Source organism: Rosa rugosa, chromosome 6 (genome assembly GCF_958449725.1).
Source record: "Rosa rugosa chromosome 6, drRosRugo1.1, whole genome shotgun sequence".
Taxonomy (NCBI): domain Eukaryota; kingdom Viridiplantae; phylum Streptophyta; class Magnoliopsida; order Rosales; family Rosaceae; genus Rosa; species Rosa rugosa.
Window position 1 is genome coordinate 8,076,033 of NC_084825.1, and position 143,436 is coordinate 8,219,468.

General features: G+C 41.8%; 9 protein-coding genes, 2 long non-coding RNA genes and 1 pseudogene across 23 annotated transcripts; 4 read left to right on the forward strand and 8 right to left on the reverse strand.

Annotated features, from left to right (window-relative positions):
- Positions 1-20,670: 20,670 nt before the first annotated feature.
- LOC133716156 (uncharacterized) lies at positions 20,671-30,631 on the reverse strand. Its single transcript, XM_062142884.1, is given in 10 exon segments — positions 20,671-21,252; positions 21,255-21,662; positions 22,281-22,299; positions 22,478-22,550; positions 27,111-27,207; positions 27,209-27,229; positions 27,231-27,443; positions 27,800-27,880; positions 27,882-27,921; positions 30,069-30,631. Coding segments are annotated over 10 exon segments (1,566 nt in total). The 5' UTR covers positions 30,185-30,631; the 3' UTR covers positions 20,671-20,754.
- A 239-nt stretch (positions 30,632-30,870) lies between these two features.
- On the reverse strand, positions 30,871-31,434 carry LOC133716157 (uncharacterized). The gene has a single exon (XM_062142885.1). The coding sequence runs from the start codon at positions 31,432-31,434 to the stop codon at positions 30,871-30,873; it is 564 nt and encodes a 187-aa protein (XP_061998869.1).
- A 1,048-nt stretch (positions 31,435-32,482) lies between these two features.
- On the forward strand, positions 32,483-36,988 carry LOC133713680 (uncharacterized). Of its 13 annotated transcripts, none has more exons than XR_009848190.1 (12): positions 32,510-32,816; positions 33,026-33,157; positions 33,326-33,445; positions 33,568-33,702; positions 34,195-34,299; positions 34,376-34,456; positions 34,572-34,704; positions 34,827-34,877; positions 35,723-35,815; positions 36,003-36,187; positions 36,272-36,573; positions 36,805-36,988. XR_009848190.1 is itself a non-coding variant. In XM_062139718.1 (11 exons), the coding sequence occupies exons 6-11, from the start codon at positions 34,693-34,695 to the stop codon at positions 36,809-36,811; spliced, it is 384 nt and encodes a 127-aa protein (XP_061995702.1). In that variant the 5' UTR covers positions 32,499-32,816; positions 33,026-33,157; positions 33,326-33,445; positions 33,568-33,706; positions 34,195-34,456; positions 34,572-34,692; the 3' UTR covers positions 36,812-36,988. The 13 variants fall into 13 exon arrangements, 8 of the variants coding, with proteins under 8 accessions (XP_061995700.1, XP_061995698.1, XP_061995699.1 ...); XR_009848189.1 differs by having other exon boundaries at positions 32,511-32,816; positions 33,568-33,706; positions 34,195-34,456; positions 36,272-36,325; positions 36,456-36,573; XR_009848188.1 differs by having other exon boundaries at positions 32,514-32,816; positions 33,568-33,706.
- Positions 36,989-40,116: 3,128 nt separating this feature from the next.
- Positions 40,117-42,664, forward strand: LOC133716158 (zinc finger BED domain-containing protein RICESLEEPER 2-like). Its single transcript, XM_062142886.1, has 3 exons — positions 40,117-40,348; positions 40,448-42,503; positions 42,622-42,664. Exons 1-3 carry the CDS (start codon positions 40,117-40,119, stop codon positions 42,662-42,664), a joined length of 2,331 nt encoding a protein of 776 aa, XP_061998870.1.
- A 1,690-nt stretch (positions 42,665-44,354) lies between these two features.
- Positions 44,355-45,610, forward strand: LOC133716159 (RNA polymerase II C-terminal domain phosphatase-like 4; annotated as a pseudogene).
- A 17,427-nt stretch (positions 45,611-63,037) lies between these two features.
- LOC133716160 (uncharacterized) lies at positions 63,038-66,005 on the reverse strand. The gene is made up of 4 exons (XM_062142887.1): positions 64,791-66,005; positions 64,419-64,734; positions 64,059-64,298; positions 63,038-63,861 (listed from the first exon to the last, which is right to left on the reverse strand). The coding sequence occupies exons 1-4, from the start codon at positions 66,003-66,005 to the stop codon at positions 63,038-63,040; spliced, it is 2,595 nt and encodes an 864-aa protein (XP_061998871.1).
- Positions 66,006-67,006: 1,001 nt separating this feature from the next.
- On the reverse strand, positions 67,007-67,709 carry LOC133717450 (MLP-like protein 34). The gene is made up of 2 exons (XM_062144165.1): positions 67,434-67,709; positions 67,007-67,350 (listed from the first exon to the last, which is right to left on the reverse strand). Exons 1-2 carry the CDS (start codon positions 67,618-67,620, stop codon positions 67,079-67,081), a joined length of 459 nt encoding a protein of 152 aa, XP_062000149.1. The 5' UTR covers positions 67,621-67,709; the 3' UTR covers positions 67,007-67,078.
- A 7,654-nt stretch (positions 67,710-75,363) lies between these two features.
- On the forward strand, positions 75,364-76,265 carry LOC133715787 (MLP-like protein 31). Its single transcript, XM_062142432.1, has 2 exons — positions 75,364-75,680; positions 75,781-76,265. The coding sequence occupies exons 1-2, from the start codon at positions 75,491-75,493 to the stop codon at positions 76,044-76,046; spliced, it is 456 nt and encodes a 151-aa protein (XP_061998416.1). The 5' UTR covers positions 75,364-75,490; the 3' UTR covers positions 76,047-76,265.
- A 968-nt stretch (positions 76,266-77,233) lies between these two features.
- LOC133713706 (uncharacterized) lies at positions 77,234-80,117 on the reverse strand. Its single transcript, XR_009848207.1, has 6 exons — positions 80,064-80,117; positions 79,888-79,968; positions 78,886-78,918; positions 78,440-78,616; positions 77,754-77,817; positions 77,234-77,564 (listed from the first exon to the last, which is right to left on the reverse strand). It is a non-coding gene; the product is annotated as an uncharacterized LOC133713706 (long non-coding RNA).
- Positions 80,118-83,427: 3,310 nt separating this feature from the next.
- Positions 83,428-83,946, reverse strand: LOC133715314 (uncharacterized). Its single transcript, XR_009849034.1, has 3 exons — positions 83,863-83,946; positions 83,646-83,735; positions 83,428-83,566 (listed from the first exon to the last, which is right to left on the reverse strand). It is a non-coding gene; the product is annotated as an uncharacterized LOC133715314 (long non-coding RNA).
- Positions 83,947-84,048: 102 nt separating this feature from the next.
- Positions 84,049-87,642, reverse strand: LOC133718630 (protein FAR1-RELATED SEQUENCE 5-like). The gene is made up of 2 exons (XM_062145503.1): positions 86,817-87,642; positions 84,049-86,404 (listed from the first exon to the last, which is right to left on the reverse strand). The coding sequence occupies exons 1-2, from the start codon at positions 86,907-86,909 to the stop codon at positions 85,448-85,450; spliced, it is 1,050 nt and encodes a 349-aa protein (XP_062001487.1). The 5' UTR covers positions 86,910-87,642; the 3' UTR covers positions 84,049-85,447.
- Positions 87,643-103,280: 15,638 nt separating this feature from the next.
- LOC133716161 (uncharacterized) lies at positions 103,281-125,602 on the reverse strand. The gene is made up of 4 exons (XM_062142888.1): positions 125,504-125,602; positions 125,337-125,423; positions 124,907-125,261; positions 103,281-103,423 (listed from the first exon to the last, which is right to left on the reverse strand). Exons 2-4 carry the CDS (start codon positions 125,343-125,345, stop codon positions 103,281-103,283), a joined length of 507 nt encoding a protein of 168 aa, XP_061998872.1. The 5' UTR covers positions 125,346-125,423; positions 125,504-125,602.
- Between the last annotated feature and the right edge of the window lie 17,834 nt (positions 125,603-143,436).

Consider the following 143,436-nt stretch of genomic DNA (forward strand, 5'->3'; position numbering starts at 1 on the left):
TTCAAGCGCTGCATGAGGAAACATCCCAGACTGTCCACTTTGGATCTCTGCCGCCAATAAGGTTAGTATCATCTTCTAGAAACTTCCAACCATGCAGCCCAAGAGTGCACAGTGGTTCAGAAGCTCCTTCTCCAAGGGACTCAAACTTATTCAAAAAGTTGAAAGCCGCGAGGGAAGAAGGGCGGGCGGATAAGCGGCAAGGGGTTTTAACCAGACCTTACATGCCGCCGGTGTCGACGTCCTCCATCAAAGAAGGGAGATGGTATACACAAAAGAAGGGCAAGGCGGTGGAGATGAGCTCTTCAAGGAAGAGAAAACTCCAGCGGAGGTTTGGAGAAGTAAACCGAACCTTGGAAGCGCTAGATCAAGGACTGATCAAACCATCGCAATTACTGAAATCTCCAGAAGAGTATTAGAGACAATTGGAGGCACTGGCCTCCAAGAGATTCGTTTCCTGGCGAGTTCAGAAACAGCAGCCCAAAGTATCGCGCAAAGAGCGAAAGCCACGTGCCCCCAAGAGCAGCGTTCAGGAGAAGTCCCTAGTTCCCTCGAGGCGAGAACCGCCGCCAGCTCGTAAAGTCAATGTTTGGAGGAGAATATCTCGCGAAGGAAGAAATAGCGAGCCTTAAATCTTTGACAGGCTGGGGGGCAAAGACAATCGGTCCGCGACTGTGCAGTGGAGGCCTAAGAAAGTTCAAAGCATAGTGGTTGCGAAATCCGAAGAGGCTTCATCAGTGAAGCAGGGGCCACCGAAGAGGGAATATCCCTTCGCAGCAGATCAGCAAGAGCAGGCCATGATCCAAGAAGGATCGCTGGCCGCTGGAGGAGTCGTAGACAGTTTCTTCGCATAAAACATGGGGGGAAATTCTAGTGTTCCTACACTCGTGAAGCCCATTCATGAAGGCCTGTTTTTGAGGCCCATAATCGTTTCTTCGCTACGCCTAGCAACACTAGGGGGACAACACTACACTATACTAAGCCGAGTCAACGGCTCCAGAAATTTTTTTAGCTTTGTCTCTTCTCTCGCAGAGAAAAACACCTTCGCGGGAAAATAGGGTCGAGGTGTGGATTTTCTCAAAACCTTCGCCACGAGACTCTTTTTGACGCAGAGCATATTTTAAAGTTCATATTATTTTCAAAGCTCCTGAATATACAACTATGGGGGCCTATATTTGGGGCCTTGCGAGACATAATTATTGGCTCCTCACGGATATTTGAATATCAGGATAAGAAAATATTATTGTATTCATAAAGTGGCTTTGCGGCTAAAAGCAGTACATTCATTACAAAGCCAAAAGTGGCTAAAATACAAAACAAGAATCTTCGGATATCTTCTGAATCTTTCTTCAAATGGAAGCAGTTGAGGAACCAAACATCGGTTTGAGCCACGCCATTATCCCAAGGAGGGGCAGACTTCAGGGAAGGAAAAAGAAGAGGAACGGAACCCCCGCACCCCCTTCAAATGAAGCGGCAAAGGAATCCAACGTCGGGTTGAGCCACGCCATTATCCATGAGAAGGGGAGACTCCAGTGAAAGAAAATGGAGCCTCCAAGCCCCCTAAATTGGAAGTAGCTATGGAATCCAACGTCGAGTTGAGCCGCGCCATTATCTCCGAGAGGGGCAGAGAGTGAAGGAACCGAATATCGGCTTGAGTCTCTGCACCCCCTTTAGCCTTGGTAACCACCATTAGTTGGACGTGAAGTATGGGAACAACCATTCTGTAGCTTGAACCCATTCCTTCAAAGAGTCCATCCCTTCTCTTCCCTCCAAGATTCTGTCAAGAAGAGAGAGGGGGAGAAGGAGGTGAGAACCAAAACCCCTTCCATCTGGAGGGCACAACACGGGCCGGGTCCAAAAGGAAGGAAACAGAGGAGGAAAGACGAACCACAAAGTGGCCTTCCTCCCTTTGCCAGTTTCGCTCCGCGTGTGGGATTCTAACAAAGATGATCTCTCATGACCGGAGATCCCACACTTGGAGCCCCCTCGCGTTTCTAAACCAATCTGAAGCCTGGCATTTTCCATCCAGACTTCCAGAAGGCCGAAACAAGGGGTTGCCTGAGATTACGCCATAAGGCCTAACCCAGGCTTGAGATTATGCCATAAAGCCTAAAATTTAGAGGCTAAGGGCCATTTCCTGAGGGGAAGATTTGTGAAGAAGGAGAAAGAGAAGCAAAGATTGAAAGGCCATTGTTGAGGATCTGAAACTCTGAGGAAGGTTTTTGGCGTGAACGTTCCCATCCCCAGAATGCACCTATTTATAGGAACAGGGCATGCAAATCTCCACCCTTGGATGGACAGTCGAAGAGTCAAACTAAGTGTCAGTAAATCTCGGAGGCGAACTCACCCTTGCAAATCTCCACCCTTGATTAAATTGCCCTAAATCTCGGAAAAGAAGGGATTATTGGCGCGTGGGGGAACCGAACGGTTTTCGAGGAGGTAACTGCTACATTTTCAATATTATCTTCTTACGGTGTAGTTTTCAACAGTTAGTTAATGCGAATATAAGAATCATTAAGAAGATAAAACCAAGAGTTTTGAGTTGGGGCCAGCAAGTAGATCCAAAAGATAAATATTAGTTAAGAAATAAAGATGCCGTCGGTACTACAAGAAGAATATATATATATATATATATATATATATATATATATATATATATATATATATATATATATATATACGGAGGCGTTCCAAAGAGGACGTCCGCACTTTCGCTAAAGTGCGGACGGCGCTGCTGCTGCTCTGCTCGGGGCGCGACGGAGCGGCGGGGATTGTCGGAAGGACGCCAGGGGTCGGCCGGAGTCGTCTGGAGTCGGTGGAGTCGCCGGCGACGTCGTTGGAGGGCTGCCCAGAAAACCTGCAGTTGCAGGTCGGGTTACTGCCCAAAACCTGCAACCCCGACCTCCTCCGACCTCGAATGCTGCCCAGAACAGTCCGAGATGCCTCCGGCCTCCCTCCTGCAAGTCGCGCGCCGCCGCCGCCGCCTGGAACGCTTCCGCTGCGTCGCCGTCCGCACTTTAGCGAAGTGCGGACGTCCGCTTCAGAACGGGTCTATATATATATATATATATATATATATATATATATATATATATATATATATATATATATATAGTACTACAATTGGGCCTAAGGAAATCACTACTATAAGTCATAAGAGGCCTAAAGTGGCCGGCCCGCAAAATCAAGCTTCACACAAAGCACCTCAACCTAGAGGCCTGCAGCAAGGGCTCCGTTTTCAATCAACAAGGCTCGTTCTTCAGCTTGGGCCAAGCGGCGAGTCAATTCTTCTGAGGCAACCAAGGGAGCGTCCAGTTGGGCTTCCTCCGCGCTGAGCTCGTTGTTCACATGGGCCAAACGAGCTTGGAGATGTCAGATCTGGGCTTCTAAGTCTAACTTCTGGAGCCTTATCTCCCCCATGCGAGTGGCCCGATCATTCAAGGTGCCGCGAAGAGTCTCCATCTGACTAGCGAGGTTATTACGTACCACGCGGGCCGCAGGAGCTCGAGCCTCCACGGCAGATTGGCGAGCGCGGGCCACGTCAAGGTCTTTCAACAGCTTCTCTATAGTGTTGAGATGAGTTGGATTGACCGCATGCTCTCGACGAAGGAACACAATGGCTTCCTAGATCCTGGGGAGTTCTTCAGGCCCTAGCCGCCGCTGTCCCAAAAGGTTTCGAAGCTCTGTCCTCGCTAGTTCAACGACTGTAGGAGGAGTTTCCTCAAGGATTCGAGCTAGCTTTTCAAGCCTAGTGGAAGGAGGAAGCGGAGGATTCACAGCACGATCATAAGTCACCAATGCTAGAGGGTCGATTGGTTCCTCAATTCTTTCATCTTCAGCATAATTTTCCTCAACGACCCCCTGAGCTTGGTCCGACATCTCAGCCGCGAGAGACTCTGGAAATTCAATGCGAGGTTTATCAGTAGAGTGTTGGAGATGAGTAGCTCCGAGAGCAGAACCTTCGGCCTCAACGCTTGCCTCGTCTATTTTCGAAATCAAGAGACCACCACCGCTCGCCTCATCCCTCAAACCTGGGATATACGTCCTGCCGGCCAGAGCTTCGGTATCAAGGACCACCTCCTCGGTACAAACAGAATCCTGGTCAGGTTCATAAATGTCAGAGAGCGGGTTTGGATCTAAAGGGAAATGGAAAGCATTGGCCAACAGTGGCTTACCTCTCGAACTTTCGGGTCGATATATGGTACGTGATCATCAAGAGGAAGAGGCCCCGCTTCATTCACCTCTTGGACCTCTAGTGCCACGGGAATCTCTGTCGTCATTAGTTCCTCATAAGCGGCAGAAGCCTTAGAGTGGCTTTCCACGCTTTCATGCTCCGGGGAGTCGTCATCGGAGATCGTTATTAGAATGGTAGGACCTTACAGATGCTCTGTAGAGGTGGGAGAGGGAAGAGGCGCCACGGGGCTAGTTGATGCTTGAACTAACGAGAGAGTTGGCTCTTCTGCAGCGGCTGAGGATCCAGCCTCGATCAAGCGAGAGGGATCAGTGGTCCTCTGACGGACCTGTCAAAAGAAACATAGTAAAGATCATGCCCAGATTCTAAAATTTAAATAGGATAAGACGGGGCCGGAGTTTACCAATCGCATTCCCAGAGGTTCGTCATCTTCAAAACTCTCTTCGACGAATTGAGCTCGATCGCGTTTGCAAGCGAAGACAGCAGTGGCCTGTACGAGAAAAGAATCACAACTCAAAAAGGAGGGAAGCACCAAATATACAAGTTTGGGATCGTTCTTAACCAAATTACCTCAGCGGGATCTTCATCATGAGAAGACTCTCCCTCAGGAGTCTCTTCTGCTATTGCCTTTTGTTTCCCGGCCTGAACAGAGGTTGTCCTGCTCCGAGTAGTTTGCTGCAAAACACACTCAGGAATAAGAGCGGGAAAATCAAGACAAGGAAAAGGAATGGTGAAGCAAGACAAAAACTTACTGTTGCCCCAGGCCCGTGGATTTGTATCCCTGGACGCGATGAGCGAGAAGAGAGAATAGGTCGTGGGGGTTGTGCTGCAGGGTTGGAGAAGCGCTCAAGAATCTCGCGGTCCTCCGGACTAGGACTAGTCATGCCACGAAACATCAGGGCGAAGAGTTCGTCATATGGCAGGTCCCAACTGTTCACGGACACTTCTTTCCACCAATCAACATAATCATCGTCGACATCGTTGAGGGGGTATAGTGCTCTTACCGTAGGGGGAATCACTATCAAAGTAAACTGACTCTGAAAGGGGGCAGACCCAAGCTGGGCTAATCTCCGCCAAGAGGTGTAGTAATTGGCAGAATCAACTAGAGGCCAGGGTACCAACTAGGCGAGCAAAGTGGTTAGGGGCATAGAGCTCATAGCTTACGCGGTCGGTGGCAAGACGAATATCCAAGCAGGAGATGGCGCGACGAAAGGCCAGGAGGGCTCTTTCGCTATGATCCCATCCACTGGGCAGAAAGCCATCATCAAGGGGAGGAGGGAATCGCCTAGAAAGGACTATTTTTGGGTCCGGCATCTCTTCTAGCAAGTACAAGTAAATAAAACACTCGGAGTAGGGTGGAGCTCGATACCTTACGTTGTGGCAAAGCCAGTTCCCCAAAAGGGAATCAACTGGAGGTTCCTTTGGAATATCACCGCGACGGAAGCGAGGGAAATAAATTTGCAGCCAAAAGGGAAGGATCCAGAAAGGGCCACTAATGTCGGTATTGAAGGGGCGCATTACGGCTTTATAAAGGGAGCGATATAACGCACCCAATACAGGTTGCCCAAGGCCAACGCAAATACCATTGTAGAAAGCAGTGGCCAGAGAATTCCTGGGCCCAGTAGGTTTGTTGGAAGAAGTGCAAAAGATAAATTTGCAAAGCCAGAATTCCAGGAATGCGATACCTCCTGTGTGGTCATGCTGGGTGCAGTAATAGTCGCGCCAGAATGGGTAGGATTTGCTGCGATGCCCCCGACCAGCCATATCCATTTTCAAAGGAAATTGAATACCATCAAACTGACCATGCACATAGGGGTCAAAGTTAATGGGCAACCCCGTGATGGTAAGAACATCCAGCAGAGTTATGCTCATCTGCCCAAACCAAAAATCGAATGTATTGCTGGAGGTGTTCCAGAAGCAAAGAGCGACGGCTAGCGGTGCAGGGCTGGTATTATGGGGAAGACAGAAGCATAGATCGATGGTTTGGGTGATACCCACTGCATCCCATCGGGCCAAATCTCTCGCTCGGACCTCCTGATACCAAACATTTTCCTCGGGAGCGATGGTAGGCCAGAAGCCCACTTGCCTCCTTGGTCCCCAACTGCTAAAATCACCGGGCACCTGCCGAAGAGCCGCTATGGGACGGCGGATGGGAAGCCCATAATAGGCGATAACATCATCTGGCAAACGATCGCGAGGTGTGGGGCCCAGGCTCGCTTGATTATCACCTCCACCAAAGCCCATCAGTCGACTTCTCTCCTCTCCGGTCTGACTTCTGCATCGAACACCCATGTCAATCCACCAGGTGAATGCGGCTTTCTCAGTGATTTCATCTGCCTGATCGATAATGAATGGTTTCTTGGGTGCCATTTCTGGGTTTCTTCGGAAATGGAAGATGAAGTTTGGAGGAAAGAGAGAACTTGAAACAGTTTTCTTCTGGTTTTCTAAGGAAAAGCAAGATAGAAGAAAAGCCTCCAAGAGAATCTGGCCAAGAGAGATGCGGTCTTGCTACTGGACGCTACCACGGTCATGAAAGTGATCAAAAATATGCTCAAAATGGTCAACTCAATTATCATGCATGTGGCTTTCATGGCTATGGACGTTGTCATGCATATCATCAATTAAGCCATGGCCAACTTAATTATCAATTAAGTTGTGGCCTTGGAAAGCCAATCTATGGCTTTATTGGTCAATTCAACTTCAAATTCTTCACCAATGTTTCGGGGCCATGCGGTGGCTTTGATATATGTGATTTCAGTCAAGTAATTTCTGTCAAGCCAATACAAGTGGCTTTGGAGCAACGACATTATAAGAGTAGTGCTGATTCAAGACCTCTTCAGTCAAGACGAAGACCTTTGATTTCGAGGTCTGGGGGGCAATGTTTGAACCCAAAAATGAGCATTTTGGCCTGACAAGGCGTGTCTTGGAGAAATTGAGCCAATGTCAGTGGCTCAAGCTATATATTGTCGACAAGTTCGAAATATATTAATTAGAGGCTAAATAAAGCCTACCTGTAGAATTATGGAAGATTATGCAAGCTGCAAGAAAAGGCACGCCCATGCGAATATTCATACTCCATTCAATTAAGGAATATGGCATGCACGTGGGGAAGCATTCAACTACATTTATGATGGCCAATAGGGAAAACCTATCATGATTCCATTAGTGTTTAAGTGTTTAAACCACCATGATTTCATTAATGTTTAAGTGTTTAAACCACCATGATTCCATTAGTGCTTAAGTGTTTAAACCACCATGATTCTATTAGTGCTTACCCCATCATGATTTGTTTAAGGCCAATCACTATGGCTTGGTAGCCTATATAGAGAGGCTACGACAAGTAACACGACACACAATTCATCAACTAATATCTACGACTACTCAAGTCTCTCCGGAGAACCCCTCTCTTTCTCTTACCGGTGATCATACTCCAGTCCCAGAATCCTTAGGAGCCGACTGTTAGTGCCACCAAACCCTCTGCCAATGTGCTTCGGTCCTAGTCTCCTCGGGAGCCGACTGTAGTACCGCGACCACAACGGTTACTGAACCAGCCAAGCAAGGGTAACGCCCTCGCAAACCAGCCAAGCTAAAGTCACGCTTTAGCAAGTTCTCCCCACTTCCCAGTGATTTTCGCTCTGCTCGATCTACGACGTCGAGTATCGATTGTGCGATTTCGAAGAAGCTTAGCAAAAGTCCTCACCACGAGGCACAAAGAATCCCGCGACGAGGGTGGTGCTCTCCTCGTTCACAATCGCTGAAAAGAAGTCAGGTCAAGGGATACCCTCGACGACCGCACCTGAACGGTGCAGACACGCCCACGCAAGAAAAGAGACTGTTGACCAGCTCAAGAAAAAACTGGAGCCAAACAACCATGATAACCCAATCATTTGAAATCTCAACACCAAAACCAAAACCATAGTAATCCCTGCATATAGTTTAGTTCAGGAGATTACAATAAAATCAAACAAAGGAAATCATAGTAATCCCTGCATATAGCTTAGTTCAGGAGATTACATTAAAATCAACAAATGAAATGAAAAGGAAAATCATTGAAATCCCTGCATATAGTTTGGTTCAGGAGATTACATTAAAATCAACAAACAAAATAAAAAAGGAAAATAAATAAGGAGATCAAACAACTCACGCTAAACCAAGAAATCACCTTTTAACTCAAGTGAAAACTCCCACAATTTAGTAAGAACCCAAGTCCCTCATGGACAATAAAAGAAAGAAACCATTTGAATCTCTCTTTTAAAAACATGTATTCATGAGTCCTAGGTAACCACGTGTTACCCCCCATGACATACAATGGCGGACATACTAGAGCTCTAACTGATCGTAACCACTCACCCGGCCAAATGCGTGGTTCCCGATATATTTGCCTCAGTCACCACTGTGACACCAGATCCGTAGATCCGAAAACATGTAAAGAGTCCCACATGACTCAAAATGTTACCACAAAACTCAAATACTCTTCCAATACAATAAAATCAACAATTACATGATATATTGTATTCCCGCAAAGAGTAAATGCTCACAACAGTAATCCGAACAAATTCACAATTTATTACACATAACACAATGCCACGCCATCAAGGTATATATTTCATGTAAATATATATATATACACACACGTAGTTATCCACACAGGAATGCCACTAATACCAACTATAGTCCACAATCACAAAACTCGAGAAAAATCATTTTTATACTTAAAATCTTATTTTACTTACCTATGAACCGTAGTCGATCAGGTTTATATAATTTGAAAAAAAAATCTTTATTTCCAGAAAATAGTTTCACAATTTAGCGATTAAACCGAACAATCAAGTAACTCTGTTCATAAATGAACCACCTGAGATTTACTCACTTCTAAATTCAGTTGTGTCTTCTCTAACAGTCAAGGTCACACAATCACAAAACGTTCGCCCAATACAATTCCATCAAGCACCTAATCAGATACGGTCTCAACTTAGCACAAAATCACAAAAACACAATTATACGACAATCCAACGGTCAGATCCTCACGGATCGCTTCTGGATCAGTTTCTCAAAATTATATACGATTCAATGGTCAAATCCTTATCTAAGACCCAAAGTCTCCGGAACACTTCTATGATCAATACTACAAAACTACAAGTCGATTGGACGGCCTGATCCTCACGGATAGATAACCGAGACGATTGAAACAGTAAAAATCCTAACATAATCACACAATCTGTATATCAAAATATTCGTACCGATGAGTAGATTGTATATAGAATCAGAAACTGCCCCGGACATTACTGAGCCGCCGCCAAGCGCCACCACAGAAGGTGGCAGCGCCGCCGCAAACCTCCGAATGGAGTGGCATGACCTATGCCAAAATCTTCCTCTCAACATGTACAACAATTTTCACAACTAGCACAAAGTCTAAATCAAAGCGAAATGGCCAGAAAATACCTCAACAGAAAGTAGATCGGTGTTTTGCTCAATTTTCTGATTTGCTTCATTTCTCCTTCCACGCTTCAATTTTGTTCAAGTCACTTGGAGAGCATGATCACCATCTTTAGAGGGTTGCAAAAGGACTCGTGCCGAAGCTTGGGGTGGCCGGACAGTGAAGAAATCAGTGTTGACCGAAAACTGAGCTTCGATCGGACCTTGCTTGCTCCACCGCGTACACGTCGAGATAGGCTGCAAAGCCACCACAAAACGGTGGAGGAGGAAGAGGCGAAGCGATTGCAAGTGGTGGCGCGTCCAATGGTGAAAATAGCGATTTCTGGTCAGGGAGAGAGAGAGAGGGGCGGGTTTCCAAATTTGGAAATCTGTCCTTTTTGGCAAATTTCAGAAAATTTTGTCTTTTATACAAAAAATAGAAACTTTTTCTGAAAGTCATAACTTCTTCATACGAACTCCGATTTTCGTGTTCCGCATATGCACGAACTCGTATCGATGCGTTCTACGATTTTTGTGAAGGAATTTTTTACAGAATCCTAACGTATAAAAAGTCAACCCTTGAATCGAAGCATTCCGAGCGAAGATTGTCCGAAATAATTTCTAATTCTCAATTAATCATAAGAACAAGGCATCGAAACCATAATTTGTACCAACTTGGAACATTCATTAATTTCACGCACTGTGTACGAAATTAATACGAAAATCCAGGTCATTACACAGCAGTACTGTATTAGTCGGGCCTTTTTCTTGATTTATCCAATGACTAAAATATTGAATATCGAGGAAATATCGATGGTCGGGAAAATGGAAATTTTGACGGAAATATCGAGGATATATCGATATTGGTAAATGATTGAGAAAAATCAAATGTGAAGAAAAAACATGGAAATTTTAAATGAAACTTGGAGATGTTTGTTTTATCAATTATCTACTATATTTCATTATATAGTTATACTAATTTAAAGTGAAAAAGTAAATGCTAAATTGCTGACAATTCTTTAAACAAAAAGGTGCAACAAGCCAACAAATGAGTAAACTTGGCTCAATTTATAAGAGTAATTTTTGAAAGGCGTTGGTAAATAAAAATGTAGATAAAAAATAATAGTTGTAAGTTAGTTTGTTAGGTTCGTAGATAACAAATATATATTACAATGTTGCAAACATGTACCAAATGCAAGCATAGCAGAGTTCGTTGAGTCACTCAAGTGTATTGAGCCCACCAAGGTTCGAACTCTGATGACTACAATTTGGCTTTTTAAACGGAATTATAGTCCAATTAAAAGTCATTCACGTGTGACGTGGCAGGTCAACAGGTTAGAATTGGAGTCTTAATACAGAAGTTTCTGGAAGACTTGCCAAATATCTGTCGAAAATCACTTGGTATGTTGAGGAAATTTTGGCACCCCAAAAAAACAAAATTAATTTCGATTTTTTAGTCCTTGGATTTATCATATTTGCACATTTAATTTGTTGCAGACTTTGATGGTGACATGATTGGTGATGAGCCATGTCGAATGAGCGGTTTCCATATCATCGTAATTTGTTGCAGCAATAGCCACGAAGCCGCCGTTCTATTCTGTGGTGGCTGAGACCTTTCCTTTCATTTGTGAAAATGATTTACTTATTGAGACTTAAAAACAAAAGGATGAGAATGTGAACGAAAAGTGAACCTTACAAGTAATTTCTTAAAATGGCAAAAAACAAAAAATAATCCATTTGTGAAAGGGCTACCCATATTTTATATAAACGCCATTTTACTAAAGAATTCTTTATTTCATTTTTCATTTTATTAGTATTTAAAAAAAAATAAAATAAAAAAAGGTTTTTGTCTATTTAACCCATTTCTATAGATTTTTTTCCCACTTACCCCATTAAGTTTTTTTAATTCCCCTTACCCAAAACACTTTGAGGAAGTCTTTCCTAATACCCCATAAAGTTTTTTTTTTTTTTTTTTTAATACCATTTCACCCTCACCCATGTGTTAGTTAGAGGGAGAGAGAGAGAAACCATAGAGGACTTCGCCGGAGCCCCGTCACCGGTCAACTTTCGATGGATTTCGGTCACCGGTCGCCGCATTCCCGTCACCGGCCGTCGCCCACCGGACTTTTCTGAAAACCTCACCGGAAGTTCCCAAAGAGGTCGTCAGAGATTTCATAGGTCGCCGGAAAGGTTTATTGCCCCCAATAGACGTCTATTGCCTCCCAATAGAGGGCCAATAAACCTCTATTGCCCCCCAATAGACGTCTATTGCCCCCCAATAGAACTTTCGGTCGTCGGAATGGGAACTAATCTTCCTAAAATTAGACAAATAAAACTTTGATTAAGGAAAAAAATGAAGAGATTATATCAATTTAAAAACGTCTGTTGCCTTCCAATAGACGTCTATTACCCCTAATAGACATTTGAAACTTTTTGTTTTTCCTTTCCTTTTGCCCCATTTGGGCACCCAGAAATTGATCTGGGCACCCACGTCAATAGCCAGTGCTTCGAAGCTTGCCTACCAGGTCCGATTTCGAAGGGATGTTGAAGGCGATGGTACTCTCTGACCTCTGATTGGGTCTCCCTCAATCCTCCTCGTGCTTCTCTTCTCTGCTCCTAAACCCTTGCTTTGGAGCTTATTGGCCTTCTGTTTACAACGCCTTTGACCAAATTGGCGACGGGATCTCCAATTGGGCACCCAGAAATTGATCTGGGCACCCACGTCAATAGACGGTGCTTCGGAGCTCGCCTACTAGGTCCGATTTCGAAGGGATGTTGAAGGCGGTGGTACTCTCTGACCTCTGATTGGGTCTCCCTCAATCCTTGCCTCACGCTTCTCTTCTCTGCTCCTAAACCCTTGCTTTGGAGCTTATTGGCCTTCTGTTTACAACGCCTTTGACCAAATCGGTGACGGGATCTCCGATTGGCCTTCTGCTTCACCACGACGGGATCGACCTGGTCCCAATTGGTCGATCGACACCAAAGCGAGGCTGAATTGCGACAAAGATAGCACCATTCCTCTAGTCTCCGAGTTGTTGCATCGTTGCCGGAGCTAGAGGAGAGAAGGAGACGGCCTGGGTCGAGCGTGGTAGCCGGAGGGGAGAGAGAGGGCTGGGTCGAGCGCCGGAGCCGGAGGAGAGAGAGAGGGCTGGGTCGATCGCCGGAGTCGAAGGAGAGAGAGAGAGCCGGAGGTCAGTTGGGAGAGAGAGGCGTAGCTGTAATTCATTAATTGTGTTAAGGTTAAAATAGTCATTTGCTGTTAAATTGTGTAGGTGGGAAGAAAAAACTGTTGCTGGGGTAAGTGGGACAATTTTTGCTTATTTTGGTGCTTTGGGTCAAGGACCCAAAAAAAAACGTACGCAAACAATCTTTACGCGTGCTCTATAGGTGAACGCCACTGAAATTGTGCTTGCATGAAAGATGTATCCAATGACTGAAGATGATCATCCAAAAGGTCATGCTACGGAAATTTGGAATAAGATACCAAGTTCATTTGCAAAAATTTCTGAAGAACTTGGATTGATATTATATATGAGACATAATGCTATATAGTTTGAGGAGGCTCAGTCTATATGCCGGCTAAAGCAAAACTACTAGTTACATATCCCAACCTTGAAGGGATCCTGCCTCGCAATGAAAATGATTTCTGATTGTGAGAATTCAAATCTGTAAAGGGAAATTTGCTCCGACGTGTGCTGTCAGTCTAAGGCCTCGTTTGGTTCACGGAATGTAAAGCTTGGGAAGGAAAAGTTTATATTTTTTGGTGTTTGGCATGCCCAAGGAAATGAACAACTTTCTTGCATGAAGGGAAAATAAGGGAGAAAGTGAATCCTCCCACACTCCCCAGTATTCATTTTTCCTTATACTTTCCCAACATTAATTGCATATTAATTGCTAGTCTATAAATTATTTTAAAGGTTACTATTACCAATTGTATCCAAGAAACTTTTGAATCTTTGAATTATTTATGTTTTGATAATAAGGATATTATTGGAAAATTGATGTTACTTACTTTCCTACTCATACACAAACCAAACATTAGAAAGGAAAGTAAAATACATTTTCTGATTACTTTCCCGGCGTTTCCAAACATTGGTAGGGAAACTAGTAGGAAATTTACTTTCCCATGCTCATGGAAAAGACCAAGGAATCAATTTCCTTTCCACGAACCAAACGAGGCCTAAGGGGTTCAATCCTCGTGTCCTCAGTAACTGTTCCATTAATATGGAGTAATGCTAAGTGAACCACCTTTTGGGGAACCACCTAGAGCCCACCTTAGGTGGCAACTTATGTGTATCCACATCATTAAAGCATAATTTCTGATTTTTATATTTCTATGTTTTCTTAATTACAAAAATTCCTTTTTTTTTCTTTTTTTCTTTTTTACTTTCTTGATTTTGTCTAAACCCTATTTTTTTTTCTTTGTGATATTATCTGGGCAACGTCTTCTCTATCAGACGTTGTTTTCTTTTCTCCTCCTCTCACCCCTCCTCAACCCTCTCACCTCTTCTTCAATTGATCAACGCCTTCTCAATTTGATCTCGGTTTCCTCACAAGTATCGTTAACAAACCCTCTGCCTAAACGTGGTTAGTTCTTTTTTTTTGTTTTTTCTTCCTGAGTCTGAAACACGAATAGCATAGCTTGTTCAAAATTAGGGTTTAGGGGGAAGTGGATTTGAATTAGGATTTGATCAACACATTTTCAGTCTGATTTTAGTTTCCTCACAAGCATTGTTAATAGAGCCTTTGCCCATTCTAATCATGTTTCATACTCAGGAAAAAAAAAAGAACTAACCACGTTTAGGCAGAGCGTTTGTTGACGATACTTGCGAGGAAACCGAGATCAAATTGAGAAGGCGTTGATCAATTGAATAAGAGGTGAGAGGGTTGAGGAGGGGTGAGAGGAGGAGAAAAGAAAACATCGTCTGATAGAGAAGACGTTTGCCCAGATAATATCACAAAGAAAAAAAAAGGTTTAAGAGATAAAATCAAGAAAGTAAAAAAGAAAAAAAAAAGAAAAAAAGGAATTTTTGTAATTAAGAAAACATAGAAATATAAAAATCAGAAATTATGCTTTAATGATATGGATACGCCAAGCTGCCACCTAAAGTGGGCTCTAGGTGGTTTCCCAAAAAGTGGTTCACCTAGCATTCACCACAGGGACAAACAATGGCGGTTCACCACACAGCAATTCTTATCATGGATTTATCTTTCAATAACGCGTCGACTATTGCTGAAGTTACCAAAGTCCCTGTCCTTATCCCTATCATTATTAAATCTTTCACGCTGCTGCTTTCCATGCCAAATCCTTCCCCTCTTAAAATCGTGTTTATCAAAGCCACGGTTACTCATTCTGTGCCCATCAAAGTTGTTTTCCCGAAATCCTCTGTTATTACCACGAGTTACTTGTTTAGATCTATCAAAATCGTCACCATGCCAAAAGAGTTTCTCTTACCACCATTTCCAAATCTTTCTCTTTTAGGCCCCTTAAAATTCTGCCTATCAACACCTCTGTTACTCATTCTCTGCCCATCAAAATCAAGTCAAATAAGACGAGATATAGAGAATGAATTTTCTGATATATGATTCATCTCACAGTGGAGGTATATAAAGAAGATTACAGGAATACAACAGGTAAGTACTAACTACGAAATAATTACAATATATTCTATTCCTAACGTTAAGCCACGACTCACGCTAACACTCCCCCTCAAGTTGGCGCATACACATCAACCATGCCCAACTTGCTTAGTGAGTCATAGAACGCCTTCCTGGAAACTCCTTTGGTAAGTACATCTGCAAGTTGCTCTTCAGTCGGAACAAAAGGAAAGCTAATAATTTTGGCATCTAACTTCTCCTTTATAAAGTGACGATCAACCTCCACATGCTTAGTACGATCATGTTGTACTGGATTCTGTGATATGTCAATGGCTGCCTTGTTGTCACAATACAACTGCATAGTACTTTTGAGTTTGAAACCCAGATCACGTAACAGATTTCTCAGCCATAGCAATTCACACACTCCGTGAGCCATACCTCTATACTCAGCCTCAGCACTAGAACGTGCCACAACTTTCTGTTTCTTACTCTTCCATGTAACCAAATTACCTCCCACAAAGGTAAAGTAACCAGATGTCGACCTCCTGTTTGTAATATTTCCAGCCCAATCTGCATCTGTGAAGCCACAAACCTCAAGAATATTGTTGTGTTTAGAAAACAGTACTCCCCTTCCTGGAGCTGACTTTAAGTATTTCAAAATCCGCATAACAGCATCCATGTGACTCTCACTCGGATTATGCATGAACTGACTCACCACACTTACTGCATATGCAATATCTGGTCTAGTATGAGCTAAATAAATCAAGCGCCCAACTAACCTCTGATAGCGAGCTCGATCAGTAGGTACCTGATCTGGATACTCAGCCAAACAATGGTTCTGCTCAATAGGAGTATCAACCGGTCTGCAATCCAACAAACCTGTTTCTGTCAACAAGTCAAGAATGTACTTCCTCTGGCACAGATAGATTCCTTCTCTCCCCCTGGCTACCTCAATCCCTAAGAAGTACTTAAGTTCACCCAAGTCCTTCATCTCAAACTCAGAGGCTAGCTGTCTCTGTAGTCTATCCATCTCAACAGTATCATTGCCAGTAATTACCATATCATCCACATAAATAATTAGAGCTGTTATCTTCCCTTGTTGATGCTTAAGGAACAAGGTATGGTCTGAGTTGCTCTGTCTGTAACCAACCTTCCGCATGAATTGTGAAAATCTTCCAAACCAAGCACGAGGTGACTGTTTGAGACCATACAGAGATTTTCTCAATCTGCAGACAAAATCACCAGGAGAAGCAACTACATACCCAGGTGGAAGGCTCATGTACACTTCCTCGGCTAACTCTCCATGAAGAAATGCATTTTTGACATCAAACTGTCGGAGTGGCCAGTTTAAACTAGCAGCAAATGAGAGCAGAACCCGAATAGTGTTCATTTTGGCAACAGGGGCAAATGTTTCATCATAGTCTATACCATACGTCTGAGTAAACCCCTTTGCTACAAGGCGTGCTTTGTACCGATTCACTGATCCATCTGCATTATGCTTCACGGTAAACACCCAACGACAACCTACAGCCTTCTTGCCTTGTGGTGGAGGCACAAGTTGCCAAGTATTGTTCTTCTGCAACGCCTCCATCTCTTCCTCCATTGCCTTCCTCCACTTTGGATCCCCCAACGCATCCTGCACTTTGTTAGGTACTGACACAGCAGATATTTGATTCACAAATGATTCATATGACTTAGACAACCTCCTGGTGGACATATAATTGGCTACTGGGTATTTTGATTTGGCAGTAAGACTAGGTTCATATCTTTTGGCTGATTGACCCCGAGTTGTCCTATTTGGTAACATATATTGCTCAACATTAGACTCACTACTACTAGTACTAGTGGGTGGACATACCTCAAATGAGTGATCTTCAGTACCAGGAAGCTGTGGGTCAGGGGTAGAAGCGATGGTAGGAGGGGCAGTTGCGTCTTCAACTTCAGTTTCAGCCATAGAAACTGGTGCGTGGATGTTTGGAGCTACTGCTTCAAGAGGTGGCGAGCTGATGGTCTCATCTGGATCCGTCAAAATACCTCCTGCCTGTGTGACTTCTTCTTCTCCTCCTTCTGATTCCTCCCCCTCTCCATGATACAGTTCTTCAAAATATGAATTCTCCCCCTGAAGAGCTGTATCTGAAGAGGAGAAATAACTCATGTCCTCAAAGAAGGTAACATCCATAGTGACATAGTACTTCCTGGTAGGTGGATGATAGCACTTGTACCCCTTCTGATACCCTCCGTAGCCAACAAACACACACTTAAGTGCCCGGGCATCCAACTTAGACCTCTGGTTTTTAGGGACATGGACAAAGGCAACACAACCAAAGACACGAGCTGGAAGATTATGAAATGAAGGTAAGGAGACATGAGATGCAAGAACCTCAAATGGAATTTTTCCCTAAAGGACGCTAGATGGAAGACGATTGATAAGATGGGAGGAAGCATGTATAGCATCGTCCCAAAGATACTTAGGCATAGGAGCACTAAAGAGAAGGGCACGAGCCATATCAAGTAAATGACGGTTTTTCCTTTCAGACACTCCATTTTGTTCTGGTGTTTGTGGACATATAGTTTGGTGAACAATCCCATGGGTTGTAAAAAACTCTTGGAAAACATGATTAACATATTCCCCCCCCCCCCATTGTCAGAACGAAGGACTTTAATGGTGCTATGGTATTGTGTTTGAACGAGAGTACGAAAAGTTTGAAAAGCTGGAAAGACTTCATCTTTGGTTTTTAGAAGAGCAACCCATGACAATCTCGTACAATCATCAATAAACAACACAAAGTATCTCATACCCGACACATTGGGTTCTCTAGATGGCCCCCAAACATCAGAATGAATCAACTCAAAAGGAGCAACACTTTTATTAGAAATACTAGGAGAATAAGTAGCACGATGACTCTTGGCCAAAACACATGTTTCAAAATGTAAAATAGACTCATCCACACCAATAAGCAAAGTAGGCATGGTTTTTCTCATAAGACTAAAAGAGGGATGCCCTAAACGGCGATGCCACAACCAAATTTCACTTAGCTTATCAGAACTCGAAGTCAAAACGGTGCGGGACTGTGCTCCTGGTTTCTCTCCTGCGTATGTCTGATCCAGATGGAACAACCTGCCCCTCAGATACCCCCGACCGATTATCTCCCTGGTGAGAAGATCCTGAAAAATCGCATACATAGGATAAAAGGTTACAAAGCATTTAGACTCAGTATTCAACTGGGGAACAGATATCAAATGGTGAGACAAGTCAGGCACATATAACACATTATGAAGTTCTAAGGTGGGAGTAATACAAACTGACCCTGACCCTAACACAGGAAAGGCCTCACCATTGGCATTGGTGACATAGGACACTGGTGGGGAAGATAATTCAGTAAAATATGATTTGTCATAAGTCATATGATCGGAGGCACCAGAATCAATAATCCATGTATCAGAACCAACAAAGTTAGAAACCTTTAAAGCCATACCAATTTTACCTCGACCAGCTATAGAGGCTGTAGGAGTAACTCCACCTGCTGTATGATGATCTTGGTCAGCCACTCCATAGAAATCCGGTTCTTGGACCAATTGAACAGCAGCTGCTTTCGCCTTAGGACGATAACCTTGCTTTTTAGGTTTAAGGTGTGGGTTCAACTTCCAACAAGTCTCCCGAACATGCCCAAGGTCGTTGCAATAAGAATATTGAGGACGAGGGCGGTTGGTGAAGCCTTGTGGAGAACCTTGCTGATGAAGTGGGGCTGAACTCTACTGCTGAAGGAAAGGTGCCGGTGACTTGGCCTGAATGGCTAGGCTAGATACTTCAACCTGTGCATGTTTGATACTCTCCTGTTGAGACTCATCCTTGCGGATGTATGTAAAAGTTGTGTTCAAATTAGGAAGGTCTGTCATTCTGAGCAATTCTCCCTTGGCACTGCTATGCTTCTCATCAAGCCCTCTCAGAAATACATGAACCCTTTCTAGCTCCTTCTCCTTCTGGTACCACACAAGATCTTCCTGATTCTTGATCTTGCAAGGACGCTTCTGATCAATTTCAGCCCATACATTCTTCAGCTTGGTGAAATACACAGCTACTGGTTGCCCATTCTGTTGCATACTAGCAGCTTTACACATCAATTCATGAACCTGTATAAAATCAGACTCGTTGGTATACAAATCCCCCAATGTCTTCCATATCGCCTCAGCAGTTTCACATCCCTCCACCATCTGTAGCACATCATCAGTCATGTTTCGAAATAAAATTGACATTACAAACCCATCATCATCTTCCCACTTAGCATAGGCCTCCACATCATCTTCATTAGGAGCCTTGATTGTTCCAGTCACATGCCCCATTTTATGTATTCCACGGAGAGAAACTGACATAATCTTTTTCCATGTTCGGAAATTGGTACCAGTGAGTTTGGGACCCCCGAAAGAACCACCTTCTGAGCTCTTGACAGAGACCTCAACCTTCTGGACCTCATTGGCCTTAGAACTTTGACTGTCATCACCACCCATTGCAATAGTACAATAGCAAAAAACACACAAATCCCAAAGTATGCAGCGGAAATAAGAAGAACAGCAGGCTCCAAAAATAATAACAGTTTTTTTTTTTTTTTTTGGGAACCTGTTGGAGTTGACCGAGTTGAGTTGACCGGGTTGAGTTGACCGAGTTGAGTTGACTGGGTTGAGTTGAGGCAAGTTAACCGAGTTGAGGTCTGGTCGAGCTGTGGGAGGCCACGAAGTGCAGAATCTGGTCGATCTTTGGAGAGCGATGAGGAGCGATGGCGGCCTGGGATCGACGACGAGAAGCGACGGCGGCCTGGGATAGACGACGAGGACCGACGGCGGTCTGGGCAGAGCCGCGAAGGGCTGCGAACTGAAGAACGTGATCGACGACGAGGAGCGACGCCGGTCTGAGATCAACAACGAGGAGCGACGTCGGTCTGGGCAGGACAGCAAAGTGACGCAGACGGCGGCGACACCGAGAATCGATCGATGCACGATCTGGTGTGATATGAGCGGGTCTCGGAGCACGGTCGGGCACTGCAGCTGGCTGGACAGGCTGATCTTTAGCGCTGGAGGAAGACGAAGGCAGTCTGGGGAGACGAGGCCGGTCTGAACGACGTCCAAGAAGAAGATGCACTGATCGTTCTTGGACGGACGGTGATGCTAGGAAGATAACGACAGAATCCCAATACCGCCGTTAAGAGATTCAATAACCCTAACAATGGGGTTTTTGAATTAATTCCTCAAATTAAAGAATTAGAAAATAAGAGGCAAAGTCCTCTCGGATCTTTGCTCTGATACCAAGTCAAATAAGACGAGATATAGAGAATGAATTTTCTGATATATGATTCATCTCACAGTGGAGGTATATAAAGAAGATTACAGGAATACAACAGGTAAGTACTAACTACGAAATAATTACAATATATTCTATTCCTAACGTTAAGCCACGACTCACGCTAACAAATCATTCCCTCGAAATCCTCTGTTATCACGAGACCCTCAGGTTGGTCTATCAAAGTCATCATCGCTGAAAGAGTTCTTCCTGCCACTCTTCATTCCACTGGATTTAAATTGTGCACCTTTGAAACTATTTGGTTTGAACCAGACACAGAATCATCATCACTATCAAAATTTATTCTCCTCTGAAAGTCTTTTCTCCCAGAATCCAATTTGTTCAGTTTACCTTGTCTGGATGTAATATTTTTATCTAGATCATCATCCATATCAGAGTAGAGCCCAGCTTCATTATCAGATACAAAGCTTACTCTCTTTGATGGACCAGTTGAGTCTCTAGCCCTACCTCTTGATCTAGAATCAGCAACATGACATGATCTCCGGTTGGGAAGAACTGAAATGTCTTCGTCAGAATTTATATCAATTTCATCATCATCTGAGACAGATAATGCTGCCCGTCGATGCATAGACTTAGATGGCTTATTGTAAGATGGAGAGTTCGTTTTGCGAGCATGCAGATTATTGTCTGGACCTTCACTGTTTTCTGATTCAGATCCCTCCAATTCAGAAAAATCAATTGAAAAGTGTTCTGTGCTGAATCTTTAGTACGAGTGTCCAACTCGTAATTGTCAATATCATCATCTTCATCATCAAAATCATCAAACCCTCTGCTTGGCTTAATAATGTCAGCATCAGAATAGTCTTCATCGTCAACCCTTGACGCTCTCCTATTTTTACTGAAATTGTATTCAGGACGTCGAAAATTTTCCCCTTGAGCCTGGCTGTCAAGAGACCGTTCACTCATTACTGGATCTTCATATTCAAAAGCAGCAACATCCGACTCATTGTCATCAAAATAAAAATTCTAGGCATTAGAGGCCTCGGGTCGAATCGCAGTCTTGTCCATCCTAGTCCTAGGGCCACGTTGTTTTTCTTGCATGTTGTTCTCAATATATTCGTCAGGTGGGCGCTTGCAATCACAATGAAAACATGCCATATTTCTCCTTGTTGAATATATATATAAGATTTTGATTTGCTTCTACTTTGTATTTGAACAAAATATAATCGAAACCACAACTTGTTGATTTGATTAATTTGCAGTAGCAAATGAAGCATGAACAGATCAACTTAACCCAGCAAACTTGTGTACTTGAGTTTTTGAACTTGTTCACTCTTTTACATCAACCATCTCTTCCCTTATATAGGGTACAAGATTAACCTATAAAATATCTAGAATAAAAGCATATTAAACTAGATTAAAAGTACTTTAGATACAATATATCTAGCTTAATTTGAGTGGAGCAAACAGTAATGCAAGTTGCTGTAAAATATATTTCACCGCAGCTAAGACTTTCACCGCAGCATGTTTCGCGACAGCGAACAGACTCAACCTTCGCGAATAGACTTAGTTATTCAGCGAACTATTATTCGCGAACACTATTTCTCAGCGAACTCGCTTCTTACTATTCCCCGCAGTGAACGCACTTTTAGCGAACATTCGCGACGAACTTACTTCGCGAACTTTTCTCCGTGGTGACCTCATCTCGTGAACGCACTCATCTCGCGAACGTACTTTAGCGAACATTCGCGGATGGAGCAGGAAATCATTAATTCTATCACTCCTGTAATTTATAAAGTTGCACCTGCAATATAACGGAAATACATAAGCAAAAGCATGCATCTTGTCAACCAAAATGAGCTAAAGTAAATATGTGAATATGTGTTTCTAAAGGGCACATATAAAAGATCATGGGAGAGGCCAAGAGCCAACATATGCGAGGTTTGTAGAGGATGTTATCCCGAGGACTAGTTTTATATTACTTTAAAGCCATTAAGTGCACTCCAACAATTCTGCTAAACCAATAGAAGAAGTAAAAATGCCCAATTAAATTCCCTGATGAACATAATATCAAATAACAAGCATTACTACTGTAATTATAGGACAACATCACAATTTAAAATAACATCCCACCGCTGGTACTATGAACTTAGTGAAGGCATGAAAACTACAACTATTCATCATCTATTCTTGTCTCTCACAGAAAATGAACCAAGCCCAAGAGGGAGAAAATGTAAAGTTTCATCTATGCTTTCCAAAACTTTCCAAAAAATGAGCTCATTAAATTCATCTATGCTTTTTATTAACACAGAAAACTTAATGGTATCAATAAGTTATGCCACTAAAACCAAAACATAACTATTTCTGAAATAAAAGGGTGAAAATTGTGGTGGAGCATTTCCTGAAACCATTGAACATGTCCTGTTTACCTACGATTGGGCTCGTCGAGCTTGGTTTGCTCATCCTTTGGGCTATTAGGTTTCTTGTGCTATGATAACTGTACATACTAGAGAATACTCCACTAGGTTTGGCTCTATCAACTGGGGCCAGAAGGGATACCCAGGTACCATGCCATGGGCCGGGTTCACAACCCACCATGACGGGGCCCATGGGGGATGTCACCCCGGACACCCGAGGCCCGGGACCTGGCCAGCACAGCCATCTAATTACACGACAGAATGCTGATATAACTATAGAGGGACAACCTGCGTCCCACATCGAGAGGATGGGGAACTCCTTCCCCAAGCTTGAGTATAAAAGGATCAGCACAACAACCTTTTGAGGGTAATAACTCCTTATCCACTATTTATGTGATTCATTAATATATTAGTATCTTACTCAAGCATCGGAGAGGCATAAACCGTCTGGTACGGTTTATCCCTCTAACGCTGTGTTCTTGATACATGATTTAGGAGTTGGATCGGTACCCCAGGTGGTATAGCATTCTGAGTGAGGTACCCGGGGAAAGCCACTAGAAACAATAACTACCGTGGACAGCTGGTTATTGTCTCTAATTAATCAGAAAGCTTCCTTTGCCTCAAACTTCCATTTTGTTGGGAGGTGGTTGAAGGTTTTTCCCCATCTGCATGTTTTCTGAGGAGTAGATTCTTGAGAGCAGGTTTGTCCCCTTGTTCCTACTACAAAAAATCATCAGTTTGGTTAGGTTTGAAGAAGTTATGGCCTTCTATTGTTTCTAATGCTCGGTGGCTAATTGGCGATGGTGAGAAGGTGTCTTTTTGGAAAGATAATTGGTTGGGTGTTCCTTTATGTGCAATGTATAATGTGGACCCAGAGCTCATGAAGTTTCTCAATGATCAAGTAAGTAAGTTTATTGTTGATAATGAATGGGTGTTGCCTCCTATATTCTCTTCTTTTTTCAAGGAGGCTTCTGCACTGATTCTAGACACTGCTATACCTTTGGATGCTCAGCTGGATACAGCAGTTTGGTCTGGCAGTTCATCTGGAAAGTTAACTGCTAAAGCGGCTTATAAATATTTGTCTCCTCCTGGAGCGATTGTTGATTGGGGAAAACTAATTTGGCATAAATCAATTCAGCCAAGGAAGAGTCTAGTTGCATGGCAAGTTTTTAATGGAAGGGCCAAGACTGATAATTATCTGCAAAAAATTGGTGTGCATCTTTGCTCGCAATGCTCCTTTTGCATGGTACACAACGAAACCCTTGTTCATTTATTTTTGGATTGTGCTGTTATGAAAGAGGTTTGGGCTCGGCTCTTCTCCCTTTTTCGGCTCCAACCTTGGCAAGAACCAAATATAAGCTTTTTGTTTTCTACTGAGTTGCTTAAGCGGCTTTCCCCTGCATCAAAGCTGTTGTGGAGGATGGCTGTGTGCAGCCTTCTCTGGTTCACATGGACTGAACGTAATAGAATCAGAAACAATGGCTGCTGTAAGATTAATTTGGGGCGCTTTACACAGTGTTTCATCCTAGTTCTGAAGGAAGCTGCTCAGCTAGTCTTTAAACCTTATTCCAATTCTACTTCTGCTCTTCCAATCTTTCTATTGCTGGAATTATCACCGCTGCGGTGCAGTGCACAGTCTTTCAAGCCTGCGACTTGGATGGCTCCTCCTGCATCTTGGTTGAAAGTGAACACAGATAGGTCCTTTAGAGATGTTACAAGCGCTGGATATGGTGGTATTTTTAGGGATGCAGATGGTAATTTTGTGGGGGCTTTTTCAGCCAGAGTTGACGTCCCTAGTTCCATGGATGCTGAGGTACTTGCTGTTATTGAGGTCATTCAGGTGGCTTGGGTTCGGCGTTGGACTCATATATGGCTTGAGACGGACTCAATGCTTGTGTTACATTATTTTCGAAACCCAGGTCTTATTCCTTGGCATAATTGTTTGTTTCAAGCTCGTCAACTTACTTTTCATGTCTCACATATATATCGAGAAGGCAATAGTGTTGCAGATAAGCTAGCAAATTATGGAGCTTTGAATGCGGGATCTGTCTGGTGGGCTTCCCTTCCTTCGTTCATCAGTACTCAATTCAGTCATGATTTTAATTCACGTACTAGTTATCTATTCCTTTAGAGTTGTTTCTTTTTGTTTAAGCAATGGTGTAGCAGATTGTCTTGTGCACTTTGCTCGTTCTTTGTCTTCTGTTCATTGTATTGGTTCTTATGTTGCTCGGGGTTCAGGTTTTATGTCCCCCCCGATGCAAAGTTTTATTTTAATAAATGGAACCGGGCGTGGGGCTGAGCCTCCCAGCTTGGAAAGGAACAGAGTATAAAAAAAAATAAAAAAAATAAAAAAATAAAAAAATAAAAACTTCCATTTTGTTTCAACTCACATCTCCTTCTTACTCTGGAATTTATGGAAACAACGTTGTCACTGTGTGTTCGACCATGTCAATCCGGATTCAATTTCTGTGTCTAAGAAGGCTTCTCAATTGGCAAATGAATTTCTCTCCACCAAAAGTTCATCTATCCCAGGTCGTCTTCATCCAACTGGTCACTTGGTCTCTACAACCTGGACCTGCCCTCCTTCTAGTTCTTTTAAGATTAATACTGATGCTACTTGGAATTCTCAATCTCTAAAATGTGGCTTTGCCGCTTTACTTCGAGATTCAACAGGTTTATTACGAGGTGGACAATATTCTGATGGTAAAGCCACTTCTGCTGAAGCTGCAGAAGCTCAGGCCATTCTTCTTGGTCTTCTTTTGGCAAAATTACATGCACTTGACTCTATCTCTATGGAAGCTGATTGCCTTTGTCTCATTTCAGCTTTGAAATCTCCTAAAGGAGGGGTGTCTTGGTCTGCATCTTCTTGGTTTCGTCAGATCAAACATTTTGCGTCTTCTTTTTCTTCTATTAACTGGTTTTGGACCAGTAGGGAAGCTAACATGGCCGCTGATTATGTTGCTCATCTTGCTTCAAGGCTGGAGTGCCCTGTGAATTGGATTCAAAACCCACCTCCAACCCTCTATCACATCCTCCAATCTGATGTAGTTTCTGCCCCCCCCCCCCCCCTCTTGAGAGTCTGTTCCTTGGGGTTTCAATTTTGTTTTTTCTTTTGTTTTGTTTCTTTGTGTGTTTGTAATGTTACTTTCTTTGCCAAAAACAAAAAGACTACAATCAATAAATCGTTTCTATTTGACACTTAAATCTAAGTTGTACATACTTATAACGATGCTTTAATGCATCATCAGTAGAATAATTTAAATTTCACCTAGCAGCTAGGAAAGGAACACATAAAACTTAAATGCATCATCAAGTACATTATCAAACACGGTACTAACACTACTAGGGGTCATCATGGGCCGGGCTAGGGCCGGCCCTACCCTAAATTTTAGGGCTTAGGGTCGGGTCGGGTCGGGCCTAGTCAAAGTCAACAAAATTTAGGGCCAGGTAGGGTTGGGCCGGGGCTTAAATATGCTAACCCTTACCCGCCCGAAAAACCCGATTTGCTAGGGCCGGGTAGGGCCGGCCTTCAGAATATGGCCAAATAGGGCCGAAAAGGGCCTTATTTTGTATAACCCAAAAAAAATACATTTTTTTTCCTCAAAATGTGGCTCAATGATTACATAGATAATACAAGACTCATTGTTTTTTGTTGATCATATTTAATACACACACACACACACACATATATATATATATATATAGAAATTAACTTATAACATTTATTAATTTAGTTAAGGTGGTTATATTCAATTAACTATCTCTCTAAATCTATCAATATTAATTGTTGTGTAACAAGGAAAATAATAGTTAAAAAAAACAAAGCCTATGTAATAGAAAATAATATATAAATTTTAGGGTAGGGCTTTTAGGGCCGGGTCGGGCTTGGCCCTTACGGGCTCAATTGGGCCGGGTCGTAGGGTAGGGCCGGGCTTCATTTGCATGACCCATAATGGCAGACACCAAAAATATGATAGTGGGTACTTGGGTCTTTGTCACGCCAGCAAAGGAAACGATTGTTGATAATGGTGGCTGGACCGTGGCTATTGGTGTTATACACCAATGATTGGTACCCATTGACCCAATAGACACTATTAGTGATGGTGTCTAAAGGGCAAATTTGTGTATAATGATAGACAACAAAGAAATTGGCCATGAACCGAAAGATGAAAATGAAAGAAAATTAGAAGAAGCATACTTAGAGCATAGCCAGTCCCCTTTTTTCGTTTTCTTGGAGGGGGAGGAGGTTGCTTCACTTTTGGGGGTGGCTTTTTGATCACCGGAGGAGATAGACTAGCTAGGATCTATTGGAACTGAAACTCAGCTTGACAACCTGATGAAGCAACTTACGGACTACATTTTTAATGGATTTTTGTTTCAGAAGTGACTTGTTTTGTACTGATCCATTTATAGGATCAAAGCCATAAGTCAATAAAACACGCATTATATCAATGGTCCGCGCCTCATCCTCTTTGTTAGTAATCAGATATGCTCTTTCACAGGAATTCCTTAAACTGCAGGAACTTCAAACCTGGCATAAAAAGAACACCTATTACTTGAAATGCTAAGTTAAGCAACCATATGACAGTAAGCCAGTAAATATGGGGAAAAGAAATTAGACATTGAGCATTAACCCTTTTTTTTTTTTTTTTTTTTTCCAGATACATGCACTTGAGGGCTTGACTAAATAGTGATGAATAGGAAGAGAAATGCCAAATCATGTAAAGGCTGACGAACTCTAAACATGCAGATTCCAGATTTTACACCAATGAGCGGTTAGCAAATGGGCGAAATGCAAAGCAGCAAGGAATAAGATGTTGGGTTTTACTCGTTATATGTAATCTATATGAGTAAGCCATACCAGGAATTAGTCTAAGTAGCACTCACATCTCCTTCATCAAGGTGGGTGTGCTCCCTTAACAGCTTTGAAGAGAAAACCACCTTCTTGTCCGTACTCGGGCATCCATAACAAACCCACCAAAATTTGAATATCCTGTCTCGACAAGGACCTTTTTTTTTTTTTTTTTGAGAATAAAGCAGAACTATATTCACATGAGATACGATTACAAGATATAAGTACGGGAGAGTCAAAATGACAATCCACATCCTAAAATGAAAGTCAGGAAACAAAAGCGCGATCACTACTAATTAGTTGCGCTGCCTGTAACTTTCACGAAAGTACATACTTATAACTAGAAAATGGAAGAAGTGAAAAAAGGTCTGCACTTCTCCTCAACCTAAACTAAAGGTGGCCTCGTTAAAACCTTGTTCGTATAAAACCCAATGGGAAAAATTCTGAACCGAGGAAAGAGTACCACCTATTATAACATTTGGGACCTAAACCAACTCAGCAACAAGCCAACAAACATGATTAAAGGGTGAGGTAAACTACGATAGGCCCATTAATTTCTTCTGTCAAACCCAAATTTAAAGTGCTGGATAGCTGTCCTGTGTCAACTGGTTGTAGCCAATAGCAGTTCCTACTCCCGCAAAACAGGGTGGTTTCTTCTTGTGAGTAACCGCCTCAAAACTTCCTGCAACCGTTCGAACCTCCCGCCGGCGAAACTAGACCGCCACTAGTAGCGAAACACGAAGTTGATAGACGGCTGGTTATCTTGGATCATGAAATTCTTCTATGTTTATGTGTTCATCTCTGTCAACCATGATGAATAGAGTAGAGCAATATGGAACTCAATCGAGTAACTGGACAATATGGAACAACACACTGTTCAGAAACTGAACACTATCTCCCAGTGGGAGAGAACAATAACCATTTGAACGGGGTTGAACCCCATCCAAACGAAAATCCCCTGCAAAAACCCGGCATGAGAGATCACAACTAATCAAAATGCAATGATATTTGAAAGTAAGATAGGAAAATAGCAAAGTTGTGAAGTAGTAAATCTCATTCAAAGACGTCGTCGGAGATTGTCATGATACTCCTCAGAGGTTGTTGCCTACCACACATTGAACAAATTACTTGGATTGGTTTAAATTAGAAGAACAAAGAAGTATTATCTTCAAAAATAACTTCTTGGGTTAATTACAGTTTACCCTCTTGAGGTTTGGGGGTGTCATCATTTCAATCAGCCGTGTCCAATTTCTCCTATTCCGTCCAAATTGGACGTTAAGTCTGACCCTTGAGGGCTAAAATAGTCATTTCAACATAAATAAAAAATAAAAAAATAAATTTTTTTTTTCTGTTTTTTAGTCATTCCAAAAATGATTTTACACAGATATTTCTTCACTTTATTGGGGATATATAGATATTTATTTACAGATAAAGTGTAAAATTATTTTTTACAAATATTTCTTCACTTTATTGGGGATATATCCTAAAATTCTTCACTTTATCGGAGATATATTACAAATATCGTAGACCAGCGAGCGGCTTTCAACCACCTAGAATATTTTTTTTGTTTTTATAAACCTATTATAACTTGTGGTGTATAGGTTGAAGACCAAAAAAAAAAAAAATACTCTTTAAAAAAAAAACGAAGAAACAGAAAAAAAAAAAAAAAAATTTTAATGTTGAAATGACCATTTTAGCCCTCAAGGGTCAAACTTAATGTCCAATTTGGACGGAATAGGAGAAATTGGACACGGCTGATTGAAATTGGAAAATTTAGAGGGTAAAAAGTCAAAATTAAAAGTAGAGGGGGTGAAATGATGACACCCCCAAACCTCAGGGTAGTAAACTGTAATTAACCCTAACTTCTTTTATGCCTGAAATTTTTCAGCCATTGATATAATTTTAAACCGTTAAAAAACTTGAAATATGACATGCTTTGTCTCGACAAGGACCTGAAATTAATTATACAACTCAGAACATACCAACTATACTAACATTAAACACAACCAATGCGGAAATCAACAAAAGCATACTGATGTAATCCTTTGAAGTTAATAAAATTCTACATTTAATCAAAAAAAAAAAAAAAAAACACAACCAATGCTACACAGCACAAGCATTTGCAATACCTACTTCAACAACAAATTATAAAACTACAAAACTCATTCATTAGATCAATGTAAAATGAACAGACTTACATTTTCTAACTACATATATTTCGGATCTACATTGATACTTCAGTAATCTAATGCAAGCTAAAACATTCATATTCCACAAGATGACACAGTAAACATTTCTACAAACCTGAAAATATCAAACCGGTCCTTCCCGAAATTTAGACGAGCAGTATGGACAGCCTTGAAATCCCTGAAATCCAAACCCTGGGAATCATCATGTATTTCAGAGGCATCAAAGCCCATTTCCTGGACCATTCTGTCCTCGTCCTTCCTCCACCTCAACCTCCTTCTTCACCGCCGCCGGGGGCTTCTCCTCTCAGAGTCCGACTGTAACTCCCAATGCCAATCGTGTGGAGTCGCACGTGCGTCTTCATTTTTGTCTGAAAACCGCAAAAAAGTTTCAGTTTTCGGAGAAAATCAAACCAGGCATGAATGATTCTTCTTTCCCAGATTTCTAGTAGTGGCTTCGATGCCTTAATTAGCTTATTCCCAGATTTCTCTCTCTCTCTCGGGGAAGAAAACAGAAGCATGAACAGTTGTGAAACACCCACATGGGGAATAGGATCTAGCCTTAATTTTACACCAAACTCTCCGATGCCTGTCATCTTCTTTGAATTTGTTGCGAGCATATTCTTTGATTTTACTGGATTATGAATTCATTGTTCAAAATAATGTACACCAAAGTATGAGTAATCCTTCCAAATGTATTTTCCTTGTTCGATAAATCGCTCTAGTTCGTAATTCAATTATAGAGGAGAAGACTGCCAAAATGGATGCCTTGTTTATGAGCACAATTCTTGGCTACGCCAGGCGTGTATGTATATGTGTGTGTATTTTTTTTTTTTTTTTTTTTTTTTGGAGAAACTGGAATTCATTGAAAAATGATCAAAGATTACATGAGGACGGAACAGCCATCCTTAATTCTAAAACTAGGCCCTTATATCAGCCTGGTTACATTCCAGCAGCCATAATGGCAACTGATCAGACCAAGTACAAGTGTTACGCTGCCTAATAGCATAAATTGCAAGTTCATGGGTAACTCTATTACATTCCATTGGGATATAGCCACAAAAGATTGTACTAAAACGCCGCATCAGTAGTTTGATCACTTCCACCAGGTGCCCGTCAATTGCAAGGTTCTCCTCATCTGTTTGAATTGCTTGTATTATTGCTTGAGCATCCGATTCAAGTTCCAAAGCACTATACCCTTGCTCCAACGCCAATTGTAACCCACATGAGATTGCCAAAATCTCTACATGTCTAGGAGTAGTGACACCAAAGAGAGGAATGGTTCTTGCCACCGCGATTTGCCCTCTGTTGTTTCTAATAACAACCCCGGCACCACCCACTCTGTTATTGGGTACAAATGCACCATCAGTATTCACCTTAACAAAGCCTTGTGAAGGAGGTTTCCAGCGTTTTTGTTTCTCTTTTGCTCCCCTACCTTTGGATATCATCACTGCTCTATACTCATCAAGACTACTCTTTGCCATTTTGTACGAATAGAGCGCATCAAATCTTTATTCTCAAAGACCCATTTATTTCTATCATGCCAAATTCTCCACATAATAAAAGCAAACAGATCAAGCTATCCTCTTGTACAAGTACCCAGCTGGCATGGTCAAAGAATTCCATGACAGAATTTTCCTTCCAAGTAGAAATTATACTACTGAAAGGAGATAAAGCCCACATCATTTTTGCATGCTTACAATTAAAGAGAGCATGAATACTTGTCTCACCTTGGCATCCACCATAATGTGACGTCTATTTAGGTTAGCTTTGCATGGGAGAATATCCTTCATAGCCCGCCACTTGAAAATTTTAACTCTCTCTGGAACCTTTAGTTTCCACAGCTTTTGCCACATCTTTTCCATCACCTTCATATCAGATCCTTGGCCAACTGTTTCCTCTCTCAACTCCAGATCTATAGCCAAATTATAGCCACTAGAAACTGTGTACTCCCCCTTTGCTGTGAAATGCCATATCCACCTATCCAATTGTTGCCTTCCCGGAAGTGGAATGGAAAGAATTGCCTCCGCATCCCCGGACAAAAAGTGTGCTCGGATAAAGGCTTCATTCCATCCTCCTGCCCCCGACATCAAAAAGCTTACCGGAGTATCCAATGCCACACTTGCCGGAGTGTACGGTTTGAAATTTACGGGTCTCGGTATCCTACTATATATCCCCGTAGTTTCTCCATTTCCAATCCGCCGACGGATACCCCTCCATAATAATTCTCTACCCCACATAAGTGACCTCCATGTGTAAGAAGTATCCCTGCCTTTGTTCGCTATCTGTTGAAGTACGGAAATATTTTGCTTTCATCACTCTGGACACCAAGCTTCGTCCATCATGGTCGACCAATCTCCATACTTGTTTAGCTAGTAAGGCTTGGTTAAACAAACTAATGTTTCTAAGTCCCAAACCTCCCTTCTTCTTCGGGGCACAAACTGATTTCCAGTTCAACCAATGCAATCCCCTTGAACTTTTCGATCCACTCCACCAGAAATTGCTCATTAAAGAATCCATCTCTTGACAAAGTGTCACAGGAACTTTAAATACACTCATTGTATATGAGGGAATAGCTTGTGCCACAGATTTTAGTAGAACCAATTTTCCTGCCTTAGACATCAAATTTTCTTTCCACCCTCACTACTACACTCATTGCCTTTAAGGACAGCCGACACATTTTCATTGAGGTGTCGTAATACCCTTACGAGGACGACCTTAAAAAAAACCGGGAGCTGGCCCGCATTTTTTTCTGTCAAAAATTGAACTTTCTCTTGCTGCATCTGTACCTCGTCAAATGAACCGAACCAAATTAGAGCTCAGATTCTTTAGCTCTGGGTAAATCAAATTCACTCACCGCGGATGGGTAATTCTCTTTCCTTGTCGATCTTTCTATCGCTTTTTGTTCTGGGCAGATCTGTATGCTTTCGGTTCTGGGTAACAGTTGTTGGCACTGGTTCATATTTCTTCCTTGGCTTCCTTTCACTAGTATTTTGAATTAATGAAGTTTACCGCTGCCTCTACATCCTTTTACTAAATCTGTTTTCTAATTGGGTGGGCACTGGGTTGAGCCAGATTTAGGGATTATCTTGTCGAACCCGATTCAACGGACGAGCTGGTGTCGGCCTCGTCCAAGCAAAGCACTTGATCGAAGCAGCAATATCACCATATTCCCCTCCACCTCCGTCGCTCAATCTGATGAATATGGTATGCTACATCTCCTGACCTTGAGAAGCTTCAATTTGGGGTATAATTGGTACATTGTTTAACACAGGTCGTATTGAGGAAGCAGATGAGGTTCGTAAGTATTAAGGGACATTAGAAATACTCATATTAGTGTTTCATTGTTTAATTGTTGTTTCATTTCATGGTAAGATTGCAGGTTCTCAAAATATGGGGGGAGAGGTGGTAAAGATTGACATTCAAGATTGTGGTTTCATATCATAGTTCCTTTGATGGGTGGCAAAAGCAATAGGATCTCTACACTGTCCAAAGGTGCTATCTTGTTGTTTTGTGCATTTGAGAATTACCCAAGTTGAGCTAGCTGTGTTTGTTTGTGGTATTGTGAGTGTAATTGAAGCACTTAGTGTTTGCTCTTACTGTGTTGGCATTAACAGTGTTGTTGAACAATCTCTGGGGAAATTTGTTGATGAGAATAAAGCCTAGATGTTGAAGACAAAGGATTACCTTTGGAAAGGGCTGCTACTGTACGGATAAAGGAGTGACAACCCTTAATCAAGTTTGTTCTTTCTGTAGGTTAGAATATCATGCAAATGTTTCTCTTTATTATTATAATTATTTTTTTTGCTTGTTCAGAGTAAAGTTTGACTATTTCAATTTGAAATAGAATTAGTCAATAGCTACCTTGTTGTCATATGGAGCTGGTACATTCTTAATATTGACATAGTCTGGTGTATCCCAGAATACTAAACTGTATTTTCACTTTTTCCTGATACAGGAGAATCTTGTCCTAGGGTCAGTATATTTTGCCACTGAATGCATTTCAGAGTTTGGAGTTCTTTAATTTACTGTTGCTCTTTTTAGCTTATAAACTCTCTTCTCATTTTGTACCTATGATATATGATTTGCTTTTTTAAGGTTGGGTGATAATTTTTACAGGCCTTTGTTAAGTGACTAAAGAGAACACAATCTTCAATTCCATTCACAAAAGTTCAAATTTTATTTAATTGATGATATTTGAGAGAAGAAAAGTCTTTGAGATGTTACTGGTTTTATTCATGCAGTTTCAGACCTTACAAGCTAAGGGCTGTTGATGCGCTTCGTCAGGCACTTAACTTATACCAGGAGCTTCTTCCTCCCAAGCACGATGATTATCATATGATGCTGAGGTCTATTCCTCTTCTTTTTCCCCAAGTAGTTTGTTTATTATCGGAGTGGATTGGATTTTATGTTGTGGTGGTGCAGGAACAAAGTGGATGTTAGAGAACTTGCAATTCAATTTGGGTGTGTTCAGATCATTCTCTTTGTTCCAAAGGGTTTATTCCTGTAAGGTTTAATTTCCTTTCTGCAATGCAATTTTCACGTTGACTGAAGTTTTAAATCTTCGGTTTGCAATTTGAATTCACACCTTTCTGCTGTGTTTTAATTTTTCGGGTGCCAGATTCGACCATTTTTTAGTGGCACTTAAGGGTTGGTGTAAATGTTGATTCACACCTTCAGACATTTCCTCCATCTAAGGACTGAGGCACAAGGGAAGATCTCTAGTGGTGCTCACCCTCCTCATGAAGCAGATGGTACACACAATACTTATTTCTTCAGTTGTGTTTTTGTTAATATGCAGATGGTACACACAATACTTATTCCTTACTTTAGCAAGTTTAGTGGATATCTATGAGACATATGATCTGTTGTGCAGGTAGCTGATCAGTTCTATGACATTCTACATAAGCACTGCAGAAAAGTAGAAGTACGCTTTTGGAAACCTACTTTATTTATCTTCTCAATACTTATTTCTTCAGTTGTGTTTTTGTTAATATGCATGTTGTTGAATTTAGGCAGTGACCTATTTCACAACACTTGCAAGCATTCTTAATACTTGCAACTGTTGTGCTTGTCATCATGAATATATCACTAAATAACTCATATCTCATACTTTTTTTTTTCTTCAGTTGAAATCTGAAAATATTTTTCAATTCCATGTACGATTAGTGTTGGAGTCTTGCATGTAGGTATAACTCATGTAGATCTTTTGCAGTCTTGCATGTAGGTATATAATTCATGTCTCGTATTCTCCCTTTTCTGATTTATTGTTTCTTAAAATACTTCAGCTTCTCTTCTTGTCACAATGTCTATCAGGGAAAATAGAATTATATTTTTCACTCTGATCAATTTTATGAGATTTCCTTTTATGTATTCGGTAATGAAAAATAAGATAGATATGAGTAAGTCAGTCCACAAATGAAGCTTTGCTAGATGTTTTCAGTCTTTCTTAAATCTGATACTTTCAACATAGTCTTGAATTGGGACATTGGGTTATATTGGTTCATTGAATCTCATTATTCTCTTCTAAAATTCAAAGTATATTTCTCCTGTAGTATTTACGCTTATTTATATACTATTTGAAAACCATTGTTTCTATTTTCTTCAGATTTTAGTTGTTAACTAGTTTTTTTTTTTTTTTCCGTCGTGTTTCATATCAATGTTTCATGTTGATTGATATTGCTTCTAAGTCGATTTGTTAGTTATACATATTTTCTTTTAAATTCTATCTGTGTGCTTATATTGTTTAAAGTTTGGGGGTTTTGGTTGCAGGTTAAACTTGTAAAATGCATTGTTCAAAGTATGATTGTAGATATATCCTTCAATCAGTTAGGAGGACTTTGTACACTACGCTTTCTTGAACAGGTATGAGCTATTCAATTCGTGATCCATAGCTATGGCTGGTCTTGTTATGTTGCATAGAAATGAATAGGGTGATTCCGGTCCAGTCTTGTTACAATAATTTTTTGTCTTCTCATACTGGTATGAAAAGTTCAGTGATGTTCAGTTGCTATATATTTGGATTACATTTTTCATTTTGCTTGGTATGCAGGTTGATCACTATATTGGCAAAGATCATATTTTCAAACGCAGCATTATTCTGATAAAAGTGTTGTGCTACTATGAGAGTCGTATTCTTGGTGCTCATCATGGTTTATTTTCAACATATGTGCTTTGGAAACATTAGTCCTATATATATTCCATCTTTTTCATTCTTCTCTAGATGGGCCTTTAACGGTGAGTACTTGTAGAATCAATTTTGAGTTTTACATTTCAAATCATACAGAAGCTCAAGCACTTGATTGTGTTTCCGTTTTGTAGGTCCTCTACAGATTTTTGGATTACTTCAGCAAATTTGATTGGGAGAAATATTCTGTAAGTTTAAATGGACCAGTTTGCAAATCTTCCCTACCTGATATTGTGGTTAAGAGATATCTCTTGTGCCTGTAATGTTGGATGGCTGTTTTGTATTGTCCTGGTCTCTGAGTTTCTTCTCTCTCTGAAGCTGAAGTACCAGATAATGGAGGGGATGATGTACTGCGAAGTGAAGAGTTTATTAGAAACTGTGTAGACATGTTCTCTACTCCAACAATTAATGATATTGATGAATCTGATGATGAAAGGTTTGAATCTCTTTATTTTTCCTTTTACTGCAAGTTCTATACCTATAGGCTTTGTGTAATATGCTTCCTTGAACCAGCTCTACATGTTTCCAAGTTTGCTGTATGTTGCAGCTAGATCTAGTTTCTTGAATTTTTATTTATTTGAACCTTCCATGCTCTCTGAATGATATTGCAGCTGTTTTAGGTAGTATTCACTGATAATATAAGATGTTCTTTCTTCTTCCTCTTCAGGTTGTGATTGAAGATTTTGGGAATCAGATTAAGCAACTATAAACCTACAAGCTGCAGTAGATTGAATTACTTGACTAGAATTGTTGAATTGTAATTTGTTACACTTTAGAATTTTTTTTTGTAGATGTATGGATATGATATTCTGGTTAAGTTAATAATGCATTTGGTGGTGTATTTTGAGCTGTGTATAATTGGAGGAAGATTTCTTTTATTAATTTTTTTTTTGGATTCTTTACAAGTTTTAAGGACACTTTTTTAACGTCCTCTATTACCTTTATTAAGTGTCCTGTTTTAGTTTTAAGGACACATATGAGTATTTTTTTTGTGTCCTCTCAAGGATTTAAGGACACCATTTCTAGAGCTTTTAGGACACAGTTTGTGTCCTAGACTCCTAGTATAGAAAAGAGGACACAGTTTCTAGAGCTTTTAGGACACAGTTTAGGTGTCCTCTTATGGATTTAAGGACACCATGTCCAGGGCTATTAGGACACATAAATTGTGTCCTCGTATAGATAAGAGGACACATTTTCAGTGTCCTTGTTTGAGACTTACGATGACACCCGGATAGAGGACTATTTTTTAAAGAGTCCTTGTATGTATTTAAGGACACGGTTTCAGTGTCCTTAAATCATGTTATTGTAGTAGTGCCTGTAAGGCTGTAACTCTCTTACGCAACCTGTCCTTGACTTTCTCGAAAGCAGACTTCTTGTTCCTCCCAACGATTGTTTGTGTGTGTGTGTCTATATATATATATATATATATATATATATATATATATATATATATATATATATATATATATATACAGTTCGGCTACACTAAGGACGTCCTTACCTAGCCTTAGGTATGGATTCCGGTTTTCACCCACTTTCCGATCACATTTTCACATCTTAACCGTTCAGGTTTTAGGTCCTAATGTATAGATCACCTCTGCAAAATTTCAGCCAATTTGGTGATCGTTAAGGCATCAAAAACTGAAATTTACCATTATAAATACGAACGGTTCCGGTTCGACAGATTCGGTCCGTTCGTGTAAATTGCAGTTTTGGACGCCTTAACGATCACCAATTTTGCTGAAATTTTGCAGAGGTGATCTATACATTAGGACCTAAAAACTGAACGGTTAAGATGTGAAAATGTGATCGGAAAGTGGGTGAAAACACCAAATCCGTACCTAAACCTTAGGTAAGGACATCCTTACCTGAGAAAAATCCTATATATATATATATATTAAACTCTTAAAGCTAGTGAGGATGTTTTTATTTTTAGGGTGTTTTAATAATCACAACCACTCATTTTATAGTTACCTACACACATAAGAATCCTACAAAAAATTTGCCAAATCAGAAAACATTTAACCATTTGATGAGCACAATGTTCGTTTTAATTTTATCTAATGGATTACATTTGTTTACACTTTGAATGTCCAAATGATTATGGATTTGGTTGATTTTTTGTAGGCACACTTTTTGCATAGGAATCTAAAGGATCAACGGTTAGAATCATTGAATTAGGCCATATATTAGTGTAAAATAGTAAAATTCCAAAAATTCCTCAAATTCTTAAAGTAAGGACGTCCTATATATATATATATATATATATATATATATATATATTTTTTTTTTGGGGGAATAAATATCATAGATATATTCATGACTTCACTGAGTCACTATCAGGATATTACATACACCAGAGCCAAAAAATCTGCTTTTGCCTATTCAGTCTAATTGGGAAACAAATCTCTAGCAAATAATATTCATTCTAGAACTGTCATGCACACTTAACCAGGGACTGGTACATCCGCCTATGACACAATTGGTGTACATCAATACTAGTCATCGAAAGATCACCTGCTCTCTTTTCTTTAATCGTTTTCAGTTTGTTTTCTGGCCTAGTTAATTTGCTTTTATTTCCTTTCCAGCTAGCTTGTTGTTTCTTTTAGTTTCTTTGTACTCTGTTTTCTAGCCTCTTTGGCTTTAATGAATTCCCCTTCATTGACCAAAAAAAAAAATACTAGTCATCGAATTGAGCCTACCACACATGTATCCACAAAGAGACCAAGATATGACCGGCCGAAGCCCTCTACACCCACCAAAATGGTGAAGCCTTATTTGACAAAACCTAACTAAAACATCTAATAAACAAAGCCCAGTCCAACTAATCCTGGCCCAAAGAAGGCCCAACACCAGAGCGCAGCCACAGCTCTATGACAGAGCCTCTCCACCGCAAAACCAGCCACCAGGGAGAAGAAACAACCTGCCGCCGCTGCTGACAAATGCACCAAAGCCCGTGAAAGCTTCGAAGTCTCCTTTGAACAAAAAGTCCCCAACTTATACATGTTGGTTCATTTGAAAGTGGAGAAATAACCAATATTTTGAGCCCTCCTTTCAATCTCCAAATTCACTTCATGACTCTAGCTTATTCTGAACTATGCTTGGGAATGGAACAAGGCCAATCAATATGCTACTATATATTAAACCTTCAAGACGGGTTGAATTGTGTGCAGTAAATATGAAATGGGATCTACGGTATAAGTTAAATGTAGATGCATCTACATTTAACTTATACCGTAAGATTGGCTATGGCACCAGATATATATGGCCATACAGGTAAGATTGGCTATGGTGGGATGATTAGGTGTAGCGATAGAGATTGTGTGCGTGGTTTTGCAACCATCATAGGAAAAGGCCAAGTTCTTGAATGTTAGGATCCCCGGCTCCAAACAACCATATTTATAGAGAGAAAAATGTTAGTAGATTGTCCTTCCTAAATTCAGAGATTAGTTGGAGCTTAAATATTAAATTTTGATGAAGTTTCACATATAACTTTCCTGACCAGACTTGATGAGCACTTCTCACTAGGCCTGGGCACAAATGATCGAAAACCCGAAAAACAGGACCGACCCGGCCGGTTCGGTCCGGGCTTTTCTCATTATATCACTGATTTCGGGCCGGTTCGGTCCTAGGATGTATATCTATCGGGCCGGTCCCGGTTCATGAATTGCGAAGACTTCTTGGACCGGAAAGACCGAGCAATACACGTGTTTCCCCATTATTGGTAAGTTTTCAAAGTCTATACTCTTACTATAGGCATGACCACAACTAACCTAAGACAATCCGAAATCAGATTTTAGGGTAAGAGCATCCCAAATTCCCAATTCCCAATTGCAGATTTGCAGGCTTGCAGCCTCTCAAGTCTCGACCCCGACTGTACCTCTCTTCATCTCCGACCAAAAATCAACCTCCAACCCCGAGTCCACCTCTCTTCATCTCCGAGACTCCAACTCTACCTCTCTACCTCTCTTCCTCTTCGATGACAACATCATCGAATTCGAGCCACTCGGCTCCATCATCACCTCATTCACCTGTAAGTTCTGAAGCTCCATCGAATTCTCAATGTCCGGTCAATCCAGAAGCTGAAGTTGAGAAAGGAAATGGGAACGAGATTGTTGCTGTCTCCCAACAAGGTGAGAATAAGGAACCAAGTGAACCAACTCCGGCTCATGCAGCAGCAGGTGATGCAACACCAACTCAATCATCTCGGGGTTAGCCGAAAAAGAGAAAAAGAGAGAGGCAAACGAAGAAGGTCCAGAGATCGTGGGTGTGGGAGCATTACGATAAGTATGACAGTCCACTCTTCAAAGATGTTGATGGGAAGAAAGAGCAAGTAGGATTTGAGAAACGGGCAAAGTGCAGGTATTGTGGTACTGACCTTGCTGCTGATTCTTCTTTTAATGGTACCAGTACTTTGCGTAGACATGTAGAAAAAGTGTGTAAGAAGTATCCTGGTAGGGAAAATTTAGAAGAAACTCAACAGGTGTTGATTAGTGATGGACAAACTGAACCTACCTTAAATGTTAGCAAAGGCTGGTCACAAGAAGCTTGTGTCCAAGCTGCTTGTGAAATGATAGTTATAGATGAACTACCATTTAGCCATATTGAGAATGAGGGGTTTAGGTGGTTCTGCAAGGTAGCTATTCCTCGATTTGAGGTGCCTTCTAGGAGAAAAATAGTAAGATGCTTCTTGGAGATGTATGAGAGGAAGAAAGAGGAGCTTAGGATGCATTTAAGTGGCCACAGAGTGTGTTTAACTACAGATACTTGGACATCTGTGCAGAACATCAACTACATGGTGTTAACAGCACACTTCATAGATCATGGTTGGAAATTGCACAAGAGAATCCTAAATTTTTGTGTGATTCCCAGTCACAAAGGCACAGCAATAGGAAAGCTGTTAGAAACTTGTTTGGTGCAGTGGAAGATAGATAAGGTTTTGACTGTGTCTATTGATAATGCTAGTGCAAATAAGGTTGCAATTGATTATTTGAGAAGGAAAATGGCAGGATGGAAGAACCCCCCAATTTTTGGTGGCAAGTTCATGCATGTGAGGTGTTTGGCTCACATCTTGAACATTATAGTGAGGGTTGGACTGCATATAATGGATAGAAGCTGTGCAGCAATTAGAAATGCTGTGAAATATATTAGAAGCAGTTCAAGCAGATTGAACTGCTTTAAGCTATGCGTTGAAAAGGAGACGCCTGAATGTCAAAGAATTCCTGTGTTGGATGTTCCAACAAGATGTAATTCCACATTTCTCATGCTTGACACGGCTTTAGAGGTGCGGCCAGCTTTTGATAGGCTGGCTGAGGAGGAGGACCAGAAGTACTCGGGCTACTTAGATGAAGATGAGGAGCTTGAGGAGGAAGAAGACATTGAAAGTTCAGTTCAGAAAAAATCAAAAACTGCAAGAAAAAGAGTAGGGCCACCTGTTGATGCAGATTGGGATAAAGCTGAAATTTTTGTCAAGTTCTTGAGGGTTTTTTATGATGTCACAATGAGAATTAGTGCAACCAAAAACCCCACTGCTCATAAGGCTTTTCACGACATTGTGGCGATACAAGCTGAGATTGATACCCTTTTTGTGGAGCTTGAGATGAGTGATGGAAGTGAAACTGAAAAAATAATGGTTGACATGGCAGTGAAGATGAGAAGCAAATTCATAAAGTATTTTGGAAGCATCGATGATATGAATAAGCTGTTATTAGTGGCCCTAGTCTTGGATCCCAGGTTCAAGTTGAAGAATATAAGTCATATTTGTACTGAAATGCTAAGTTACGATGTCGAAACAGTGAAAGCAAAGTACAATGAAGTGAAAGAGTTGTTGCTGTCCTTGACTGATCTGTATGCAAACTCAAGCAATGCCTCTTCAAAGAGTAAAAGCAGCACTGCAACAAGTTGTGTGGTTTCCACTAGTACACAAGCAACAGCCACATCTTCCAAGTCCAAGGACAAGAAAAAAATTAGTGGGAAAATGGCTGACATGTTAGAAGGGTGGCAGCGAGCCCTAGCAGAATCTGAAGAAGTTGTGGTGGAGAGTGAAGTGGATAGGTACCTCCTTGATCCAATGGAGAAGCCCAAAGAAGATGAAGATTGGCAGCTGCTTACATGGTGGAAGATGAATGGCTGCAAATATCCAAACCTCGCAGCCGTTGCAAGGGGTGTACTTGGAATCCAAGTCAGCACAGTCGCATCTGAGTCTTGCTTCAGTACAGGTGGCAGAGTGATTAGGAGTTCTTTAACTCCTGAAAGTGTGGAAGCATTAATTTGTTTGCAAAATTGGATAAGGAAAAAAGATCAATCTGACATTGAATATTATCCAAGCATAGAAGAGCTTGAATTCTATGAAAAAAATGGAAAGAGGTACTTTTATTAGTTTATATTTGTTTCAATGTTTCACAGGTTCAAACTTTCACTTGTTTCTAACTTTGTTTGATGACTGAGGTTGTAATTATAATTTGAACATTATTGTTTTCTGTAGATGTAATAGCAGACAAGGGAAAACAAGTGGCAGAACAAATTGAAGCTGTTCCAACAAGTGAAGCTGGAACCTGAAAGTCTGCAAAAGCAAAAGCTTCCAAGACAAGCACTAGTGCAGCTCCTTCAAAGTCTAGAGCTGGTAAACTGACTCCATCAAAGAAATCTAAAGGTACAAAATATATAGATTGGAGATTGTGTGAATGTTTGAATTTGTAAAATGTGTTAGTGTGTAATACAGATTTATCATTTATGTTTGTGTTGTGTAGGGAAAAAATGAACTGCAAATTTGTAAATTGGAATATGTTTGAGTTAGCAAGCTAGTCAGAAAGCCAACCAGCAGGCAGCAGCAAGACTTTGACAGTTTCACACTTTCACAGTGCAATCTTTATATGCAGTCGATCACTTGATTTTCATCATTTCAATTTTCTACTTTTGCTGATTTTAAAATGCATAAAGAATTGCAGACAGTTCACAGTTGTAATTCTGCAGATTTAGACTAAATTATTGTTTCTGATTTTGCGTAATGCTTTGGTCATTTGGATGAGTTTTAGAGTTTATGCTTTGGTTCACAGTTGCAGATTTATGTTGGAATGTTGGATGAGTTTATGCTTAATGCTTTGGTTCACAGTTTCATGTTCATGTTCATTTGGTCATTTGCAGATTCAGTTCACCGTTGTAAACTTGTAATTGCTGTTAAATATTTGTATCCATGTTCATTTGGTCATTTGGATGAGTTTATTACTGATTTACTTGGTTGGACAATTTACTTTGAATCTTGGATAGTTGGATCACTTGGATGATCAGTTGGACAGTTTGGTTGACTTGGTTATGTACTTATGTTGATTGTTGGATCATTGGATGAGTTGGTTGCAATGAATTTGTGATGTTATAGACTTATAGAAGTATAGAACCATAGAAGAGTAAACTGCAGAAGTTGGTTTTTCAGTTTGTGGTATTGTGGTAGCTCTCAGTTTCCAGAATTCCAGCAATTTCAGTTTTCAAATTTGCAGGTTCAGTTGACATATTCAGGACCGAAAGCCCGCTTGGACCGGCCTGTTCATTGGCGGTCTGGGCTCAGTCCGGTCCCTACTCTCTAAAAGTAAAGGCCCGACCCGAGGTAAGTGATGTCGGTCCCGGGAAAAATGGTGCCGGTCTGGGACTGTGCCCAGGCCTACTTCTCACCTACATGTAATTTGCATCAATTTTGTGGACATTATGCCTCACTTACACACACAAAAAAAAAATGCCCTTCGTGTTCAAAGAAAGAAAGTTAAAAAAAAAAAAAAAGACATTTTCTTAAAAAAGAAAAAAAGAAAATAAAAGCAAAAAGAAAGCTAAACGGTTTCCTAATACCATTATGATAAGGATTTAGAAGCCTTGCCTATATAAACTCGACTAGCTCTTTCCTTTTCATTTCACCCTGCTCTGCATTCTAATTTCTCTTTGACCAGAAACAAACTAGAAAAACCCCAAATTTCTTGGTTGGATCTGCTCTCATCATCGGAATACAATTGACGACGATCTCAAGCTGCGCAGAACCGAACGAAGAAGATCAGGGACGACGATGGCACAAGGCTAAACAAACAAGGGATTTTCTTCCTTGTTTTCATTCACATTCACTGTGTATAATAGTGAAACCCTAATTTCCATTTATCACTTCTCTTCGATCTTTCATTGGTCTTGGTTAAAGTCTTGAAAGTTTCCATAAATAAATTCAATTTCTTGATCATCATGATGAGTGTGGCTACTGTCTCTCCGATTTTCCATAATATCGATAACCTTGTTGGGTATCTCAAGAGGGGAAGAGGGTTAGATTGTGATTACAGTGACTTGGGATTCATAGATGAGAGGACAAAGAAGCCTAAGATAGAAGCTAATCTGGGATTTTCAGAAGAGGCAAGATTTGCTTGTGATGAAATTTCCAGGTCTTGTGGTGTGAGACTTGGGTACATACCCAAGGGATTGGGTATAATGATGATGTAATCGATCGATTATGCAACGAAAACACTAAAAACTTATTGTTAAACCATAAGAAACTTCATTTGGTTCTTGATCTAGACCACACCCTGCTGAATACCACTTTCCTTGATAATATGTCACCAGACGAAGAATATTTGAAGACCCAAACCCAATTTGATCATTCTCTACAACACGTTCACATTGTGGACACTCCCACTATGCAATTGATGACCAAGTTGAGGCCTTATATTAGGACATTTTTAGTGCAAGCCAGTCAAATGTTTGAGCTGTCCATATACACAATGGGTAATCGAGCCTATGCACTCGAAATGGCTAAGCTGCTTGACCCTGGAAATCAAATCTTTGGTGGTAGAGTCATATCGCGTAGTGATAGCACAGAAACAGATCGAAAGGGTTTAGATATCCTGCTTGCCCGAGATTCTGCTGTTGTGATCCTTGATGATACGAAAGATGTATGGACTACTGACAACCAGGAAAATGTAATAGTAATACCAAGATACCATTTCTTTAGGTCTAGTTGTCAAAAGTTTGGCCTCAGTAATGGTAAGCCTTATTCTGAGTTGAAGACCGATGAATGTGATCGGTTTGGAGGAGCTTACCTTGCAAATGTACTCCAACTTCTTAAGCATATTCACACCATATTCTTTAATGAAGTTGAGTTACAGGGGTGGCATCTTATCGATAGAGATGTGAGGCTTGTGTTGAAAATCCTAAAGAAGGAAGTCTTGAAGGGCTGTAAAATTGTTTTCAGCCATGTCTTCCCCTCAAATGTCCAGGCTGATACTCATCCTTTGTGGAAGATGGCGGAGCAGTTAGGCGCTACTTGTTCAACACAAGTCGATCCATCAGTCACACATGTGGTTGCAGCCAATGTCCGAACACAGAAAACATGTTGGGCAGTCAAAGAAGGAAAGTTTCTGGTGAATCCCCAGTGGATTCATACTGCAAACTTTATGTGGCAAAAACAACCTGAAGATAATTTCCTGTCATTAGTTCATTACCAACATTGAACTACTCTTAACTTGATTGTTCACCCCTCAACTTGCCTGTATCATAATAGTTGCCTTACCAGACCCTACAAGTAAAACCCAGTTCCCACAAATGGACACAAAAAGATATATGAATTGCAAGATCAAAAACGTTTGCATGTCTGAGAGGATTTTTGAATGTATAAAGTGTTTGAGCCCAAAAGTAATTTTGGCAAGATCCTTTAGTGGATTTAGCACAGCGGGCCGATACCTGCGGCCAAAAAATAAGCCTACTCGGGTTTGGGTTACAGCTTCACCCATTCCGTGATCCATAAGGAAAACGAAACCTTATTGGAGTCGGGTAGCGGGGATTGAATAGGAAACTTCAATCAATATTCCTTCTATGACAAGGAGCAGTCGAAACTCTAGGTATATATACCAGGTTTCAAGGACGAATAAAGGACCTCTCTCAAATCAATCAATCCTAGCGATTACAAAGCCTCCCCGGAGCAAGCCTTCAACCTCGTTGAAACCCGGTGACCGCGCGCCAGTCCTAGTCTCTCCAAGAGCCGACTGTCAGCATCACCAGATCAACCCGGCGACCGTACTTTCAGTCCTAGTCTCCCCAGGAGCCGACTGCTAGCGCAACTGCCACCGTTACTACCAGCGAAGCAAGGGTAACGCCCTCGCAACCCAGCGAAGCTAAAGTCACGCTTTAGCACAACCCGTGCTTTCTCCAAACTTCCCAGTGATTGCTCTGCTTAGTCTACAATACTAAGTATCGATTCGGTGACGCGAAGAGATCACACCCAAAGTCCTTATCCGTAAGGCAAGAAGTCCTTTCTCGGAAGGCATAGAAAAGAACCTTGTGGCGAGGTTGGTGCTCTCCTCGTCCACAACGCTTGAAGAAGAAGTCAGGTCAAGGGACTCCCCCGACGACTACACCCCACGGTGCTGGCACGCCCGCGCAATCACAGCAGCAAAAGAGACAGTTTGCAGGCCAACTGGTTTCCGCGTCAAACAGAAAGTTGTAAAAGTAGTTATGTTTTCAATCTTATATAAAACATTCTCTGCTTATAAATTTTATCGGCTTTGCTCTTGTCTCGCGTTTATATCCCCCCTAAGAAACTTGGTGCACCTATTTCTTTCCAATTTATAAGATCATATATAAGAACCATGGTTAAGAAAATTGACGTGATATAAATGATCAAACAGAACAGAGATTTTTATTTACTAGCTATCTTAAGCAAAATAGAAATTCAATGAATCCTAAAAAAAAAAAAAAAAAAATTCAATGAAAGGAAATATATGGAAGAAAAAAATGGGGCCATGACCTATCAGAACAAAAATTCGTCGGGACAAGTGCATGCTCCACTCATTTTTTTTTCTTTTTTGAAATTTTTGTTAAATTTATCAAACGAAATCCATTTCCTTTACAAATCAATTTACTTGAAGTTGAAAATTGAGTTCGAGTAGGTTATTGACATGGGTTGTCTGATGTGAATAAGATTCTTTCGGTGCATCTAGCATTTCTCAAAAGTGAAAATACAGAATTATCGAGAATTTGAAAAACCACATCGATTTTCTTGAGTGGAAGCATTTTTAATTACTTACAAAAGAGATATTAAATGGGAAAAAAAAATGGGGAATGACCTGTCGCAACAATCCTTCATTTTCTTGTTAAATATATCAAAATGAATTTCATTTCAGTATATTGGTAAATTTGGATCCTCAATGAGTTGTAGGTAGTAGGTACCAACATACAACGGCATCACCAACATAAAACACCATGGCATCTATTTTAGCAAAGCATAAAACCAAAACCTTGACTGCCATCTGAAAGGTGACCTCAGATGCCTATGTCATTGGCCATGACTTCAAAATGTGACTTAATCAAACCAAAACCAACTACAAATTTACATGTTATATGAGAAAATAACATGCACCATCGACACAGAAAAGCCACAAATATTCAACAAGTCAAAATGAAACTGATGGATTCCATTTCAGAATCGCACAATTCCATGTCAAACATAGCATAATTTCAGGTCAAACAAACGGAAACGTAATCTTACGTAGATAACAAAAGAGGCAAAACGACGAAGAAAACCAAACCCTTTTCAGTGTATCAGAATCAATCGAAGAAGACTATAAAAGGAGCAAAAGGTTACCTGGAGTCAAATTTAATTCTAAGAACCATAGATATAGCCAGTTCGAGTAGCTGGATGACGGTCACTAGAGTCGCCACTGCACGGTGGAGGAGAAGTAGTAGTCGGCGAAAGCTTTTGCACTGGAGTTGGTGTTTGAGGCAAAGAGGATTTGGAAACTGAGGCGGAGAGAATATGAAAAACTAATGCGGAGAGTTTTTGTGTTTTTATTTAAATGGGGAAATGATAGCGACAACAGTTTTGTTATATTGAAAACTGTCAAAGTGGCCGTTTTTGTAATTTTTGTTATTTTTAGTGTTAGGTTGCTAAGTGGTGGATTAATTTAACATGAGTCATTTTGTCTTACCTAAACTATCATAAGACACATCCAAGTAACATTTTTATCATTTTCGCATTTCACTCCCCGTAGAAGAATTTAAAATTAAGTAAAAAAATTTGCTAGAATATGCACTATGCAGCAGTGATGGGTCATTGTCTTTCATTAGACTATTCCTATTGATGTATCGTTAAGTCCTATTTATGTATCATTAAGCCTCATGCTCGTGCTCTTTCTTTTTTTTTGGGCCTCTTTACTTATTTTTCCTTTTTTTGCCTGGCCTGTTTTTTTTTTTTTTTTCCTTTTCTTTTCTAGCCTTGTTCTTGTAATTGGGCCGTCGAGCGAAACGGGCTTAACTTCAACTTGGGTCGCGAAGGCTAAAGCAAGACGATGACACCATCGCAGCAGTGAATATTCGGCCCAAGTGGGTTGGGCAAAAGTTTAAGTTGTGTATTCTTATATAACAATGTTCTAAAAAGCGGTCTGGGCGACCGCCTAGGCGCTAAGCGCAGGCTGACCGCCCCGATTTCGGGCTGGGCGACAAGGGAGATCGGTTTGGGATTCGGTGGGCGTCTAGGCGGGCTAGAGGGCGCCTAGGCGGTCTGAGCGTTGCGCAGGGCGGTCTGGGCTACCTGTTTAGTTCTCAAAACTGAAAACCCAGATGCATCTGTTCTCTTTTTTCTCACCGTCTCTCTCGACGCTTGACGCCTCAACTCTCTTTCTTATCTCTCCTTTTGAGTCCTCTCTCTCCTCGAGTCTCTTTCTCTCTCCATGCTGCTAAATCTGAAACTTCATTTTCTTCAAAGACGAAAACCGATAATCATACAAATATACACTATCATACTTTCTGATGTTTCTGAGTTTTCGCCGTTGTTCTTGTTTCAGAGTTCTACAGCCACTCATCTTCCTATAATCCTATTCAATTAAATAATTATTTTTGTTGGTCCTATCCTATTAACAATCAATTAAGTAGCTACCAGCAATCCTTATCAATTAAGGAGATTTATAATTATATGTTGATTATTTTAATTTTTTGTTGATTTGATGACTCACATCTGTCATAGATTAATGATAATTTAATTATTTTATTTATACAATTATACACTATATGACTATAACGTAAAAATAAATTTAAAATAGAAAAAACAAAAACTAGCGTCCTCGGCCACCGCCCGACTAGCGCCGAGGGATTTTTAGAACCTATATAAACACTACTTTCCAAATCCCTATTTCGATGTGGGAAAGTCTCACGTCATACTTTGAAATTTACCCAGATTGCGACAGCTCATCTCTTCTCTCAGAATCCGACTGTAACTCCCAATGCCCTTCGTATGGAGTCGCACGTGCGTCTTTATCTTCGTCTTCCTCTGAAAACCGCAGAGAAGTTTCAGTTCGGAGAAAATCAAACCAGGCAGGAATGATTCTTCTTTCTGCGAACCAACGGGGAGGAGATATTCCCAGATTTCTAGTAGTGGCTTCGATCCCTTAGCTTATTCCCAGATTTCTCTCTCTCTCTCTCTCTCTCTCTCTCTGTACCTTGAGGAAGAACAGAGAAGCATGAACAGTTGTGAAACACCCACATGGGGAATAGGATCTACCCTTAATTTAACACTAACTCTCCGATGAGGTAAGGATTTTATCCGTACCTGTCATCTTCTTTGAATTGTTGTTTGATTTCATTGGATTATGAATTCATTGTTCCAATGAATGTGCACCAAAGTATGAGTGATCCTTCAAAAATTGTTTTCGTTGTTTGATATATCGCTCGAGTCCGTAATTCAATTAATTGACTGGGATACAACTTATAGACGAGAAGACTGCCAAAATGGATGCCTTGTTAATTTATGATGTGTTACCACATTAATTTTTCCCAAAATATTTTGGCCAGAACAAAAGTTCAATATTTTGTTCATAATCGATGAATTCATATAGCTTCGATTTTATCTTTATTTACTCTTTTCCACTCATACTGTAAGATATATTTATTAGTAATCTGGGAGATGTATATGAATACTTGTAATTACTGTTCCCACCTCTTCTTTTTTTTGCTGCATCAAGTGCAAATGTCTCCTTGTCTGATTTCTATTAAATAAACTACTTAATTCATTTCTATATAATTTCTTCAAAGCATCAATTCAGCTTGGTGAGCAGCTTAAGTTTCTTCCTACTCAAATGAAAGGTAAAGCATTTGTCCATACAATTACACCCATGTGATAATACTCTAGCTTTTGGCTGTGATCATTATAATGAGCATTACAAAAATCATTCAACATTGTCTATTTCGCTGGCAAGTTGAGATGTTTGATAGGTACGTCCTTTTTTTTTTTTGGTCACTGTTATTGATTGCTCTCTATTATGGCTGAATTTTGCTTTCATTCTAATGCAAGGTCCTTTATAATGGCACTGTTAGATTATATGTATTTACTTATATACATCTGCATTTGACACTTAAAAAGGCAAGCTCAAATGCTCAATAGGATTCATTTTGCCATGAACTGCTAAATAGGATAAACTCGGCTTCTCCTTTAGCATATGAAGCTTGAATTTGAGGTATGACTAATTTTTCTATTTTTTGTCATCAGCAGATGTATATTTTAATCATAATTTTGTCATGCTTAAAGTAACCAAAAAATATTATCTAGTATAGAGTTTCTCCTTTTCTAGTATTACTAGGGAGATTAGTAACATGTAATATGCTTATCTTCTGAACATGTATTAAGACTTCTCAGATGAACGGAGGTTAGATGATGCAAAACAAATAGCTTTTGCATTTACAATTCATATATATATATATATATATATATATATATATATATATATATATATATATATATATATATATAGAAAGCCGTTCGAGAGCGGACGTCCGCAACCCAGAAAAAGTGCGGACGTCGCTCCACCGGCCTCAATCGAGCGGCGACGGCGCGGCGCGGCTTGCCGGAGGGACACTGGGGGTCGTGCGGAGGGGTCTGCGGTTCGGTGGAGTCGCCGGCGATGGTTATGCGGTGCTGCACAGAACCTGCAACTGCAGGTGAGGTGGCTGCCCAGAAACCGGCAAGCCCGACCTCCTCCGACCTCGAACGCCGCCCAGAAGAGGTCTGGGACGCCTCCTGCCTCCCTCCGGCCAGCCCCGCGCCGCCGCTGCCGCTTGGAAGCCGCTGCTGCATCGACGTTCGCACTTTAGCGAAAGTGCGGACGTCCGCTCCTGATCGGGCCTCTATATATATATATATAGACACACACACACACACACACACACACACACACACATACAGGGCCTTTCTAGTGAGGGATCCATTTTTTTGGTATTTTCTAGGGATAGGGCATTAGACCAACTTTTCGATCATATTTTCACATCTCAACCGTTCAGTTTTTAGGTCCTAATGTATAGATCACTTCTGCAAATTCTCAGCCAATTTTATGATCGTTAAGGCATCCAAAACTGCAATTTACCATTATAAATACGAACGGTTCCTGTTCGACAGATTCGGTCCGTTCGTGTAAATTGCAGTTTTGGATGCCTTAACGATCACCGATTTGGCTGAAAATTTGCAGAAGTGATCTACATATTAGGACCTAAAAAATGAACGGTTGAGATGCCGAAATATATATATAGGGCCCTTCCACTAAAGATCTCTTTTTTTTTGTTTTTCTAGGGATAGGCATTAGACCAACTTTTCGATCACATTTCGGCATCTCAACCGTTCATTTTTTAGGTCCTAATATGTAGATCATTTCTGCAAATTTTCAGCCAAATCGGTGATCATTAAGGTATCAAACTAGATTAAATCAACGGACGAACCAAATCTGTCAAACTTGAACTGTTCATACTTATAATCTTAAATCTCCATTTTGAATGCCTTAACGATAATCAATTTGATTGAAAATTTGCAGAAGTGATCTACACATTAGGACCTAAAAACTGAACGGTTGAGATACAAAAATATGATTGAAAAGTTGGTCTAATGCTTTATCCCTAGAAAAGACAAAAAAAAAAGGATCCCTTACCAAAAAAAGGGATCCCTGTACATCAGATCCTATCCAGAGCGAGGCCTCGCTTTGAAATTTCAGAGTGAGGTTAGGGTTTAGAGTCACTTTTCGGTCGCATATCCACATCTCAACCGTTCATTTTTTAGGTACTAATGTATAGATCATCTCTGTAAAATTTCAGCCAAATTGATGGTCATTAAGGCATTGATAACTGTCTTAAAGCTAGTACGGTTCAGGTTGGACAGATTCAGTTCGTCCATTGGTTTAAGTTAGTTAGATACCTTAAAGACCATCAATTTCGTTGAAATTTTGCAGAGATGATCTATACATTAGTACCTAAAAACTGAACGGTTGAGATGTGGATATGCGACCGAAAAGTGACCCTAAACCCTAACCTCACTCTGAAATTTCAAAGCGAGGCCTCGCTTTGAAATTTCAGAGCGAGGCTATACATTAGTACCTAAAAACTGAACGGTTGAGATGTGGATATGCGACCGAAAAGTGACCCTAAACCCTAACCTCGCTCTGGATAGGATCTGTATATATATATAACTGATAATGCGTTGGACAAGGAACACAATCAGTTTTGAACGTTGCTATATTTTACCATGGTTGGATTCGGTATTTCTCGCACCATGTTTGTATTGGCGAATGGAAAATAATTTGTGGCATCAATCTTAAGTGTCATATCATATCACCTACACACATCATCTATTTGTCAAATCATGCTATGTAATTCTTGAGAATATCATCTTATCCTTCCAAAATCTAATGACTCTAAGTTATTTTCAAAAAAAAAAAATTGATTTTTTTTTTTCATTTTTTCTTTTCGGCATTTTCCCTATGCTGATTCCGCACTTCACATGGAGGTTGAAGCGACTAGAGCAGGTATTCTTCTTGCTATCCACCAGGACTTGACTGATGTTGATTTAGAGTGTGATTGCTCTATTGCGGTTAATGCGATGCAACATGAGGTGGATGATAGGTCTGAAGTAGGGTGCATTATGGAAGATTGTAAGTCATATTTGACGTATTTTCGCTCTACTCAGATCCATCATATTTTTCGGGAAGCAAATGGTGTAGCTAATAGGCTATCTCACCTTGCTAGTGTGAATTATCTTAATGACTATTGGTTAGATGAGTCTCGTGCTATTATTCAGGATGTACTCTACAAGGATGCTTGTAATATTGCTAGAGGTCAAGGCTCTATGTCCCCCTCAATGCATATGTCTAATTTTAATATAATAAGTCAGGCGTGGGGATGAGTCTCTCAGCTTGGCTGGGTTCCAAACCCCTTCAAAAAAAAAAAAAAACAACAATTTTTTTTCTTCAATGAAGAATAGAAAAAATTTGGATTAAGTTCAGTTTAGTCTCTCAAACTTTAGGCCAAACATCAATTTGGTCCCTCATCTTTTTTTTTAATCAAACTCATCCCTGATCTCTCAAATTGCATCAATCTCGTCCAAAATTTGAATTTGGCTCGAAAGATGACGTCATGTGCTGAGTTGGAGCCGACACTGGGACCCACTTTTCAAATTTTAGAAGGACAAAATGGACATTTCTTATTTAATCTAATTTCTAATTTTTTTTTTGTCTAATTTTCTCTATTTTCTTCTCTCTCTCTCTGACTGGTGAAACACATACCAGTCAGATACACAGCCAGTAAGACTCTAAAGCGATCGATCAACAGATAAGCAACTGACGATTCACGTTTGCTTTTAATTGACAGTTCAAAATCGTTCGTGCAGACAGAAGCAATTGCGAATGATTGTGCCAAGCATTTTCTTTTGGAACAGGCATATGAGAGCAAAGGTAGATTGATTATTTTTGTTCGAAGTATGAATTAAAGGAAAATTGCACATTGATACAAATACAGCTCATCAAAGTCTTTGTGATTAGTATTTGATCAAACCCAAATTCTTGAGCCAGGGCAGCACCTCCTCTAATCCTTCCTTCAAGCTTCTAGGACTATAATCCAGCTCTTGCTTGGCCTTCTCACACGAATACGCCCATTGAGGCCTTAGAACATAAACAGTCTGCACCCAAAATGAAGCATAACCCAAATTTTGTTCACAAACAAACATTGCATCAAAAACCAAGTGGAAAAACAAAAACAAAATCACATACCGGCGGGCTGATCAGAGGAAGCTTCCCTGTAACCAGAGAGACGAGAATCGACACCCATCCATAGACCTCAATCAACCACAATGGGATGTTAAACTTAGGCCTCTGCGTATGAGTCAGTACAGCAGCTACATCAAACACATGCTTAAACGATGCGTTTTCGCCAGTAAGCGATCGGAATGGAAGCGATCGGAGGTCAGGGGTACCCCACCTGCAGGCATAACCGCTGCTGCTAGGGCTCGCTGGCCCGTCAGCCCCCAGCTCCAATTCGGTCCTCGCCCACAGAATACCACCACCTCCATCACACCCCAAACCCTCGATCGATTCCTTCACTTTGCAATCTGGTTGGGCTTCGGGTCGAAGTTTTCGTCGCCGGAGCTCGACTCGGAGGTCATGGAGAAACCAACCGGGGTTAGAGAAAAAAAATTAGAAATTAGATTAAATATGAAATGTCCATTTTGCCCTTCTAAAATCTGAAAAGTGGGTCCCAGTGTTGGCTCCAACTCAGCACATGACGTCATCTTTCGAGCCAAATTCAAATTTTGGACGAGATTGATACAATTTGAGAGATCAGGGATGAGTTTGATTAAAAAAAAAGATGAGGGACCAAACTGATGTTTGGCCTAAAGTTTGAGGGACTAAACTGAATTTAATCCTATCCAAAAAATTTCATGTAATTCAGTCAATAGATTTGCACATACATTCGATCAATAGATTTGCATAACACATGTATATGAATTCAACCTTTGTTTGAGTTCCAGTAAATTTTGAAAATATAATATGAAAAATACATATTCATATGATTATATATATTCTTTGTTCTTTTTTTTTCTCTCTTTTTTTTTTGAAAGGTTTTTTCTCTCTTTATGTAGCAAGGGTTTAAACGTTATATTTGAGTTTATTAATTTAATTTATTTTTCTTTAAATTTAGATTGTAGATGATAATTAATGGCTGCTACTAATATTAAATTTTTTTCTTACCTCTTAATTTAGACACTGTTAAAGTAAAATGACAATTGGAATTTGTCTACTCATTTCATTTCATAGCCCCTTTATATAGGGAGAGAATTACAACGGAAATATCAATTACAATGATGACATTAACTACTGATTGGTCTTTGATCCATGCTGATTGATGGTGATTGCTAATTACTTGATTCTCTCTCCGTCAATCACTTTGACGAAGGCACATAATGTGTTTTTCCTTTAACACTCCCCCTTGTGCCAAGTCAAAGATGAAATGGTGCATGAGTTGTTGCCTCACTAAAAACCTTGCCAAGTAACAATAAAAACCCTGTGGGACAAAAAATACACCTTGGTCGAAGGAAAAGAGCACAACGCATCTTTTACATTTGAGGATGACATGTGTGTGTTAGACTCCCCCTAACGTCTACACCTCCCCCTGATCCTTACATTAATCAAGGGAGCTTGGAAAGTCTTCACATTCCTATGATTTTCACATGTTTCTCAAATATGGCCTCAGGCAATGATTTGGTGAACAAATCTGCCATATTCTCCTCAGACCTTACTTGATTCACTTGAATCTTGAGGAAGGCCTGTTGTTGCTGATGGTAGAAAACTTTAGTGATATGTGTTTTGTATTATCACCCTTGATATGCCCTAGCTTCATCTGTTCGATGCAAGCTGCATTATCTTTATTAATGCAAGTAGGCCCTTCAGTGGTAGAACTCAAACCACTAGTCCCTCGAATATGTGTGATGATAGCTCTTAACCATACACACTCACGAACCGTCTCATGTAGAGTAATGATCTCTGAGTGGTTCGAGGAGGTAGCCACAAGGGTTTTCTTGGTTGATCTCCAAGATATCGTCGTGTTCCCACTGGTAAATACATATCCAGTTTGGGAACGACATTTATGTGGGTCAGAGAGATACTCAGTATCAGCAAAACCAACCAAAACGTCATTTGACGTTTCGGTGTAGGGAGTGGCGCTTTCGCCATCAACATTTCCTTTAGGGATTGCAGTTCCATCTGTGGTCTCTCTTGTCTCTCTGTAGGAAAAGAACAGTCCCAAGTCAATGGTTCCTTTTAGGTATCGAAAATGTTCTTGATACCATTCCAGTGACGCTGCGTTGGCGCTGAGCTAAATCTAGCTAACAAGTTCACTGAGAATGCAATGTCTGGTCGAGTACATTAGGCTAGGTACAATAATGCGCCTATTGCACTTAGATAGGGAATTTCAACTCCCACCACCTCTTCGTCATCTTCTTTTGGACAAAATGGATCTTTCCTTGCATCCAAGCTTCGACCGATCATGGGAGTGCTAGCAGGATGCGCTTTGTCCATGTTATATCGCCTGACTTTTGGACATACGCAGACTGGTGGATTAGTATTCCACAAACTCGGTGTTCTAGTTCAAGGCCTAGATAGAATCGAGTTTTCCCAAGATCCTTCATCTCAAATTCGGATTTCAAGTAGCTCGCAGTTTCTCTTATTTCATCAAGAGTACCTATTATGTTCATATCATCGACATATACAGCTACAATTGCAAATCCGGAACTTGTTTTCTTTATGAATACGCAGGGGTATACTTCATCGTTCTTATATCCCTTCCCAATCAAGTAGTCACTTAGACGGGTATACCACATCCGCCCGGATTGTTTCAATCCGTAAAGTGAGCGTTTCAACTTAATTGCAAACGCACTCCGTGGTTTAGAGTCACTTGACTTGGGTAATGTAAGGCCATCAGGCACTTTTCATAGATATCTCTGAATCTAGATCCCCATAGAGATATGCAGTAACCACATCCATGAGCTACATTTCCAGTCCTTTGGAAATTACTAAGCTAACTAAGTAGCGGAACGTTATAACGTCCATTACGGGAGAGTATGTCTCCTCGTAGTCAATTTCAGGGCATTGTGAGAAACCTTGCGCCACAAGGTGAGCCTTGTACCTCAGGACTTCATTCTTCTCATTACGCTTTCTGAAAAAGACCCATTTATGTCCTACAGGCTTTACACTTGGTGGGGTTAGCACTACCAGACCAAATACCTATCTCTTTGTCAGAGAATCTAATTCTGCCTGGATTGTTTCATTCCATTTAGGCCAATCTGCTCTTTGTTGACATTTTGCAACAGAGCGTGGTTCGATATCATCGTGCTCTATGATTCCTTGAGCAACAGTATATATCATCAATGTGTATGGAAGATCTTTCTATCAACTCATACGCACTCTCATAATCCTTTGAGATTTCTTTGTTCTCTGGAATCATTTTAAACATCGGAGCGTCCTCCAGTATTGATTCATGGACATAACTGTAATCAGAGACAATCTCATGAGAGGGATTCTATACATTGATGATTAGTTTGTGCCTTACTCGCCCTCTTCTTCCTTTGGTGAGTGTCAATTGAACCAAGTGGCCTCCCCCTCTTCCTTTAGGGAGCCACGGCCTCAACCACACCTCCACTAAGTGCGGTTGCAGTGCCTCTATCTGCGGCACCGTGCCCCTTGTTAGGGACTTCTAATCTTGCAAGCACATTTGCAGCTGGTATATGTGATCTCGTCACTTTTGCGATATCAGTAAAAGCATCAGTCATCGAATCTACTACTTTCTGAAGATCAATTATTCTTTTCACTTCACTTTCACATTGTGAAGTGCGGGGATCAAAATGAGACAGAGTGGGGACAAACCACGACAATTCCTGTCGTTCCCTTGGAAAATCCTTTTTCCTATCTCCCCCTAACGACGGGAAGACTGTCTCATCAAAGTGACAATCCGCAAATCTAGCGGTAAAGAGATCGCCTGTCAAGGGTTTCCAAATAGCGGATAATTGTTGGGGATTCGTATCCAACATAAATACTTAATCGTCTCTGAGGACTCATTTTGATGCGCTGTGGGGGCGCAATAGGCACATATACTGCGCAACCAAATATGCGTAAGTGTGAAATGTCAGGCTCATATCCAGTTACCAACTGGTACGCAGAAAATGGTTGGCTAGCTATGGGTCTGAAACGAATAAGTAAAGCGGCATGCAATATTGCATAAACCCATGCAGATATAGGTAGGTTGGTGTGCATAACCAATGCCCTAGCCACCATCTGTAGCCTTTGGATGGTGGTTTCTACGAGACCATTTTGTGTATGCACATGGGGTACAGGATGCTCTACATCGATCCCAATAGACATGCAATATTCATCAAATGCTTTTGATGTAAACTCTCTAACGTTATCAAGCCTTATAGACTTGATAGGGTGATCAGGGTGGTGAGCCCTTAAACGTATAATCTGTGCTAGGAGTTTTGCAAATGCAGCATTTCTTGTGGACAGTAAAACAACATGTGACCAGCGTGTCGAAGCATCCACCAGAACCATAAAGTACTTGAATGGTCCGCATTCTGGATGGATAGGTCCACATATATTTCCTTGTATCCTTTGTAAGAATGGAATGTTTTGTTTTGTATCTTTAGCATAGGAAGGTCTCAATCCTGTTTTTGCTAAAGAGCAGGTTTTGCAAAACGATTGATGTGCCTTTGAAATAGTCAATGAGGCATAATGGGAGGGAGGTAGTGCTTCTGGTACTTCAGAAGGCAATGACTGTATTTGAGCAGTACTAGGACCGACACCTTGCAGTGTGACGGATTTTTGTCCCATTTTATGTTTCACTCGAAAGAAGGGATGTCCATATGAGTTTTTTTAAAATGCGGATCATCATGTCACGACCGGGGTGCCCTAGGCGGTCATGCCAAAGCCTGTATGAGTCAGTGTCCCACATTTCATTATGGGTGACAATCTAGGATTCAATGATCCGAATCGTAGTGAGGTACAGTCCACTAGATTGACTCATGAGTTTCTCTAAAATGCGTTTCCTTCCACATTCATTAGATGTAATATAAAAGTATTCAGTTTCATTCTCACAGTGTGTTTTTACATGATAACCGTTGGCACGAATATCTTTGATACTTAACAAGGTTCGATTAGCTCTTGGTGCATACAGAGCGTATCTCATATTCTTTAGAGTATTTGTATTTATGTAGATTGATAATCTTTTCATCCAAATAATTTTTTCTTTTTCTAGATGTATTGCTTTACATCTTTATAGTGCAATTTCGAACCATGTAAATGTGTGTAGTAAATAAATTTGAATAAATTCAGTGCTTCATAATAAAATTCAAAATTTATTAATAAGCCAACGATAATCAAATCAAGGTCTTTGTTCATAAATCTAATTCATCAAACCATTATTGAAATAAACTTTAAGACCAAGTAATAGTCTAATTAAAAATGAGGCATTATGCCTTCACATCTATCTTTGGAAAATAAATAGATAAAGCAGGTCAGTCAAAATCTAGTGCATCCATTGACTGAGCAAGTTCCTTGTTGCCATTGAGGTCTGCAATTGTGAGGTTGACATCTAGGTCATGGCCTTCTTCTTCCATATAGTGAGTTTCTTGTTCTTTAGACTCCCTATACCTCTTGTAAGTGGCTGCAACTATGTTGCTTGCTTGGCAGTTCTGGTACCAATGCCCAATGACTCCACACCTATAGCATGGTTCATTGCCAACTCTATCATGTTTAACTGAAGGGTTCTTAGGTGCCTTTTGCATCTTTTCCACGATCCCCATGTCCATTTCCATGTGGTGCATTGTTGCCACGTGGGTAGGGATCAGCACGTCTAAACCCTTTGCATTGGAGTTCTTTCCATCTTTCATTTTTCCATAATTAGCCTCTGGAATTTTCTTTGTCCCAGTGCTCCTGTCATTGTTGTTCAAGAGAACCTCATTATGTCTCTCAGCCACTTGCAGTAGGCTGATCAGCTTATTGAAGGTTGTGATTCTTTTGTTGTCATACTCCAGCCTATACTGGTTCGCTAGTATAAGCGCTGAAGTAGGAAAGGTGGAAAGAGTCTTGTAGATCATATCATCTTCTGTGATTTCCCTTCCACAGAAATTGCGACATGCCTTTAGGCGCAACATGTCCTTGTTGAAGGCATTGACCCTTTTGTAGTCAAGCAAGTGGATTCCATTCCACTGAACGGCCAGTTCTGGGAGCAAGGTGTCATGAATGTTCCCAAAACGTTCGTTAAGGGCATCCCACAGTTCTTTGGGTGTCTTCAACTGAAGGTACTCCCAGCGTAGGCTAGGATCAATATGTCGCCTCAGAAACATTAAGGCATTTGCTTTCACCTTATTAGATAGTTCATCATCTTTGGGGTCGGTAATGGTGGCGGTGTAGTCTTTTGACACAAAGGCAGTTTCTACATTGGAAACCCAACGGTGGTACTCAAGTTCGTCTGAGTCCAAAATGTCAAATTCAGGTCGAGTTGGATCAGCCATCTACATAAAACAAGAGGGAATATATAAATTACGCAGTCATAAAGACATCCACGTGAATTATTTTCCAAACATATGAATTAGATTTCAAGACCAAGATTTGTAATGGTCACATTTTTTTCGATGCTATGTGAAAATACTTTATCACGGTAATTATGTGTTTTAATGCGCATGAATTTTCATGATCATGGCAAAACGCAATTCTTTTTGTATAGCATTCTAAATAAGTAATAATCATAGCACATAATAAAGAATAAAACATAGCATATATAAAAATAAATTACATGGCATGCTCAAATTGCACAAATATACAACAAAATATATGTTACACATAATGATAGCAATAATATATCGCGCGTAAAATAAAAATCACGAAACATGCTTAAAATTTCATAATAAAAACGTAAGCAATAAAATATAAAGCATGCTTAAACATAATTATAAATCATGCTTAAAGATAATCATATAAAACATAAATAACAAGGCATGCTTGAAATGATCAAAATTATCTAAATAAACATGCTCAATAACAAAATATAATAAAGGCATAAACAATAAGGTATAAAGCATGCTTAAAAATAGAAAACATAAATAAAATTCAAATGCTTGATTAAAATCATAAAAACAAAATAAAGAAAACATACTTGATTTCGAGAGAACAAAACGATCCTAGCGCACGCGCGTGTTGATGCAGGCGTGCGTAGCGATGTTTTTTTTTTTTTTTTCAGCAGTGGGCCAGAGTTTTTTTTCTTCCCTTCTCTTTTTCTTCTTGCTGGGCTGCGTCACCAGTGAGGCCTGCTTTTGTTTTTTTCTTTTTTTCATCTGGGCCGGGTCTGCTCATTGGGCTGGCCCCTTTACTTTGGGCCGAGTTTCTTTTTTCTTTCTGTTTTTGTTTTTTTTCTCTGGGCCTTTTGTTTTCTTTTTTTCTGGGCCGGGTCCCTTCTCTTTTTCTTTTCTTTCTTTTTTTTCTTTTTCTCGTCTTCTTCGCATCTGCTACTGGTTTGCGGATGGCTATGCGACTGTGCAGGGCAGTCGCGGGGATGCTGCGCGCAGGGGGGGGGGGCGGGGCAATGCAGGGTGAGCCGGTGCTGCGTTGGGATCTGCTGCAGGCGGGTTGCTGCAAGGTTGCTGGGATGCAGGGTGGAGGCGATTGGGCTGCAGGGTGGGCAGCAAGGGATGGGCAGCGACGCCTGAGTGAAGAAGCTGATCTGGGCGGGCTGCGTAGGCGCGGGGGCGCGACGAACAGGAACGATCGGTTCTGGCGCAGTGATAGGGTCCGACGGGTCTGGGTGACTTGCGGCCGGTTTGGCCGGTGAGGGGAACGCCGGTGAGGTGGACGGGGAAAGAACTGGGCGCTGGTGTAGGGCAGATCGAGGCTGGGCAGCAAGGGCTCCGGCGTGCAGGGCTAGGCCAAGTCAAAGGAGAAAGAATTTTTTTTTTTTTTTAGAATTGGTGGCGGCACAGAAGAAGAACAAGTTTTTTTCTAGGTTTTTTTTTTGGCTATTTGCTCTGAGCGTGTTGATAACGTGTTAAAGTAAAATGACAATTGGAATTGGTCTACTCATTTCATTCATAGCCCCTTTATATAGGGAGAGAATTACAACGGAAATATCAATTACAATGATAACATAAACTACTGATTGGTCCTTGATCCATGCTGATTGATGGTGATTGCTAATTACTTGATTCCCTCTCCGTCAATCACTTTGACGAAGACACATAATGTGTTTTTCCTTTAACAGACACACGTATTTTTCAAATTCAATTTATTAATGCTATTTTTTGGATGAAATTAATCAATATTTGGAAAGAAAAGTTAATGCCTATTACTTGACACCTAACTCAATATATTAATGCTATTTGGAAAAAAAAAATATAGGAAAGAATTTAATTAAATGAAGAAAAATATTAGTAAAAGAATTTGTAGACATATCTCTTAAATTAATACATAATTAATAGCTGATCTTTTTTTTGTCACCTAATTAAATTCATTAATGTAACTAATTCACCCTCTAACATCTAAAAGGAAATATAAAAGGGTAAAGTTAGTGTTGTAATCATATGATGTGGCAAGGTATATTATGCGAAATTGAAAATAAAATTTGTATTTACTTACATGACATGACACATAAGATTTAAGGCCACAAATATCATTGCCTGCCAATAGATATTATGGGCTGTAATCAATAATTGCCTCACCAGTACAATAATTTTTCAAACTCTTTTTCAGGGGATCGATAATGCTTTCATCTTGTAACTGAGTAGAGATGCTATAATTGGGATTTATGCCTTATCTCCAGGATCTCATGAAGATAGAGGAAAATAAGCTTAATTTACTTTGCATACTGGAACACCAGCTTTATGTATTTCAGTTTTGTGAATTTCTTGTATTTTACACTTTGGTTAAAATGTATGAGATTAGTGTTAAAAGTAATTTAACTTTTCCTTTTGTATAGCTTCCTTTGGCCATTTAAAAAAAAAAAAAATTGGCATGCATTTTCTATGCCAATTTTTTTTTTTTTGGTACAATGGGGGTCAAGACCCAAAACAAGAAAAAAAAAAAAAAAAAAAAAACTAACAGCTAAAAAGCCTCAACTGATCTGAACAGTCTAGGCCTAGCAAAGCCATCAATGTCATCAAGCATGGCTTGACAAATAAAGGAAGGAGCTGAAGAACACCTGCATAATCCAAGCTCTTGATCAGTACTTCTTTTAGCTAATCCATCAGCTACCATATTTCGCTCCCGATGAATGTGTTGTATGGAATGAAATTCAAAGGAATTGAGCATAGTTTGACAGTTGGATAATAAGGTTCCCAAAGGATGAAGATCAATATCACAATGCATCATGAGCTGCATAAGAACAGCTGAGTCAGTTTCAACTTCAATATGTGTAATACCCAACTCCCTGGCAATGGATAAACCAGTCATTAAACCCCATGCCTCAGCTTTAAGCACTTCACCATTGCCCAGATTTCTCATAAAGCCATAGGTCCAGTTTCCATCATTGTCTCTTATAACTCCTCCAGCACCAATCAACCCACTATGGGTTCTAGAACCATCAACATTCAATTTGAAATGACCAGGAGAGGGTTTCAGCCAGCTTAGCATTTCAGTTCTCATAATAGAGTTGCCTCTGGGTTTCATGTTACCATTAGCCCATTCACTAATGTAATGAATTATTACAGAAGCAGCGTTGTGAGGTTTCTGAAAATTAGTATCAAAGATGCTTTTATTGCGCCATTTCCAAATAAACCAGCAAATATAAATGAAGAGCTGAGACCATTGAAAACCAAGGAATGTGCAATTCTTCTGCAACAAATTTGCTGCAATCCAATCATCCCAGTCCAGTCTAAAGGCTCTAGCCATAGTGACAGGCATACCAATCTCATTCCATATAGTAGAAGCTTTAGGACAGATTTTAAATAAGTGAAGAAGAGTCTTAGACTCACCAGGGCAGTGAATACAACTTGGGTCATTAGTGAGAATGTGAGATGTCTATGAGCACGATGCGCATTGGTAAGCAATCTTTTCTTGGCCAGTAACCAAGCAAAAATCTTCAATTTTGGATGTATATTTAAGCTCCAGATACACTTCCATATACCATCACCAGGTTGATAATGATCACCAATGCTGCTAAAAGCACTCTTCACAGTAAATTTTCCATCAGATGTGTGCTTCCATATTATTTTATCGGGCTTACCACCAAAGTTATCAATGGGAATAGATATGATTTTAGCCGCAATTTCAGGAGGCAAGCAAGCGAAAAGCATGGTAATATCCCAATCCTTTCCCTCCCAGAAATCTTGAACAAGCAAACTAGGGTCAACCATAGAAGGATCAACTGCGAGATCAGATAAAACTCCACATTCAGACCAATGATCAGTCCAGAAATATGCAGTCCCTCCGTCCCCAATTCTCCAAGTAACCCCTTTTCATAAGAGATCAGCTCCAGAGCAAATACTGCGCCAAGTAGCAGAACAATTGGCAGGGTGTTTATAGTTATTGCTTAGCAGATCATCATGCTTTAAGTACTTAGCTTTATATATATCACACCATAATCCTTCATCCTTTTGAAGAAGTCTCCAACTAACTTTTGCTAGCAGTGCTTGGTTCATCTCAGCAGTCTTCTTAATGCCTAAGCCACCCCTAATTTTAGGCATACAAACATTATCCCAATTCACCAAGTGTACCGTCTTCCTGCCATCACAGTCACCCCAAAGAAAATCTCTGTTCAATTTATCCAAACTATCACAGGTAGAAATAGGGATTTTGGTTGTCTGCATGGTGTAAATGGGAATAGAAGCAGTCACAGAACTAATTAAAGTGAGTCTACCAGCCATGCTAAGAGTTTTGCATTTCCAACCAGCAAGCCTACTATGAACCTTGTCGACCATTTCAGAATAAGTGTGCTTCGTAACTCTAGAATGGATTTAGCAAGATTATTTCTGACATTAGGAGAAACATAAATTTTTGATTTCTCAAAATTAACCGTTTGTCCAGAGAGGCTGCAAAATAAGTCCATGCATTTCTTGAGAACTTTTGCCTGAGTAGTGAAAGCTTCTGCAAAGAGAATTATGTCATCTGCAAAGAAAAGATGGGAAACAAGAGGTCTAGATTGCGAAGATTGAATTGGCTTCCATTGTCCAACCTCAGTAGCAGAATGAATCAAATGCGATAACTTTTCCATACAGAGAACAAATATGTAAGGAGATAGAGGGTCACCTTGCCTAACTCCCCTACCAGCCGAAAATTTATCAGATAAATCACCATTGAGAATCACTTGAAAACTAGGAGAAGTGATACAATGCATTATAAGTTTAGTCAATTGATTAGGAATCTGAAGTTCATAGAGAACCTGGTTAATGAAGCTCCAATTCAACTTATCATAAGCTTTAGACAAATCAATTTTCCACACTAGAAAGCCTTTTTTCCCCTTGGCATACCTGCACTTGTGAAGAATCTCCTGCGTAACCATAACATTGTCTGAAATATGCCTACCAGGAACAAAACTCACTTGATTCGGACTTATCCACTTCTTTAGGAAAGGCCGGATTCTAGAAACAATAATCTTGGTAATGATCTTGTACACTGTACAACAAAGACTAATTGGGCTAAAGAGATGCATATGTTTAGGTCCTTGAACTTTTGGAACGAAAGTAATCAGTGTATGATTTAAACCCTCAGGAATTCTGCCCTCAATAAACGCATTAGTAACAATTTTTATAACTTCCACTTTGCAGAGCTCCCAATGATTTTGAAAGAATAAAGCGGGGAACCCATCAAACCCAGGAGCTTTCATACCACCGATTGAAAATAAAGCAGACCTTATTTCCTGATAGCAAACAGGAGCAGCTAACTCTTTGATGTTATTTAATTCCACGGTAGGGAAGAGATTAGGAATGGTAAAAAGCAGGTCTGGAACTTCTTCAACAGTAAAGAGATTTTGAAAAAAGGATTTAGCAATATTCTTCATCACTGCAGGGTTCTCACTCCAAGTACCATCTTCGGCAAAAAGACCATCCACTTTATTTCTTCTTCTTCTCACCATTGTAGTAATGTGGAAAAATTTGGTATTCCTGTCACCATGTTGAATCCAATTTTTTTAGTTATTAATAATTTACACTTTTGCGACGGCAATGATCCTGTCGCTATTGACTGGCGATGACAAAATTTCTGATCTGGTAGATTGTGCGCATGATTTTGCAACTAACGAGATGCTAATATCGCTTAATTCTCTATTTTGGAAAAGTCAGCTTACGAATTGGCTTCGTTATCCTCGGATAATTGGAAAATTCTTCATGGGCCAGTTCCACAAAGTTGATTTTGATTTCCAGAAAAGCACCAAAAAGGACTCGATCTTAAAACTTAAGTGCCATGTATCATGAATGTAAGTTCTCTTGATTACTATAATCTCGAGGAGGATTACTTGAGTACCAATGTTTTTACAGTATATTCTCTTCCATTGGTGCCTCAATGCACTGATGAGTACGTAGCAAGTAATTATCTTACACTTGTACTAAAAGTACCCAATGGATCAAACTGAAGGTACCGAATTGTGTTACACTGAGTAGAATATATGTTTCATTGATTCACAATCACAAACATGATTTAACAACCGTCTAAGTTGCCCACACGATTACACACATGATTAAATATTGCTTCACAAACCAGCTGATTGATACGATGACAGTCGCCGTATCAAATCTCTTATTTCATACACAACCGATTCAAATACTGCAGCACATGCGCATAAAGATATATATATATATATATATATACTAGCCCCTTAACATGTGCTCCGCACATGTCAATTGACTTTTATTTTTTTACTTTTTTAAATTAAAAAAGTGTTTCTCTCTTAATTTTAGGGAAGCTTCTCCTTTTTTCATGGGAGGTATTGCAAATTTTTTAAATATGATATAGTGTATTGACTATCTTATCCTCATATAGAAATAATTTATTTATTAATATTTATTATGTGAGGGCATATATGGTAGTTCAAAAATTTAACCATTCTCTAAAGAATTGGCTTAATTATATAAGATATATATATATATATATATATATATATATATATATATATATATATATATATAAGCGTTGTGCTTTGTTCATGTGTTACTATGCTTGGGCAGTAAGGTGAGCATCGATGTCGTTAGAAACCTCGACTGCAATCTGGAGCAGCGTATGCGGGTCGGTAATATCACCGTGATGCTTCTCATATTCCAGAGTCCAGTGCACGGAGCAGCCCTCGCCTTTCGGAGAGGCTTGAATGGTGAACAAGAAGCTCTTGTAATGCTCCATAAGGTCTCCCTCAATTACTCTGAAAGTCACCAAGTTTTTTTCCGCGTCTATGGCCTCAATTCTTTCCTTGGCAACTCTTGCTTTCCCATCTGCATAATCATATATATAATGAAATGGTCAAAGATTGATTCATATTTGAAGAAGCTAGCTATAAGATAGGGCAGACACTTACCATGGAAGTAATTCCAGTAGACGATAGCACCGACTGTTCCCCAGTCACCTTCATGTAAGTCAACGCCTTGAATGTGGTTGGAGCTGATATTGGAAATGTGGTGTGGTTTGTGGGTGAACATTTCGTGGAACTGTGCAGCAGAAGCCTTGATTTCTACATCCGTCTCTATCTTACCAGTCAAAGCCATTTTCACTAAAAACCCGCTTTGGAACTGAAAGAAACAATCAAATAGCAAGTTATAGGAACAAGCAAGTGCAGTAGTACTGATAATATTGTTGAAGAAAACTTCTCATTACCATACACTTATATAGAAGAGGGCATGAATTATATTAAGAATAAATCACATTATCAATAATTCTATTTTCACTGTTTTTTTCTTTGACCTCTTTTTTAATGATATAGAGCAACTCCAATAATTTCTCTATAATTTTTTTATATATAGAGAAGCAAAAATCAAAGGGTGGGTCTATTCAGACCTCCCAAGTTCCCAATTTACTATTTGGACCTCTCTTCATTTTTTTTGCCACTGAACTTCCTGATTTACCCCTATTTTTATCTATTTACACCTCTGTTATATATGCGATGTTCTAATAATAAAAGAAAAAAAAAAATTTTGCACCTCCAAACTCCAGTTAGCTTTCATGATCAACTGGGAGCACACCCAAAAAAAAAAAAAATTTCTTTTAAGATTACAATCGACTAATTTGAACTCTCAATTTCAAACCCCATTTTGTATTCTTCAAATAATTTGGCATTACTTGATGCAGTTGAGGTTGGATTTCCATTGGAGCAATTTAAAGAACCTTATAATTCTTGATTGCCCAACTAGGTTTGATGAATCTTGGTCAATCCTTTTTGGGTTGAGAGAAAAGTCAGTGAAAGTAAGTCTTGACCCTATTTTTGTTTTCTGATTTCAAAGATATATTGACATTGAAATTGCATAAATTTAAATTCAAAGATTTCAAATATCATCTAATCTATAATTTATAGAATCTAATAATAAACTTGAGATGAAACAATGAAGACGTCTCAAGCTCCTGGAGCTAGTGACAACCAATTAGGAGATGGGTACAAGAAGAGAGAGAGGGTATGAGAAGAAAGACATGAAGGACTAGTGAGGAAGAGGGAAAGGAGAATAGAGAGAGGATTACAATATATAGAGAGTTGGAGAGAAAGAGAGATGTCTACTGCTTAGATCATATGATACATTTTCTTTTTCTGTTTTCTAGTTTTGATCAAAACATGTTTCTTCCTCTTCTTAATCTTTGATTAGATGGTGATTTCAAATAAATAAGATGGAGTAGTTATTTCAAAGTTTGAATTTTAACTTTCTAAATTTTGTGGATAGGGATAGAATTGGAGAGAGAACTGCAAGATGTAAGAGGGGAGTTGCAGCTCCCACGATATAGATGCAGGTTTTTTTTATTATTTTTTTATATATATATTTTTAAAGGGGTAAAATTGGTTTTAAAATTGTGCAAAAAATGAAGGAGGTCCAAATAGCAAATTGGGAGGTCTGAATAGAATCACCCAAAATCAAAACTTTAACAATTTTTATAACAAATTTTATTCTCCAACTCCAACAGATTCCCTACTTTAAGTCTTTAAGGCAATCTCTAAAATCTCCACAATTCTTCTTTAAAATTTTAGAGATTATTGTAAATTTAGATAATTTTATTTTTTCTTTCCTCACTATCCTTAAAATAGGGATAGTTATAGGGAATTTGTTTGGAGCAAAAGAGACTCATTTTCCCTAAAATAGAGAAAAATCTAAATATATGGAAGCTATTGGAGTTGCTCTTACCTGCCCTATAGAAATGTCTCGAACCAATGAACCCTGAAACCTAGCTACTTTTTTTTCCGTCAAAAACAAACAACCAGTGTCCAAGGACTTTTGATCTGTTTACCATTATAATTAAAAAGCAAAGAGTGAATGCATCTAAATGGATGTTTATGAGCGGTATATATATACAGTTGGGACTCATTCATTACTTGTTTTTAAAGGTTTTGTTAGTTAATTATTAATTTGAATGACGAGCTGTAATTCTTTTTGTAAAATCTACTAGCTAGCTAGTCTCTTGGTTAATAGCTTAAGCTTTATCTCTTTCATGTATCTCTAAATAGTTGAAGTTCAACCAGATTGATTTTAAGAACATTTCGGGTTCTACATCCATTTTAACGTATTTGGCTACAGTTGCACTTCTTGTTCACTCCGATTAGTTCTGAGTTAAATGTCACTATAACTTGCTGGGATGATTGTATGCACATTCAATGAAATTTTTGGAAAAAACAAAATTGAATGCTGGATAATAATAATTATCAAAATGATTGGATTTGGCCGGGGAGACAGAAAATTGACAGCCAAACAACTTTGTAAATGGGTCCATCGATCCCTTAAATTAATTAAATAAGCAAAATGCAACTCACGCGGCCTCGATGGCAGCAAATCCTCTGTACCTAATTACTTATCTCCTTACCTGTTTCCTAATAAATTGTTGACACCTATCCAATCTATTTGAACCTCTCAAACACCATTTCCTCCCCGTTATAGACAAAACAAAAGCTTCATTAGTAAATAAATTTTATTTAAACTCAAATTGTTTTGTTTATTCATCTGATCATCTCTCTTCGTTCTTAGTTATCCTCAGGAAACTTCAACATTCATCAAATAAGATCCTAAGATCTAAGAGATGAGATGTGGAATCAATAGACTTGACATCAGGTTATTATTAGACTTGATTGAAGTCATAGAGTAGGCGATTGGAGTTGGTTGTTAATGGGAATTGCATATGGATACTGAGCTTGAAGGATTACCATTCAAGATGAACCTAGATTTTTTTTCTCTTGGTACAAAGATGAACTCAGATTTTCATGTAACATATTCAGCAAAATCAAATCAATCTGACCAAACCATATAAAAACATATCGACCCCAAAATGTTCCTAATCTTGTTTTCTCTAAATTAGTTTGATGAATTTGGCTTGGGGAGGAAAACATTCTGTTTCTTTTATTTATTTTTTCTTTTCACTTGGACTTTTTTAAATTTGTTTGTGTGGTTAATGGAGCTAAATGATTGTTAGATGAGCTGGACTGAAATGCACAGTTGTAAACAAATGAATGGAGGGACAGGGAAGGAGATAAGAAATTGGGGACAGAGGATTTGGTGCTGGCCTGGATCTCCTTTGCATCATGCATGACGATATTAGGTTAATAAATATTTTACCTACATATCGCCACTATAGTAATGAGATATAATGTCAGCTGAAATATATAGATTTGCAGTTCACTTGATTAAGAACTTGCTTCGAAGAAGGCATGTTTGGATATGGAGTAATATATAAGATATTTTCAGTCCAGCTGATACGATATATACCAGCTAGCTAGGCTTTGAGATGCTGAAGTCCACTATCTTGCTGCGTTTTCAATTACAACAGAATAGGAGACATTATGATAAGATCTTCTAAAAGAACTCTCCTCTTTCGTGCAAGTTTTCAAGGTGATATCTTTCAGAATTTGCTGGATAATATATATTTGAGTTCTAATTAATTTAAATGTGCCAATAATTGAGAAAATGAGTGGTTGGGGTGGGTGGGCAATTAGTCACATCTTCAACATGTACTTAAAATATAAGGAGGGATTCGAAATACTGATATGCACTTATACTAATAGAAGTGGACGGTTGAATAACATCATATACAATTTTTGGTTATTAAAAAAAATTGACTACAAATATCAAGTGCTGAGATCAGTGGTATGTCACTTTTTTGGCCCTTCCAGTCAGAGATATTTTTTATTTTTTTTAATCATTTTAAGGGGTCTCTTGTGGGACTCACTTTTCAATTATATATAATTATATCAACATCTTGACATTTCAATTTTAGGTCTTTATGAGTAGATCACTAATGCAAAAATTACAACATGATACACGAGATGATTATTATTGTCAAATAATTGATCATAGCATTATCTAGCATATAAAGAAACAACCCACCTGTTAATGGAGGTCAGACTATTTGAAAGAATAAGCTGCGTCCTAGCATATATAATATATTTAGGATAAGAAGAACTTTCCTCTTTCATGCAAGTTTTCATGGTGATGCTGATTTGCATCATAATCATATCTTTGACAATTTTCTGGACAATATATATCTGAGTTTTGATCAATCTAATTTGACCAATAATTGAGGAAATGAGTGGTTGGGGTACGTAAGTGGGAAAATGTTGCTGGGCTTTATTATATTCACGTCTGTCTCAAATGAGGACGACAATATGATCACAATGATAATGATTGATGATATCCCTTCATCTTTTCTCTTCCACTGTACATCCTTCTCTTGTATCAACCTTCTTCCTCTCTACCTTCTTCCATATTAGAATTTTTGCAATCCATGTAACAATTCTGTTTTCAATCTTATCCGCCATTCTTCGATCTTTGTTTTTCTCTTTCTCGATCTTATTCCTGTAATAAACTTACCTTCCACTTACCGTTCTCCCTTTTTTTTTCTTCATATCTTTTCAGCCCAACCCGAATCACAATCATTATCAATCCCCTCTTTAATTTACAAAAGCATAAAAACTTGTCTTGCAGTATAGATGAAAACAAAACCCGAACAAATAACCATCTATTTATCCAATATAGTTGCAGAGGAACAAACAGGGAAGAGAGGGAAGAGATGAGATTAAAGAAAAACTAAAAAGACGAGAAAGAGACACCAAAATCTGTGTTTTTTTGTTAAGCAAACGCCGTTTGCCTTAAAGTTGGCGTTATTAATTAGTGGGTTTTAATGACTTTTGCTGAGGTGTCATAACATTGGCCTTTGAATTTCGTGTTGACAGTTGTGATTGAAAGCTGACGACAACCAAGATCACTAAGTAACCAAAGAGACAATCTGGATCCTTTTCTTTTTTATGTTTTTTGGACGCGTATATATATAAATATATAATTTTTTTAATAAATTACATATAAATTATTGATAAAAGATGACTTAATAAATAAATCTTTAAAATACATCTTTTAAAGATTGAATTAAACATAACTAAATCTTACAAATAAGGACAATGTGTTCTTCATTTGCCACATATCATGAGTTAATGTACTTTTTTACTCTTAACTACTTCTTTTGACTTATAATCCCTTTATAAGAATTAAATCTTACAAATAAGGACAATCTGATCTCCACTTGCCACATGTCATGAGTTAATTTGCTTTTATATCCTTAACTACTTATTTTTTTTTTTTTTTTGAAAAGTAGGTTTATTGAAACAATTAACGAGTACACTCGTTTAGAATGGCATCACTTATATATTCGGGAGCAGTACCAAACCAAGTTTGGTCAACACTATTACAAAGAGCTTTATTGGCTAGGATATGAGCTACTTTATTGGCTTCACGGGGAGCATAAACCACCTTGAAATCAACAGAGCTATGAACATTATGTTATTTTTGACTTTTACTCTTAACTACTTATTTTGACTTTTAATCCATTTATGTTTTTTTTTTTTCTTCTGAGAATAATCCCATTATGCTACTTTTTTTCTTTAGAATAATCCTTTTATGTTACTTTTTTTTTTCTTTTCTGAATAATCCCTTTATGTTACCTTTTTTTTTTCCTTGAGAATAATCCGTTTATGTTACTTTTTTTTTTTTCTGAGAATAATCTCTTTATGTTACTTCTCAAAAGAAAATTAATAATCTTCCTTTTACACGTTGCTAAGAGAGAAAATCTCAGAGCTCTTCGTCAAACTTTTTTTCTTTTCTTTATTGCGAAATGTGTCATTGGTTCAATAACAGCTTCATTTGCAGTAGCAGGAGCAGTAACAGTAGCAATAGTAGTAGCAAGAGCAGGAGCAGTAGTAGCAGGATTCTTTTTCTTGTTTATTGTTGAAACCCCCCTCCTCCCACCTCCTCGGCTGGTTCTCCGGCCGCCACAGAACCCACCTCCAACCAACCTTCGAATTCACTATGATTCAAAGATGAAAACCTGCATTTTCGAGATCGTTTTAAATGTCGCTTCTGATTTTTCATGAAATCGAAGCAAAAACCATGAACCAGATTCAAAATCTAACCAAACTTTCCGATTGTTTTGCTGGAAATCAAGACGGAGAGTATGTTGACTTGATTTCTTGGGTTAGTTCTTCGTCGAATTTGACTTCTGCTACTGATTTGATACCATTTCGAAATTGTAGGGTTTCAGATTTGGGAACGATACTCTCTCCTACTATTTTGGGGTTTCTGATTTGATAACTGGCCCAGGTATTGGGTATTTGATTCACTCAGTGCCATGTGCGTAAATTTTTCATTAAATTGAGCATTTTAGTCATTTTGTATTAAAATTCGAAGTCAGACATGCTTTATTTAGTTTTTAGGTCTGGGCTCCTGTCCTTATTTGTATAAATCTATTTGAAGGTGAGTTTTCTGTTTTTACATCTTTGATCTGGTGCTACTGTACAATTTTCTAAAATGTTATTGGTGGGGCAAAATTAGGATAGAGAATCCCAAACAGGTAATTTCCTCCCAGAGAGAGAATGCATGCACTAATCCAAAAGAATGAATCATAATAAAATAGGCAACACCATTTACTCGCCTATTTATTTGATATCACTTTATTTACATTCCATAATCAATAGAGGGTATAACACGACTTAGAAAAGGCAAAATGAATTGTGGAAGGTCAGTGCAAATTTCGTTGCTCTAAAATGAGTACAAATATTATAATTATTAAAGACTAAACCTATAAAATAATACTAGATGTGAATTAATCACCTTATTGAATTATACTCTACACTAAAATGCAAACCCCAAATTACTGTTTATTATTATTTAATGAAGGGTGGTGCTATTCACACACCATTTTTCTCTATTCACACACCTCCGCTATTTATCTATTACTTGAAATCAATTTTTTTTACAAAATACCCTAACTACCCTCCTCTGCAATTTTTTTAATTTTTTTATTTGGCAAGTCAATTATCCCTAAATCTTAAACTCTTATTTTCCCGCAGAAACAGAGGAATTCAAAATACTTTTTCTTGAGAGGAGGAATGGCCGGGGGGGGGGGAATTCAGCAAGTTTTTTTTTTTTGAAAAGAAAGGTTTGTGTTTTGTATTGAGGATTGATTGGTTTTGATGCTTCTAGTTGCTTTTGCTTATTAGTTTTTATTTTTAAGAAGCAATGTTGTGAATTGGTAATTGGTTTTTGTTATTTTCTGTTTGGATAATTCATGCTCTAATATACACAATTGAAATATTTGTGCTGTAAACTTAACTTTGTGAGATGATTTTTCATTGTTCTGAGATTAGAATGTGGAGAGCGAAACCATATCTACTACTGAAAATTAGTGTTACTTAAAAGATCTTCGTAACATAATCATAATATTTTGGTAGCAAATTTTTTTTGATTTATTGTATAATGATGTTTAATTCATGATTGACTTGCTAAATAGAAAAAAGAAAAAGAAACATAGTTGCAAGAGAGGGTAGTTAGGATAATTTGTAAATAAAAATTGGATTAAAGTAATATAAAAATAGAGGGGGTGTGTGAATAGAGAAAATGAGTGTGTGAATAGCACCACCCTTTAATAAATAGTGATTATATGATTTTGCCCCCAAATGTTGCAAGATTTCTCTTCCCCTCGCTCTCTCTCCCCCGCAGCAAGTTTCAAATGTCCTACTCCATATCCTGTCAACTGCTCATGGACTCTATTCTTGGGATACCTATTGATTACTCCTTGTCGGTGCTCAACTGCTCATGGACTCTATTGTTGGGATATAGCTAGACTTAGCATTACTCAAATATTTATTATTTTGTACCAGTCAAATAGTTGGCCACAGAAATATAAAACTAATTTTTATAGAAACGAGATTTGTGTGTTTGAAATTTGAGGAACAAATATTAGAAAATGAACAGATCTGATTGAATTCGTCCACTGATACTACTCACCCCTCTTCTATTCTATATAAGGGTGTAACAGCCGAAGTAGTTTCCACAACATACTTGCACCACGTTTCCTCCTGTACATTCCAATTATTGTTGTGTTTTTCAGTTAATTTTGTGAAAAATGTCTTCTGATTATGGAAAGGTGGAGACCGATGTTGAACTCAAGGCCTCTGCTGCCAAGTTCCACGAGTTCTTCACCAGAAGACCACACCATCTGAGCAACATCAGCTCTGACAAAATTAAGGACTGTAATCTTCATGAAGGTGAATGGGGAACTGTGGGTTCTATCGTCCACTGGAACTATGTCCACGGTAAATATTAATGTTTAGGGTTTTATAGTTACCATGTGTGTGTGTGTGTGTCTGTTCAAATGAATTCGTCTTCTGATAATGCTCATATTGATTCCTGCAGATGGCAAAAGTAAAGTTGCCAAGGAGTTGTTTGAGTCCATAGACGACGAAAACAACTCGATCACACTGAAAGTGGTGGAAGGAGACCTTCTGGAGCATTACAAGAGCTTCAAGATCACCATTCAAGCCTCTCCAAAAGGTGAGGGCTGCACTGTGCACTGGACATTTGAATATGAGAAGGTGCACGGCGATGTGGAAGACCCTCATACATTGCTCCAGTTCGCAGTTGATCTCTCCAAAGATATTTGTTCTCACCTAAGCACCTAAGTATGGAAGACGAACTTAATTACTGCTATATATATGAGCGCGCGCTGCAGTTAATTACTACGTACTCTCCTGTGAGTACCTATAAATAAAATATCTGGAGACTGGCAAGACCAGTGCCACAGCCATGTTTGATTGTGATTCATGCTAGTACTTGGATACAATCTGTGTGAGCTTCCTGCAGCTTTCCCTTTATCAATCTACCAGCTTATTTTGCTTCAATTCTCTCATATGTACAATATATCTTTAATGTGTTATATTTTGGGGCTGGCAATAGGTGTTCATTTGTACAGGAACAATTCTTGGATCCACCCCCGGGTGAACCTGCTTGTTCACCCCTCTCCCAACCTACCAATCAGAAATAGCCACATATATTTTGAGTAAAGAAATAAAACTCTAGCTTAACTATTTATAAAAGAAATAATAAAAAATAAAAACAGAATTCCAACTCAATTAAGGAACGGACGTTAGCTAACGCCGTTCCCAAATCCATATCATGCTCTTGGCCAGGACGAAGAATAGAGGAAGTTTTGAAACCTAGCGACCAAAAGTCAATCCATACTGACTGAAGTTGCAACTATGGATACCATCTCTGACAAGGATTGAGGTAATTTTCATTTGGGGTTTCTGTTTCTTTTCTTTAGCCTTTGGATACCATCACTAGGCCAAAAAAGCTAACAGACAACGGACCAAAATCGTTGTGTGATTTGGACGATCTCCGTTGTGTATCGGAGCGTTGTGTGATGAAAAATCACATAACAGTGCTGCACCGTTGTATGACATAAAAACAGTCAACATATTTTTGTTATAAGTGTTGTGCCTTCCCTCGACAGATGCGAGGCAGAGCTGCTGCGCAGCCATGCTATGCGTGGCAAGTGCATGCTTCAGACAACAAAACTTGTTTTCAAACTGTTGTTGGTTAAGCTCGTCAGACAACATGCCTTTGAATTTTACTGTTGTGTGATTGCTCCTCCCACTTCAGTTTTTAGACTATGACTGTTGTATGATTTAATTTCACACAACTAAATTTTGGTGTGTTATAAGATGTCTGTTGTGTGAATTGTTGCTTGATTATTATGTAATAATCCGAATTTTGCATAATTAATACTCCATTGTTATCTAAATAATATTATCGATCCATATTAGAAAGAAATCTGAATGCAATTCATCAATTCAAGTACTCCAATCCATACATTAAAGCATCAAATATACCATAAACATAATATTTCTCAATCATTCATACATTAAAACACAAGAACAACATTGAGAACAATATCAATAAAGGCTGAACAGCTACTCTTCCTTGAACCTCTTCTTCACTTCATCCAAGCTTTCAATATCTCATATAAATGACTTTATCTCTCTGTTTTCAAATACCCAGCAAATCAATAATCTCAACTGCAATAGTATTCCAATCAATCTTTGGATACATTGATTCAGTTATTCATCATTTCAATTATATATAATCCAAGCAATGAAAGAAGGCATAAACATGACTGTAGCTGCTGTTCTGCTTTAAACCTGCACAAGAGAGTTCAGTCAGCCCCAGCTTTTGGTACTTTGTATGGTTACGTTCACAAACAAATCAAAAGCATTTTGTGAACTAAATGTTTCCGGGGGAGTTGACAGAGTACCAATTCAAAAAAAGAAAAAAGAAAAGAAAAGCACAACCAGTGCAAAGAAACTAAAAGAAATAAACAGGGGACTCACCCTCGATTTAAAACTCAGAACTATGGCATTTTCTGACACTGCAGCTGCTGTCCTTGTTTGGAGCCTGCAAAGCAAACAAGTTTGTCAAGATTAAATACAACTGGGTAGCAGCCAACTCCAAGATAAAGAGACGGTCTAAAAGAATGACAAGTAAATTTCTTGGGTGCAATGTGTCATGATGCAAATGAAATGCAGAACCAAAAAAGAAGTTGAAAGTCACACCATCTTGAAACTTTAATCAAGTGCATAAAGAAATTTGACACACCATTTGACAAAGGGTGTGTTGAAGTGCAGCATCATCCAAGGCATATATTGAAAAGCCAATTTAAATTTATTCCAAGAGGATGCAACAAGTTCTGAACCAATTTTGTTGCAAGAAATTTTGAAGAGTTGCCGACATAAGAAAGCAAAAGAAGTAAGATTTTGGTCCGTGGTCTTCCAAGTATGAATGTTTAATTAATCAGAGTTAATCAGCCCACAAGCTTGCAGCAACCTGGGAAGATGTCTCTAGAGTTCATTACAATCTTCGAGATATTAATCATTCATATCTAATCTACCAACTGACATGGAAATCTTCCATGATATTTCCTCAACTTAGAACACATCTGTACATATAAAATGAACACCTGTACATATAAAATATGCACATTTCTATAGAAAGGAGAAAAAGTAATTGTTCAACATACCACAAGAAATTGCTTCAGATTTCCTCCACAAGCAATAACATCCTGAATAAGCTCCAGCCCTCTATTAATTTCACCAATTGAGATGGCAACGTTGACGAATAAGTCTCAAACTGAGCATTTGGAATCACCTCCAAACGAATCCCCAAAAATTTGACCAGAGAAATTGAGCAAGCATACCTAGAACCAAAGCAAAACCCACAAGAGTCAAGAAATGATAATTCAGCCATTCAAAGAACACCCAAACAAAAGTTGCAGCAGTTAAAACACTTGCTGATATCTTTTTGTTCCTCCACAACAACACGTCAACATTTCAATATCAAAAGAGACTTTCCAAAAGAACAAAAAGTATAAAATTAGTGTCCCACACAAAGTCTCTTTTCCTTAAACAAAATGGAGCCCAAGCAACCTCCAGATTAATCACATATATATGTAGATCCAAAGCATACCTTGATTAGCTTCACTTATCTTCTCTCTTTGAGCTGCATAAAAACAAATGCATAGATCAGAGAGTAGTTTAATAGTTTATCTCCCGACGAAAAAGAATGCAGCAACAAACACACAACTTCCAGAGACTGCAACATAAAGAATTTGTCTTCATATAATATTCATCATTATAGAACCAAAATATTACAACAGCGGTGAGGTTATATTAACATATAGTGGCCACATTTAATTGTGACTCAGAATACAAGCCCTTCGATCCACTATTTAAAACAGAGAATGTGCCTAGGGACGAAACCAGGTGAAAGAAAAAAAAAAAAAAAGGTTTTTAGTACCCATGTCTCATATTTTTCAATATGGAGAATGTAAAGCCCTTAAGCTCAAATGATGATGGACGGTGCACAAAGTGGATTAGGATAATGAAGGGTTTCATCCCATCCAGTGTAACAAAAAATATACATCAGAGAAAGAAAAGGAAATTGTTTTGATAACTGGGAAAAGATAACTAGAAATTAAAAGTTAAAAACTTTGATATTGTGAATGCAGGTAATTGGTCTTCCAAAAAAAACACAAAAAACAGTCAAAAAGGACATGGAAAGGTCCCTGTTTGTTCAAGACATCAAAACTCTGACACTAACAAAATAAGAAATGATATCCATTCCTTCTGTTGCATTCTTTCTAGACTATAATGACACAACTTTTTATCCAACAAAGGTGGGTCTGAAATTGTAACCTCGGCTGATGAATGAATATAGCTAACAACTTGCACAGCCTTGTTGAAAATTCAAAATTTGAAAAAAGAAAGAAAAAAAGAACAAACAAACAAACAGAAAAAGGTGTTAATCAATGATTTAGCTAGAACTCTTCAATAGAGCCATAATTGAAATAGTGTAATAGACATGCGATGAATATGCCTCTTTCATTTCCATTTGCACTCTAGATTATAGTCTTGCAGCTATAGATAATGAATCCTGCTCCTGCTTAAGTTAGAAGTTACACAAACTCACCAGACGAGGGGGTTCTGAAAAGCTGTAACTTAAACAAGTGGCAGCCAGTTCATCTAAACTCCTTTTGATTCCAATACCACCCTGTACAAACACCATATATTTCAACACCCGAATCAAATAAAGCTACCAAGAAACCAAAAGTACAACAAATTCATCAATTAAGTATCAGTAGCTACCTGAACAGGCAATCCAGGGGGTTTATTGAAGACGACAATAGCTGGATCCTGAAATCAAAATAACATGTGTAAGCAAGATAACTAGCTTAACATCCACACAAGCGACGGATAAGGATAGTAGCTTGGATAATGAAACAAGTACAAAGAAAACCACAAAAATTGAACAATCAAAGACATTTTATGATGTCGATCTGGAAAAAGCAAAGAATAAAAAACGGATTAACTGAGATTAATCTAAGCACCATAGTTCCAACATAACCCAAATTCATGAGACCAAATTAACGAATCTAAGCACCATAGTTTCGACAGAAAACCCAAATTCATGAGACCAAACCAAGCAATCTAAGCACCATAGTTCATAGTTTCAACAGAAACCCAAATTCATGAGACCAAACCAAGCAATCTAAGCACCACAGCAATCTAAGCACCACAGTTTCAATAGAAAACCCAAGTTCGTGAGACGAAACCAAAAACTAAAATTTTCAAAAATCAAATAGAATCGACATGTACCAGCTCAAAAGATCAGAGCTTTAAGCCATTCGAAAGCAAACCCAACTCAAATACACAAGAATTAAACAAAAAAGACTGAAACTTTAGATCAAAACCAGCCACAAAATCAGCATTGGTGGGGAAGAGAAGAGAGAGAGCGAACCTACGATGGTGGCGGTCGGAGAAGTACCTCGAGCCGGCTCAGGTCGGAGAGCGACGAGCTCAGGCCGGACAATGACGAGTTCAGATCGGAGAATGAATTAGTGGTCAGGTCGAAGAAGGAAGTCGAGGCTACTTTGGGTCGGTGAAGGAGCTTGAGGCGGCTCTGGTCGTTGAAGGATCTCGAGGTCGGGTCCGAGAACGGGCTCAGGTCGTAGAACGAGGTCGGGGAGAGTGAGGTCGGGGAGAGTGAGGTCGGGCAAGATGAAAGAGCTGCGCGAAGTCAAGGTGGGAGTCGTTATAATTAGCTAGGGTTGGAGAGTTTTTTGTCTGAAAAGTACTAAGTGCTAGAGGGAACGAAAATTTGGTCCCCGCGTCTCTAAAATGTTTTAACTTGGTCCCTCCGCGTTTTTTCAAAAGTTTCGAACGAAACTTTACACATCGGCTAATTTGATAACCGATGTTTATAATGACAATAGAAATCGATTATTTGATGAACCGATGTTAGATCCTTTTTTTACATCGCGTGCAATTCCGACCGATTTAATAGTGATGATGTCTAAGGGCATTTTTCTAGTAGTGTGTATAAAGGCACCTCGCATTAATTTTTTTTATTTTTTTTTAATTACTCAGACAACATATAGAGTTATATATGTTGTATGAAGTGTAGCAAAGCTGAGGGAACAAAGATGGAAATTTCCCGCCTGTGCAATCAAAATTTCAGTTTTGGCGCTGAGATTAGACATTTCTCAATCACACAACAGAAATAATTCCTTGTGTTGTAGGAACTTGCAAGCATAACAAACCATTGAAGCCAAATTTACTCGTTTTGGGGAGAGAATGAATGCCATTTTGGAGACTTCTCCAAATTTTGCCACTCACTTGCACAACGGCACATTAAAAACCATTGTATGATAATTTGCAAGTACACTCCTACAACACAAGTAACTAAACTGTTGTACAATTTAGTGGCATCTAGGGTACAATTTGGAGCCAAATTTGAGTCCATCTAGGAGGGAAATCCGCCGCATTTTTTTTTTGATTCACACAACAGATTATTCTTGTAACCGTTGTGCAATGACCTTCTAAAAAAAAATTCAGAATTTTAACCACCTTATACAACGTAAGTTTAGTAAACATGTTGTGTGATTCACTTTCCCACATCACACAACGAATTTTTTTTTTTCGTTGTGTAAAAAGTGTTGTATATTAAGGTTATTGGCCTAGTGCATCTCTGACAAGGATGAAGAACAGATTGCGCTAATTGGACTGAGGTAATTTTTATTTGGGGTTTCTGTTTCTTTTCTTTAGCCTTTGAATTTGGTTTACGTTTTATATGTTTAATCATTTTTGATTTTTCTTGTTCTTATGTTCGGTCGATCATCTCCTTCTTCTTTTTTGTTGGTCAGTCGATTATCATATATCATATTCTATTAGCTTGATCAATTATGACTCTTCTTGTTCGAATGTTCGACAATTCCATCTCAGTTTATTATACATATAGTACATGATAGTTTACTCTAGAACCTATTAGCTTCGACAGCTGACAATTTCATCTTCTTCTTTTTTATTTTTTGGGTCAGTTGTTTGTATGATCAATTTCATCTTCTTTTTTATTTTTTTGGTCAGTTGTTTGTATGATCATATGTTCCAATGTTTAGATTACTATCTATTAGCTTGATTAGTTATGATTCTTGTGTTTCTTTTAAACGATCTTTTAATTTTGATGCTCTCTAGAGTTGGAAACTTGGAATTTAAATGCTCTCAGTAAAGAAAGAAGTTTGATCATGATTTTATTAACCATGACTGCTGGAGCAATGAGTCGCTCTGCATACACAAAACCCAAAAACTAAGCAACAATTGTTTGTTCATTAGCATATTATCAGTACTTTTAAATCGGGTTTGAAATATGGCAACTGCTGTATGCTTTGGGAAAGCTTAGAGCAGAGAAAGCTGCATGGGCATTAGCCAAAGAAACTGGGTTAAAGCTTACTAGAATCTGCCCAGGTCTCATTACTGGCCCTGAATTTCGCTCTAGAAACCCAACAGCAACAATAGCATATCTTAAAGGTAATCATTATTCTGAGCCCTTATACCGGCCATTTTTTCACTGATGGATGGTAGTAGACTACAATTTTTTCATTATTCACCAACACCCTTTTGTTTTCATAGACTTGAACCAAATTCGAATCACTTTCTTGTGAATGTATTATTATGCAGGAGCCCAAGAGATGTACCAAAGTGGCACGCTAGCAACCATAGATGTGATGAGACTGGCAGAAGCACGTGTGTGCGAATTGTCGAATAAGAAGCTTACAATTTATTAAGTTTTAAAATTTTGTTCTGGTTTAGTAAGATTGAGTTTATAAGCACACTGGAAGGTTTTGGAAGCATTATAAATAAATTTCAGTATGTCTGCTTGGATACACCATCATTTGTTCTGCAGATGCACTGATCTTTTGGTTAGCATCATCAAATGAAATTGTAAGGAAATCAACCATAGCTAAGAGTATATCTGCAAGCTAATCAGTAGTAAACAATGATGACCGATATCCTTAAGGAAGAAAATTATGGAAAAGCTGGATATCTGGAAAAGCTTCTGAACATTTAAGCCAAGATAATTCTTTGAAGCTTAAATAAGCCATCAATATTATCATTTCATATCCAATGAAAGAGTGTCATGGTCTGAAACTTCTTATCAAACTACAAAACTGTCCCAGTGTCTATGCAATATAAATGGCACTAACACAATTCAACAAATAAAAAAAGTAATTTTCTGCATATCTTCAACTTCCCAGCTGCTTTTTGCCTTCTTCATTACTTTGTGAAGAATTAGCATGATTCATTGAAATTTCCTACAAAATATAGTTCAAAATATCTAAGTGATTGAAATAGATTAAAAATAATTAATACTAACTAAATTAGGCAATTTACCTGGAGCATTTGAGTGAAAGAAAAGCCATTTTGCAAAGTTACACTTGTACCATAAATTGATACTTGGGTACCAGCGCTAAGATTGGATTCCTATGAAAAAATATATCATAAAATATTATTCCATTAGTATATCCCACTTTAACAAGATGGGAAAAAAAAATGAAATCCAAAAAGAGCGAACTGCCAATATTAGTTGTGATTAGAAATAATTTCTTACTTGAGTTGCAAAATCAAGCATTGGAACTTCATATTCATTGACTTCTTGTTGCTCGCAATTGTCACTAATAGGAATAGAATCCTGTATTATCCCAATAATAATGAGTTACAATTGATTGAATCTGAAAACTGGAAAAAAAAAAAAACAAAAGAAAAAGAAACAAATCTAGTTAATAGATAAATTTGCTTAGTTTGTTTGTCAAATTGTTAAATAAATACCTGGAAGGATAGTTGTTTCTTTGCGGCTTTACTTGCTACAGATGTTGACGATTTAAATGTGGCTTTACAATTTTTCCCTTCAAGAACACCTTTAAATCTACCATGACGACCGCGTGGTCGTCCAACAGTAGCTTTTCTTTTAACTCCACGTGCATTTGATACTTCACCTTCCAAAGCTCCAACATCTGAAGTTTGAATCACCCATGCATCTTCTTTCAAAAGTTTCTTCTTCTTTTCTTTCAAATTTTTAAGCAACTCGATGGCATATTCATCTGCATACTTTGTTAATTCCTCATGTTCTGCAGCAAAGGATGCAATCTCACAAATGGCTGTACCGCTTTCCAATCGACTGCTTGAGATTTTCATTAGTCTTTGGTCCATGATAACAAGTGATGCTTCTTGCCTTAGCTTCTTTACTCCATCGATTTAATATGCAAGTAGGAGGGATTCTTCTTACGTTCTTCCTATCCAACACTTTCATTGCATGACGGCATAAAATCCCAACAAAATTAAACTTCATGCAACTACAAGTTATTGTTTGCTCTGAAGCATCAAATTTTACCAAATGCTCTCGAGCAACACCACGATAAGATACTTTGTATTCATATTTCATCTCAGACTTGCTAACTTTATTAGCAACATAATCACCAATACTTGTGTATTGTTGCTATAAGAGTCTAAAAGCTTCTGGGGTATACACCTCCTCTGCATGTTGCAACATCTCTACGTTAGCAGATAACACAGGAGAGGTTTGCATCATCTTGAAGTCAGCAATTAATTCTTCATATCGTCGATCAGCCAAAACTCTCTCATAGTGTTCAAAGAAGCACAACAGGTCATAACTAGGCTTCAAGTATTTTTTCAAAATATTATTCATACTTTCACTACGTTGTGTACTCATCATATCTGCAGTAAAAGTATGCTGCCCATATACCAATGCCCATTTTTTTCTCAAATCAAACAAATTCTTTAACCATTTATCCTCCTTCAAATTGTGTTTCTCGAGCATATTACTCCATGCCAATAACCAATCATCTTCATCCTCATAGTCATATACACACTTTCCAAAATCATGAGCAAACTGTTCTGATCCGTGAAACACACGACTTAACCTCTTTGCTGCATTTTGGTAAATATGCCAAACACAGTCTATGATAAGTTACAGGAAATACTTTTGCTATTGCACTAGCCATTGCTGCAGATTGGTCTGTAAGTATGGTTTTTGGTTGCTTTCCAGACATCGCTCCAAGAAAAGTCTCAAAAAGCCACTTAAAGGACTCAATGGTTTCATCATATAATAAAGCTGCACCAAATACCACTGTTTGCTTATGATGATTGACCCCAACAAATGGAGCAAATGGTCTACCTTATTCAGTAGTCTGATAAGTTGTGTCAAAACAAACGACGTCCCCAAAAAGACCATAATCACTTACTGAACGCTCATCTGCCCAAAAAATATTCGTGATCATATCATCCTCATCAAGTTGCATTGAATAAAAAGAAGATGAATTATCCTCTTTCATTTTTTGGAAGTATTGCAATATAGCTCCAGCATCTCCTTTTTCCATCTTCACCCTTCGCTTTCGATGTATGTAATTCCGATAGTCCTTTTCCATAAAACCAAGATTCTCTCGTCCCCCAACTTCTCTACTCATCAATCCAACTGTTGCTTTTGCTGAAATTCCTAACATCTCAGCATCATCAGCATGTTCTTTTTGAGCTTTAGAGAAACTTCGATTAATCTTTAACATATGCTTCATAGGTGTTTTAATCAACTCATGATTGTGATTTGTCTCAAACGACACAATCTGGAATTTTCCGTTGCTTTGACGATAGCAACTCATATGGGCTTTACAACCGACCCTTGTAACTGGTAATGAATAAGATGTTTCCCTCTTTGTTCTGGTCTTTCGGTAACCTTCTTTTGAGCAACAATAAAGCAACCTTACAACCAAACCCTTGTTGTTTCTCTTCTTTCGTTGTTTTCTCACATTGAAACCAGATTTTCCTCCATATTTAGCATAAGCTTTATACGCGCTCTCATCAGAACTAAACTCCATTCCGATATATAGTTCTTCTTTCTTCTGTTTGTCTTCATTTGAACTTAAAGAAGAATCATTACATTGAAAAGTCTCCTCAGTTTGCACATCAACTTCATCCTCACTTACTAAATCATCTTCTTCCTCACCTTGCAAATCAATTCCATTCTCACCCAGCAAACTGAACTTGTCATAACCTTGCAAACCGAATTCATCCTCATCTGGAAAAGCAACTTCTCTACCACTTAACAGCTCATTATTTATACATACTATATTCTTTGTAACCTGCAATATACATATTAATACATATTAATTCTAAATTTTTATTTGTTACCTACAACTATTAACGAACTAATGAACTAAAATTTATTTGTTACCTACATATTAAACTGAACTGCTGCCTTCACTTAAATTTTGACCACGATATCAACTATTAACGAAGAAGAAAAATTGATCAAGCTATATTCCAATTGACCAGGAAAAATAAGTTACTGCAACAGAGACTTGAATTAAGTTTTTTTTTTTTTTTTTTTTTTTTTTTTTTTTTTTTTTTTTAAGAGAAGAAGGCAGCAGTTCGGGCAAGTAATAAACAAGTGTTTTTATCCCATGTATACACAGACAAAGTAGAGATATAAAACAATCCATATATGCAATATGACTTTGAGAGACAGGTATCAATTGCTTCAAAATATCTTACAGGAGAAAGAAAGAGATTCATGGTTAAGCAGCAGCGATCAGAAGAGGACGTCAGTGTAGTTGGAAAAACGCGGACGAAATACGTGTCAGTCATCGGTTGGTTTAAAGAAAATTCCAAGAAGTCAAAATTCCATCATCTTCTCTAATCCTTCACTGCCTCCCTGAGCCGGCCTCCGGTGGGCGGCGTGTTCATCATCACTGCCAAAATCCTTATCGGCACCCTTTACCTATATTCCTCATAGTAGACTATCCCATGTTTCGAAAAAGTTCTGAACTTTGAAAACAGAAACACAAAACGAAAGAACCCAGTCGTTCTTCAGAGCTATAAATTGACATCCAAAACAAAAAGAAGAAGGACAATCTAACAAAGGTAGGAGGTAATAAAAAATTCAATCTTTTCAGTGTTAATGGAGTCAAACAACGAAATCAATTAAGAACCATGTATAATTAGGAACTAACAATCATCATCCCACAGAGAAATTGTGGAAAAGTGAAAGATCGAAGAATTTGCCGAAGTTGGGTCTTTGTTGTTGTTATTTTGGGAGGACCTGGGCAACTTTGGGGGAGCAAAATAGAAATGACGGCCAGATGATCAAATTCCAATATATTTGAGAATCAAGGGAAGGTCGAGATGCTCGACGGTATTGAATCAGAACAGAGTAAGTAAAGATGATGCGTTTCATGCTTCACCTCCATATCGAAGCTCCCCTTCCCTTCAGTAGTTTCTGATTTTAGAGTAAAGCACAAAAATTTGGGGAGGTAGCGAAACACACCATTTTTGCTCTTCTTATTCCTATTTTTCTTTTCTTCTCTGTGTTTGATTTCACTGAAAGATTCGGTGGTTTCGCACAGAGCCGACGTCTAACTCCAATGAAGATAATGTGGGTGGGACCCGCATCAAAATTAGGTTGATTGGCTGGCTGACATGTGTCGGTCTGCATTTTTCTTCTTCACGGACGCCCTCTTCAGATCCTTCCTCCATGGTTAAGTCCCAATTATATATATTTAGTAAAAATCAAGTAACAGAGACCTAAGCAAAAGTGGTTCCAAATTTTCACAATAGGAATGAGATTCCAGAAATCATGATCACACTTCTTACTTTACTGAGAGCATTTAAATTCCAAGCTGTCAACTCTAGACAACATCAAAATCAAAATATTGTTTAAAAGAAACACAAGAATCATAACTGATCAATGATATAAATTACTTTACAAGTATAACCAAAGAGTTAAAGCTATAGCATTGTTCTGCCACTACGTTGTGTTCTCAAAGGTTTCAATCATATAGTTGTATATGTATAATCAATATAACCATATTCAATTGACTAATAAAAAAACAAAAAAAAGAAGAAGGAGATGACTTAATTGAAACCATGTGCTGATATAAACAAAATATGAAAGCTTAATCATGAATTCCTTGAACCGTATGACTTGATCAAAACCATATATATGCTGATATAAATATTACCTCCTGTCCAAGCGCAATCTGTTCTTCATCCTTGTCAGCAAGGTTCGAAAAATCGCTAGGCGCTAGTTGGGCGGTGGCCAGGGGACTAGCGCCCAGGCGGCTAGGCGGGTGCCTAGGCGGTTTTATATTTTTTAGTCTTTATTTTATTTTTATAACATTTAATTATATAACTAAGTATATATAAAACATATTCAAGCAGATTGCATTATTATTTTACTTCTTTATAAAACTCCATTACCCAACTTATCTAATTCTAGCTTAAACTGAGGTTATTATATATAATGGTTGATTATATATTGGATTAATTGATGACTACTGGGCTAAGTTGAATAATTAATAATGGTAGTTTCATAAAATAAACCTATTCGGTGGATAACTCTAGCTTAAGTCGTTTCCAACCACCAACCCTTTTTATTTTACTCTTTGTTAATACCAAACGTAAGCTAGCTTTCACTGCTTCTCAAAAAAGAAAAAAAAAACATTTGCTTCTCAAATGCCAGCTAGCCACTGACCACTTCGACGAAAAAGAAGAAGAAGCAAACGACTTTCCCAAGATCAAGTCTTTCAATCAAAGAACATCATTGGAAAACCCAGATCGAGTTCCAGTTATCATAGAACTTCTATGGAAAATACCCAGATCGAGTTCCAAGCCAGTTATCTTTGAACAACATTGAATTATACCCAGATCGAGTTGCCAAAATCCACTACCAGATCGGAGTCTTGATCAATTTCAGATCACAAATCCTCTCTCTCTTTCCCTTTCAATCTTACAATCGATTTAGTCTCATCGATCTCTTTTGTCAATCCATCAATCTCTATCTGATTTCTAGATCACCTCGATCTCTTCCTCCCGCTGATCTAAGAGAGGCAGAAACCCGCCTAAATAGGCCGCCCAGCGCCGAATCGCCGAACCGCCCAGCCTCTAATCGGCCGCCTAGGCCGCTTAGCCGGCCGCCCAACCCCAGCCCGCCCAACCCCGCCGATTTGGCATTACTCGAGTCGGAGAGCCGCCGCCCAGCGCCGCCTAGGCGGCCTGGGCGGCCGAGTTTTAGAACACTGCTTGTCAGAGATGGTATCCATAGTTGCAGCTTCAGTCAGTATGGATTGACTTTTGGTCGCTAGGTTTCAAAACTTCCTCTATTCTTCGTCCTGGCCAAGAACACGATATGGATTTGGGAACGGCGTTAGCTAACGTCCGTTCCTTAATTGAGTTGGAATTCTGTTTTTATTTTTTATTATTTCTTTTATAAATAGTTAAGCTAGAGTTTTATTTCTTTACTCAAAATATATGTGGCTATTTCTGATTGGTAGGTTGGGAGAGGGGTGAACAAGCAGGTTCATCCGGGGGTGGATCCAAGAATTGTTCTTTGTACAGCTATGTAATTAGCCCTCAGGATCCGTCACGTAATGTGATTGATAACATGGCAGTAATTAAGCACCATGCAAGAAAAGATTTTAATGGAATGAAGATGATTGTTCCAGTCAAAACTTTTTTTTTTTTTTTTTTGAAGGGAAAGACGACAAACTATATTAAGTGAAATTGAGAATTACATGGAGCGATGCAAAAACATCGAAAGAAAAACAATAAAGCATAACAAGATGCACAAACGCATCTATAAAGAAGGAAAATAATAAAGGATAGCAAGACGCCCAGACGCATCTAAAATTAAAGGTAACCATGTGACTTGATGTCGGACAACATCGCTGCACTGCATATGTCACGAGAGCAGTGTAAATATAGGAGTAACCGTAACCGTAACCGGTGATATGATCACCTAGGAGAGGTGATTTGCTCACTGGGAGTTCGACAGTAACCGAGGGTGTCAAAAACTCAAAAATTAGCAATCGAACTCCCAAGAACCAGAACAAATACCAGATCAATATGAGCAGCTGTCTCGGATCCAAGATCCAGAGTTGAATGCGACCCGGGTCCCAAATACTGATCCAAATCCGGCCCAAATCCAAAGTCAAATCTGACCGGTCAAACTTGACAAAGGCCCAGGCCCATCTGAAACTGATCTTGGCACCCATGCTTCAGCCCGACGTCCGGCCACCCTTCTCGATTTTCACCGTCGCCCAACTGAGCCGCACCGTTGCATCGTCGACAAGGCAAGGCCGACCCTGGAAGGAGACATCCATCGCAATCCGTTGACCCAAGTGCTCCAACCTTTTGTCTCCCAAGATCCTGATCGCAGAATCCATTGCAACCAGGACCGCCGCCGGAGATGCTGATGCAAAGTCGGATAGGAATCCTCATAAGTGAGGCGTGTGGCCAGATGCCCCCGCCACCCAACCGCACGGCCAAAATGCCAAGAAGACTTCACAGTCCCTGGATCCCAGATCCGGATCTAACCCACCAAACCCGATGTCTCAGTGAAGGGTCGCCGACCACTTGCGAGCGCATCCTTGAATCCCAGATTGTAAAGGCCCAAGAGAAGGGGAACACATCACGATCCGCCGTCGCAAGAGGAGTCGTAGAACACTCATTTGAAAAGCAAACCGGAAGAAAAGAAGAGACGATATGCACCGCACTTGAGGTATACGACAGCAAGGGATGTCCCGACATTGATCTCCATCGGAGATGGAGAAAGTTGCAGAAACGACCACCCATGAGGGCGACGTTCTCTCAAACCCCTTTAGGGTTTTCTATGTTGTCGTCTTTAGTCAAAACTTATTAATTAGATTAGCTTTTTATCAGGACAATAAAGTTTCAAATTAACAACAATCAAAGCAATAAGTTCACCAGACTCTGGAAAAAGTTCATGCTATATATGAAAAAGTTGATTATCTAAAAGTATATATATAATTGCGAGAGAATGGGGTTCAAGCAGAAAAAACTAAAAAGATATCTGGATTAATAAGGTTGATCAGGGTTCATTACTTGAGGGCACAAGAAAAATAAAAAAAGGGGCACCATCTATTATTCCCGTAAATTATTCCATTTTCTGTGGGTGCGTCTATTGCCACTCTACCATTTTCTTTGTTCACCCTACTTACTCATAACACCCTACATTTTAATTTCAATTTTTTTTTTGATCAGATAAACAACTTAAATGCTACAACTAGTCTTTCGTGAGTCGAACTCACAACCTCCCACTTACGAAGGGGAGACTATGCCACTAGACCAAATGATACTGGGCTTTAATTTCAATTATTGAATTTACTTATCAAACTTATTTCTCTTTTCTTTTAAAAAATATCCTTATATGAATATCCATTTAAAAAAGATTTTTTTTTTAACAAAAATATCTCATTTGATTTATACCAATAAAAAAAATAGAATATATTAAAGTTTCCTAATAAAATCACAATCTGATTTAGTTTCATTTTTTTTATTTTTTTATTTCAGTTTCAATGTTCGTCTATTTTAATCTATGTCAAAGTAATAGTCTTTGTATTTAATTAATTGGTTATCTATTTAGTTTTCCTTACAAATTTAGATTTTAGAAAATTAGTATATATACTTATTAGTCATTTTGCACTTGGGTAATATAGTCTTTCAATAATTCAAATGTTTGTAGGGTGAATTAAGAAAATAGTAGGGTGGCAATAGCTGTACCCTTTTCTGTTTACTAGACTAGAAATTCTAATAAGATACATGAAGAAACTTTGCAAGGTAAGTCAAGGTTTGACGGTGGCCTCGTTTCAAAATTGATGTTGCCTCTTGGTGAAGGGAATATATAATTCCATGCCAACTTAACCAGTGTCTAGTAATACATCATCATGAAACATCGAATTAAGCCAAGGCTCGTACATTACTTTGATTAGTGACAAAATGTTTGAGTACTGATCATAGATTAAATGCACATATTTCAAAAGAGGGAAACACATTTGGTTTTTGGATGTATAACTCCCACTACTATAATCTTCCCCATTGCACACCAATTTTTTCAGTAGTCTTAGTCTCAATACACACTGATAATGGTTGCTAATGGTATTAGCCACTATACAGCCACTAATGAGAGTTCAGTCCCCTCTATTACAGGTGTTTTTGGGACAATACACACCAATAATATTGCAGTGGAATAACTTCAACCAAAGCAAATTTACACCTCCAAATCAGTGCCAAGGGCCAAAGTCTATTGCCACTTTTTACTTAAATCAGTACCAATATATATTGATCCATTGATATTGGTGGCAAAAATGTTGAGCTATTTAAAAAAAAAGAAAAGTGCTATTAGCACATTTCAAATGTATTCTACAGCGTATTATACAATAAAAATTAAACTAGAAAATCAAATAAATACATCCATCGAAGAAATCAAGCATCATGTTCCTCTCCATGGATGCAAGTTGAACTTGATCAGATATCTCGTTTCTCTACATGGCTGCAGCCACGAAGTTCTATTGCTTCTAATGCTTTAAAGACTCTGCCCATGTAATGCCATATGATCTTCTAATCACTATAACTCATAAGTCACTGATGGAGTTCTTTCCACGGTGGTGACGAGCCGGCTTAAGGAACGTAGTGGCGGCGGCGGTGGCGTCTGGTTGCAGGAGGTCGGGAGAGTGATGCTTTGTTGGGCCTGGGTTGTGGGCTGGTATTTCCTCATTGTTATTTGGACCGACTGTTGGGCTGCCCAACTCCATAATAGTAATTGTTTGAACCCAAAATGAGCATTTTGGCCTGACAAGTGTGTCTTGGAGAAATTGAGTCAATGTCAGTGGCTCAAGCTATATATTGTCAACAAGATCGAAATATATTATTTAGAGGCTAAATAAAGCCTACCTGCAGAATTATGGAAGATTATGCAAGCTGCAAGAAAAGGCACGCCCATGCGAATATTCATACTCCATTCAATTAAGGAATATGGCATGCACATGGGGAAGCATGCATTCAACTACATTTCATGGTGGCCAACAGTGAATATGTCATCATGATTCCATTAGTGCTTAAGTGTTTAACTCATCATGATTCCATTAGTGCTTAAGTGCTTAACCCACCATGATTCCATTAGTGCTTAACCCACCATGATTCCATTAATGCTTAAGTGCTTAACCCATCATGATTTGTTTAAAGCCAACCACTATGGCCTGGTAGCCTATATATGGATGCTACAACGAAGTAACAAGACACACAATTCATCAATTAATCTCTATGATTATCCAAGCCTCTCCAGAGCAACCCCTCTCATTCTCTTACCGGTGACCACACTCCAGTCCCAGAATCCTCAGGAGCCGACTGTCAGCGCCACCAAACCCTCTGTCAACGTGCTTCTGTCCTAGTCTCCTCGGGAGTCGACTGTAGTACCGCGACTACAACGGTTACGGAACCAGCGAAGAAAGGGTAACGTCCTCGCATACCAGCTAAGCTAAAGTCACGCTTTAGCAAGTTCTCCCCACTTCCCAGTGATTTTCTCTCTGCTCGATCTACGACGTCCAATATCGATTGTGTGATTTTGAAGAAGCTTAGCAAAAGTCCTCACCACGAGGCACAAAGAATCCCGCGACGAGGTTGGTGCTCTCCTCGTCCACAATCGCTTGAAAGAAGTCAGGTCAAGGGACACCCCCGACGACCGCACCCGAACGGTGCTGGCACGCCCGCACAGAAAAGATACTGTTGACCAGCTGCAACAAAACTGGAGCCAAACATTTTGGCACGCCCAGTGGGACCTACTACATAGCGTTTCTTCGCGATCGCAGCCATTGGGAAGTCAAGCGCAAACCCTTATCAAAAGGTTCATGTTAACTGCCCGAAACACAAGACCTCCAGTTACATACCGCACTCGCGTGCAGACTGTCATGGTCTTTCCGAAGAACAGGTAATCCAAAGATTTTCTCCCCACCCTCCATCGACAGAGATGTCAACTGAACAAGGGGGAAGTCAACAACCCGCTACTAAAGGCGAGGCAGTTCCCATCGCCCAGCTTAATGAGGCCGGAGGAGCGTCTGATACCACTAGGGTGGTTGAAGACGAGGTGAAAGCGGACGATTTCGTGCCCATCCCTATCCCAGAAGACGCCAGCCTGGAGGTACAACTCGATATTATGCGAAAGAACAATAGGGCATTCTGGGCAAAGACGACTAAAGGGTTCGAGGAACAGCGACGGGAGTCCATCGATCTAATCATGAAAGTCAATCTTGAGATGGAACGTAATACGGAGCGAATGCAAGGGCATATAGACCGCACGTCACTACAAGCGCATGAGCAGCATGAACAGCTCGTGACCATGATAAATGCCCAAGCTGCTCAGACTAAGGTCGTTCTTACCCAGGTCGCGGCTATTCGCAATGAGGGTTCCAATACCGCGATCCAAGTTGCCATGCAAAAAGCCGAAATGGATCAGACTAAAGAGGTTCTAAATAAGACGTTGGGGGATCCCAATGCTATTCTAGGATCTCTCGGCCAGCCCACAGGGTCAGGTAAATACATACCGCCGAATGCTCGAGAAAAAGCTAGCGGCGGCAGCACGGCCACCTCCTCTCAAACTACAACTGCCGCATCAGTCAGGGGTAAGGAAATTACTCTGGCAATGGGCAGAAAGAACAACGCCACGCCGCCGATCACACAAGGAACCAGAACTTTGAAAATCAGTGAAGGGACCCTTGTTGACCATGTCCCGTTTCCCCAATACGACAGCGACAGACATGAATACGTGTACCAAGATCAGCCTCCAGTGAACCATTATGGTATCGACCAGGTTGGAAGTCCAGCAAAGGTCACTGCTGCCACAAAGGGTCAGCTAGCAGTGGGTTTTACGTCGCAGACGTCAACCCAACCCAAAATAATCCATGGAGGCGGCGTATCTTTGGTTAGCCAGGCCTCACAGGCGCCACCGCTGATACAGGCGCCACCTCTAATTTGGCCAGCTGATGACACAGTGGTTCACCCACCTCCTCCTCTTGATCTAGGATATATAAGGAGAGAGGAGGTAGAAGCAATGATTAGGGCCGCGAACCAGAGGCCTAACTTGGAGGAGGCCTATACCAGAATGATGACAGTCTGAAATGTAAGATCTTCACCACTTCTTTGTCGGGGGCTGCCTTCACCTGGTTCACTAAGTTCCAACCAAGATCAGTTGCGAGTTGGCTCGCGATGGAAAAGCTGTTCAAGGAAACTTTCGGGACTATCGAGCCTGAGGTAGATCTGGCTTCACTTACTCAGATGGCTCAGCAGCCAATTGAATCTGTTGTCACATACCTTCAGCGCTTCCAGATACAGAAAGGGAAGTTGAACGTGATTCTGCCGGAGAAAGAACTGGTGAAGTTGGCAATCAAAGGCTTAGAGCCTGGGCAATGCAAGAAGCAGCATGGAAGCATGTTTAATTCCATGGGGGAACTGATCACAGAAGTAGGAAGTTTCAAGCACTTGCTCAGGGAGATGGACGCTGTAAAAAATGCCTCGAAAGGAACATACATCCCAGGGAAACACCGAACAGTGGCTGCGCTCAGCCATCAATCAAGTTCCTATGATCCTTACTCTAGGAGCGAGGAATCCGGCCTGGCAGAGGTTGAAGAGTCCGAGGAAGACGAAGTAGCAGCACTCGAGCTCACTGGAAAGAAGGCATCAATGCTAAAGCAGCTGAAGCTGTGCAAAGAACCGGTGAAACTCAAGTCGGTGGTCTTCACCAAACCTGAATTCGCAAGTTATACCTATGATGCGAATAAAGCTCATGAGATCTTCAATGAGATGATCGCTGCGAAGATGGTGAAGACCGACTTTGGGCCATTCCCCAAACCAGATTAAGTTAGGGGAAAGAAATACTGTAAGCTCCATAATTTATGGAATCATAACACAGCTGACTGTGTCAGGTTGAAGGATCAGATCCAGATCTAGTTGAATAATGGTAGCTTACAGGTTGAAGCGCCAGCAACAGCAGCGGCGCTGGTAGATTTGGATCCCTTCCCAGACACTAGAGTCAACATGGTTGACGTGGTCTGGGATACAAAGGATTAACAGAGGCGGAGCCTAGATCGTACCAACGGGGGCTTAGAAAAGATGACGGAATAGTTCGTGAAACAGAGATCCAAGACGGCTCCACTTATTATTCTATGCTCACGGTGTAAGGAGGAATGTGATATCCAGGCGTTGCATGAAGAGGACGAACGGACTGTTCGCTTTGGCTCCTTACCGCCAATGAAGTTACTAGCACATTCTAGAAGCTTCCAGCCAGGTAGCCCAAGAACGCACGCTGGGTCAGGAACTTCTTCCCCAAAGGATTCTAACTTGTTCAAGAAGCTGAAGGTTGCGAGAGAAGGAGAAAGGGCGAACCAACGGCCTGATGTTACGACCAGACCTTATATTCCCCCCGCGCCGACGTCCTCCGTCAAAGAAGGAAGATGGTATACACAGAAAAAGGGCAAGGCGGTGGAGATGAGCTCTTCAAGGAAGAGAAAACTCCAGCGGAGGTTTGGAGAAGCAAAGCGAATCTTGGAAGCGCTGGATCAGGGGTTGATTAAACCATCGCAGTTGGTGAGATCTCCAGAAGAATACTAGAGACAGGTGGAGGGACTGACCTCCAAAAGGTTCATCACCCCGCAAGTTTTCCAGCAGCATCCTACGATGTCATAACGGGCTTCAAAAACCAGCGCTCGCTGGAAGGACAGTCAGGAGAAGTCCCTAGCTCCCGCGAGGCGAGAAACGCTGCCAGCTCGTAAAGTCAGTATTTGGCGGAGACTATCTCGCGAAGGAAGAGATAGCGAGCCTTCAATCTTTGACAGGTTGGGGGGAAAAGACAATCGATCTGCAATTGTGCAGTGGAGGCCTAAGAAGGTTCAAAGCATAGTGGTTGCGAACTCAGAAGGGGCTTCATCAGTGAAGCAGAGGCAGGACCCACCCAATGAGGAATTTACCTCCTCGACGGATAAGCAAGAGCAGGTCATGATCCAAAAAGAAGGATTGCTGGCTGCTTACGTCGCACACAAGTTCGCGGAGGAAGTGGACTTGAGCTCTCCCGCGCCAGAATCAGAAGAAGTAGACATGTTGGACATTACATGTAACATGGTGTATGTCCTATCATCAAAATATGCCTTGCTAGTGGCAGCTCAGAAATGCCAAGCAGAGGATGATAAATCATTAGACAAACGAACATTCGAGACCACCTCAGTGGCGTCATCTCTCGCGAAGAAACCCACGCCGAAGGAGGTCGAAGCAGCAGAGGCTGCAGACACCAATGTGAGAGACTAGGACATGGGTTTCAGCCAGCCAACGCCAGCAATGGCGCAACACATGAGGCCATTGTATATCACCGCCGATGTGAACGACATCAAGGTTAGCAAGATCATGGTAGACACAGGCGCTGCAGTCAACGTCTTGACCACCAGAACCATGCATCTGCTAGGGATCAAGAAAGAGAAGATCCAATCCACGTCCCTTACGCTAAAGAACTTAACGGGGACTGTGACCAAAACATTGGGTTTGATTTTCCTACAAGTCAAGGTGCGTCCAGCAGAAGGGGTTTACGCTTTCTTTGTTATATATTGCTATGCGGCATATAGTGCAATTCTGGACCGCGACCGGATCCACAGGAGTTATTGTGTCCCATCCACCCTTCATCAGGAGCTGATCATATGGGACAGAGTCGCGGACAAGGCGGTAATTGTCAAAGCAGACCCGCGACCTTTTTCGGTGTCTGCCAGCTACGTGGACGCAAGGTACTACCTAGAACCAATCTCTCCTTTAAAAGTCGTTGGTATTGATGATAAGGGTCGCCCCACAGGGGTGATGGCCTCTGAATTGGCACAATAGGGGCTCGCGGTCGCAAAAAACGACCTTGAAAGGCCTGACATGCGGTGCCATCTCCAAGTTTTAATTAATGGATCACGACCTCATGGAGGAAGAGGTAGCGGCCTTTCGTTCTTTGTATGATAGATTGTCTTCATATTTGACGAAAAAGAGGCCTATGCACAAGTAGTGACATTGGAATACATCGACGAAGAATTCTCCGATCAGGAGGAGGAAGAAGAGCCTATCCGATTGGCTCCATCAGCATTGGATGATACACCGCCAAAGGTTAGAGATCCTACAGAAAATGTAAATTTGGGCAATGACGCGAAGCCAATGGAAGTGGCAATAAGCGCAAAATTAGAGCCTGATGAAAAACAGGGGCTCATCAATTTATTGCGGGAATATAAGGATTGTTTCGCGGAGAAATATGAAGATATGCCCGGATTATCTCCTGACTTGGTCTGCCATAAACTGCCGACTATCCCATATCAAAATCTGATGAAGCAGGAGTCCAGGCGAATGAACTCAGAAACCCAGGTGCTGGTTAAGGAGGTAGTCGAGAAGATGCATAAGTCAGGAATCATCAGGGTAGCCAAGTATAATCAGTGGCTATCCAATGTTGTTCCAGTTCAAAAGAAGAATGGAAAAATGAGGGTGTGCGTCGACTACCGCAATCTCAATAAGGTCACTCCCAAAGATATTTACCCCATGCCGGTAGCGGACATGTTGGTGGACGCAGTAGCTGGTCATGAACTTCTCTCCTTTATGGACGGAACTGCCGGTTACCATCAGATTCCAGTGGCGGAAGAAGATAGACACAAAACTGCTTTTAGATGCCCAGGTTTCGCGGGAGTTTTCGAATACGTGGTCATGCCTTTTGGTTTGAAGAACGCGGGAGCCACGTACCAGCGAGCAATGAACCTAATCTTCCATGATATCTTAAGGAAGATTCTAGAGGTTTATATAGATGACATAGTCATTAAATCCAGGCAGCGGTGTAATCATATTGCGGATTTGCGAAAAGTTTTCGAACGTATGCGGCGTCACAAGCTAAAGATGAAGCCTGCGAAATGTGTGTTTGGGGTTCAAGCAGGTGATTTTTTTGGATTCATTGTACATCAGAGAGGCATTGAGGTATCATAAGATAAAGCTAAAGCAGTTATCAATGCCTCACCGCCGGGAACAAAGAAGGAGTTGCAAAGGTTGTTGGGAAAAATCAATTTCTTATGACGGTTTATTTCCAATTCCGCCGGCAAGATTCAGCCTTTTTCTGCTCTACTAAAGCTGCAAGGACATACAGAATTTGTGTTGGAAGTGAAGCATCAAGAGGCCTTTGATAGAATAAAGGCCTACCTAACCAATCCACCAGTTCTCGTTCCTCCGAAACCAACCAATCGCTCAAACTTTACATCTCAGCAGTGGAAGCTTCAATAGGCAGCCTACTGGCACAAAACGACGAAGCGGGAGTGGAGCATGCCATCTTCTACCTTAGTAGAACGTTAACAGATTGCAAAACCAGGTACACACCAATGGAAAAGCTATGTTTAACGTTATACTTCTCTGCATGTAAGCTGCGCCACTACATGTTGTCATTTACTACATGCATAATCGCTCAGACCGATCTGGTCAAATATATGTTGTCGCGACCCATTCTTAGGGGCCGAATTGGCAAATGGGTCTTGGCTCTTTCAGAATTTTCTTTACAATATGTCCCTCAAAAGGCTGTGAAGGGTCAAACCATCACGGATTTTCTAGCGCATCATCTCATGCTAGACCCTCCAGAGAGCAAGAGGTCGCGGCAAATTTATGGGGAAAGGCATGTCATATACATTGCTCCGAACCTTTCACCGATGGCCAGGCAGCGGTCATGTTAGAGCCATGGGTATTGTACTTTGATGGTTCCCGAATAGATACCATGGCCGGAGCAGGAATCGCACTAGAGAATCTGGCTGGAGATCACTTTTCGTACTCATTCTAGTTGGAGTTTCAATGTACCAACAACCAGGCTGAATATGAGGCCTTAATCATAGACCTAGAAGTACTGCTGGAAATGGGAGTCAGAGACGTACAAATACTTGCAGATTCTCTCCTGGTCATCAATCAGCTGCGTGAAAAGTTCAAATGCGTTAGTTTCGCGCTGGTCCCTTATTTAAACAAGACACTAGAACTGTTGGACCAGTTTGATGACGTGGATCTTGAGCACATTCCTCGTGAATGAAATTTCGCCGCGAAAGAGTTGGCCCAGCTGGCAACAGGGGTAACGCTGAGATGCGTGCGCGAGAGAATCTTGAAAGTAGAGCGTCAAACGCTTCCTTCTTGTATGGCGAGAAAAGATCCTCCAAACAACAAGTCAGTAGCGACTTTGGTGCCCATTGATGTGGATTGGCGCATCCCTTTGATCAATTATCTCAAACATCCTGATTAGACCGCGGATAGAAGGATTCGCTACCTTGCCCTCAACTACTTCCTCAAAAATAATGAGCTGCGTAGAAGAGGAGAAGATGGCGTAGATTTCAGGTGTGTTTATGGCAGCGAGGCGAAACAGCTCATGCGAGAAGCTCACTCTGGCATATGCGGCGCTCACCAGGCAGGTCCAAAGATGCGTTGGTTACTCAGACGACATGGATATTTTTGGCCCAGTATCTTGAAGGATTGTATCGCGTTCGCTAAAGGTTGTTTAGACTACCAAGCTCATGGGCCGGTCCAGCATGTCCCTAATATTCCAATGCAGTCCATTATAAAGCCTTGGCCCGCAAGAGGATGGTCGGTTGATTTAATTGGGATGATTCACCCACATTCATCACTTCAACACAAGTTCATCATCGTCGCAACTGATTTCTTTACAAAGTGGGTTGAAGCAGAACCTTTGAAGGAAGCATCTGGTGGCACGTTGCGACAATTCCTGTTCAGGAACATCATCTGCAGATTTGGTATCCCAGAAGTTTTTGTTTCAGACCGGGGGACAGCTTTCATGGGTGGTGAAGTTGATAAACTGGCAAGAGAATGGGGAATACAGTTCGTCCATTCCAGTCCTTATTATGTTCAGTCTAACGGTCAAGCGGAGGCCAGCAACAAGATCATCATCAATTTGCTGAAGAAAATGTTGGAAGCTAATCCACGACAGTGGCATGAGATACTTTATGAGACCCTTTGGACCTACCGCACATCTAAGCGGAATCCCACCGCGACAACACCTTATGCTTTGATGTTTGGCCATGATTCAGTCCTGCCTATGGAAGTTAACGTCCAATCATTACAAGTTCAAGAGCAACATCATCTCATTGGAGAAGACTACGTTCAGGCTATGTGGCAGGAACATGAAGACCTTAGCGAAAAGCTCTTGGAGGCTTTAGATAGTTTGGTCATGGAAAAGCAACGAATCACTCGCGCCTATGACAAGCGGATGCAGGGAAGGAGTTACAGCGAAGGAGAGTTGGTTTGGAAAGCAGTTCTCCCGCTTGGCGAAAAGTTAGATGGTCGCGGCAAATGGACTCCAAGGGAAAGCCCGTACATCATCTATAAAATCTTAGAGAAAGGAGTTTTTCATCTTAAGGACCTGGATGGAGATGTCCATCATAACCCTATCAATGGCAGATACTTGAAGAAATACTTTCCCAATGTTTGGGACTCGGAGAAGTCGTAGACGGTTTCTTCGCATAAGACATAGGGGGCAATTCTAGTGTTCCTACACTCGCGAAGCCCATTCATGAAAGCCTGTTTTTGAGGCCCATAATCAATTCTTCGCTACACCTTGCAACACTAGGGGGGCAACACTACACTATACTAAGCCGAGTCAGCGGTTCCAGAAATTTTTTTGAGCTTTGTCTCTTCTCTCGCAGAGAAAACATCTTCGCGGGAAAATAGGGTCGAGGTGTGGATTTTCTCAAAACCTTCGCTGCGAGGCTCTTTTTGACGCGGAGCATATTTTAAAGTTCATATTATTTTCGAAGCTCCTGAATATACAACTATGGGGGCCTATATTTGGGGCCTTGCGAGACACAATTATTGGCTCCTTACTGATATTTGAATATCAGGATAAGAAAATAGTATTGTATTCATAAAGTGGCTTTGAGGCCAAAAGCAGTACATATTCAACTATGGGGGCCTATATTTGGGGCCTTGCGAGACACAATTATTGGCTCCTCACGGATATTTGAATATCAGGATAAGAAAATAGTATTGTATTCATAAAGTGGCTTTGCGGCCAAAAGCAGTACATTCATTACAAAGCCAAAAGTGGCTAGAATACAAAACAAGAATCTTTGGATATCTTCTGAATCTTTCTTCAAATGGAAGCGGCAAAGGAAACCAAACATCGGTTTGAGCCACGCCATTATTTCAAGGAGGGGCAGACTTCAGGAAAGGAAAAAGAGGAGGAACAGAGCCCTCGCGGCCCCTTTACATGGAAGCGGCAGAGGAATCCAACATAGGTTTGGCCAACGCCATTATCCATGAGAAGGGGAGACTCCAATGAAAGAAAATGGAGCCTCCAAGCCCCCTCAAATGGAAGCATCTATGGAATCCAACGCGGGTTGACCCGTGCCATTATCTCGGGGAGGGGCAGAGAGTGAAGGAACCGAATATCTGCTTGAGTCTCTGCACCCCCTTTAGCCTTGGTAACCACCATTAGTTGGACGTGAAGTATGGAAACAACCATTCTGTAGCTTGAACCCATTCCTTCAAAGAGTCCATCCCTCCAAGATTCTATCAAGAAGAGAGAGGGGGAGAAGGAGCTGATAACCAAAGCCCCTTCCATCTGGAGGGCACAAGACGGGCCGGGTCCAGAAGGAAGGAAACAGAGGAGGAAAGACGAACCACAAAGTGGCCTTCCTCCCTTCCCCGTTTCGCTCCGCGTGTGGGATTCTAACAAAGATGATCTCGCATGACCGGAGATCCCACACTTGGAGTCCCCTCGTGTTTCTAAACCAATCTAAAGCCTGGCATTTTCCATCCAGACTTCTAGAATGCCGAAACAAGGGGTTGCCTGAGATTACGCCATAAGGCCTAACCCAGGCTTGAGATTACGCCATAAAGCCTAAAATTTAGAGGCTAAAGGCCATTTCATGAGGGGAAGATTTGTGAAAAAGGAGAAAGAGAAGCAAGGACTGAAAGGCCATTTCTTGAATATTTCAGAAGATTTGTTGTGAGTATTCCCTTGTTTCTTTTGAAAAGCAACAGCCTACCTCTTGGATTATAGGTTCGTTGGACGAAGCAGGGGGACCCAAAGAAACAAGGGGACCAACTTCATTTGTCGCGGGGATCTCCTCCACCACTCTATCATCAGCCGGGAGCTCAGTGGGAACGGACATGTTAAGACGCTCTGGAGAATCTTCATCGGAAACCGGTATCACCACAACGGGCACCGGTATTGCAGGGGGCGGAGGCGCCTGAATTTGCCAAGAGGCCATTTACCCTGCGGCAACCGAGGATCCAGCCTCGCTTAGGCAAGAGGGACCAGTGGTCCTCTGATGGACCTGTCAAAAGATACATAGTAAAGATCCTAAAATTTAAATAGGATAAGATGGGGCTAGAGTTTACCAATCGCATTCCCAGAGGCTCATCATCTTCAAAACTCTCTTCGACGAATTGAGCTCGGTCGCGTTTGCGAGTGTACATACATGTACATTTGCAAGCATAATTAGCTATAATGGACCACGCTCATTGTACCGCACTACCGCTAAAGGTACTAATTCCAACCAAAGGAATGACATACAGGTACACCGCCAGGCGGGCTACAACCTCAGCGTCAGATCACCCCCAGATCACCGCCAACGCGCCGCCACGCGCCGTGCCAAAATTGCATCAGTAGCTCCCAGAGCTGGGAACTGAAACACTTCAGTCCCACATCGAAAACAAAGAGAAGAACCTCCTCTTCCTTACCTATAAAAGATTCTCTCCTCTCTCCCCATTAATTATGCATTCAATACTTACCTACTGTTACTTTGTCAACATAAATACATTGACTAACTTAGGCATCGGAGAGTCGAAGACCGCCCAGCGCGGTCTCCCTCTGACGCCCCTTTGTATTTTACTTGACAGGTAGCGGAAGCTTTGAGAGCGTTACAAGTATCGATCCGCCCACCGGATCAGCGTTAACAAAGGTTTGGCTACCGCCGAACTTTTAGACATTAACAGCGAGCGAGGACAGCAGTGGCCTGTACGAGAAAAGAATCATAACTCAAAAAGGGGGGAAGCACCAAATATACAGGTTTGGGATCGTTCTTAACCAAATTACCTCTGCGGGATCCTCATCATGAGAAGACTCTCCCTCAGGAGTCTCCTCTGCTATTGCCTTTTGTTTCTCGGCCTGAACAGAGGCTGTCCTCCTCCGAGTAGTTCGCTGCAAAACACACTCAGGAATAAGAGTAGGAAAATCAAGACAAGGAAAAGGAATGGTGAAGAAAGACAAAAACTTATTGTTGCCCCAATGTAACGCCCCAAACTGCACCTCACCAGCTTGAGTACGTTACAGTGCCGCAAGTCTCTAAAACATAAACTGAAAATTCGATTTACATTCTAGAAATTCACTAGGCATTTGTTCGAAATAAATTTTGACAAAAAAATTCGCAACGGAAGCTTTTAAATTCTTTTGAGGTGAAAACCTTTCTAAAACTTTAAATTCAAATGTTCGTCCAGGACTTAACGTTGTAAACAACCGAGGAATAAAGGACTTAGCACGCAACAAACAGTTTTCAACAAATTCCGGAAATATAGCTTGTAGAAATAAGGATAGGATTTGGAACTCAGAACCTGATTTACACAAAGATACATTACTGAAATCCGCACACCTAGCTCCAACCGCTCCAATCCCGTTACCAATGCACAGTACCTGCATCCACACTGTTGTAGGGGTGTGCTTTCGTCCTCGCTGCTCAATAGGGGCTTCACCCGACTAGGTTTGAAAACTGACGCACAAAATAGAAATTTGGGTACCCAGTATGAAAAAGTTGAACAATTTCTTTAAAGAACGACAAACTTTAAATATCTTTCGGACTCAAAATCCAATGCATGAAACTCAAAGAAATGCATAATACTTGATGGCCAGTCCCATGGACAACCTACACGGCCTTACCTCAAATAAAATCATCACCAGGTAAGCGTAGTGAGAGTGTCCACTTACGCCATATCACCTAGAAATAGTGCCACACCTCAGAGGATGTCAGACACTATTCCGTCCATACGGCCCTTCCGGAGGTTTAGGGGATCGAAGCCCAAAGAATCACTATGTTCCACTCACTCTCAAGCCATCAATAACCAAACCATGCAACTCAAATATGTATAACATTTAATTCAAAACGGAAAACAACTAACCGAATGAGTCCCGAGTCCCCTACCTGGATTTCGATGCTTTAACCTTTTACGTTGTCCGAGATTCACGAACCTTCCGTTCCTCGGGTAACTGGAAATCCTAGATTCCGACATAATTAACGTTAATATCTCACTGAACTAATAAATGAAATCACGACGATTAACAAATCGTTCAACCAATTTCTCCTGGTTTGACCAGGATTGACCAATCTTTGACCAATCGAGGTAGGTTCAATAATTAACTTAGATTATCGAACATTCACTTGAAATTACGATATCGACCAAACATATATTGAGTGCACCCGATTACTAAGGCCACCCAATATATATATGCTTATATATTAGTTTCTTTCACTTTCTATCCATTTAACATATGCACAAGCATAGAACACAATTTCGTCAACAATTTATCTCAATCACACTACACTTGGTCTTTTACTTCCATTTTGTATTTTGTCGCATAGTAATTCGACGGAATTTACTATGAACACCCAAAACCATAACTTGTCCATTTTTCAATTATTTCACAACCAAGTTTTCCGGTCCTAACAACAGACATGCAATGCAAGCAACCAATGTCAGTCCACAATCTCAATTCAAATATCAATTCCCAAATTTACTCGCAACAACTCAAAATACTATGATCAAGACAACACCATAACTCGAGTTCTTTTCCATCAATCACAACCATTATCACAACAAACTTCAAGTTTATGGAACCCGATTACATACAAACAACTTCATACGAGCAACCAACAACTTCATACGAGCAACCTAATCCAATCCAATTCACCATTCTCATAAACACAGATTCACCGTAAGTACACTCAACACATGCAACTATTTTTTTTGCACTCGTAAGCAAAACAAGAAGCATCTAGTCCAGAACCCGAATTTACCTTTGCTAGTACGTACAACTCGTAGATGAAACTTCGGGCTTCGATTCGACCAACTACGATCCGTGTTCCACCTCCTAATTTCTGAGATTTAACACAAGTGAGGTTCAGTTCCAAGATTCAAGTCTAACTCAACATGGCAGTCCTAAAACGGTTGTCACGCACAGCAACGCCGGCGGTGATCGACTGAACCCCTTAATGTCAAAGCTTGAAACTTTAACCAGATTGGAGAAACCACTTACCCAGACGCGTAGAGCTCGAAGACCTGATCGTCTTTCGTGTAGAAAGCATGCCCAGAAGGGCCGGAAGAGTCACTGACGTCGAGGAACTTCAACGGACTCGAGAGCACCCAGAAACCAAAACCATCAAAACTCGATCCAATTTGAAAACTAATGACATAAACGTGTAGAGCATGACGAGGAGGTGAGGTTTCATACCACCAGAAGCTCATACGGTGGCCGGAGTCGCCGAAAATTGAAGAACTCGCCGGAGAAAACTCGAAGCTTCCAGTTGTCGATTCTCCATGCACAATCGTTGCATGAATGATCTGAGACTACAGGGACGTAGGCGACGGCGAGACAAAGCTATATCCGGTGGTCTGCTGCGGAGAGGTAGCCGGAGGAGCGTTTTCCGGTCGGGTCATGTTGTCGGGTCGCGAGTTACCGTTTTGGATCAGAGAGCTTAGATGCTTTCTCGAGTGTTCTGGAGCGAGCTGACCTGGTCTTCCTCCCTTTAAAGAGAGATCAACGGCCCAGATCAATCGGTGGAGGAAAATGGATGGCTAGGATCGCTCCACTTATTTTCTATTTCCTTAATTAATTTTCAAAATCCCAAAACTTCGGAAAATCGCTATAAATAGCTCGGGTACTCGAAAAATTCCCCGAAAATTTCCACGAACTCGTCGTGTCGTGTACTTTATTATCCAACACTTAAATTGAAGATTTCAATTTATGAAAATTTCTGAAAATATTCTCGAGCACTTTGGCAATTGTCGAGATCGTGAAATAATTTCTCGCACAATCAACTAAGCTCGATACATTTTTTGTTCGGGTTTCACACTCAAGCTCGCAGATTTGTATCCCTGGACGCGATGAGGGAGAAGGAGAATAGGTCGCGAGGGTTGTGTTGCAGGGTTGGAGAAGCGCTCAAGAATCTCGCTGTCCTCCGGACCAGGACTACTCATGCCACGAAAGATCAGGGCGAAGAGTTCGTCATATGGCAGGTCCCAACAGTTCACGGACACTTCTTTCCACCTATCAGCATAATCATCGTCGACATTATTGAGGGGGTACAGCGCTCTGGCCCAAGGAGGAATCGATATTAAAGTAAACTAACTTTGAAAGGGGGCAGACACAAGCGAGGCTAATCTCTGCCAAGAGGTGTAGTAATAGGTAGAATCAACCAGAGGCCAGGGTACCAACTGGGCCAACCCAAATTGGCGAACAAAGCGGTTGGGGGCATAGAGCTCGTAGCTTACACGGTCGGTGGCAAGACGAATATCCAAGCAGGAGATGGCGCGACGAAAGGCCAGGAGGGCTCTTTCGCTATGATCCCGTCCACTGGGCAAAAAGCCATCATCAAGGGGAGGAGGGAATCGCCTAGAAAGAACTATTTTTGGGTCCGGCATCTCTTCCAGCAAGTACAAGTAAATAAAACACTCGGAGTAGGGTGGAGCTCGATACCTTACGTTGCGGCAAAGTCAATTCCCCAAAAGGGAATCAACTGGAGGATCCTGTTTGGACCCAAAATGAACATTTTGGCCTGACAAGGCGTGTCTTGGAGAAATTGAGCCAATGTCATTGGCTCAAGCTATATATTGTCGACAAGCTCGAAATATATATTTAGAGGCTAAATAAAGCCTACTATGGAAGTATGACAAGTCAACTTTAGCATATTTTCCTACTTCGGCTAGGAAAAACCGAGCTAGACAAGGAAGGAGGGGTGGCAGACTAACCAAATGAAATCGAAATGTGCTGAAACTTTCCAGATCCATTCTAGACAGCCCAAGGATCATTTCTTATGAAGAGTGCAAGAGCTTTTTTTGAGTGGAAGGACTTCAAACAATCAGCCAAATTTTCTACAGAAGCAAAACTGGAAAACTGGACCTGTAAGAGGTCCAGCAGCATTTTTGGCCCAACCACATGGAAGAAAGCTCTGAAATTTGGTCAGCATGATCTAGATTCATAGTGGAACATTTTTTATGAAGACATCATGGCCAGAATCTGAATTTCTGATGGAGATATACATGAAGGAATAAAGGAGCCGAAAGTGCTTCCTTATCTCCCAAATTCATCATTCCTATTAGTGCTCCACCTCCATTTCCACCTCCCTTATCTCCCAAATTCATCATTCCTATTAGTGCTCCACCTACACCTCCACCTCCCTTATCTCCAATTAGTGCTCCACTTTCATTTGTTTAATGCCAAAGTAGTTGGCATGGTAGCCTATAAATAGAGGTTACATTGAAACACAATTCACACATTCACATTCAACAACAACATCTCTAAGATCACCGCTGACGCGCCGCCACGGCCTGAGCACAAGAGTTCCCCAGGATCACTGCTGACGCGCCGCCACGCACTCTGCCAAGACGGCATCAGAAGCTACTGAAACTGGGAACTGAAGCACATCAGTCCCACATCGAAAACAAGGAGAAGATCAGACCTCTCCTCGCCTATAAAAGGTCCTCTCTTCTCCCTTCATTAGATACGCATTAACTACTCATTTATTATTGTATTGCCTATATGCATCAACTGACTTAGGCATCGGAGAAGTGAAGACCGCCCAACGCGGTCTCCCTCTGACGCCTTGTCTTTCATTTGGCAACTAGCAGGAATCACCAAGTATACAGAGTAGCGGTCCGCCCGCCGGACCCGCGTTAAACGAAGGCTTGGCTACCGCCAGACTTTGAGCATTAACATTGGCGCCGTCTGTGGGAATCCTTGAACAAGAGGTCATCCCATCACAATTACCATGACTAGCGGTAGCGGGGGAAACGCCCATGAGCAGGCAGACCAGTCCGCCATCCCCCAACCATCCAATCCAGCGGTAGGTGTTAACCGCGCACTATTCAACACCCCAACTAACCCTGGCGGTGAGACGGATCCAGGCAGCAGCCGCCCACCAGGCCAGGACCTCGCCGCCATGTACGAGTTGGCACTGGCAGACCTTCACAAGGCAAACAGAGAACGTAAAGAGGAGCGCAGAGAGAAGACCGAGGCCCAAAAGCAGGTGGCTGCGCTGATGTCACGTTTTGATGACCTGAAAAGGACGTTGGAAAGAACCGCCAACCCGGTACAGAGCGAGCACTCGCATAGCACAAGGCGTAGTCATCCCAACGCTGGTACATTGGGACCAGAGCCAGTCGTACAGATGCAGGTCCCGCTGGACCCTCCCGAACTACTAGGGATGGGACCGCCGCCCGTTCCCCAACTCATGTTGGAGCAGGAGGCAGAGTCGGTACCACGCACCAACCGCTCGGAAATTAGGGCAAGAACTGAGGGTGATCCGCCTGCGCCGAGGCATAGGCAGACCCAGCGGAGTACATACGCCGGACCCGCCGGCGACGCAACAGCCCAAATCCTGGAAAGGATGCAGCAGTTGGAACAAAGGTTGGTCCGGGCGGAGTCAGGCGCCGCGCCGTCAACTCAAAGTCCACTTTTCACGTCCAGACCAGGGCCCTTCACCGCTGCAATCCTACAAGCTATCAGGCCTGCGTACGCAAAAACTCCGAAGATGTCACATTACAGCGGTACAACCGACCCCTTCGTCCACATGGACACCTTCAAAAAGGTCACCAACAACAAGGGATTTGACGACCCCACCCTCTGCCACTTGTTCAGCGAAACACTGGACGGAGAGGCAATGAATTGGTTCTTCGAATGTCCGCCAGGATCCATTGACTCATTCAACGCACTGTCACATACCTTCCTCTCTCGGTTCATCTTATTGTCCGCCGGACATCATAACACGAGTCAGCTGTTCAGCGTCAAACAGGGAGAGAATGAGTCACTCAAGGCATTCGTCACAAGGTGGCGAGCGGCGGCATTTCAGTGCCGCGATCTGGACAAATCGATGGCATCGGCGGCCTTCAAGCAGGGACTCCTCAAAGGGCCGTTCCTCTATCACCTCAACTACAATCATCCAAATGCGGCATATGACCATATCATGAGTGAGGCGGTCATTCACGCCCAGGCGGAATTCATTACATATGGAGAAGTCCCACCGCCACCGGTAACGCCAGCAAAGGCCACACAGCCTACCTCTAGTCATGAAACCGTTAATAAGGCACCCGCCGCATCACCAACTGACAAGAAGAGGGAATGGCCACAGGGCCACTACCAGAACAAGCGGCAGAAGGATCAATACCACAAGGGAAACCGCCCAACCCAGGATGATAACCGCAACAGACAAACGGAGTCTTCTCAACGGTATGCAGTGTTCACGGTCCTCACAACCTCGTACGAGGAAATATACAATCAGTGCAAGGATCAGATCCCGCCACCTCCTCCAGCAAAATACCCAAAGACGGGCAAACCCAAAAACACCGGCAGATGGTGCAAATACCATGAGGACAGCGGCCACAATACCAACAGCTGCAACGCACTCAAGACGGCAATTGAGACCTTGTACCGTGAAGGCAAGATGGAACAGTTCAAGGTGCGCCAACCGCCACCAGTGATCGCCAACGTAGAGACATAGCACGGGCTTGTCTCACAGAGCCAGGAAGCGTTACGCACGCATTAATCACCCAAAGGAAGTCTGCAATATCCGTTACGAGAGATCCGCCAAAGTCCCAAAGGTAGGTTGGGAACCTATTACATTCTCTGAGGAGGAAGAGCGCGGGGTGCACTTACCCCATGATGACCCCTTCTTGGTCGACGCCATTCTTTGTAGGTTCTCAGTGGGGAGAATATTGGTAGATAGCGGGTCCGCTGTCAACGTCATCTTCAGCGGTTGCTACAGCCATCTCAAGCGGAATAACAAGTTGCTCCAGGATCATGAGCCACTGCTCAACTTCTCTGGTGACGTCACACAGCCGCTCGGTTCTGACTACATGCGGTTGACTATTGGCACTAGTCCGTGTATGGCGGAGGTACATACAGAGTTTATAATCGTTGATTGTCTCAGCTCATATAATGCCATCCTCGGCCGACCGGCGCTCAACAAGCTTAAGTGCATTATCGCCGGATACATGCTTCTCATGAAGTTCCCCACACCTAACGGCACAGGCAGTGTGAGGGGAAGCCAGCAGTTGGCACGCGAGTGTTATTCAACGACTATGGCACGGTCAACACGCCGCCATGATGTCCTAACGGTAGGAAACCAGGCACCGCCACCAAATATCTTCGAGGACCCTAGGGATGAGGAGGAGAAGTATGTAAGGAAGGAGCCGGTCAACCCGGACACATCCTTGAAGGTTGTCTGCATCTCTGACGAGCACCCTGAGCGGACAGTCCGCATGGGCGCCCAACTAGATCCAGAAGTAGAGGCAGAACTCATTCAATTCCTACGTCATAACGCCTCCGTCTTTGCATGGTCCTACGCGGACATGCCAGGTATCTCCCCTGAGATTATCACTCATAAATTGACCATCAAACCCTCTTTTTATCCCATCAAGCAGAAGCGGAGGGCCTTCGATGAAGAAAAATACCGGGCAATCGGAGAAGAGGTCGCCAAACTCCAGGACATTGGATTCATCCGCCAAGTCGTCTATCCCCAGTGGATCTCAAATTTGGTGATGGTCAAAAAGCCCAGCGGCAAGTGGCGGATGTGTGTTGACTTCAAAAACCTCAACAAGGCATGCCCAAAGGATAGTTTCCCGCTACCCCGTATCGATCAGCTGGTCGATTCCACCGCCGGACATGAGCTCCTCAGCATGATGGACGCCTTCTCCGGGTACAATCAGATCAAAATGCACCCCAGCGACCAGGAATGCACAACCTTCACCACCGACAAAGGCCTCTACTGCTACAATGTCATGCCTTTCGGTCTGAAGAACGCCGGTGCCACCTACCAGCGGTTGATGAACGCCATGTTCGCGGAGCATCTGGGAAAAATCATCGAGGTCTACGTGGATGACATGCTAGTTAAGAGCATAAAGGCCGGCGGACATGTGGTAAACCTCAGGATCATAGTAACCATTCTCTTGGCCTATGGTATGCGCCTCAACCCGGAAAAATGTTTCTTTGCAGTCACCGCTAGCAAATTCCTGGGATACATTGTCAGCGAGCGGGGCATCGAGACTAACCCAGACAAGGTCCAGGCCATCCTTGACCTGGCGGACCCTGAGTATAAGGTGCACGTCCAGTGCCTCCAGGGCAAGTTAACCGCCCTTTCTCGATTCATCTCTCGACTCACTGATAAGTGTGCCCCATTCTTCAAACTCCTCAAAACAACGCACAAGAAGGTCATCGACTGGAATCCAGAATGTCAGGCGGCGTTTCAGGGCCTGAAGGAATATCTGGCGGCAGTCCCACTCCTCTCCGTCCCTGTCCAAGGAGAAACCCTGTTCATATACCTAGCGGTATCCGTATCAGCGGTAAGTTGCGCAATTGTCCGAAGGGAAGGCCAAGATGAGCTCCCGGTTTTCTACGCCGGCAGAGGCATGAACGGAACGGAGACAAGGTATCCTCCCTTGGAACAACTGGCCCTTGCACTTATCGTTGCCGCTAGGCGCCTCCGCCAGTACTTCCAGGCCCACACCATCCATGTGTTAACAAATCAACCGCTGAGACAAGTAATGCAGAACCCTGAACACTCGGGGCGCCTCAGCAAGTGGGCCATCGAGCTCAGCGAGTTCGACATAGAATACAAACCAAGAACCGCCATGAAGGGCCAGGCAGTGGCGGACTTCATCGCTGAACTCACCGAACGTCAGCCTGAACCCGGTGTAGAGATGGTACCCGGAGCGGAAGTGATAACCGTCGGGGAGGCAAATCCCCAGTCGGATTGGAACCTACATGTGGACGGATCCGCCAGCGCCAAGGCCAGCGGCGCCAGAGTCATCCTAACAGGACCCGGGGGACTGAACGCGGAGTACGCGTTGAAATTCAACTTCAAAGCTTCAAACAATGTGGCGGAGTACGAGGCACTGATCGCCGGTCTACTTCTTGCCATTGACTCGGGGGCTGACAGCGTCAACATATTCAGCGACTCTCAATTAGTCGTTAACCAGGTCAACGACAGCTTCCAGGCAAAGGACCAGCAGTTAGCGGCATACTTGGGATATGTCAAAACGTTGCTCAAAAAGTTCAACTTTCACACCATCACACAAATCCCCAGGGAAAAGAACGCCAAGGCTGATTCCCTGGCGAGACTGGCAACCGCCCAGCCACATCAAAGTCCAGCGGACACAAAGGTGGAATGCCTTGACAAGCCAAGCATCACGAAAACTCTAGCGGAGATCTTCAACATTGAAATCAACCCCAGCTGGATGGACGAGATCACTGCATACAAGCGCAGCAGCACACTACCAGAGGATAAGGTCAAGGCACGCCAAATTCAGCGGAGAGCAACCCGCTACAATATCCAGAATGGCAAGCTTTACCGACAGGGGTTCACTCACCCCAACCTCCGCTGTTTAACCCCGGAGGAAGGAAAAGTCGTGTTGGCAGGAATCCACGGCGGGGAGTGCGGAAATCACTCGGGCGCCAGATCCCTGGCCAATCGTACAATGCGACAGGGCTACTTTTGGCCTGCGCTTGGTGAGGACGCCCGGCAGGTGTCAAGATCTTGCCACAAATGCTAGCAGTTCGCCGATCTCCCACATGCGCCGGCTGAACCACTTTCAGTCATCATCGGTCCATGGGTCCACTCTACATGGGGCCTCGACTTAATGGGAAAATTCCCAACCGCCAAGGGACAGTTCAAGTACATCATTGTCGCTATCGACTACAACAGCAAGTGGATAGAGGCAGAGCCACTGACGGCCATCACTACCGCCAAAGTCATTCACTTCCTCTGGAAAAACATTTACTGCCGCTATGGTGTCCCACACACAATCATTACAGACAACGGCACACAGTTCAACAATGAGGAGCTCATTTCATTCACCGCCAATCTGGGCACCAAGATGAGCTTTGCCTCTGTCGCCCACCCCCAAACCAACGGCCAGGTCGAAGCGGCAAACAAGATAATCAAGAAGCTGCTAAAAAAGAAATTCGACACTGCCAAGGGCCTGTGGGCGGAAAAGCTTCCAGAAGTGCTATGGGCCATCAGAACGACTCCATCCTCCGCCACTGGTGAAACCCCCTTTTGTATGACGTTCGGAACTGAGGCCGTTCTGCCTGTCGAGGTAGCTCAACCCACCGCTCGGGTCGAGTGCTACCACCCAGAGACCAACGGCGATGGCATCAACCTGGACTTGGACCTCCTAGAGGAAAAACGACACAAGGCCCATTTGCAAAACCTGCAAAACAAACAACGAGTTTCGCGTTTCTACAACGCCAGAGTCAAGGCCCGGAACCTCCAACTGGGGGACTGGGTAATGAAGGAAGTCATTCCAGCACCAACAAAACTCCGCCCAACTTGGGAAGGTCCATAAAAAATAGTAGAAGTCGTTAGCCCAGGCACCTTCTACTTAATGGACAAGGATGGCGTCACAACGACCCACCCTTGGAATACCGAACACCTTCGGTATTACTACAAATAGTCATGTCGCTACCCAGGAGCATCTTGACTTAGCTAAATTTTTGTTCAATATTTAGCTAAGGGAAGCTACCCAACGGGTACATCCCCACTTTTGTTAACGCTGACCAGTCAGTTACCAATGAAACAAGGAATTATTCAAACCATTGTTACCAAGTCTAGCACTGAGGGCAGCTGGCAACGCCAGCAATCGTCAGCGGACCTCGTCCGCTACGTTGTGCACTTGGACCAATCTTAATTCCTTTAATTTTTCATTGATGGCAAAAGAAAATCCTAAGTCAAAACTCTAGCGGTATAGGCATGTCATCACACAACGTCAAAAATTCCATATTTCATATATTCAGGGCTGGGACTCTCCCACCCAAAAATTGTTCCTTACATTCAAAAAAAAAAAAAAAAGTACATCTATTTTCAGCCTGCGGCTACGCAATCAAAACAGGGCACGTCCGGCATGTCAGGGGTTGGCCTCGGCGTCGCCTACTTCGGCCTGCGACGGCTGTTCACAGCTTGCTTGGTCAGTCCCTCGAGCGGTGGGACTTGGCGTCTCTATGGTCCCATCCGCCGGAGTCTAATACCCACTGCCTGAGCTGCCACCTCCTGCTGGGGGACTGGGTACTGGCGGGGGTTTCTTCGTCGGCGCTGCATTTTTTGCTTGCGGCGCCTTGGGCAGGGACGCCTTGGCCCAATCAATGGCACCATTCGCTCGCAACATCTCGACATTCGCCAGGGCGCCGGCCTTCGCCGCTTCATTCAGCGCGTTTTTGTATTCCGCCGACTGCTTGAAATTCTCCACAGCGGCGGCGGCGGCTCGGCTTCCATCATCCCTCAGCCGGGTCAACTCACCCTCCAGTCTCTTCACTTCCCCTTGCCTGGCGGCAGACTCCCGCTGCAGGATGTCAATTTTCTTCTCCTTGGCGGTCACACGCTCTTGCAGCAAGGCCTTGTCTTGCTCCAGCTGGGAGACTTGATCATTTCGTTCTATGTCCCGCTGGATGGCGACGTCTAGCTTGCCTCGAGTGTCCGCCGCGTCACAGTCTGCCTTCATCAGGCGTCGCTCCACATCCGCCAGCCTGTCCTTGGCCTCCGCCAGCTCCCTCTCAAGCCTCTTAACCTCCTCCCGGAGCTGTCCCTCAATTCGAGGTTGCTTGGAGGCCGCCAAGAACATTTCGTTCAGCCCAACCGCCAGGTGCCCAAAGGCTGAGCTAAAGGGCGACTGCTCGATCGCCGTTGGCCGCGTCATCCCTGCCAGACCGCCGAACCCCAACCGCTCGCACAAATTATAGAGAAACTCCCGCTCACTGTCAGTCATGAACTCGGTGAAGGCAGCGAACGAGTCCAGATCGCTCACGGGCATCTCTCTCTCGCCGTCACAGGAGCCTTCGACGGGTCTTGTCGGCTCCTCTTCTGCCTGTGGACCTCGAGGGTCTCGTCATCATCCTCCTCCCCGGCCGAATCACACTGGCGCCGCCTCCGCAGGATCGACCGGGTATCTCCAGGGGGCGCGGCCCTGGTCCCCTTCGGCGGTTGTCTCCCCACCGCGGTAGCGGCAGCCCCCACTGGCGCCACGACGTTTTCTCTCTGTGGCCCACGCCGAGTGGCAACAACTCTTTCCCTCTGCGGCCCGGAGGTGGATCCTTTTTTCCCCCCGCCTGCTTGTCCATCAGCCTGCACGCTGGGCAGACCATCGGCCCCTAGGTGAGAGTGGTGTGGCATGGGCAGCGTCACCGGAACCTCGGATGCGCTCACCTCCAGCGTCTCCGGGTTCACAACTGTCATCTGGGCCGCCTCGCCTGACGCATACATTGTCTCCAGGAAGTTGTCTATCTCCGCACGGTCCATGGCTTTGTCAAAGGCGTCCCGGCTCGCTTTGTTGCCTGGCGGAGTCTCTGAGAACATGCAAACACCCGTTAGCTTTAGCCAAGTTATCAAGAGATACAGTGTGGCGGAGGTCTCTTACCAATAGCGCGCGTTAGCTGCTGATCGACCAACAGCTCCCAGCCGGTGAGGAGACGGAAGTCCAGCAAATTGCGGTTCTTCCAACAGCCTTTGATACGCGCAACCCGGCACTCTTCCTCACGCGTCAGATTGTAGCGCAGTCCCGCTGTAAAGCAAGAGAAGGTGTCAGTCAAACGATTACAACATATATACAATAAACCGCCTACTATGTTCAGCGGAGATCGACGGACAACCTCGGATTGGCTGAAACTCCGACTTAATCCTAAACGTCGGCTCCCCCTAGTTGGACTCCGCCTGATACTCCCACCCCATCGTTGCCACGCAAAACGTCCCCCGCCAGTAGGACATCGAATCCCTCAAATTCTCTATCAGCTTGGGCGCTCCCTGCCGGCGGCTCAAATTTACTTGCCCCCTACAACCTTGGCGGTTAACGTACACCAGTTCGTAGAAGTGCAAAACCTCCGCCACCGTCGGCCCCTCGCACCCGGATAGCCGCCACAAGGAGTTCATCGCCAGCATCAACCGCCACATGTTGGGACAGATCTGCCCAAAAGCGACGCCGAACTCACAAACCAGGATCTGAAGGTTGGGTACTAGCGGCAACGTCACTCCTTGACGGAATATTGCCTCGTGAACGGCGGCGAACCCCGCTGGAAGGATTGAGGCCTTCTCGTCCGCCGTCGGTTGACGAAGTCTCACCACTCCCGGCAGCCGGTATATCCGCTTCATCCGGTTGACCGCAACGGCAGTCATCCGCCCTGCCGCCTCGTCGACAGGGGTCCCATCCTGGAGAATCCACGCCGACTCTGTTTCCTCCCCCGTCATGTTTCCCCCGTCAACGGAGCCACTGGCGGCACTATTACTTGCTCGCCGCTCCTCGCTCCTCTCCTGCGCAGCAGCTTCCTCACCCGCCCTAGAACTCTCCGGACGCGACGTACGGCCCATGACAACTTCCCAGGGTATAGTTTGCAGCGGCTCGATGTCTAACGGCTCTGGCAGTGAGGTTCCTGCACGGGCAGACGGACGCAACGAGTCAATAAAAACCCTATCCGCCGCACTGATTGACACGTCAGACCCGGAGTCCTCACTGCTCGAGATCTCTACGACGTTGGCCATCCCAAAACCCTAAAACCCAAATCAGTTAGCCCACAGAAGGATCTAACCTATCCCTATATCAGGTATAGCACAGAAACACCACGAACAGCTACCCAGAAATTACCAAAATATGAACAAACCCCCCTCAACCCAGATTCAACCATCTAGCAAAACCCTAACTGACAACTCTCTGTTAAACACCGTCACCTACCCTCAAATTTCATCTTACACCCCCGACGAACATCAAGAAACCCAGTTCAAACACCAATCCCAGACACAAACACCAAACCCATAAATCGACAAAAACACGAAACCACAGAGAAGGATAACCAGAACACTCACCTCAGTCGTGAACTCTCTGGCGTGCTGATACTCGCTGTGCCCCGACGACGGAAATTTTCGTCTCTCCGACCACGAGAACTCCACCAACGCACGGCACTCTCTGCAAATCTCGGCTGGGCAGAGCTTGAAGACGACAAACAGTTCGAATGAATTTTCTAATGTCCCTTCTCAATACGTTCCCCCCCTTTTATGTCAACGTCAGAGGCTTTTGGGCCGTCCGCTAGAAAACGACATCACACCCCAGCCGTACACGTGTCCCCTGTTCGCACTAACCCTCCAGGTTAACCGAGGCGTCGCCTCGGTTACGAAATCCATCATTACTCGCATTAATGACGAGAAGACGGCCGGACTGAGGAGACGCGTCTCCACACGCTAACCCTCTAGTTCTTTGCCACGTGTCAGAGCGTATCACGGAAGCAATCCGAAATACGCCCTTCTCCAAGTGAGTCTCCGCTGAGCGAAACCCCGCCAGCGGAACTTCTCACTTGTTCTTCTCCAAGTGACGGTCTCCGCTGAGCGAAACCCCGCCAGCGGAACTTCTCACTTGTCCTTCTCCAAGTGACGGTCTCCGCTGAGCGAAACCCCGCCAGCGGAACTTCTCACTTGTCCTTCTCCAAGTGCCGGTCTCCGCTGAACGCAACCCCGCCAGCGGAACTTCTCACTTACCCTTCTCCAAGTGACCATCTCCGCTGGGCGGAACCCCGCCAGCGGAACTTTTTCACTAGCTGTTATTCACGAAGTCTCCCAACAGCGGAACTTCTCCCTTGTCATCATACAAACGGGGCACCTTCCGCTACACACCTCTAGGAAAACCTCTTTTATCTGGCAAGTCGCGTACTTTATTCAGCGCAGTACCGCTCAATAAAGCAACGCCAAGCACGTCCACTGGACGCTGTTTACTGCTATAGACCAGCGGGGGGACACCCGCCAGCGGCGGATCCCGAGGCCACGCCTCATTCTGACAAATGACCGCCATGCGGCGTTACCGTCAGATCGTCTCTACGGGACACGGGGACTAGTCAACAGTCTACGACGGCCCTGATCAGGTACGTTGACCCCCGTCACTCGGGTACTAAAGATTGGGTTCGCTACCCAACACCCTCTGCTCCGTGCAGCTCCCCCTCACCAAACAACTTTCGCGACCATCCGGAGGTCCATCTTAGCCGGGGAGTGGGGGACTCCCTGGGGGGCCTAGCAGGGGCCCACCCGAAAGGGTATAAAGCGTTTGCTCAGTAATATCCATAGTTGACAACGCACTGACGCTAATTATGCTTTTGCAAAAGTCTAGCGGAAGAAAACGCTTCAAACCACCGATCAACTCTCCAACCAAGATTGCCCTCCTTGACTGGGGACTTGGGGGACTTGTACCTACTTGTACGTTTGCAAAGCATAATTAGCTATAATCAGCCACACTCATCGTACCGCCAGAGGTACCAACTACCGTCAAAGGAGTAACCCACAGATAGGCAGCCAGGCGGGCCACGGCCTGAGCACAAGAGTTCCCCAGGATCACCGCTGACGCGCCGCCACGCACTCTACCAAGACGGCATCAGAAGCTACTGAAACTGGGAACTGAAGCACATCAGTCCCACATCGAAAACAAGGAGAAGATCAGACCTCTCCTCGCCTATAAAAGGTCCTCTCTTCTCCCTTCATTAGATACGCATTAACTACTCATTTATTATTGTATTGCCTATATGCATCAACTGACTTAGGCATCGGAGAAGTGAAGACCGCCCAACGCGGTCTCCCTCTGACGCCTTGTCTTTCATTTGGCAACTAGCAGGAATCACCAAGTATACAGAGTAGCGGTCCGCCCGCCGGACCCGCGTTAAACGAAGGCTTGGCTACCGCCAGACTTTGAGCATTAACAGCTCGCGATCATCATGGCCAACATCGAGAGGAATAAAGAAAAGCAAGCCAGGGACATGGCCATTTTGATCGCAAAAACAAAGCAGAGGTTTCGCGATTGGGACCTAGAAATTGAGCAGAACGCTCGAGAAGAGGTCATTTATGAGGCTGATTTGCCTATAGGTGGCAATCAACCTAATGGCCTCACTGGTGAATCACAGCCTTACATAGAGGCTACTTATGGAGAACGTCATCAACAAGATTGTTCTTCAGACAAGAAAATTGTCTCTGAACAAATATCTGATGTCTCCACTGATCAAGCCAAATATGTGGCTACTGATCAGATGCATGGGAGGCAAGATATGACCCATGATCATCCCTTTGATCAAGAGAAGTTGGCGACAGTTGGCGACAAAGCCGATCTTGGGACACCGTCATCTTCCAAATTACAATTGGAGATCATGTCTCGTCAACCAACAAAGATACTTGGGGGGCAAGAATACCCCTCTCACGAGCCAAATTCCTCCAAATTCTTCAAGGAGAAGTATCTTTGTTCTTTTCCTACAAGCTCTCACAGGAGGGATTTTTACCCTACAAATTTTGATACATCAGAGCTTGGAATGAAGCATAGATGGCCTCCCCCGTGGTCTTCTAGAGGTTAGCCAAATATAGTGCTGCTAACTTCTTTCTTTGTTTTTAAATTTCCTGTCAATTTTCAGTTTTCATTTTTATTTTTATTTTCGTCATTTGTGAATCATAACGGAATAGGTGAAGTCTCTTTTGTTAATATTGGCCTAAACTCCTTATTGGTGCCTAGTTCAGGTCCCTTAAGGTTAAGGGCGGCTTTTATTAACACTTGTTGAACTGTCTTCACACTTATGACCTTTCTCATCTTAGTAAGTATAGCCTATGTGAAATGGTGTCTAGAAAGGGGACAACGTTCATGACAGGTTCTTGAATCCAGAAGTGCGTGCAAATGGGCCTAAACCACTATGTGGGAGTAGCTCATGCCAAAATGGATTCTGCCTCTCTTGTTCGCCCTCCCCCACCTGGCCATTTCAGTAAGGTTGCCCAAAGGATTTGAAAGAAAATTTGTGTCTAGACGACTATACTTGGGCCGCATGTCTAAACCTTGATTCACAATGTCTTATTAAAAAAAAAAAAAAAAAAAAAATATCATTAATACAACTCTTAAGGGGCAATTCTAAGTGTTCCTACACTCGCAAAGCTACTAAGCCGAGTTAGCGGCTCCAGAAACTTTTTCCAGCTTTGCCCTCGCAGGAAAGGCTGAGCTCAAGGGAAATGTGAGAGCCACCACCGTGACCGCCACCTCCATCAGAAGTAGTCTTCATGTTACCAAAGATGTCCTCACCATGCATGGGGAACAGAGGAAGGGTTTCAATCTCCATGTTCATAGATCCATAACCACCATAGTTCCCCATCTGCCCGTTAAAAGCAATCACACTAGCTGAAGAAGCAAAAGCAGATGCAGAAGATCCGAAGTTAATATACTGATCCTCAGGTTTCCAATTGGTACCATTGTCATCACCAACAAGCCCTGATCTTTGCATGGGCACATGAACATCCGAAGTGGACCTCTTCTCCGCTTCTCCCGAGCCCTTTGGTTCACGAACCAAAAATAGACGTTCTTGAACTCGATCTTGCAGTACCATTTCAGCTGGAGACAGATCCTCTGAATCTGCTCTATAGTTGGGGACCTAACTCCCTTATTGTAGAAAAGCTCCTTGAGGATTCTTATCTGATCTGTAGTGGGATTCCACCTGTTCCGCCTACAAAGCATGTTAGCACTACTCCCGGCTGCTTTGTTGCTTCCTCCATCCTCGGTTGGTTGCTGGGTTTGTGGTTCCATTGGTGAAGGGTTGAGAGAATGCGAGAATTGAAGAATGGTGATGACAAGTAATTAAGAAAGATTGCTGTTAGAATTATTGGGAAGGACTGAAGATCTGTGAGAGAAGGACAGAAATTGACAGAGAGATGTTCGTAAAAAAGGAAGGGTATTGTTGAGGATCTGAAACTCAGAGGAAGGTTTTTTGGCGTGAACGTTCCCATCCCCATAATGCACCTATTTATAGGAACAGGGCATGCAAATCTCCACCCTTGGACAGACAGTCTCGGAAAAGCATTTCCACCTGCTGGATGGTTAAAGAGTCAAACCGATGTCAGTAAAGCGTGATTAAAGTTGCCCTAAATCTCGGAAAAGAATGGATTATTGGCGCGAGGGAATCGAACGGTTTCCGAGGAGGTAACTGTTCTTTTCACGAGATTATTTTTCATGACTGTTGTTTTTCAACGAGTGATTAGTGCCTTAAATCTCGGAAAAGAAGGAGTTATTGTCACTAAGAGTTTTGAGTTGGGAGCCAGCAAGTGGATCCAAAAGATACATATGTCCTCAAAAACCTCGCCGCGAGGCTCTTTTAGCTGTGGAGCATATTTTAAAAGTTCATATTATTTTCAATATACAACTATGGGGGCCTATATTTGGGGCCTTGCGAGACACGTTGACTCAGCTTCTCACGGATATTTGAATATCAGGATAAGATAATATTATTGTATTCATAAAGTGGCTTTGCGGCCAAAAGCAGTACATTCATTACAAAGCCAAAAGTGGCTAGAATACAAAACAGAAATCTTCCGATATCTTCTGAATCTTTTCTCAAGTGGAAGCAGCTATGGAATCCAACGTCGGGTTGAGCCGCGCCATTATCCCAAGGAGGGGCAGACTTCAGGGAAGGAAAAAGAGGAGTAACGGAGCCCCCGCGCCCCCTTTACATGGAAGCGGTAGAGGAATACAACATAGGCTTGGACAACACCATTATTCATGAGAAGGGGAGACTCCAGTGAAAGAAAATGGAGCCTCCAAGCCCCCTCAATTGGAAGCAGCTATGGAATCCAACGCCGGGTTGAGCCGCGCCATTATCTCCTGGAGGGGCAGAGAGTGAAGGAACCAAATATCAGCTTGAGTCTCTGCACCCCCTCTAGCCTTGGTAACCACCATTAGCTGGACGTGAAGTACAGGAACAGCCATTCTGTAGCTTGAACCCATTCCTTCAAAGAGTCCATCCCTTCTCATCCCTCCAAGATTCTATCAAGAAGAGAAAGGGGGAGAAGGAGGTGAGAACCAAAGCCCCTTCCATCTGGAGGGCACAACACGGGCCAGGTCCAGAAGGAAGGAAACAGAGGAGGAAAGACGAACCTCAATTTGGCTTCCCTCCCTTCCCCGATTTGCTCCAAGTGGGGAATCCTAACAAAAAATGATCTTACATGACCGGAGATCCCACACTCGGAGCCCCCTCGCGTTTCTAAACCAATCTGAAGCCTGGCATTGTTGTTACAGACTCCCAGAAGGACGAAACAAGGGTTTGCCTAAGATTACGCCATGAGGCCTAACCCAGGCTTAAGATTACGCCATAAAGCCTAAAATTTAGAGGCTAAAGGTCATTTCATGAGGGGAAGATTTGTGAAGAAGGAGAAAAAGAAGCAAGGACTGAAAGGCCATTTCTTGAATATTTCAAAAAAATTGTTGTGAGTATTCCCTTCCCGAAATACAACTATTTATAGGGAATTCAGGCAAATCCCCACCCTTGAATGAAGCTCTATTTCAAAACCGATGTCAATAAATCGAGATTAGTGATTCCAAATCTCGAGAAAAAAGGGATTAGCAGCATGTGAGGAGCGGTTTTTGAGGAGTTAGCTATTATTAGAGGATTAATAGCATGTGGGGAAACCGAACGGTTTTCGAGGAGGTAACTGTTCTTTTCACAAGATTATTTTTTCACGACTGTTGTTTTTCAACGAGTGATTAATGCCTTAAATCTCGGAAAAGAAGGGATTAACAGTATGTGAGGAGACCGAACGGTTTTCGAGGGGGCCTACAGAGATTGGCCCGCAAAGCTCAATTTCAAGCAAAGTTCCTCCACTCGGAGATTCGCCGCAATAGCACTAGCTTCGGCCTGAGTGGCCCGTTCTCTGAGATGGGCCAGGTTGCGGCCCATTTCTTCAGAAGCAGCCAGAGGTTCATCGAGTTGGGCTTCTTCTGTAGTAATCGCGTTTTCAACAAAGGCTAAACCGGTATGGAGGTCCTCGATCCGAAGTTTGAAGTCGGACCTTTGGATTTGTAGTTCCCGCAGGCGGTTGGTTCGCTCATTTAAAATACCTCGAGAGATGTCCATTTCTCGAGAGAGGCTATTCAAAGCCTCTCGAGTGTCGTGAGCCTGGGCGTTCGCGGCCGGTTGATGTTGGCGGGCCTCACCAAGTTCATTCAGCAGATCGTCAATGACACTAAATTGCTGCAGGGTCAATGCCTTTTCCTGGCAAAGATACCTTAGGGCTTCCAAGACTCGCGAGAGGATGTCAGTCTCCAATACCTGAGGACCCAGATGTTCGTGAAGCACCATCTTAGCCTCATCCACAGCAGAAGGAGGAGTTACCTCTAACACCCTCATCAATCTCTCAAATCTGGTAGGAGGCGGCGGAGGCGCAACAGGATCACGAACCACCAATGCAAAAGGGTGGACAGCTTCCTCAGTTTCTTCATCTTCAATAGGTTGGTCTGTCCCTTCAGCCGCGGGAGAATCTGGAAACTCAACTCGCGGCTCACCATGGGCAAGTGGAGCAGATTCAAGCACAGGGCCCTCGGCTTCGACGGTTGTCTCATTTATTCGCAAGACTTGGGGGGCACCACCACCGTCAGTATCATTTTTCATCTCTTGGGCGACTGTCCGACCAATAGGGCCCTCAGCGTTTGTAGCCACCTCCTCGGTACAAACAGAATCCTGGTTAGATTCAGAAATGTCAGAGAGTGGGGTTGGATCAAAAGGGAAACGGAAAGCATTGGCCAACAGTGGCTTACCTCTCGAGTTGTCGGGTCAATATCTGGTACGTGGTCACCAAGAGGAAGAGGCCTCACTTCATTCACCTCTTGGACCTTTAGTGCCGCGAGAATCTCTGTCGTCATCAGTTCCTCATAAGCGGCAGAATCCTCAGAGTGGCTTTCCACACTTTCATGCTCCGAGGAGTCGTCATCGGAGATCGTTATTAGAATGGTAGGACCTTGCAGATGCTCTGTAGATGTGGGAGACGGAAGAGGCGCCACGGGGTTAGTTGATGCTTGAACTAGCGAGAGAGTTGGCTTTTCTGCAGTGGCTGAGGGTCCAGCCTCGCTCAGGCGAGAGGGATTAGTGGTCCTTTGACGGACCTGTCAAAAGATACATAGTGAAGATCCTGCCCAGATTCTAAAATTTAAAAAGGATAAGACGGGGTCGGAGTTTACCAATCGCATTCCCAGAGGTTCGTCATCTTCAAAACTCTCTTCGACGAATTGAGCTCGATCGCGTTTGCAAGCAAAGACAGCAGTGGCCTGTACGAGAAAAGAGTCATAACTCAAAAAGGGGGGAAGCACCAAATATACAAGTTTGGGATCATTCTTAACTAAATTACCTCAGCGGGATCTTCATCATGCGAAGACTCTCCCTCAGAAGTCTCCTCTGCTATTGCCTTTTGTTTCCCCGCCTGAACAGAGGCTATCCTGCTCCAGGTAGTTTGCTACAAAACACACTCAGGAATAAGAGCGGGAAAATCAACACAAGGAAAAAGAATGGTGAAGAAAGACAAAAACTTACTGTTGCCCTAGGCTCGTGGATTTGTATCCCTGGACGCGATGAGCGAGAAGGTAGAATAGGTCGCGGGGGTTGTGCTGCAAGGTTGGAGAAGCGCTCAAGAATCTTGCGGTCCTCCGGACCAGGACTACTCATGCCACGAAAGATCAGGACGAAGAGTTCGTCATGTGGCAGGTCCCAACAGTTCACGGACACTTCTTTCCACCAATCAGCATAATCATCGTCGACATCGTTGAGGGGGTACAGCGCTCTGACCCAAGGGGGAATCACTATCAAAGTAAACTGACTCTGAAAGGGGGCAGACCCAGGTGGGGCTAATCTCCGCCAAGAGGTGTAGTAATTGGCAGAATCAACCAGAGGCCAGGGTACCAACTGGGCCAACCCAAATTGGCGAGCAAAATGGTTAGGGGCATAGAGCTCATAACTTACGCGTTCAGTGGCAAGACGAATATCCAAGCAGGAGATGGCGCGACGAAAGGCCAGGAAGGCTCTTTCGCTATGATCCCGTCCACTGGGCAGAAAGCCATCATCAAGGGGAGGAGGGAATCGCCTAGAAAGGACTATTTTTGGGTCCGGCATCTCTCCCAGCAAGTACAAGTAAATAAAACACTCGGAGTAGGGTGGAGCTCGATACCTTACGTTGCGGCAAAGCCAGTTCCCCAAAAGGGAATCAACTGGAGGTTCTTTTGGAATATCACCGCGACGGAAGAGAGGGAAATAAATCTGCAGCCAAAAGGCAAGGATCCAGAAGGGGCCACTAATTTCGGTATCAAATGGGCGCATTACGGCTCTATAAAGGGAGCGATATAACGCACCCAATACAGGTTGCCCAAGGCCAACGCAAATACCATTGTAGAGAGCAGTGGCCAGAGAATTCCAAGGTCCAGTAGGTTTGTTGGAAGAAGTGCAAAAGATAAATTTGCAAAGCCAGAATTCCAGGAATGCGATACCTCCTGTATGGTCACACCGGGTGCAGTAATATTCGCGCCAGGATGGGTAGGATCTGCTGTGATGCCCTCGACCAGCCATATTCATTCTCAAAGAAAATTGAGTGCCATCAAACTGACCATGCACATAGGGGTCAAAGTCAATGGGCAACCCCGTGATGGTAAGAACATCCAGCAGAGTTATGCTCATCTGTCCAAACCGGAAATCAAATGTATTGCTGGAGGTGTTCCAGAAGCAAAGAGCGGCAGCTAGCGGTGCAGGGCTAGTATTATTGGGAAGACAGAAGCATAGATCGATGGTTTGGGTGATACCCACCGCATCCCATCGGGCCAAATCTCTCGCTCGGTTCTCCTGATACCAAATATTTTCCTCGGGAGCGACGGTAGGCCAGTAGCCCACTTTCCTCCTTGGTCCCCAACTGCTAAAATCACCAGGCACCTGCCGAAGAGCCGCTATGGGACGGCGGATGGGAAGCCCATAATAGGCCATAGCATCATCTGGCAAACGATCGCGAGGTTTGGGACCCAGACTCGCTTGAGTATCACCGCCACCAAAGCCCATCAGTCGACTTCTCTCCTCTCCGTTCTGACTTCTACATCGAACACTCATGTTAGTTCGCCAGGCGAATGCGGCTTTCTCAGTGATTTCATCTGCCTGATCGATAACGAATGGTTTCTTGGATGCCATTTCTAGGTCGCAAGGAATACTTCTCCAATACGCTTTGATTTATAGCTCAAATATGTTTGGAGATTAATTTATTAGCTGGGCCAGTGAGTGGCCCTAGTTGATAATTAATGAGTCATTATTCCATCTTGAGAATCGCATCTAAGGCGACAGTGAAGATACTTCTCCAATACGCTTTGATTTATAGCTCAAATATGTTTGGAGATTCATTTATTAGCTGGGCCAGTGAGTGGCCCTAGTTGATAATTAATGAGTCATTATTCCATCTTGAGAATCGCATCTAAGGCGACAGTGAAGATATTCCACCTTTTCCTATCACCGCAGGGCCATCATAGTGGCCTGATGTTTTTTAAAACATGATTAAAACCGATGCGGTTTTAGATGCTAAAGTTGCAGCAAAATATGGTGGTTTCAATTGGTCACACGTCATGATGACGATAGCCATGATCCAATCATCCTCTTTGGCATAAGACTCGCGAAGGATTAAATGAAAGCAAACAGTTTGCTATTTTGCATCTTATTTCGCCAAGTACTATAGGCCTTCATCTAGCCAGGAAAGCGGCTCCAACACCTACATTTGAAAAAATCAACAGAGAGCCAGCAAACAAGGCAGATACTTGTTGCTATACACATGGCGAAGCTACCACCAAGGAAGAGAACGATCCTCATTCGCGATCAAAAGCAGTCTCCTTCGCATGGGGGGCACGCTAAAGTTTTGATTGCCTACAACCTGCCCAAGTTTCGCTAGATCCATGGGGGGCAATAAAGTTGGCAAAGGAAGCATCAGTTCATAACAAAGGCAATCCAGATTGTGGCATTCAAGCTTTATGGCCTATTTAGAGGCCTATATGGAATCAGTCAAGTATTATCAGTCAAGCCAATACAAGTGGCTTTGGAGCAACAACATTATAAGAGCAGTGCTGATTCAAGACCTCTTCAGTCAAGACGAAGACCTTTAACTTCGAGGTCTGGGGGGCAATGTTTGGACCCAAAATGAACATTTTGGCCTGACAAGGCGTGTCTTGGAGAAATTGAGCCAATGTCATTGGCTCAAGCTATATATTGTCGACAAGCTCGAAATATATATTTAGAGGCTAAATAAAGCCTACTATGGAAGTATGACAAGTCAACTTTAGCATATTTTCCTACTTCGGCTAGGAAAAACCGAGCTAGACAAGGAAGGAGGGGTGGCAGACTAACCAAATGAAATCGAAATGTGCTGAAACTTTCCAGATCGATTCTAGACAGCCCAAGGATCATTTCTTATGAAGAGTGCAAGAGCTTTTTTTGAGTGGAAGGACTTCAAACAATCAGCCCAATTTTCTACAGAAGCAAAACTGGAAAACTGGACCTGTAAGAGGTCCAGCAGCATTTTCGGCCCAACCACATGGATGAAAGCTCTGAAATTTGGTCAGCATGATCTAGATTCATAGTGGAACATTTTTTATGAAGACATCATGGCCAGAATCTGAATTTCTGATGGAGATATACATGAAGGAATAAAGGAGCCGAAAGTGCTTCCTTATCTCCCAAATTCATCATTCCTATTACTGCTCCACCTCCATCTCCACCTCCCTTATCTCCCAAATTCATCATTCCTATTAGTGCTCCACCTACACCTCCACCTCCCTTATCTCCAATTAGTGCTCCACTTTCATTTGTTTAATGCCAAAGTAGTTGGCATGGTAGCCTATAAATAGAGGTTACATTGAAACACAATTCACACATTCACATTCAACAACAACATCTCTAAGATGATCTAAGTTCTCTCTAGAGCAAACCTCTCTAAGAGCAACTCCTCTCCTTCTCTTTCTCTTACCGGTGATCTCACTCCTAGTCCTAGTCTTCTCAGAAGCCGACTTTCAGTGCCACCAAACCCTCTGTCAACGTGCTTCGGTCCTAGTCTCCTCGGGAGCCGACGGTAGTGCCGCGACCACAACGGTTACAGAACCAGCCAAGCAAGGGTAACGCCCTAGCAACCCAGCCAAGCTAAAGTCACGCTTTAGCAAGATCTCAACATTTCCCGGTGATGTCGCTCAGCTCGATCTACAATATTGAGTATCGATTGTGTTAACAAGAAGAAACTTCAGCAAAGTCCTCACCACGAGGCAGAAAGAATCCCGCGACGAGGTTGGTGCTCTCCTCGTCTACAATCGCTTGATAGAAGTCAGGTCAAGGGACACCCTCGACGACCGCACCCGAACGGTGCTGGCACGCCCGCGCAAGAAAAGAGACTGTTGACCAGCTGCAGCAAAATTGGAGCCAAACAGATCCATTGGAATATCACCGCGACGGAAGCGAGGGAAATAAATCTGCAGCCAAAAGGCGAGGATCCAGAAAGGGCCACTAATGTTGGTATCGAAGGGGCGCATTACGGCTTTGTAAAGGGAGCGATATAACGCACCCAATATAGGTTGCCCAAGGCCAACGCAAATACCATTGTAGAGAGCAGTGGCCAGAGAATTCCAAGGCCCAGTAGGTTTGTTGGAAGAAGTGCAAAAGATAAATTTGCAAAGCCAGAATTCCAGGAATGCGATACCTCCTGTGTGGTTACGCTGGGTGCAGTAATAGTCACGCCAGAATGGGTAGGATTTACTGTGATATCCCCGACCAGCCATATCCATTCTCAAAGGAAATTGAATGCCATCAAACTGACCATGCACATAGGGGTCAAAGTCAATGGGCAACCCCGTGATGGTAAGAATATCTAGTAGAGTTATGCTCATCTACCCAAACTGAAAATCGAATGTATTGTTGGAGGTGTTCCAGAAGTAAAGAGCGGTGGCTAGCGGTGCAGGGATGATATTATGGGGAAGACAGAAGCATAGATCGATGGTTTGGGTGATACCCACCGCATCCCAACGGGCCAAATCTCTCGCTCGAACCGCCTGATACCAAACATTTTCTTCGGGAACGATGGTAGGCCAGAAACCCACTTTCCTCCTTGGCCCCCAACTGCTATAATCATCGGGCACCTGCCGAAGAGCCCTTATGGGACGGCGGATGGGAAGCCCATAATAGGCCATAACATCATCTGGCAAACGATCGCAAGGTGTGGGACCCAGGCTCGCTTGATTATCACCTCCACCAAAGCCCATCAGTCGACTTCTCTCCTCTCTGGTCTGACTCCTGCATCGAACACCCATGTTAGTCCGCCAGGTGAATGCTGCTTTCTCAGTGATTTCATCTGCCTGATCGATAACGAATGGTTTCTTGGGTGCCATTTCTGGGTTTCTTCGGAAATGGAAGACGAAGTTTGGAGGAAAGAGATAGACTTGAAACAATTTGCTTATGGGTTTCTCCGGAAAAGCAAGATAGAAGAAAAGCCTCCAAGAGAATCTGGCCAAGAGAGATGCGGTCTTGCTACTGAACGCTACCACGGTCATGAAAGTGATCAAAAATATGCTCAAAATGGTCAACTCAATTATCATGCATGTGCCTTTCATGGCTCTGGACGTTGTCATGCATATAATCAATTAGGTCATGACCAACTTAATTATCAATTAAGTTGTGGCATTGGAAAGCCAATTTGTGGCTTTATTGGTCAATTCAACTTCAAATTCTTCACCAATGTTTCGGGGCCATGCGGTGGCTTTGATATATGTGGAGAAAACATCTACAACCCACGTTGCATGAATGGCCAGAATAAATATTCTAGTGGCCAATTTGTCATTCGGGACCGTAAATTTGAGTATCATCAAATACAAGTTAACTCTTGTTTACAGTAATCCAGTTCCAAATTTCTTGCCAAAGAAATTGGTCTATGTTGGTACTAAACAATTCATAGAGGCGTCTCTATAGGGATTAGACCAATCTCTGTGGTCTTAATTGGATTGTTCAAAAGTACCAGAGCAAACCGTCATCTACTGAGAGGAAGCTGAACATCAAGATGAGAAGAAAACAGCTGAAGTGATGGAACAAAACACTCAACCTCGAGAAAATCTCTCCTTACTTGGATCTGCTCCAAGGAAATTTCTCCTTACTCGGATATGCTTCGAGGAGATTTCTCCTCAAAGAGATATTGGAGAAACATTTTAAAGGTCTTGGGTCCTCATTAAACCAAGCTCAAGGAGAAATTCTCGCGAAGCTCAAGGAGAAAGCCAACGAAGTGGCTCCAACACCTACATTTGAGAAAATCAACAGAGAGCCAGCAAACAAGGCAGATACTTGCTGCTATACACATGGCGAAGCTACCACCAAGGAAGAGAAGGATCCTCATTCGCGATCAAAAGCAGTCTCCTTCGCATGGGGGGCACGCTAAAGTTCTGATCTCCTACAACCTGCCCAAGTTTCGCCAATTCACTACATACCAGACATCATATACACGGGGGGCAATAAAGTTGGCAAAGAATGCGTTAGTTCATGACAAAGGCAATTCAGATTATGGCATTCAAGCTTTATGGCCTATTTAGATGCCTATATGGAATCAGTCAAGTAATTTCAGTCAAGCCAATACAAGTGGCTTTGGAGCAACGACATTATAAGAGCAGTGCTGATTCAAGACCTCTTCAGTCAAGACGAAGACCTTTGACTTCGAGGTCTGGGGGGTAATGTTTGAACCTAAAATGAGCATTTTGGCCTGACAAGGCGTGTCTTGGAGAAATTGAGCCAATGTCAGTGGCTCAAGCTATATATTGTCAACAAGATCGAAATATATTATTTAGAGGCTAAATAAAGCCTACCTGCAGAATTATGGAAGATTATGCAAGCTGCAAGAAAAGGCATGCTCATGCGAATATTCATACTCCATTCAATTAAGGAATATGGCACGCACGTGGGGAAGCATTCAACTACATTTCATGGTGGCCAACAGTTAATATGTCATCATGATTCCATTAGTGCTTAAGTGTTTAACTCATCATGATTCCATTAGTGCTTAAGTGCTTAACCCACCATGATTCCATTAGTGCTTAAGTGCTTAACCCATCATGATTTGTTTAAAGCCAACCACTATGGTCTGGTAGCCTATATATGGAGGCTACGACGAAGTAACAAGACACACAATTCATCAATTAATCTCTACGATTATCCAAGCCTCTCCAGAGCAACCCCTCTCATTCTCTTACCGGTGAACACACTCCAGTCCCAGAATCCTCAGGAGCCGACTGTCAGCGCCACCAAACCCTCTATCAACGTGCTTCGGTCCTAGTCTTGTCGGGAGCCGACTGTAGTACCGCGACCACAACGGTTACGAAACCAGCCAAGCAAGGGTAACGCCCTGGCAAACCAGCCAAGCTAAAGTCACACTTTAGCAAGTTCTCCCCACTTCCCAGTGATTTTCGCTCTGCTCGATCTACGACGTCGAGTATCGATTGTGTGATTTTGAAGAAGCTTAGCAAAAGTCCTCACCACGAGGCACAAAGAATCCCGCGAAGAGGTTAGTGCTCTCCTTGTCCACAATCGCTCGAAAAAAGTCAGGTAAAGGGACATCCCCGACGACCGCACCCGAACGGTGCTGGCACGCCCACGCAGAAAAAAGATTGTTGACCTGCTGCAACAAAACTGGAGCCAAACAGTAATTGGGCCTGGGGTTTGACCTTGGGCCTTTACTATTTTACTTTTATGTGTAATTTTTTTTTTACTTGTTAGTGGTGGCTTTATGTCGGTAATAAGTCCCTGACATTTTAGGGCAAGGTGACGTGGGAGTTGTCCTGGTATGCACACTCAGTGTGCATTGTCTGGCATAGTGAAGCAGCAAGCCGTTTACTTGATCAAATGGACGCAACCTCTTAGTGGCAGGATGAAATGAAGTGTCGCCAAATTTGTTTCCGTGCGGCAACATAGTAGGGCTTTTTGTAAATGATGGTTCTTCATGATAGAGTTATCTTTCCGTTATGTCACTGTTTTGTTAAAGCAAATGGAGTAGCCAGTCGAGCACTCTTTGTTAATTTGTGCACGTTAGAATACATATTTTTTTAGAAGACTATTGATATTATTTCAAAATGTTTTCTTGAAACTTATTGTAAAATGTGATTAGGCTCTATGTCTCCCCCTTATATTCTGCAGTTTCATTAATCAAGGCTTGAGGGCAAACGCTGATAAATGGATTATTCAAAATTATACAAAATTACACAGTAGAATAAAGGGATTATTCTCAGAAAAAAAAAGTAACATAAATGGATTATTCTCAAGAAAAAAAAAAGTAGCATAAAGGACTATTCTCAGAAGAAAAAAAAAAGTAGCATAAAGGGATTAGAAATCAAAATAAGTAGTTAAGGGTATAAAAGCAAATGAACTCATGACATGTGGCAAGTGGAGAGCAGATTGTCCTTATTTGTATGACACCAGTGCCACGTCAGCAGCTCCGGTGACAGGTCATGCCGGCCACTTTCCAGGTACTTTTTCCGGCCAAATTTTCCGACGACCTATTTTGAGGGTTTTTTTTTTTTAAAGTTCCCCTTTTTTTCTTCTTTTCTCGGGGACTTGCAACCTCCTTTCTTCTACCCCCCTTTCTTCATCATTCTTCATCATAGGGGAGACCAAATTAAGCCGAACTGTGGGGGTTTGTGCTCACTCCAAGCTTGGAGCTTGTAGAGTCCTCCAAACCTAGAGTTTGTTGAGATAAGATGATCGACTACAAACATCATTGTTTCGATCTAATCCAACCCCTCTTGGAATCGAATTTCTTGGAAACGACTACGCTTGGAAATTCCTAATTTCTTGGAAGCGACTACACTCAGAAATTTTTATTGTTTTCGTGGTAGCTTTTTTCGCTCCGAAACTAATTATAATCTTTTGTTGTTTTTCAGGATGAGTAACCTGAACAAGTTGAGCTTCGCTCTACTAGAGACAACAGGCGCAGGATACCACAAGTGGGTCCGTGATGTGCACCAACATCTTAAGGCTGATGGATCCTAAGTACAATCCAAGAGCCAAGTCAGAACGTGCTTACTCCTCAACAAGCTGCCGCTTTTGAAGCGAATAGAGCTACGAGAGAGGCCAATGAAGCTAAAGCCATAATTCTCATGACAAGGCACATGAATGACGCGTTCCAGAATGAGTACCTCAATAAGGAAGACCCAAGAAAACTATGGGTAGAACTCGAGCAGTGTTTTGGCAACGTTCGTGACTCCCTGCTTCCTGATTTAGAAGTGAGATGGCATAGCCTCCGCTTCTGTGATTTCAAGTCTGTACTTGACTACAATTCAGAAGCACTTCGTATCAAGTCTTGATGGAATTCTGTGGGCAGAAAATCACTGATACAATGTTGATCGAGAAGATTCTCTCTACCTTCCCCGTCTCTGCATTGATGATAGCCAAGAACTATCGAATTGATGTCAATGTCAGACGCATCACATGATTTCATGAGCTTATTGGAGCCATGAACGTAGCTGAAAAGCATGACAACATACTTGTGAAGAACTATAACTCTAGACCCGTGGGAGAAAAGACAATTCCGGAGTCTAATTATAGTCGCGCTCCTAAGGGAGGGCGCCAGGACCGAAACCCTAAGGAAAGGGATTATTCTGGACATTCTGGTCCATATTCTTGCCCCAAAGAAGAAGGAAACCGCCAAGATAGGCATGCATGGAACCGTAGAGGTCAACGTGTGAAGAGAGAGAGAGGCAGAGCCTCCGGCTATGGTGGTGGCGCCACCAAGGATCATAACCATCCCCAATGCGCTCTAGGCGCGCCTCAATCAAGGCAGCCTGACCATGATGATGCTTGTCTTCGGTGTGGAGCGTCCGGAAATTGGGCTAAAGCATGTAATGCTCCCAGAATGTTGCTAACGTATACAAGACGTATCGTGAAGCAAGGGAAGAAAATTACATGGAGCAAGAAGATCAAGATGACAATCTCGCTCTAAGGGTTGAAGACTTCAAAGGCCAAGATCCAAAGACTGGCGATTTTGATTGAGTCTTTTTATTTTCCAAGAGATGTAATAGGCAATTGCCATATATTTTTGTAGTAGATGCCAATGGTTTAGTCTTTCTTCAAAGTAGACTCACCCAAACTAAGTGATGTCTAGGAAGGTTCTGAGATTAGTGGTACTTAAGCGAGCCTTGCTCCACCGACATCTCTCTACTCACCTAGTCACATTTATTTTGGAGTTACCAAAAGAAGTTAGACGACTACCATTGTTTTGCATTAGCTAGCATTTTGGATTAGATTTTCTTTGGTCAAAGAGACAATGATGTATCTCTGTTGGATTATAAATAAAATTTCGAGTTCTTTTCATGACTCCATTTTAATTCTGAGCATATTACTTTGTGACTACGATGGCTGGGCCATCAGTATTAATTCAAGGACATGGAATAGCCCAAGTTTCCCTTGCCAAATGGCACCTTGATTACTGTCACAGAAACTCTCTACGCTTATAAGACAAATCGCACCTATGAATAGCCAACGGATTCCATGTGAAAACGCATGTAGAGAACAGAAATGAGTTCCTTTGCAATACCTCTAATGATTGCCAACAAAGGCACATCTTAGAGAAGTTTATGTGTCTCTCTAGTGGACTCTATGCCACTATTCGAGCTATTAAATCCAATAAAAGATATGAAAGAAGATCTCTTGGATTTAGACACATAATGGTTTTGTCACGATAGGATAGGTCATCCTAGTCATGATATGATGATCCGTCTACTAAAGACTTAACATGGACATCCTTTCTTTCGAGCGAAACGAAGCATGAATCAAAAGTTGATTTCTGGACTAAGTGTGACCGCTGCCGTCCACCACCAGCTTAGGGCTGGCACAGTCCCTATCCATAACGCCATGGATAGCGTTCATCATGGTGATGGGGCCCCAGGTGATGCTGCCATCACCAACTTGCTTCAAATTGCGTTTTAGACGCTTAGGCCCAACCTAAATCCTCATTGGTTGATTCTAAGGCCTCTCGCTCGTTTTACAAAGCATGTTCCTTAGGGGAAATTAGGACTGAGACCGTCCTATGCAAAGGATATGAAAATACTCATTCTGTTCTTACATAGAATCTGTGGGGATTCTGTGGACTAGTTCAACCAACTTGCGGACGTTTAAATTTCTCATGATGTTGGTTGACACGCAAACAAGCTGGTCATGTGTTCTGTAATTGTCCACCTGTAAATGCTGCTTATGTTACACTCCTAACACATATCATATAACAACGGGCTCACTCCCTGGATCATCCTATTCTGTCAATTGGACTTGACAATGCTAGAGAGTTTACATCGAAGACTTTCGATAGTTATTGCATTGAGACTAATGTTGGACATCATATTCCCATGAACACACCTAAATGGTCTCGCGGAAATGATTACGATGGTAGTCCGGATATTGGTAATGCACACCAATCTCCTTAGATTTGCTTGGGGTGATGCAATATCGCATGCAGCTATGCTAATTCGTCTACGACCCACCACCACTCAATCTACCTCTACGTTACAGCTAATGACTGGGTACAAGTATCGTACTTACGCATCTTTGAGTGTGCCATTTATGTGCCAATTGCGCCGCCACAGCGCTCTATGATGGGTCCTTACAGATGAATGGGCAACTATGTTGGATTTGAGATTCCAACAGTTGTCCGCCACTTAATGCCCTTGTTAGGTGATCTCCTTGCCGCTATTTGCGGATGTCACTTTGATGAGACAATCTTCTCGTCGTTAGGGGGAGATAAGAACATGAATGTTCAGCAGGAACGACAGGAATTGTCGGGGTTGATGTTGATGACGTCATTGTAATTCTTTATTTAGTTTGAGGGCAAAATGGTCATTTTCTATTAATTTGGGTATGTGGGAACAAAAATCTCTTGCTGGGTAAGTGGGATAATTTTCCCTCATTTTGGGGCTTTGGGTCAAGGACCCAAAAAAAAAAACCATGATAAAAAAAAAATTCTTTTTTTTTGTCATGGTTTTTTTTTATTTCTTTCTTATTGAAGAAGAAGAATGTTTTTTTTTGTCATGTTTTTTTTTTTTTTTTTAATTCTCTTCTTCAATGAGAGAGAATAAAAAAAATACTTCTTCCTCAATGAGAGAGAAATAAAAAAATAAAGAAACCATGACCAAAAAAAAAAAAGAATTTTTTTTTGTCATGGTGTGTTTTTTTTCCTTGAAATGACAATTTAGCCCTTAAAGTGGTTTTTTTTTTCAGACTTAACGTCCAAATTGGATGGAATGGACACGGTTGAGAAGAATTGAAAAGCTCGAGAGGTAAAATGATTAAATTGAGAGGACAGAGACTAACATGAAATTACCCCCAAACCTCAGGGGGTAAACTGAATTTAATCCTTACTTTTACATATATATATATATATATATATATATATATATATATATATATATATATATATATATATATATACAGGGCCCTTCTAGTGAGGGATCCCTTTTTTGAACTTTTCTAGGGATCGGGCATTTGACCAACTTTTCGATCATATTTTTGCATCTCAACCGTTCAGTTTTTAAGTCCTAATGTGTAGATCATTTCTAAAAATTTTGAGCCAAATTGATTATAGTTAAGGCATTCAAAATGGCGATTTGAGATTATAAGTATGAACGGTTCAAGTTTGACAGATTTGGTTCGACCATTGATTTAATCTAGTTTGATACCTTAACGATCACCGATTTGGTTGAAAATCTGCAGAAATGATCTACACATTATGACCTAAAAACGGAACGGTTGAGATGATCAAATGTGATAGAAAAGTTGGTCTAATGTCCTATCTCTATAAAATACCAAAAAAAGGGATCCCTTAGTTATAATTTAGACCCAAAAAAAAAACAAAAAAAAAAAAAGGTACCCCGATAAAGACCCTATGATGTGGTTAGTTTCTTTTCGTTGTTAATTTTTTCGGGTATCATGAAGGATTTGCAATCAACTGATCAAATTAGTTCACCTATATACGAGTGGTTTTTTTTTTTTTTTTTTTTTTTTTTTTTTTTTTTTTTTTCAGAAGACGTACATACTTGTCTTTCTGTAGTATTTGATTTTCCCTTGCAAGTAAGTTATTATTTTTATAATTATGAGGATCAACCGTGGATTTTTATCACTATCATTATAATTTACAATGTTAGAGTGATCATATTAAGAGTTTAGAGCATGGAACAATCATAAAAAAAAACCCTAAGTGCCGCCTCTCTTGCGTCGCCGGCAAGCTTCGACTTTGGAGCCTCCAACCGTTCTCGATGTCGCAAGGCAAGATTATTGTCTGGAACTGTAGAGGAATTGTGAACAATGAAACTCAACGGGCCCTGATAACCATGGTTCAAGCACGCAAACCTACCTTAATATTTCTTTCTGAAACCCTAGCAAAGCAGGACCTCATTGATCGTCTCACACGTAGTCTGGGTTTTAAGGATAACATCTGTTTTCCCCATCGTGACGAGTCTCAGGGATTGGCACTCATCTGGAATGAGGAAACTCATGCGGAACTCAGAACTAAATCTGCACATCACATTGATGTGATTATAGGCAAACCGGAGGAACTGAAGAAATGGAGATTTACTTGTATTTACGGTTTTGCAGCAAGAAGTGAGAGAGCCCAAACATGGTCATTAATAACAGCCCTCGTTGCGGAACCATGTAATCTGCCATGGTTGATAGAAGGGGATTTCAATGAAATCATGGTACAGGCAGACAAATCGGGTGGACCTCCTAGGGCTCATGCACCCATGGCTGTGTTTCGAAGAACTATGGCAAACTGCGGTTTCATTGATTTGAGATATGTGGGCAGTAGGTATAGCTGGAGTAATAAATTACGAAAGAGAGGTTGGATAGAGGGTTTCAAACTCCTCTCTGGCGAACCTGGTTTCCTCATAGTCGAGTTATCGCTCTTGATCCATCAGAGTCTGATCACAACCCTCTACTTGTGGAGGTCCAGGCTGAAAAACGAAGACGGTTCCGCAGGAAGCGACTGTTCCGGTTTGAAGAAATCTGGCATGAGAGCTCGGAATGCACTGAGATCATTAAGAAGGGATGGGCTCACCCCCTGACAGGCAATTCTTTACAGCAATTGGATGGGAAAATCAAGCTCACGAGCCAACAGTTGATGCAATGGCACACAAAGGAGTTTGAGAAGCAGAAAGTTGAGTTGCGTGTCATTCAAGGAAAAATGAACGATATTATGCGAGCTCCCTACTCACCAGAGCAGTATGAAGAGCAATGACAATTGCATGTAAAGCATAGCCAACTCCTATCTCAACTAGAGAAGTATTGGCGGCAAAGATCACGAGCTATCTAGCTAAAGGAGGGAGATCGAAACTCGGGTTTTTTTCATAGTAGAGTGAGCAATAGAAAGAGTAAAAATATGATAAAAGGGCTAAATGATGCCTCAGGGCAATGGAGGGATGAACCGGCCATGATCAAGGAGTTACTGCTAGACTACTTTAAAGATGTATTCACCTCGGAAGCTAGTGATGTTGCAGCCATGCAATATGTCTTTGAGGCCACTCCTATAAAAGTTATGGCCTAGATGAATGACTTGTTATCAAGACCATACACTGATGAAGAAATCAAGATGGCACTCTTTCAAATGCATCCTTCAAAAAGCCCTGGGCCAGACGGTATGTCCTCATTTTTCTACCAAAAATATTGGCACATTGTAGGTTTTGATGTTTGTAATGCAGTTCGCAATTCCTTGGATAAGGGGGAGTTTTGGGATCAATCAAACTATACTTACCTGTGTCTTGTCCAAAAAATAAAAGATCCCACTGAAGCGGCTCACTTCAGACCTATAGCCTTGTGCAATGTTGTTTGCAGAATCAGTTCAAAGGTCATGGCCAATCGGTTGATGCAGTGTTTGCCTGAGATTATATCGCCTCTCCAAAGTGCATATGTGCCAGGTAGATTAATTTCAGACAACACTTTAGTTGCAACAGAAGCAGCACACTTCATGCATAAATTACGACATCAAGAAACAGGTTTCTTCTCCCTCAAGCTTGATATTAGCAAAGCTTATGACATAATAGAATGGAATTTCTTGCATGCCATGTTAACTAAATTGGGTTTTTGTTCTCAATGGATTACTCGGGTTATGCAATGTGTGACTAGTGTAAATTATGTTATTCTTCTACATGGAGAACCTACATCCAAAATAGTACCCACGCGGGGCATCAGACAAAGAGATCCTCTCTCTCCTTACTTGTTTATATTGTGTGCTGAAGGACTTTCAGCATTGATCACCAGAGCAGTGCAGAATGGTGTGATCAATGGCCTTACTATGTGTCCTCAGGCCCCCACTCTCCACCACTTATTTTTCGCAGATGACAGTCTTCTGTTTGGTACAGCTCATGTGGAGGAATGTCACAACTATCGTGCAATTCTGAATGTGTATGAAAAAGCATCTGGCCAAAAAGTTAACTATCAAAAGAGTAGTGTGGTTTTTAGCAAGAATGTCCCGGTGGAACAACAACTTTTAATTTCCTAGCCTCTATTCTTGATGTAAAGTGAGTTGAGGAACATGATAGGTATCTGGGACTCCCACTTCGAGTAGGAAAATCTAAGACAGCCATTTTTGAGTATATCAAAGAAAAGGTGAGTAAGAAGTTAATTGGGTGGAAATCCAAAATCCTAAGTGCTGCAGGAAAGGAGATTCTTATTAAGGTTGTTGCGCAGACAATGCCAATGTATGCCATGAATTGTTACCTCCTGCCAAAGAGTTTATGTGATGATATTCACAAGTTATGTGCCTCTTTTTTCTGGGGGCAAAGAGATGACAAAAAGAAACTTCATTGGCGAAGTTGGGAAAAGATGTGTCTTACCAAACAAGAAGGTGGGATGGGATTCAAGAATATTTATGCCTACAACTTAGCTATGCTTGCGAAACAGGGTTGGAGACTTCTTTCCAACCCTCAATCACTTATTGCTCGGTTGTATAAAGCTAGGTACTTTCCCCATTGCTCTTTTTGGTAAGCAGATGTTGGAGACTCTCCATCTTTCTCTTGGAGAAGTATATTGTCTAGCAGAATGATCTTAAAAGCTGGAGTACAATGGAAGATCGGAGATGGGAAGCACGTTCATATATGGACAGATAAATGGCTACCTGTAACGTCCAGTTATACAATACAAAAGCCCTCTACTGCCACCATAGAGTTTGTTGCTGAACTCATAAATGAGAACACTAGGGAATGGATCCCGGCCTCAGTGAATAGCCTATTCTCTCCTGAGATTGCTGCAAGAGTACTTTGCATACCTCTCAGTCGACAACATGATCATGATCGACTTATATGGGGACCAGAGAAAAAAGGTTTTTATTCAGTCAAGTCGGCGTATTGGATAGCTCGAAATCATGTACTTCAACATGTCTTACCTCCACGTCAAATGGAAATCCTTATCACGTATTATGGCAACAGTTGTGGAAAGCTAAAGTCCCGGGTAAGGTTCAAGTTTGCATGTGGAGTGCTAGTAATAATCTTTTACCAACAAGGGAGAGGCTGCTTTTGAAAGGTTATCAGGGAGAGGTCAACTGTCTCCTTTGTGACTCAAAAGATTCGAAGACACTGCACATGTTTTTTGTAAGTGCCCTATAGTCCATGAGATCCTATATGCTCCACCTTTCAACTTGCAGCACACGATGCTCCCTAATATGAACTTTAAAGAATGGATGTTAGAGAGAGCCATGCAAGGTAAACCGGATCTTTTTGTAAAGCTTCTCATGGTGTTATGGGCGGTCTGGAAAAATAGAAACTTTATGTTGTGGCAGAATAAGTCGCAGACAGCTCAAGACATTCTTCTTAGCAGCTTTGCATGGTTGGCAGACTTTCAAAAGATGTGATCTAGTCATCGGAATCCTTCAGCACCGACCAAGAAAGTGTGGAAACCGGCAGAGCATGGTAGGTTAACCTTGAACGTGGATGCAGCTTTTCTTCCTAATCAACACCGAGGTGGCATTAGAGGTGTATTACGTGATGTTTCTGTTTAAGAATACGGAACGGGATCTAAGTATAGATCATGATGAGGAGAGAGGGAGAGAGACACAAGCATGTATAGTGGTTCACCTTGCACATGAGGCAAGGCTACGTCCACTTAGAGATTCTACTATGAGTGAGGTCAAGTGACCTTTGTAGTGATACAAGTGAGGGGATCATGGATCCATCCTTTCTAAGAAGGGGAGGACTTCCTCTTATAGCTAAAGGAAGTCCCCATCTAGTTTACATTTCCGATGTGGGACATAATACACATATTTACTTCTCTTGAAGGCTTTTGGAGAGCATGGGAGGGTGGCCTCCTGGCAAGATACCGGCCGACCTCCACCATGGCGAGGTAGCTCGGGTGTCGGTCTACCGGATGCATATTGTAGGCGGGACCTACCATGTCGCGGGGCCCACCTACGAGGTTGTTGCTTATGCTTGGCGGTATGTAATATAGACGGTATGTACAAGTGATGATCAAGGTAGGTTTCGGGCTGCTTTTGCAAGGACCATTCCTTATACTGCTTCACCAAAGCAATGTGAAATGCTTGCAATCAGAGAAGGTTTGGACCTTATATACTCCCTCCAGGAACACAATATGACAGTACAAAGTGATTGTCTAGAAGCTATTACTGAAATCCATAGTCCGGATCATAGTTTACTAGCAAATGGTGGCCTCATTCAGGATGTAAAGCAAGTTTGGGATAAACTGATGGGTGTTCAAATTGAGCATGTCCCTAGGAATTGTAATGCAGTTGCTCACCGCTTAGCTGCAATAGGATTTGAAGATGTTCAGGCTTCTGTGTGGTTGCACCAACCACCTGAAAGCATTATTGATGCTTTACTCCATGACTGTAAAACGCTCATTTGAGCTATCTATCTATAAAAGCTTTTGCTTTGTGTTCAAAAAAAAATTTGGACTAAATTCATTTTAACTCCTCCAACTTTGGATCAATCTTCACTTCAGTCCCTGAACTTTTTTTTTAATCACGTTGGTCCTTGCAGTTTCAATTTTCCTCACCCACGTCCAAATTTCAAAATTGGCTCCAAAGGTGACGTCACAAGCTAAGTTGGCCCCGACATGGGGGCCCACTTTTCAGACTTTAAACCCCTAAGAAGGGCACAATTGACATTTCTAATTTAATCTAATTTATTTTTTCTTTTATTAGAATTTAATCTAATTTCTAATTTTTTTTCTTTCTTTTCTGTATTTTCTCTCTCTTCTGCTTCTTAATCTTCCTCCTTCGTCCTCGTCAAGCCCGATTCAGGCCACCGCACTTCTCAGAGAAGT

What these genes read in the sequence shown, in the direction of transcription:
- LOC133716157 (XM_062142885.1), bottom strand. Translation starts at nt 31,434, where the DNA reads ATGGCAAAGAGTAGTCTTGATGAGTATAGAGCAGTGATGATATCCAAA.
- LOC133713680 (XM_062139716.1), top strand. An exon ending in AGCACTGCAGAAAAGTAGAA is followed by an intron (nt 34,878 to 35,722) that starts GTACGCTTTTGG and finishes TTTTGGTTGCAG; the next exon opens with GTTAAACTTGTAAAATGCAT. An exon ending in CACTACGCTTTCTTGAACAG is followed by an intron (nt 35,816 to 36,271) that starts GTATGAGCTATT and finishes TCCGTTTTGTAG; the next exon opens with GTCCTCTACAGATTTTTGGA.
- LOC133716158 (XM_062142886.1), top strand. Translation starts at nt 40,117, where the DNA reads ATGACAACATCATCGAATTCGAGCCACTCGGCTCCATCATCACCTCAT. An exon ending in ACCAACTCAATCATCTCGGG is followed by an intron (nt 40,349 to 40,447) that starts GTTAGCCGAAAA and finishes CACTCTTCAAAG; the next exon opens with ATGTTGATGGGAAGAAAGAG. An exon ending in TATGAAAAAAATGGAAAGAG is followed by an intron (nt 42,504 to 42,621) that starts GTACTTTTATTA and finishes TGTTTTCTGTAG; the next exon opens with ATGTAATAGCAGACAAGGGA.
- LOC133716160 (XM_062142887.1), bottom strand. Translation starts at nt 66,005, where the DNA reads ATGGTGAGAAGAAGAAGAAATAAAGTGGATGGTCTTTTTGCCGAAGAT. An exon ending in CAAAACTCTTAGCATGGCTG is followed by an intron (nt 64,735 to 64,790) that starts GTAGACTCACTT and finishes TACACCATGCAG; the next exon opens with ACAACCAAAATCCCTATTTC. An exon ending in TTGTTCTGCTACTTGGCGCA is followed by an intron (nt 64,299 to 64,418) that starts GTATTTGCTCTG and finishes CTGATCTCGCAG; the next exon opens with TTGATCCTTCTATGGTTGAC.
- LOC133717450 (XM_062144165.1), bottom strand. Translation starts at nt 67,620, where the DNA reads ATGGCTTTGACTGGTAAGATAGAGACGGATGTAGAAATCAAGGCTTCT. An exon ending in CTACTGGAATTACTTCCATG is followed by an intron (nt 67,351 to 67,433) that starts GTAAGTGTCTGC and finishes ATGATTATGCAG; the next exon opens with ATGGGAAAGCAAGAGTTGCC.
- LOC133715787 (XM_062142432.1), top strand. Translation starts at nt 75,491, where the DNA reads ATGTCTTCTGATTATGGAAAGGTGGAGACCGATGTTGAACTCAAGGCC. An exon ending in CCACTGGAACTATGTCCACG is followed by an intron (nt 75,681 to 75,780) that starts GTAAATATTAAT and finishes TGATTCCTGCAG; the next exon opens with ATGGCAAAAGTAAAGTTGCC.
- LOC133718630 (XM_062145503.1), bottom strand. Translation starts at nt 86,909, where the DNA reads ATGACTGACACGTATTTCGTCCGCGTTTTTCCAACTACACTGACGTCC. An exon ending in TGAATCTCTTTCTTTCTCCT is followed by an intron (nt 86,405 to 86,816) that starts GTAAGATATTTT and finishes TGTATATTGCAG; the next exon opens with GTTACAAAGAATATAGTATG.
- LOC133716161 (XM_062142888.1), bottom strand. An exon ending in AACTCGAGAGGTAAGCCACT is followed by an intron (nt 103,424 to 124,906) that starts GTTGGCCAATGC and finishes ATCTTTTGACAG; the next exon opens with GTCCATCAGAGGACCACTGG.